Genomic DNA, 144,179 nt, shown 5'->3' with positions numbered 1-144,179 from the left:
CTCAAACGCCTGTGTTACGAAACGCCTTCAGCTGCGGAGTGTAAACACTAACCTTCGTATGGCGCCGGCTCACGTAGCGCCAGTAACCTCAGCAGCCTATTTACCCGTCGCTATCAATTGGCGAAAGATCAAACAGCGCTTCCTGCAACTTCCTGGCGTCTCCTGCCCAGTGATAGTGGGCCGTAACTGCATAGCCAAGGCGAGAATCCTGATATACCTTTATAACAGGACCTACCAGTACGGCCCGAATACTGGAGCATTTAACTTCACACTACAACCACGTGCATTGCAGTCACCGTTTCTCGCCACAAACAGCCATTCGGTCACCATCACTCGCAACATCTGCTTCGCAACCCGCTGACTTGGCTGCACTCTCATCGCTGTTCTTGCGCTGGAGCAATCTTCTGTCGACGTTTTCCTCCGCTTTATAGGTGCCAGTCTTCCTGTGTCTCAAAGATATGACCTTCTCGCATTGCTTCATCAGTTCCGTTCTTCATTCGACTCTTACCGGCCTGCTTTGACCCGCACATCAACTGTCACCCACCATATTGACACCGGTTCTCTTGCTCCTCTGCGTCAGAGTCCCTATCGAGTGTCGGCCACCGAAAGCCTAGTTACTGAAGCCCAAGTTCATACTGTGCTTCAGACCTAATTAGGTGACTGAGCCTTCTTACAGTCCGTGGTCCTCCTCTGGTGTCCTGGCCAGGAAGAAAGGCGGTTCATTCGCTTCTTCGTCGACTACCGTCGCAGAAACAAAATCAAACGGAATCAAGTCTATTCTCTTCCGCGTGTCGATGATGCATTCGACTGCCTACAAGGCACTGAACTCATTTCTTCTCTCGATTTACGAGCGGGTTGCTGGCAGGTGCCCATGGCTGCGAAATATCATTCTGAAACAGCAATTGTCTCTACCGCTGCCAACTTGGAAGTTACTGTCATGCATTTCGGTCTCTGTAATGCCCCTGCTGCATTCGAGTATATGATGAATATGATTCTGCGTGATCTGAAGTGGAAGACGTGTCTTTGTTACCTTGTTGACATCGCAGTGTTCTCGTTGGACTTTGCGACCCACCTCTCTTGCCTGAAGCAGGTCTCGACATGTCTTGCGAACGCCGGTCTGCAGTTAAACTTGAAGTGTAATTTCGCTGCTCGTGAGCGGACCATTTTAGGCCACGCTTTGTCCAAGTAGGGTATCCGCCGTATCGCGCCAAACTTCAAGCTACGACTGTCTTCCCGAAGCCTACTACCATTAAGCAATTAAGGAGTTTCTTGGGCCTATGCTCACGCTTTAGGCATTTGCGTCACTACGCTTTAACCCGTCGTTTGCCGGCTCCCTAATAAAGGCATACATACATACATACATACATACATACATACATACATACATACATACATACATACATACATACATACATACATACATACATACATACATACATACATACATACATACATACATACATACATACATACATACATACATACATACATACATACATACATACATACATACGCATCTTTGCTTCCATTGTCGAATTACTGACTCCGCTCCTCGGCAATAACTCAGATTTTTCTCTGGTCGCCAGCATGCGACAGTGCCTACGATAGATTGCACCGCGTCCTCGCAACCCCGCCCATCCTGCGCCCTTTTGACCCTCAGGCGCCCACCGAAGTGCACACAGACGCCAGTGGTGTCGGCCTCGGCGCTGTGATTGCTCAGCGCTCCTCTGGCTTCGGTCAACAAGTCTTCGCTTACGCCAGCCGCACTCTCACGAAAGCCGAAGCGAATTGCTCCATAACAGAAAAGAACTGCTTAGGCATTGTCTGTGCACTTACAAGTTTCGCCCTTATCTTCACGTCCGTTCTTTTGATGTAGTCACGGACCATCATGCCCTCTGCTGGCTTTCATCGCTCAAGGACCCCTCCAGCTGCTTAGCACGGTAGGCCCTTCGTCTGCAAGAATACGACATCTGTGTTATTTAACGATCTGGCCGCAAGCATATAGACGTCGATGCTTTCTCTTGATCGCCGTTTCCAGCCGACCTAGCCAGCCTCTCCGTCTTGGCCTCTGGCGTCTTCTCTCGACGTCAGTGACATGCCCGCCGGACAAAGAAAGGATCCGTGGATAGCCTCTCTTATTGATTACCTCTCCACCCATTCGGCGATTACTGTTTCACGTGCCCTTCGCCGCAGAGCTTCACTATGAGATTCGGGATAGCCTCCTTTACCGGCGCAACTACAACTCAAGTGGGCGGAAATGGCTCCTTGTGATTCAGCGCCATCTACGGACTCAAATATGAGCAGCTTTTCACGCCGATCCGCAATGCGATCACGCCGGAGTTTTCAAGATGAGCAGTTGAATCCGTCTTCGCTGCTATTCGCGTGGTATGTACAACTCGATTCTTAGGTAAGTTCGATCGTGCCTGGCTTGCCAATACCGCAACCCTGCCTCTCACCGTTCAGCTGGTGAGTTACAGCCTCTTATGTCCGCTTAGATCATTCGACCACATTGACATTGGCCTCTATGGCCATCTTCCGTTCACAGCTGATGCAACCTGCTGGGTCATTGTTGCCGTCGAACACCTGACGCGATACACTGAAAGCGCAGTACTCCCAGCAGCAACATCCCGAGGTGTGGCTGGATTAATATTGAAGAACTTCGTTCTCCGTCACAGTGCTCCTCGTGAATTGCTCAGTGTCATAGGCCGTGCTGTCTTGTCTGACGTCGTACAAGCCTTGTTCGCTCAGGACAAAATCATTAACCGGATTTCCACCACCTACCACCCGCAAATGAACGGACTTACTAAACTATTTAGTCGCATCATTGGTGACATGATCGTGAAGTACGCCGGATAAAACCACACGAACTGAGACATTGTCCTCCAGTATATCGCCTACGCGTACAACCCAACTACGCAATCCAGCACAGTTGCTCTCCGCTCTTTTTTCTTTACTATCGGCATCCATCTGCTCTCTTTTATACTGTCCTCTCCTACAACCCTGAAACATCTGAATGCACCACAGTGACGCACGCTGCACAGCACGCCGAAAAATGCCGCCAGATTCCCCGGTCGTTCACGACGTACTCTCAGCGGCGCCAAAACACATATCCATGACACACGGCGCCATGACAAAGATCAGAAGAATGCACTAGACTTCGAGCCAGGCTCACTGGTATAGCTATGGGCTTCGCCTTGCGTGCTTACAATATGCACGAATTTTGAAATCGCAATGAAGAACTCCTGTTATTCAGGGTAACAAAACCTTGTTTCTCGTCACTACTCATGCCTCACTTTGCGCGATTTGAAATTGTTACTGGCGGCCAGTAACAATGTCAGCTTGAGCACGCTAGCATAGTCACAACTCACCCTACACATAACTGTCGTTACCTCCCACACGTCTTATTTATGCTTTTTACACAACGCAGTCCTTCTAACGCGACGCAAGTAACAAGTAAGCATTAATCGACTCATGTCCAAGTCTCCATGCAAGGTGCATGGCGATGCCTGGTGTGTCCTCGGCATCGAAGATCCTTTTCAAGCAGAACAATTTTTGCACCGGCTGTTAGATTTCCAATGATGTCTGCTTATATTCTGCACGCACAGCGGAAAAGAATATTGAGGTGGCAAGCTCGCATTACTTGTCGCCTTAGAATAACCTGTTATGACACAAGAATATTCATGCCGTGACGATATGATCCATTCGCATCCCTTATCATTTAGAGCGATCGTGTTTTCCTAGCATCTGTTATACATAATTTGTGAGATGCCGAGCAAATATTTGCCACCAGATGGCAATATTTGCTTCAAAAGCCCATTTCAAAATTTTCCTCCTTCATGTAGTTTTATTTTCTTTCTGTATATACCATGCACGCTGCCCGTGGCGAGGCCACTAGTGCCATAACTATTTGCCACGAAGAGACAAACATGATCACCCATAAAACACAAGTAAAAGGAATGAAATGCTCATATGCCCTTACAAACAAAAGACAGCAATATTTCAACCAGTGTAGCATACGAAACATTGGTAAATCAGCCAAATGCCAAGCTGCAACATAAGTACACTAAAGGACATGTAAAGGGCTTTTACAAAACTGGCAGAAAGAGTAGGATGTAAATGTAGGATTTCTTACCGATATTGTGCCTTTGGAAACACTCATTTGAAATATATGTGCTGAGGATAATTCCTTCTTGGCATCAGTATAAGATATTTCATTTGTTTCCGAAATCTTGGTTACCGTGATATTTCCGTTGAACAACACAGTGACCCTCCCAGCTACATCTTTACTTGTTATATCAATCCTGAATGGCACTCTGGAAAGTAAAACAGATATTTGTATTTTAATCGTGTAATCGTATGTATAGTCGAATGTAGTATAGTAGTTTTCAATAATTTTAGATTTTATCTCTCGGCATATCATCATGTTAAAACTGTCCCTCTCTATTGCATGCCGTTTTTCTTCAACAATTCCTAATACTTTAGCTGCAAATCTCCCGTTCGTGTTTAGCCGGTGTCGATGTTCCTGCTTTTTTCTCCCTTCAACCTCATGACCTTCGTTGAAGTGAATTCTCCATGTTTGTTTTACTTTTAAAGACGTGCATCTGCTTTGCTTCAGCGTAAAGGGCACGGGGAAATTTGAAAGGAAAGCAAACCGATTTCGGCCTTAAAAATTGCGCCGTCAGTGAATTGTGATAGCCCGGCGGAATTGTATGAAATAGGCCCATAGGAGATCTTATATTACGAGCTTCTCCCATCCTCCTCTTAAACATGTGCATGCAGTCTTTTTTTTTTGTTAGGGAACCGATATTTCTGCCATGAAAATGGCTCGCCACATGCCTGCTAGCATTAGTTTTTAGCAGGAGCGAACTTTTCTCGTTAGTAAAAACGTGGTATGTTCTCATGGCTTTCGTCATCTGGAATCAAAATCGACCTTAGTGATCTTAGCAACATCTAAGTGACCTAATTTCGTTCTTTCCTATCTTTAGTCCTCTCCTACCCAGGATGTATCGCTCTGGGGAGAGGCAAGGTTGTGCTAAACTTTCTCTATACGCTCAGTGATACCAAAATCGTTTAGTACCGTTTATGGTCATAAAACTTCCACGTCACTTTAAGGGAGAGCTTGGTACACTGTCAAAAGGGTCCGACAACAGCGCTAGCGTCGATTGAGGTGCGTGTTCTTTTTCCGGTGGCGGAGGAGGCGGCTGTTGTTTTGTAGTACGAGCGAGCAGAGTTTTCTTGACGTGGAGTGTAAAAAGGCGCAGGGCTGAAATATGTGAATGCATATCTTGTGTGAACGATGCCGTCAGCTTGCTGTGTGAAGAGCTGCCGCTCCGGCTACAGGGCAACGGCGAAAATGTGTCTCTTCTATTTTCCCATCCGACTCTGAACAGCAACAGAAGTGGAGACGCACCATTCCCAGAAAATAAATTTCCGTCTTCTAACTTTATTCCCCAAATGTGCGTATTTGCGAGAAGCAGTTCTACTACACGGACATCATCCGCCACGACGAGTTTGTAGTATAAGGTGAGGTTGTGTGTCTGCAGCTTAGTCCAGCCCAGTCCAGCCCAGGCAGCGCGTGGGCCCATAGGAACGTTGCGCGACGTAACAGATAGCAGCGACTGACTCATGCCGCTGACGCCGCTAGCGAGTAAAGCGAGTGCGAACGGGACGCACGCACCCTGATCCGCTCATAGCGAGCTGACGTTTCGGCAACTGGAGAGACCCCTCGCCGCCACGCGGGAAGAGGAGGGGAGCCCCTCCTCCTCTTCCTGCATGGCGGTAACGGTGTTTTACGCAGTCACGTTGTCTTGAATCGCTAGCGGCCTCAGCAGCTTCAGTCAGTTGCCGCTATCTCTTCGCCGCCCCCCCCCTCCTCCTTTCCTCGTGTTCTCCGAGTGCTGCGCGTGCTCCTGCCCCCATCGCTCGTCGCTGAGTGTACCCCCCCCCCCGCACTCTTTATCCTGCGAGAATCTGGTTGCCGAAGCGCCGGCTCGAACTGGAGGGCTGAAAGGGAGCGGAGCTGGTTACGAGGACGACGCGGCCGACGCCGACGACGACGCGAAACCCAGGAACGGGCGCCAAAGAACTGCGATCTAAAAGGTTCATATAACTTTCTCAGTGGCAAGTGAAACAATGGGGCGCACTACGACTTCAACCGGGAGTCAGGTATAATCTGAAATTGAGCGCGGTGAGAATGAAAACTTGATCTTCGCTTAGACTGATAATGATGTTTTAAATACGTGTTCTTATCGACTCCTATGCTAGTGTCTTTAATGTTGTTCAAAAGCTTTAACCGAAAACATTTTCCTTCTTGCGGAAAGCAGTTTCTGACCTAGACTTTCCCTCATTTGATACCTTCTAAATTTGTAATCATAGATGGCCGTAACGAATCTTACTGCCCTCTTTTCAACGCATTCTAACTCACCTTCAAAGGATTTTATGAAGAGGTCCCAAGCTATGCATGCGTATTTTAACACGGGCCGGATATCAGAGAGGTACTATGCTTCCTCGGGACGTTTTGTGCACACTTGAAATTCCTTTGAAAAGGGTATAAAAGGCGCCATACTTTAGCGCATGTAGTTTGAATGTGATACTGTTAAGGGACTTTCCCGAGCGGTAATACTCTCAATTCTGCCTCAGAAGCACTTCCAGATTACGAGAGCGCACCAACAGAACAGCTTAAGCTTCAGTGTTGCCATCGTTCGACACAGCGCCCAAAACAACCTCTTCGTCATCCAGTATCTCGGCTACACACTATAACGCTACCTCTCGGGGCGGGCCAAGCACGATCCCGGTGCTTGCTAAACCAATGAGCGTGTATAGTAGGGTTTACGAAAAGTGAAGGACGTGAACAGTTTGTGTAGTTGGTGCAATAGAGTCTGGCGTGAAAGACAAGGGCGCGATCTTTTAGGTCGCGTCACTAAGTTCCTCCAAGACCCGGTAGCGACCAACGTAACGGGGCACGAGTTTCTCGCTCAGGCTCATACGAGGGAGCCTGACGGATAGCGTACATCTCGGTGGTAATTATCGCAACGATGTTTTTCGACCATCTGGGAAGCCCTGAGGTATTTCATTTACTTGTGTCTCTAAATTTCATTATGCCCGCCATTTCATTTTAGCAATTTAGTCTGTAGAGTATCTAGGGATTATTGTCTAAAGCATCAAGAGGCCATTTCTCGAAGTGCAAAAATGTACAAGCTTAGAACTGACCACTGCATCTAGAAAGCAACTCAGCAGCGAGACACCACAGCTGTAGCTCGAGGCTTCTTCCTTTTTTTTTTGTCTTGAGGTTTTTGTTTTAGTTCAGGAATAAAGTAACGTCCAATAGTGTGATGGTTTACATGGAGTTCCTAAAGGCTATTTTGCTCATATCATTGCAGGCATCAAACGCACAAGTAAGGAATATTTAATCCCAATGCCCAAAGAAAGAAAGTTAGTAATACCTGAAGCAAAGGTTCTCACAATCTCCGCTGTATATAATGTCTTACAAAAGACAAAATAATGTCTTAGAACGAATCATTGGAAACTTTTCCATTGAATATTTCAATCGCTATGGCCCAGCGTTTAAAGACGTTTTGTATCAGCAAATCAGAATCTCTCCTGAAAACCCCGAAGCGAAAATCAAATACGGGAATTCACGCCCTCCCCAAAGCACACAAAAAATTGGGAGACAATTCTAGCTCCTCCTTAAAGAAGACGGGACAGCGTTTCACACGTACGGGCGGTTTTTTCACGTTTAAATATTTTAAATTGTTTTTTTATAGACTGCTACTTAGCAGCGGCAAACATCGTCTTTCTATTTTTAGTAGTTTGGCACCTCTGCATGAATATTTTTCCATATATTGCAAGTATCCTAAATATTTATTTCATCAATTACACATCATGTTTCATTGAGCATAATGAAGCTTTGCCTTTTCACTCTGAGCAATATGACACCTTTCAACCCCTCCTTTCCAAGGTTCCATTTTACTATTATTTGAAATTATTAAGTTATACATTGCAACTTCTAACATTCTGCAATTAGCATTATCAAGCACTGACTGTTAATTGTTGGCATTTTAACACAATTGAACCCCAATTTTTATATTCTTGCATCTCTTGTATTAACTATTATTTAATGGTTTTATTAGCTTTGTATTTTTTTGTATTAGCGCACTTCTCACATATACTTTTTTCTCATACATTCCACTACCCTCTATAATGTCCGCACGGGACCTGAGGGTATTCAAATAAATAAATAAGTGGTGATTGCCTATCACGCACAAATCATCAATCACTAGAACCCCAAATTCAACTACAACCGCGACCGCTTTTGCAACGGACAGAACAAGCTGTATAATTTATCATTTAATAACAGCCAAGTTATTTTCTTTGCCAAACACTTCTACCGCCTTTTAAACTTCCCGTTTCCGTTCGCGTGTAAGCTAGTTGTGACTCATTATATCAAGATGTTTTACTGATATGGCCTCCTTAATGATTGTGAGCAGAGCAGCAATTCCAATGCGAGCATTTGCAATCGCCGTTTGTAAGCGGCATTACATGTAGCGCAAGGAGCCCGTTGGCCTCTCGGCACAACGTGGCGCGCTGATGTCCATGCTTCTGCGTTTCTTCTTATGCAGTGCAAGCATAATCGAATATAACATCCGTTTTAGCGAGGCAACGCTCACAAATCGCGCACTGGCTTTTTTGTACTGTGGTGCGGCCAGAAACACAGCGGAGCGCAGGATCGACAGCTACAAAGCAGTCCTAAATTTAGTCCGGTCAGCACCATTTAATGACGCCCTAGGAACTCAACATGTTCCTTCTGCACGAGGTTTATTGTGTATGTATATCAAATTTTAATTTTTTGTGATGACTTCACTGCCAATGAAGTACTGTAATTAGAAATCACTAAGACATGCGGAGCGTTTTCGCTACGTGACACTTGCACTTGGTGCGCGTGGTGCACAAAGCCGTAGGACGATAAGTGTTTGCGGTACCAGAGTATGCAGCCCGCGGCATTTTTTGAGGTCGCAGTTATGTAGTGTTGGAGGAAAGCTTCGTGTGTGGACTGTGTTGAAATAAAACTAGGCCCGGTGCTCATCTGTCCTTGTTACGCTAGCTGCTGCCCGTCGCCATTGGCTTTTCTCTTCGTTTTGAAACCTGAGTCAAGATACCTTCTGTGAAGAAAGTTTATGTTTAATTTTGCGAAGTTCCTTCCGTGTACTGGTCATATGAGAGCAAAGTCTTTCAAATTGCTTTCTTTGCAAGAAACAAAGGATACGTTTCTGAACGGTGACAGCTGTATGAAGTAGGCGCAGAGTCTGACCCGGCGCTAATTGTTGCAAACGAATGCAAGTCAGCTTGAGCTCTTAATTTTACAAGTGCGTTTGGGATTGAAATCTCGTGCTATTTTATTGGAATGGTGTTTATTGCGACTGCCTTTGCTACCTTCCTAAAAGCACAACGCAACGATGATCAAGCGAGTAGACTGAGAAAGCGCTTTCGATCCCGCTCTGCTCGCTTTCCCTTTGACCGTCGCGCTGCTGTGTGCTTGAGAGGATGCTAATTGCACCAACTAGATCAGCTCGGCGTTTTATTGCAGTGTTCGCCACTTTCTTTACTTTATTGAAGCTCCACAGGTAGAATTCATCGCATTCTCAAATCCCGCGGCATGTAGCCGCTGGGAATACTGTTGAGGAATAACGCACTAAATACTGGCTTATTCAGTCATAAATACCATCTCGCTGTCTCATATGTTTCATATGTTTCAAGCTGGATACCTGCCGCTGTGTATACTTTTCAGGAATACTCCTTGCATACACTTACAGGGTGTATATTCCTCAGCCACCGGGGTTATTTGTATCTAAAGGTGAAGTATGGTTATTACAATGTAGCATCTGCGTACTTGAAGTTTAATGAGCATTAAAACTATAGAGAACCTATTTTTACACCATTGCAGTTATATTTTGCGCAGTTTTTTCCTCAATAGGTATCGTTTACCACGCAGTTCTTTTTGAGAGTGCATATTTGAAGGTGGATACAAAATCAATTTCTGTAATGGTCCCTTGTTAGCATTCCTGTGTTGGAGCTTTGAAATTGTGCTGAGTGGGAGTGAACGCGCAGTGAATAAATGCCGGCGCGGGAGATGACACTTCATACTTGCAGTGTTGATAATATACAGAGATCAGTTTGGGAATAGGTATCAAGTGTGAAGAGAGTGGCAGGTATTATAGGTTATTTTTTTTTCAATGTTTTGTGAAAATTATACGAAACAGATCTTACATATTTACTCAAATTATACAGAGCGTGCATCTTGATTAGGGCAGCCAAAATGCACCTTGCGTAAGAAATATAAATAAGAGTTCATGGTTTCTATCTTTTTTTTGCGAATTCAGAGAAAGCACTTTTCTGCTAGTGCGGGTATCTACTTTTTTGTTCGCTAATAGTACTTCCTGCGTATGACTTTTATATCAAATTTCGCTGATATCCTGTTAAGAATAGACCATAAGGCAGTAATATTTATCTACGCCTTTTTTACGCATGGGGCAGCTCATGTATCAGATATTAACACAGAAGTAATCATATGAGAAGCGGTTCGCTATTAAAGTATTTTTAATGTAACATACAAACGTTTTTGAGGAAAAACACTTGCGTCAGGAGAGTAATGTTTGGCTTTATAACATTAGGCTATTACCCTGTTTCATCTAAAGAGCAGCACATTCCCAGGCAGCACATTTCATCGGCCCAATAATGGGGATTGATTGGGGATTACTGGCCCACAAGTGGCCCAATGGTGCCATTCAGCTACCAATAATGTGCAGCCACGCTATACCATAATCATTATTGGCCCAGTGAACTTCACCCATATCCGTTATTGGCATTCAACCGGCTAAGAGCGGTCAATAATGCCCATTCATATTGAAGAGTTTGCCATTATTGTATACACAATGAGGCAGCCTGGTCATTATTGGCCAACCAGCTGAAATTGTTTGCCAATATCTTCCACACTATGGTATAACCTGGTAAATATTGTCCGGTCAAAAACAACGGCTTCTCAATATTGAATATATCTAGGCATACAGTGGTCAATAATGTCCAACCAACTTTGCCGGCTTCCTAACATTGTAATATCTTGGTTTCTAGTGGTCGATATTGTCTAATGAGCCTTGATGGCTGACCAGCATTGCACATATCATGGCATAGCTTGGCTAATGTTGTCCGGCCATTATGGTTGCTTCGTCAACATTGAATATATCTTGGCATACATTGGTCAATATTGCCCCACCAGCTTTGGTGGCATCCTAACATTGTATATATCTTGGATTATAGCGGTCAATATTGCCTAATGAGGTCTGATGGCTGGCCAGCATTGCACATATAATGGCATAAATAGGTTAATATTGTCCGGCCATTATGGTTGTCTTGTCAGCAATAAATAAATCATGGCATATATTGGTCAATAGTGACCCGCCTGCCATGGCGGCCTGCCAACAATGTATACATATGCATTATATTGTTCAATATTGTTCGATGGACTGTAATGGCTAGCCAGCATTGCACCCTAATGGCATAGGTTGGGCAATAATGATTGCCAATATGGATGGCTTGTCAACATTGCATATATCTTGACATAGATTGGTCAATATTGTCCCATCAGCTTTGATGGTATCCCAACATTGTATATATCATGGTTTCTAGTGGTCGATATTGTCTAACGAGCTTTGATGGCTAGCCACCTTTGCACATTTCAGGCTGCGGCGGCGCTAAAAAAACAGCAGAAGCAGCTCTGACCGACAGAGACATTTCTAATGCTTGCATCTCAATATGACAGTGTGTTGGGGCTAATTTCGTCGCGACTAAATTTTTCGCTGGCCCGGACGTCAGTTTACGTTCGAATGTAGAAGATATTCATACGCCATACGTAATTTGGGCCACCATATATATAATGTTTATTGGGATTAATGTATAGATTGTCCTAAAATTGTTTGACTGAGCTGACCAGACAAATTAAAAGAAGTGCCCATCACGGAAAATGTAGAATATATTTTTCTGAATACATTTTTCGTGATTCGCTAATTGTTGTGGATGACCTGCGATTATACTTGACAATTTTGGTAGAGAACTCTTTTATTTACGACTTTAGGCACGATTAATTGTTATGTAAAATTCTGCATATAATATCTTCGAGACAATTCCTGCAGACTAGAGGCCCGGATGTCGATCACGCGTGGACGTAGCTAACACAGATAGTGTTCCAAACTTTAGCCAAGTGTTGAAAAAATTCTGACAGCACGTGGAATCTACACTGCACAAATTAGCGAAGGCGAGATTAGTGCTACTGCATACGGTTCATTACGTATCATTATCGTTATCAACTAAACGCAGCGTCATTACCATTGATTCTGTCATCATTGTAATTATCACTAAGTGCAGCGTCATTCTCGTCGCTATCCTCACGGTAGACAATGAGAATTACGTATGGTGCTAGTTTCGCGATCCAGGGTTTAGCGCAATTGGTTAAAGCGTTAACTAGGCTAGGAATTCGATTCCCGGTGGAGGCGATTTGTTTTTCTGATCTCGTCAAATCAGGATGATTGAAAGTGATTGACACATCAATGCACAGATATATCCATGCACAGATCTCGAACACATCTCGCGCACAACTCTCGCGCACGGGATTTCGTTCCATGGGCCTATTTATACGCATACGAGTACAAGCATACGCGCACGCTCGAGCACACATCTGATCTGACAAGCAAATGTTTAATAGATGCGTGTCCGCGAAAAATATCCTGCGCAGTCAAGAAACGCAAGGTAGTCAAATGCGAAGAACGCAACAGAACGTGTGTGTCGCTTGAACAAACACCAGGGGTTACGTTTGGATAGTAAACGCAGAAACGATCGAATATATCCGGTGAATCCACATCCTGTAAACGTTTGTCCATGATCGGAAACACGCACGCGTAGCATCATTATTTCCGCCTTTGTTTACGTGATGGAAAGAAACCCAACATGTTCAAGCTAAGCAGAGGTGGGAGAGATCGATCGCGCTAGCCAATCAAACACGCACTGCATGATTCGCCATTACCCTAGCTGTTTCCGGCATTCAGCATAAGCCCCGACTATACCACGCCTCAGTACTAGCTGTTCTTATAGACAGATATGTTGGGCTGCTTTCAGGGCCTTCGAGTTCGAATATCTACTAAACACAAATTTGTACTGTACTCTTTTGCGCTCTGCTGTGGGCTTCAGCAACAGACAAAGACTGAACGACTTTGGCCATCGGTGCAGCAGCGCATAAAATATTTCAGCTCAAAGAAAAAATACAAGCAATATATATTCTGCGTTATGTCTAGCTAATTCACTAGACAAGAAAACAAATCTGAACTGTCCTGGAATGGTTCGTATTCTAATGCGACGTAAATCGCACACTGCCAAAAAGTAGTGTACATGTAAAAGATAATAAAAAAAATCAACAGCACTGCATGGGGCAAGGCAAACGAAAAAAAATTTAAAACAATTACCTACAGTGCAATGAATGCGCGCACATGTGTCGCCAGCATATATTATAGTCTGAGTTTCACCTTCAACTTCTTTAATCATCTTTTGGAGCTTCGAGATATAAGTAACGATCTCTCGCCATACTTAATGGGTTCGACATAGCCTTGCTCAGCTTCTTAATGGAACTAGCATCCTAAGAGTGGCACTATAACGTCTTTCAGATGAGAGTGCAGAGCGCTGTCTTGCTAAATAAACATTCAATTCTTTTTCATTGCGTTTGTGGCTTTTCGTGCAGGAGTCAAGATCCGAAATAAGTCGCATCACCTGAGGACGAATACCTTTTCGCTTCGCTTGTGTCGCTCCATATCTCTGCACACTAGTACTGAGCATTAAATTATCGGTATCGGGATAGAAACTGCCTTTTCTTCCTCGTTATTAGTCGCTGCCGCACCCAGGTAGTTGTCTCCGCTTTGTCCCGGCGAACATCGTGGCTTTCGGCAGATTATTATCAATGAACTGTTCGTTAAAACTACAGAATTATTTTAAGGAGAATATGAATTGAGTATGTTTATTTCTAGGTACATGAGTCGTCTAATGCCTCAAATGACCTTTGATGGTTTCTCTATTGAAGCTTGCGTGCTTGCCTTACGATTCTGGGCAGTCTTGTGTCGCTTTTGGTTTTGCAACAATATTCTTATCAGCACAGTCTGAAGCCTTCGTTTCTTAATTCAGCATTGCTGAATAATTAATTTATCAATTGAGTGAATTGTGGCGGCGTTTGGGTAAATTGGTTAACCATGCTAAGATAGTGAAAAAGCTGAAAAAGGAAACGAAATAAAAGAGATACCTTATGCGAAAAAAAAAAAAAAAAACTCTACGACTTCGGTGGCAGTTCCATTTGTGAGCGACGCGGTCTCAGCATATCGGGTCAAGTAGTCTGTCGCGACAACAATCCAACGCTTTCCATTACTTGACTTCGGAAAAGCACCCAGCACCTCCACCAGATTTGTAACGTAACGTTACAGAGAAGGCGCTCTGGCACTCTGGCACCGAAGAACACCAACAGCCAGTCAAGGCAGCACACAAAAGCGCAGCACCGTTTCGCTTCGTCGTCTTCTCCGAATCGCCGGTTCAAGTCTTCGTCGTCTATGAATGGCATGTGTCATTATGGTAACAAAATTGAAATTGCATAATAACGATGTTCTTTACGGAAGTTATTTTTGTTCGAAAGCTGTAATATATGGCTCATAGTGATGCATTTGACCACAGCGTTTGACAGCGCTCTCCTAAGCATTCTTCAGAAACTATTCTTCAAACATTCATTGCCTTATTATCCAACCATATAATCACCGCACCGAAGGCGTTTCCCTTCAGAGAACTAAATAATTCTATCCCATCATGTCAACCAGGCAGCTAATTGCAATTCATATATATTAAAAGTAATGCGAGTGCGTCACTTTAGCAGTTTTGAGGCATTTTTAGAGAACACCACTCTCGAAGAATTTAATACATGATTGAGAATTAGGGTTCCTTTGTGAAATATTCTGCCGCTTTCACAAGCGCTGCTTCCGCGGGCTGAAAGATGATTATACCGCGCTTCTTTCTGAGGACAACCTTGTCCCAAGTTCGTAGATATAGTTTCAATGTTGACCCTTGCTTTCTTTCTATTTTTTCTTTACTGCAAATTTAGTTCTTCAGATCTTAGCTCGTCGAGTATTTTGTATTTCTTGATATGCCCACGCTTAGTTCTACGCGGATTTTTTCTTGCTCTAAATGTCCACCTGATTTTAAAAAAAAATTAAAATGAATAACATGGGAATTTTTAACCTTGAGGTACTCGTAGTTATGGTCGTTTTCGCTTTTCTTTTCCTTAATAGGAATACAGCAAGTATACGGGCTGTTGCATCGCTCAGTTGCGCGTGATGACGTTTCAAGAGCACTCCGTCATGAACGGCGACCTGTGTGCCATTTTTAATAAAAAAAATATGTCCATTTGTTCGAACCGAGGACGATTCCGTGAAAACTGAAGATTGTTTTACGTATGTGATTATTATTTGAAACTATGAGGTAAAACATATTTTGCATTAACAAAAAAAAATATAGCGAAATTATCATTCCACTGAAAATGTTACCGAGCCAACAGTCGAGGCGACCAAAGAGCTCCGAACGCACTCCTCGTTGTTTTAGCGAAGCCAAGGGCAAAACTGTGCGCATTCCTCCTCACAAGCTTGGCGCAAAGAACATACGGTTTCCATTCTCTCGTCCTTTTGTCGCCTCTCCGCCCGAGGGCCTTGACTAAAGCAATTCTCCAAACCGCTTTCAACTTCCCGTCTTGTAGCCTTTTCTCCCCGTAAAGCAGTCATCGCGGAAGGGCAGCGACCTTCACTGCCCTCTCTTTCCTCCCGGCTAGGCAGGCGTTGCTCACAATGCCCCCACTCTACTCCCCCTCACTCTTCCCTTCCTTCCCGCCAACTTTCCTGGCCGGCAGCGTTCTGGGCTCATGTGGTCCTGCGGGACCTCTTGTATTTCTCTCACCCCCTTTCGAGCTTTATGCCTACTCTAAAAAAAAAATAGAGGGAGAGAAAACACAACCATCCTTCTGCCCCCTTCCAACCGTGCCTCAAAACTCGACACAAGCCGTTGATTCAGAGACGTCTGGTCGGCCACACAATCCCCACCCGCTCGAGCTGCTCGAGCTCCCGCAGCTTTGGACAGCAGAACCGAAAAACCAATCCTTGTGAAAGTTCCGATTCGTTTTAATGGCCATGCCTGAAAGAGGATATTTGTGAGTACCACCAGCATTTTAAGTTGTTTGTTCATAACTGAGCTCTCTGAGATTATTTCTTGCTTTGTATCCTTGTAAGATCGCTACTTTTTCTTACCAGGTGTATAAAGCATCAGATCCCTGGGATGTACTTTGCGTGGCAGCATTCATTTTGGATTGTTGCAACTAAGGTCTGCAAATCTGCGTTAGCCGTATGGTAAGATACTTTTATTTTTGCATTATTTGGTGCAGTATGTTGTCAGCCTTGATCATCATGTCAATAACCGATATGCTTGCGAGAACGGAAAGTCATTTATTTCGACCTCACCACGCCAGTCAGTTCTGAACTGCGTTTTCAGTGCACTATTTTGCATGCATAAACTCTGGTCATAATGACAAAATTTACGGTGCAGAGGTGGCATTTGTATTGCAAAAGAAAAACGTGGTCCTGTAAAACATGACGCGTGTTTTGTGCGATTTTCAGGTTACAACTTCATCGCGCGTGTGTTGTGTGTCTGAAGTGGTCAGTTTCTTGTCTAGCTTTCTGGGACATGATTTTTAGTTGCGAGCGAATATTCAATATTGTAATTTGCCGTTATGAATGCGCTATTGGAATGGTCTATACGACGCGTAGCTTATTCACGTGTTTGATCTTTCTTTTGCGCTAATTCCGAGTAGTAGAAGTGTTATAAAATAGCCGCTTAAAATAGGTTATTTACAGTTGCTACCATAGTTCTTATACTTTACCACACGTACAAACTTGTTCCCACAACAAACGTGATGCTAAGTTACGGATTTCTTTATTTCTTCAGTTCGAGTGTATCATACAAACCCCAAAGCATCTGTGTCGTGCGTTGTTTTGGCTGCAGCTTTGACAACTTTTAAAACGTTCTGTTTGCAGTAATGATGCGGTGCACACTAAATTTAGCAGCCGCGGTCGGAGTGCGACTGCCATTTTTTGTGTCTGTTTTTTCCTTTGTAGTTTCTTTTTAGTTCTTGCGGCAATCTATTCAAAGGAAAGCTATTGATTTGAAGCTTCCATTTATGACGACGTCTTTCTTCTACAGGTGTTCGATCACAAAGGCACTACAAGTATAAGGGGGCAAGCACTGACTACCGTTTAACGAACAGATAACGGCAAATATCATTTTGTTTTATGTTTCCAGCGTCAACAACACATCCACATGGGAAGCCGTGCACTGCCAGATGTCGAAACCAATGTAACCAGGTTAATATGGCCGGCCTCACTGAGCATGCAGCTTATTTCAACCTGAGTAAATCAGACAAGAAAGTTGCCTGAGGGCCAACAGGTAGTGCTTTATTTTGCATTTTTACTCCGCGGTCTAGCTGCACTTCCAGTTTCCAAAAGTTTTCTGTCTTAATGGGATTCATGAATGTTGCTTTTATTTCCAGGTGCCATCTGCGAAAGGAAATACATTGTTATGCACGCTGCTCAAGTCCATATCTTTAAAGGCTGCATGGAGCTGCTGCCCCTACAACAGACCACAAAAGAAGCTGCGATGAACGCAGCGCCTTCCTCCAACCTGGGACCTGAGAACACCTTGCCAAGGGACGCAAAGACAGGAGGAGCACTGAAGTCTAAGAGTTCTGCCTAAATGTTTCCATGCCCTGTAACACGTGCACACCAAATAAATCACCATGCAGTGAACCTTTCAGCTGTATTATTTTCTGTGCATGGACATCCTCAGCATGCTTTATTTAAATAAAAAGCTGCATGAAAAATATCTGCACTGCATAAGTAGGGGATGGCTTTGCAGGTGCCTATTAGTCATAGCACGAAAAAGCAACTAGCCGGATTGCCAATTGCTCTGGCTGGATGCCAATAATGCAAAACCACTGGGCAAGATTGGATTGGAAATATTGGGTAGCCGATAAATCTGGCTGGATGCCAGTTGTGAATATCCAGTGAATAAGCATGGATACAAGATATTGGATGGCCAGTGAGCTTGGCGGGATGGCCGTGATATAACAACCAGTGAGTGAGCTTGGGTGGAAGATATTGAGTAGCCATTGAGTGCCGTTGAATGCCAGTAAACAAGGTAGTATGCCAATACTAGTTTTGATAGGAGAGCCGATCAAATTGGTTGGCATATATCTTGGCTCTTTGTGCGCCCCAATCAGACGCCAATATTGACCAATATTGGGACCAATATATCCCAATATTGGACCATTGGCGGTCCATTGACGGCGTGCTGCTTGGGTTATGTTGGCCAGATGCTGACAGCAGCCATGGAAGCCAGAACATAAATGTTGCGTGCACTTGAGGCATTTTTGTGTTCGTGGTTTCGCTCTGCGATTATTAAAATTTCATGGTACCTTACATACAGTGAAAATGTAAGTGCGTAGATAAGCCATTTCCCAAAGCCGTTGCTACCAGATGTTTTTATATAGCCCCCGGCGGCTTGTAGATAAGATGTGGAGCTTTCTGATCTGCATCAGGCACGTCTGAGCTCCCATATTTGTCTATGCCTCATAACTTATATCCACAATGCAAAACTTGCGAAATAAGTAAGGAATTGTTATGAGCGTGTTGTTTCCAGCTGTCGTTTAGCTCTAACCGCATACTTTATTGCGCCCCTCTATAAATGAGGGCCTCCTTGACAGCTTCACTTTTAGTGAACATATTCAGTTCAGTTCAGTCGCTCAGTCGTGTCCGACTCTTCGTGACCCTATGGACCATATCACGCCACGCTTTCCGGTATCTCACTATCTTCCTAACATCACATAACTTCATCTGCAGCGCCTCGAGGATGCCATCTAACCATCGCGTTCGCTGCCTACCCCTTCTCCGGTGACCCTCAACCTTTCCCAACATCAAATCTTTCTCCAGCGACTCCTCTCTTCTCAGCTTTAGGATCAGGTAAAAGAGCAGGTACATGAAAGTTAGACAATGGGGTAAATTTGGCTTCGAGAGCCCGTCCAATGGGCTTCCCGAACAAGTCATGAAGCTTTTGCTTGCAAATTTGACAGGTCACCAGCTCTTGTTCGTGATTTTGGAACCACGTGCGAGCTGTTCTCGCAAAATAGAAAATGAGATTAGCCAGCATGATGGTCGCATCCCAGTAATTGTCCTACTCGTACTCATCAAGCCAATCGCCAACATCTGGCTGGTCTTCGTCATTAAAGATGCGAGGGTGGCGGAGTTTCGTGACTATGACTGGTTGAGCTAATGTTGCCGGGGTGGTAGGGGCTGCCTCGGAGGTCATAGTGGCCGTTGGGATTCCTGGTAAGTGGCGGCCACTGCACAGATCCACGTTATCAGGGTAAATTGACCTATCTATGAGTACGGGAATATTTAGTCACCTACATCAAGCTGATACGTCACACGGTTATTCCAAGAGACACAACAGCTAATGGCATGCTTGAATATACCTGCACCTCGCAGCACCAACCGTAGCTACAACTTCGTCTTCAGTCTCTGCAATGGCATATATGTAACAATATGAACGTATATATGTAATATATACAAGCGACAATGATATCAAGAGAATATCAGGTAAAAAAAACTCGTTAGAAGCATTGCATTAGTGGACTCTGTGTACAATGTTGTGAACCCTTGTTTAAATTAGCCAGGTAACATTATAATAGGCGGGGGCGAATCGTACAACTATTTATTCAAAGACCCAGACATCCCCAGTTACAAATCTCAGAGCAGTTTTAATACCTGCGATTGACTGCCTGTGATTTTGCTCCATCCGTAATTCTACAGTCTTGCTTATGTTCTTAGCTTTTGCATTTGTGGCGTATATTTTCTGTATCCATGTTTTTTTTCAAGTCTCGAGGCTTCGTGCCTGCAATAAAGCTTCCTTAATAGATTGAAGATACTGAAAGCTGAGATAATTCATTTATTTGGAAAAGCAATAATTAAGGCATTTCCACTTTGAGCAGGGCTACACAGACTGCATATATTAGAAATTTTATCAGTAGTTATAATGAATAGGGTCTGTCAGTCCCTAAATTTTCCTGTAAAAGGGAACTGAAGAAGGGTTGGTGGTAGAACTAGTTCGCAAGCCAGGCCAACGTTTCGACAAGGGGAGGACTTCGCTGCGCTCACACGGAAACAAACCCTTTTGTCGAAACGTTGGTTATCTTTACGAACTAAGGAACCCCCGAACACTTATTCAGTTCTATCATCGTGTGTAACCATCTTCCTCTCGTTCTATTTTTTTTTATTTTGTTAGTTCAATGTTTTGCGAACTTGGCTCGAGACGCTGCTTGGGAATACCTCGAGTCGTAAATTACGTGGTACATATTGGCCGGTGCCTAATGGTCAACTATCACTAGCGCCATCGAGCTCGCTTTTTGACTGAGTAACGACTGGAATTGAGTCCATCATCTATCTTGTGCAGCTCATTTGGTATGAATGGTAAAGTGAATACAGTCGTGCATAAAATTGCATAGAGGTGACAGTAATGGGTGCTTAAAGAAAGCTGTCACTGTTTTTACTTACATCGACTTCTATCTGTCAATACCCACTGTGTAGATCAAGCGATGAAAAGTATCGGGCGCGGCGGAGTCGGTCGAACGAGTCGTCGATTCGAGGCAGTAGATAGACGTCCTTTTTCGTAATTTTGTTGAGCCTCCTACGCAGAACCTGAGTGTTCCGTCCTTTTTAGCGACCAGCACAACTGGGAAGGTCTATCGGCTTGTGGACGGCTGGATCACATCATAACGGAGCATTTCATCGATCAGCGTCCGAATAACCTCTTGTTCCTTCGCCGACACTCGGTAGGGGTGTTGGCGGATAGGGCGTTCGGTGGGATCAATTATAAATCGACGTTTGGCTACTGACGTCTATTTCACTTTGCAAGCGAAGACAAAGTAGTCATGGTAAGAGTCCAGAATTGCTTGAAGGCGGCATTTCTGGGTAAGAGACAATTGTATTCACGTCAATTTGAACAGCATGTCCAGTGCTCTCGGGAGGGTTCTTGTTGCCAACGATATGCGCAGTGGATGAAGGCCGAACTGACGTTGTCAAAATAGGTGGTGGCTGTACCTTGCTGTAAATGGCGGTATCCGGCGCTAAAGTTCGCTAAAAACAGTTCAGTTCGCTTGTTACTAAAGGCGAAGATCCCCCAAGCGACAGAGACATGTAGACTCACAAATAAATTCACGTTCGTTTCCGCTAGGCCTTGAAGAGCGGGAGGGTTGTCGCACTGCACTTTAACGTAGAAGCTGGTGCTTGAAGCTAGAGCGACGTGGTCATCGCACACTCGAAAAATTGGCCTGCCTGGTTTGTAGTCATCAGAAATTGCGCGCTGAGTGAAAGTCACCATGAAGTCACGGAGGCCGATGATTGCGCCATTTTCCCTAAGAACATCGAGGCCCAGAATCAGGCCATTGGAGCACTGCCAGCACAGCGAAGCAACAAAAGAAGGTTACGTGGCGAATCTCGACGCGAGCGGCGTACACTCGGAGCGTCGTTACCACATGCCTTCCGGCTGTCCTTATGGGGACTCCGTGCCAAGAAGTCGGGACTTTTCGTAGGGTGGTAGCAAGGCCACGAATCATAATGAAAAAATCAGCGCCGATATCTACAAGGGTAGTCGTGTGGTGGTTATCAACGACAATCAGTATCACGGCAGAAAGGCTTGTCAGGGATCGTCGGACTGACGGGTCATTCGTTGCATCGAATTTCGGCGTCGCAGGTAAGCTTCTGTGGTCGTCGGGATGTCGCGGGAATCGTTGGTCGTGCAGTGAATTGATTGGAGGTGTCGGAGGAAAGTTTCGGTGGCTGTCTGAAGGTGGTCGGACTGTTGGTCGGAGCGGATTGGAGATCGGCTTGTGTGATCGAATCGGCGAGCGGAGGATGTTGGTCATAGTGTTTATCGACACTGTAATATCCATAACACCTTTAGATACAAATAACCCCGATTACTGACGACTATACAGCCTGCAACTGTATGCAAGCAGTATTCCGGAAAAATATACATAGCGGTAGGTATGCAGCTTAACCTTGGAGATGTGAGAGCTAGACAGCATGTGAAACATATGAGACAGCGAGATGGTATTTATGACTGAATAAGCCAGTATTTACTGCGATATCCCTCAAGAGCAGTCCGAATGCCTACACGGCGCAGTGATTTCAGAATGCGATGAACTCTACCTATGCAGCTCCAGTAAATCAAACAAATGGCAAAGACTACAATAAAACGTAACGTTGAGCTAGTTGGTGCAATTAAGATACATTCAAGCATGCACAGCGCGACGGACAAAGGGCAAGCGACTAGAGCGGGATCGAAAGCGCTTTCCCCGTCTAATCGTTAGACCATCGTTGCCCTGTGAGAAGGTAGCGAAGGCAGTCGCAATAAACACTTTTCCAATAAAAAAGCACAATCTCTCAATCACAAACGCACTTGTAAAATTAACAGATCAAGCTGACTTGCATTCTTTGAAACAATCAGCGCCGGGTCGGACTCTGCGTCTACTTCAGGCAGCTGTCGCAGTTCCGAAACGCATACTTCCTTCCTTGTAAAGAAAGCAACTTGAAAAACTTTGTACACGCAAAACCAGTACACGGAAGGAACTTCGCAAAACTAAAGAAACTCTCTTCACAGAAGGTACCCTCACTAATGTTTAAATATTGTCACGTAGCCGTTTAGGCCCGTAACCAGAAGGTTGGTTTTAATAGGGGGGTTGACCTAGAAGGCACAGAAGAGTAGGTCCAGAGAGCACTGAGAGACAGCAGCCGACTTCAGCTTCTTCTCAAAACGCCACGAGACCACTTCTTCGAGTCCGCGCACGAGACTCTCGATGAGCTGCCGCCTAGCGGCTGCTGTTGCACACGCTACATTACCCCCCTCTCTAAAAAAATAAATGCGAGTTTGATGAATTCAAAAGGAGAAAGAAAGAAAAAAGAAAAAAAATAAAGCAAGAAACATGCGGTAGGCGGTGCGCTAATTTTCTCGAGAAAAGTACGGTTTCATGCGCACGACATGAGCAACCTCGGATTTCTGCTGACGACGAGTAGAAGAAAAGCCGTCCGGAAGCACTTCGTAAGTCACGTCGCTCAGCTGACGGAGCACTTTGTATGGGCCAAAGTACTGTTTCAGAAGTTTTTCAGATAGTCCCCGACGTCGAATCGGAGTCCAGAGCCACACCCTGTCGCCCGGTTCGAAAGTCACTACACGGTGGCGGTGATCGTACCGCTGGGCGTCTCGACCTTGCTGGTTCCGGATGCGTGCCCTCGCCAGCTGTCGTGCTTGTTCTGCGCGTTGAGTGAACTCCTCGGCGCCAACTTCGAGGTCACGGCCGTCGTGGGGCAACATGGCTTCGAGCATTGTCGAAACTTCACGGCCATACAATAAGGAGAAAGGCGTCATTTGCGTTGTTTCCTGCTGCGCCGTGTTGTACGCGAACGTGACGTACGGGAGGACGTCATCCCAAGACCGATGTTCAACATCCACGTACATGGACATCATGTCGGCGAGAGTTTTGTTCAGACGTTCTGTCAAGCCATTAGTTTGTGGATGGTAGGCTGTTGACCTGCGATGGGTAGTGCCGCTTAGCTGCATGACAGATTCTAGTAGCTTGGCAGTGAAAGCAGTGCCTCGGTCCGTTATTATAACTCTCGGGGCGCCGTGCCTGAGGACTATGCGTTCGATGAAAAATTTCGCTGCCTCGATTGCCGTACCACGCACGAGGGCCTTCGTTTCAGCGTAACGCGTAAGGTAATCTGTAGCGACAATTATCCACCTGTTGCCGGAATCAGAAATTGGAAAAGGGCCCAACAAATCCATGCCAACTTGTTCGAATGGGTATCTTGGCACTTGAACAGGATGTAGTAAACCGGCCGGTTTCACAGGCGGTGTTTTTCGTCGCTGGCAATCATGGCATGTTCTCACGTAATGGCGTACTGCGGCCGCAAGGTTTGGCCAATAATAACTCTTCTTAATTCGGGCCAGAGTTCGAGCATGCCCCAGGTGACCCGCGGTGGGCTCGTCATGACATGCCTGTAAGATTTCTTCGCGAAGAGACTCTGGTACGACGAGGAGATAATCTCTTCCCGTCGGAGCGAAGTTGATCTTGTATAAAACATTGTTTCGCATGCAAAACGACGAATGCGTTCTGGCGAAGAGACGGGGAATTTCTGTAGTGCGCTCTTCTAGAAAATCAATAAGTGGTGCGAGAGCCGGATCATTACGTTGCTGCTGCGAAACAGTGAGCGCGTCGACGGCTGCGATAAGGGGAAAGTCTGGTTCTTCGTCTTCCCGCGCAGCCTCGACAGGTGAACGGGACAAGCAGTCAGCGTCGTTGTGCTGACGTCCAGACTTATACACGATGGTCATGTCGAACTCCTGTAGCCGTAAGCTCCATCGTGCAAGGCGTCCGGAGGGGTCTCGCAAGTTTGTTAACCAGCACAGAGAGTGGTGGTCACTCACAACCCGAAAGTGCCGGCCATAAAGATAGGGTCGAAATTTCATCACCGCCCATACAACGGCCAGACATTCTTTTTCGGTGGTTGAATAGTTTGATTCGGCACGGGACAAAGTCCGGCTTGCGTATGCGATAACTCGCTCGGCACCGTCTTGCCACTGGACGAGTACAGCGCCTAGACCCACGTTGCTGGCATCTGTGTGGACCAGAGTCTCGGCATTCGCATCGAAATGGGCAAGTACAGGTGTTGTCTGCAAGCGGTGCCGTAACTCGTCGAATGCCTTTTGCTGTTCGTCCGTCCAGGTGAAGGTGACATCATCCCGGGTGAGACGTGTCAACGGAGCGGCAATGCGTGAAAAGTTTTCAATAAATCTGCGGTAATAGGCGCAGAGGCCCAAGAAACGGCGAACTGTCTTCTTGTTACATGGAGTAGGGAATTTGGTGACGGCAGCTGTTTTAGCGGGATCGGGACGAACTCCTCGATGGCTGACGACGTGGCCCAAGAACATGAGCTCTTCATAGCCAAAGTGACACTTTTGTGGTTTTAACGTGAGGCCGGCAGATCTGATAGCCCGTAGCACAGCGGAGAGACGTTGGAGGTGTTCCTCGAACGTTGGTGAAAACACAACAACGTCGTCCAGGTAGACTAGACACATCTGCCATTTAAGACCAGATAGAACTGCGTCCATCATTCGCTGAAATGTCGCAGGAGCGGAGCACAATCCGAAAGGTAGGACTTTGAATTCATAAAGTCCATCGGGCGTGACAAACGCTGTCTTCTCGCGATCACGTTCATCGACTTCGATCTGCCAGTAACCGCTCTTGAGATCAAGCGATGAAAAGTAGCGCGCGTGGCGCAACCGGTCTAATGAGTCATCAATGCGTGGCAGCGGGTAGACGTCTTTTTTTGTGACCTGATTGAGCTTACGGTAGTCCACACAGAACCTTAAACTTCCGTCTTTCTTCTTAACGAGGACAACAGGCGAAGCCCAGGGACTCCTCGATGGCTGGATGACACCGTCATTTAACATCTCGTCGACCTGTTGAGCAATGACTTCGCGTTCCCGCGGTGACACTCGGTAGGGGTTCTGTCTGACTGGTCGGGTGCGGTCGTCGGTTATTATGCGGTGCTTGGTCAAGGGCGTCTGTTTAACCGCGGAGGCGGATGAGAAGCAGTCTTGAAACTGAAAGAGTAGCCCAACGAGTCTGTCCTTCTCTGCCGGTGATAGAGCGGGATTCACATCAGGGTTGAAGTTGGGCGTTTGGCTGGCAGACGTGTTGGTCTGAAGAACAAAGCAGTCGTGGGCTGCTTCTGCGACACCTTCAAAGTAAGCTACCGTGGTGCCTTTAGCGATGCGTTGCCGTTCGTTCCCGAAGTTCGTAATCAGTACGTGAGCTAGACCATTAGTCAGATGAACTATACCGCGTGCAACACAGACTCCATGATGTAACAGAAGCTCTATGTTCTGTTCGGCAACACCGGCAGCACAGGACTGATCGTCGCATCTGACTGCGACGAGAGCAGACGAACGCGGCGGCATGAATACATCCGCGTCAACGATGCGTAAAGGTGCGTGGCGTCTTTCTGAGTCAGCGGTCATCGTTTCAGGCGTCGAAAACGTTACAGTACGGCGAGGAACATTAATAATCGCCCCATGCTCACGTAAAAAGTCCATGCCGAGTATGAGCTCCTTGCAGCAGTGTGGCAGGATAACAAAAACGGCTACAAAGGCTGAATCGGCGATGGTTACTCGGGCAGTGCATCGTCCGATCGGCGTCATAAGGTGACCGCCAGCAGTACGAATTTGCGGCCCCAGCCATTCAGTTTTCACCTTAGAGAGCCGATCTGCGAAATTTTTGCTTATTATTGAGAAGTCTGCTCCGGTGTCTACCAAAGCTGTTACTGGGTGTCCGTCGACGAGAACGGAAAGGTCGGCGCTAACAACTTGATCGGCTTGAGGTTGATTGGGAGTTTCGGATTCATGTGGCGGCGGCGGCATCCTGGTCACAGCATCGGACTGAGTCGTCACGGGGGGGTCTTCGGGATATCGGTTCCTTTCGTCAGCAACCTGCCCCCCTGAGGTCGCCGCCTTCAGTTTCCCCGGTGTGGGCTTGGCGACCGGCGCCTCGGCGCATCATTAAAATCACGGCGGCTAGGTGACGAGTAGCGCGCGGGAGAAGACTGTGTACGGCTGCTTGAAGAGGTTGCATGGGTTGCGAGGTATTCCTCGATTTCTGGAGGGCGTTCGCCGACCCGGGGACGCGGGGAATCCCGAGAAAAACCCCGAAGACCGAGCTCACGGTATGGACAACGACGGTACAAGTGGCCGGGTTCTCCACAGTGGTAGCACAGCGGCCGTTGGCGAGGAGTGCGCCAGACGTCTGCCTTCCGAACCGGTGGCTGCATGACGGGGCTCTGCTGGGGCGGTGGCTGGTAGGAAGGCTGGTAGTATAGTGGCTGAGGAGCGGACGGCTGTATGACGAGGCTCTGCTGGTATGGCGGCTGGAAGGACGGTTGGTAGAACGGTGGCTGCAAAGTGGGTGGCGGCTGTGCTTCGAATCGAAGCTGTTGCGCAGGAGGCCCTGCAGGCCGACGAAGAGCCGCTGCGTAGTTCATAGAACGTGGCTCCGACGGTGGCTCAGGCGGGGACAATGTCTGACGTATTTCTTCCCGCACGGCTTCGGTGACAGCCACGGCAGTCGGGTTAGGTGATCCAAGGTTGAACTTGAGGAGCTCCTCGCGAACTACCTCGCGGATCAGCTCACGCAGAGAGTGATCGTCAGTGGATCCGTTCAATGTGGCCACACTGCTGAAGGGCTGACCACAGGCAGACTCCGTGCGCCGGTATCTTTGCTGCAGGGCTCGCTCAATGAGGGTAGCTTCATTGATGAAGTCCGCGACGGTTTGAGGTGGACTCCGAACCAGACCAGCGAAGAGGGGTTCTTTTACGCCCTGCATCAGGTGGCGCAACTTCGCTGATTCCGTCATGTCGGGATCAGCCCGTCGGCAAAGACGCGTCACGTCCTCAGCGAACATGGCCACGCTCTCGTTTGGTAGTTGCACACGAGCTTCTAGGAGGCGGCGTGCGCGATCACGGCGGTCATGGCTGGAAAAAGTGTCCCGCAGCTGCTGGCGAAAGGAATCCCAGCTTTGAAGACTGGCTTCCCTATTCTCATACCATGTTTTTGCGCAGTCCTCAAGGGCGAAATACACATTGTGCAGCTTCTGAGCAGGGCTCCACTGGTTGAATTGCGCCACTCGCTCGAACTGGTCGATCCAGTCGTCGACATCTTCCCCAGTAGCGCCATGGAAACTGGGGGGCGTACGAGGCTGCTGAAGCAGCAACTGGTGCTGACTTGCCTGTGCCATTACAGAAGTCTCGAACTGCTGATCAGCTGGCGTCGGTTCAGGTAGAGGAGCAAACTCCGGCGCCAGACCTCGGAGGCGACGGCTGCAGCGATGAACGGGTGTCGACACGAGCGAAAGCCGGTTGGGACTTGATGAGCGGCTGCGAGAGGCCCGAGACATGTAATTCAAGGCCTCACCTCCACCAGTGTCACGTAGCCGTTTAGGCCCGTAACCAGAAGGTTGGTTTTAATAGGGGGGTTGACCTAGAAGGCACAGAAGAGTAGGTCCAGAGAGCACTGAGAGACAGCAGCCGACTTCAGCTTCTTCTCAAAACGCCACGAGACCACTTCTTCGAGTCCGCGCACGAGACTCTCGATGAGCTGCCGCCTAGCGGCTGCTGTTGCACACGCTACAATATGAACAGAAAACAAGCCAATTGCGACTGGCAGCAGCTCGAGTAACAAGGACGGATGAGTCCACGTGAGCAAGAAGCGAACAGCGGAATGGGGAGTCGGTAGCTGCAGCGCGCCAGTGATTTGTGCAGTTTGCACGTTGCGCTTGAGCGCCGGGGCCAGTTTTATTTCTAGTCAGTCATCGCACGAAGCTCTTCTCCAACACCACATAACTGAGACTTCGACAAATGTCGAGTGCTCCTTACTCTGGTATCGCAAATACCTTTCGTCCTACGTGTTTGTGCACCATGCGCAGCAAGTGCAGGTGTCACATAGAGAAAACGCTGCGCATGTCACAGTAATTTCTAAATACAGTACTTCATTGGCCGCGAAGTCATCACAAAAAATTTAATATACATATGCAATAACCCTCGCACAAAAGGAACATCTGACTTCCAAGGGCGACAATAAATGGAGCTGACCGGACTAAATTCGAAACAGTTGCTGAGCTGTAGATCGTGCACCCCGCTACGTTTCTGGATACACCGCAGTACAGAGAGCCAGTGCACGATTCGTGAGCGTTGCCTTGCTAACACGGATTTTATCATTGATTATGTTTGCACTGCATAAGAAGAAACGCAACAGCATGGATTTCAACCCTCCACGTTGCCGAGCGCCCGACGGGCTCCATGCGCTACATGTAATGCCGCTTACAAATGGCGATTGCAGTTGCTCGCATTGAAACTGCTGCTCTGCACACAATCATTAGGGAGGCCATTTCAGTAAAACATCTCTATGTAAACTTGCCGTGACTGGAGGCTTAACTTCGAATCCGTTTGAGACAAATCACGAGGAAGACACCGTCATATATATGCGACGCAACGCATCGCCTACGCGCCGGCCATTCAAGGTAGGCACATAGTTGCCTGCTGCTCTAATGAATTCCCGCTGTGTGCGTTCTTTCGCCATAAACCAAGATAATAAAAACATTTGAAAGGCGTCATCTGCGGTTTATTCTCGCATCCTAGAAAACTGCGAAAAATTTGTTTGAATGCCTAAATAGATAACTAAGATCATAAAATCTTTTCTTTAGGGGAAAAAAACCGAGACCTGACCGTTTTCCACATACACATTGCCTTTCCCCACCTGATGAGTATGGTGAGCTGGAGGATTTGTCTTCTGTGTTAGGTTTTCACCATTGGCATGGAGAGCATCAATTGGTCTTTGGGCCAGAAGTGTCATCTACTTGGCGGTACAATTTTCATGTTAAGAGTTTAATGAGCCACGTAGCTAGCTTACACGCGAATGGAAATCGGAAGGTTAAAAGGCGGTTGAGATGTATGGCATTGATAAGAATTTGGGGCGTTATTTAAAGATAGCGTACACAGCTTGCTGTGTCCGTTGCAAATCGGTCGCGCTGATAGTCGGTGTTGTCGCGTGTCTGATATCGGGGCAGCGTGAACAAATGTAGCATAGTAATCTGTGGTTCAAATAAAAACGATTGTAGCATGACATTCAATGACAATTTTATTTATTCGAATACATTCAGGGCTCGTGGAGGCATTAAAGACGGGAGTGGAATGATTGAGAAAAATTATATACCCCACGACATGCGACAATACATGAAAGATACAAAGTTCATGAACCCATTCTAAATAATATTTTGAAGAACAAATGCAAATATATAAAAAATTGAGTTCAAGTGCGGCAAAATGACCAGAATGAAAATCTAATGCCTGATTATTTTGATTACAAAACTTTAGAGTATCCGATTTATCAATAAATAATTTCAAATTATAGAAAATTGAAAACTTGAAAACAAGGGGTTGAAAGCAGTAAAATGCTAAAAATGAAAAGCCAATGCTTCATCATGCCCTTTAATAACTTGCAGTTTTCAACTGATCAATAAAATGGGATAGCTGAAATGAATGAAAAATATACGTTTAGAGGTGCCGAACTACTCAGAATTGAAAAGCAATTGGCTGGTTCTAATTAGCGGTCTATAAAAATAACACCATTTAAAATAATGAAGCGCGAATAAGCCGTACTTATGTGCTAAATGCTGTCACGCCTTGTCTTAACGGCCGAGCTTTATTGTCTCCAAAGTTTTTGGGTGTACTTAAGATAGGGCCTGATTTCCCTTACTTTTCGGTATCTTCAGGAAAGATGTTGAATGGCTTAAACGGTCGTAAAATGATCCTTAAGGTGGGCCATAGCGATCGAGAGATTGAATTGAAAAGTTTTCAGTGATTCGTTCTGACACTCTTTTGTCATATACAGTAGAGGTTTTCAGAATCATAGCTTCATGTATGACTAACTTTCTTCGCATTAAGTGTTGTTATTAAATATTTGTTACTTGTGCGTTTTATACCTGCAATGATATAACCAAAAGAGACTTTAGAGGTCTATATAAATCAATAAACTATTGGGCATTGCTTTATTGCTGAACTAAGATATAAAACCTCAAAACCAGAATTCGTGAGAAGCCTCAAGCTGCAGCTGCGGTCTCTCGCTGAAGAGTTGCGTTCTGCACGCAATGGTCAGTGCTGAGTTCGTACGTCTGCGCACTTCAAGAAAGGACCCCTAGATGCTTTAGACAATAATTTATTGGTAATCTAGATTGTCTGCTGCTAAAAAGGAATTAAGGGCATTACAGAGTTTAGTCTATAGATAGTTCCAGATGAGAGACATTTTAGGGATTAATTTATAGAGTCTACAGACTGTCTATAGCCAATAAGAAATTAAGACCGCTGTAGACTTCAGCCTTTAGACATTCTACAGGCAAAAGAAAATGAAAGGTATCTTATACATCAGATATAGACAGTCTCAGGACTGCATGTAGCCAAAATGAAATTAGGCCGCTGTAGACATTATTCTATAGACAGAAGGAACTATAAAGCCCATTTAGGCATTAGTCTGTGACGAGCTTTCAGACTGTAGCCTGAGGAAAATTAAGGCCATTATAGGCTTCTACCTATAGACAGTCTATAGACAAAACGAAATTGAAATGATTTAGGCATTTACCGATAGATAGTCGGTAGACCATTTACAGTTAAACATTAGGGTCATTGTACACATTTGGCTGTGGAAATATCCTTGATGTGAACCTTTGTCTATATATAGTCTATGAATTGTCTATAGACGAAAAGTCATGCCGGGTGGTTTAGGCTTTGTTCTATAGATTAGCTATAGACAGTCTATACATGCATATCAGGGTCTAATTGATGGCTATCGTGTCCATAGAAAGACTATAGGAAGGCTATAGACCGTTTTTGTAAGAGCATACCGACCAGAAACCAAGCGGCACTTGCGCCGACGTCTGTCTACTCAGGCTTACGAGCTGTATTTGAATCGCGTGCGGCAAGGAAAAGTAAACAAACAGCGCGGCCGCAGAAGATGGCTCGGAACTCGTTTCAGATTCAAGAAATGTAACGTAAGGGCCTATCCTCTGATTTTTCATTCCTCGGTGCTCCTCCTATTTAGCAGACTCTTCGCTTTCAAGAGGAAACACGAATCCAGTGGTATGCATTTTGGTGCACAAAGACTTTCATAGACCTCAAACTACAGGACTTCCTAGCACCGCGCTAGTTCTCTAGTTATATTCACATCCTCCGTGCGCTCAGTACGCACTGCTAACGAATTCCTACTGGAGGCATAATGTTTAATAACTGCCAAGTGAGCACTTGTTTGCTCTGATGGGTGCAAATTGCTTATAAAATATGTATTTAATCCCGTCTTGAGTGAAGACTAAGGCCACAATTGACTTTCCAGCACCATAAAGTTTTAACCCTCGTCCATAGGTTTCGCAGTAATGTGACATCTTCGTCTTTTTTATGCACCTCTACCTACAAAATGCAACCACTCAGCGGGGAGAATCTTGCTAGCATTAGAAAACTGGTCGAGAGCTGACGCACGGAAGTGAACCCCAGTGCCTCCCAAAATAGATTGTCCACTGCCATGATGTTCGTGATGTTTTGTCTTAATGTACGAACGCAATATTAGAGCCTGGTAAATTGCCTGCAAGTTTAAGTCCGAATTCAGTGTTATAAAATTGCACATTTTCGATTGTCTTTAACAATTCTTTGTTTTTTTCTTGGAACTACGTCTGAAGCTGACCTGATATAAGTAACGATTGTGTTAAATTATCATGGAAGCAAAATGCGTAAAGGAATTCTATTCGTATATGTCAATTGTTGATGCTTCTTTCATGAGCAGTTATAAAATAGTACCACCAGGTGTCATTAGGTGGACCACGAAGTTGAAAATGTCTTGAAGAGAAGAAAACACACGTGCTACCGGACCTGCAATGATGCTGAACGTCGGCTTGCCTATTCTTCCTCGTGGCATTTTGGCGGAAGTGCTGGGTGGCCTTTCTGGCACATTTCCCTCAGTCCTCCTAATCCTGAGTATCTCGGGCTTCTACTTGTCGATACTCCTGCTCTCCGAATGAGTAGAAGAAACCTTGGCCTCTTCCCTGAGTAAGAGTCTTTGCAGTTTACCTCTCCGCCTGCTCCAAGACTAACTATGCAAGGCGCTATGCATTACACCCTCCACAACCCACGAGTATTAAAGCCCTGCCACGGTACTCAGTTTTAGGGCGTGGAATACTGGCCTGCTCAGTACGAATGCCTCGGTGCATTCAGTCAGTGGGACGATTCTGTGAAGCTTAGGACAGCGTTCTTCAGCCTAGAGCGCGGCGATCGTACTAGGTATGAAAACCCTGAAGACGCCCTGACATTGTAGCGTGCGTTTCGCAGTACCCTGCTCAAAGCGTACACCAGCACGGATCGTAGGGAGAGCTGGCCTGCCTTTTAAGTCCCGCATAAAGCTGCCGAACGAGACGGTGACAATTTACATGGCGGACATGACGGGGCTGTTCCGACGAGCTGACCCCGCCATGCCGGAGGCGAAAAAGCTACGCTAACTAATGCGTGGCGTTAAAGAACCACGCTTTTTGTGGGCCTCGTGCACAAGCCGCCGGGAACTGTATGAGTTTTTAATTGAGGCGGTCACGATAGGGTAAGTTCTTCAAAAGCGTTCCACGGTGTACCACAGACCTATCCTCGCGGCTTCACTAACGAAGCCCCTCCTGGACGTTTGCAACAACACCAACCGTTCATGCGACATGATCCGTTCCACTGTGCGTGAGGAGCTGCAGAAGTTTTGTGGTGCGTCGCAATCAGCGGCCGGCTCTAATTTAGCGTCGTCCGCAAGAGGTGCAACACATGATGAAGAATTCATCACTGGTTGAGAAACCGCAACCCTTCCCTTCGGAATATGTCCGGCCTGCCTACGCTGATATCCTGCGGCGGCCTGCTCCGGCTGCTGCAACATTTGTTCCCGTCCCTGATGTCCAGGCACCTCCCGTGCAGCCAGCACGTTATGCGCAGAATTGTCGTTAACCATTGCGCAAAGCGAATATGTGACTTGCCCCCATCGAATGCTGTTTGCTTACACTGCTAGTATCCTGGTGATCTTTACCGCCAGCGCCCATATCGAAAGATGCAACGGCAGCGCTTTCCCGCTAACGCTTTCCGGCTACCGTTTAGTCAAGGCCCGCGTGACATTGAACAGTACGTGACACAACAGCGCTTGCTATCCAGGACTCGACGGGAGTCCAGATTGCCATCACCCGACGCCCATTACTTTCGCCGCAAGCCTCGAACGAGAGCGGTGCACAGCCAATCGCGAAATTCTGGCCGGGAAACTAACGACCGCGACATCCGGGGACGGGTCCGCCACAGATCGATGCGATAAAGACACCCCGATGACGCGGACATTGAGGGATGGAACTCTGACGAACACGACGACAGCACGTGAATACCCCGGACCGGTTATCCCTACATATTCTAGACTGTACCGATATTCGTTCTTCGGACATTGGGGCAGAATTTCTAATTTTAACTGACAAACTAGCGACACGTTTTAAGAAAGCAGCGACACATGGTCTGGTACTCAGATCCGCACGGCTGCCGTACAACTTGTAACTCCGCTCGGACCGTGCACCGCCAGTGTATATTATTATTTATACAATACTGCAGGCCGTGTTGCGGCCGAGGCAGGAGGGGCATACAAAGTACAGATTAATTAAATTTGCAGACGTAAGAACAAAATAGAGCATAGATTAGAAACTCCACGTTAGTTGTCAATTGTCTGGTACTCTATTACGGTTCGCGTGACATCATCCTCGGTGTTGCCCTTCTTCGCCAGAACGGAGGCACCATCAACCTGAGCAAGCGAACCATGTCATTTTTTACAAACAATGCTGATGACGACGCAGATGTTCGTTAACGCAAATCCGCGCTTCGTATTTCCGCAGATATTGTTTTGACCCGGTCACCTGGAAGTGTTTTTATCAGTGCCGACGTGTTACGTGACGGAACAGCAGTCATCAAGAATAATGTGTCACTTTTGCTGACGCATGGTGTATGCTCCGCCCGAAGCCTCATCAATATCGCTAACGGTCGGTCGAAAATCTTCATAACAAATTTTCCTACTGAGCCTCGAAACGTTTACCGCGCTACTGCCATCGGGTTCGCTGAACACTTCGCCGACATTTCTGAATTATTTGCGTTTGCAGCGGTGCTATATCTGGACACATCTCTAGACCGGATTGATATTAGCCCCAAGCTTTCAGGGACTCATCGTCACGACCAACGTGGTTTCTTGCTCAACTGTAAATCCCCTTTCACATGGTCGTCTAAAGTACAGAAAATTGCTATCTTGAAGCTGCTAATAATTAGGTCTGCTGATGCCGACCCGATACGCCAGCAGCCATACCGAAAATATATATAGTTTCAAGATTCTATTAAGGTTATGAGGCATGGGGATAGAGTGGGGATAGGATTTTGTTTTTCAGCGACGACATCAGAGACGCTAGGCTCTACTCTTCTCACCAACTTTAACCGACATTTGCCACATCATAAGGTGTCCAGCCTTAAACATGCTGCATTGTGTGCCTATTCGAGATGTATCAGCTGGAGAAACTATTACGCTACTGGCCTCTTTTAATTCCATGAAGATGTTTACAGCCACAGCGCAATCAAGCATGATCGAGTTTATACAAGTGTTGTAACATGCAATTGCTTTGGCTGCGGGAGCTGAAAGGGCCGGCGAACCTGGCGCACAATTGACTCTTGCGGTAGTAGGTATGGGATGTGATGATGTGATGTGGTGTCGGTAAGCGCGAGTATTTGAAGTATGACAGCTTGCACACTATGTTTGCAAGAAAAATCCTGCATCTTGCATCTTCAGAGATGCAATACGCCTTGGTATGCTTAATGCGCGAGGAGCCAGGTTGCTTGCATAGATAGCTTTAAGTTCTTAGCTCTGCGTCGTCTATTGCACTCTCTACGTTTCTGTCCAGCAGCATTTAGATGCAGTCGCTTGTTTGTCTGCAGTTACAGCGTCGCGCCGTCTAATGTATGGGTATTAGCTACTTTGCATTCACACGCAGGTAATCGGCGCACAGACTTACTCATTGCTACAGCGTTCAAGTGCAATTGTACACGTTATTTGATCCAATGATTGATAACCCTCGAAATGAAAACGTTTCTCTGGAATTATGATAGGCACCTAAAGATTATCGCGTTCTGTAAGCACTTTTGAATATGAATATTATATTTACTGTATGCTGGAACTTGAATTTATTATTTGTACTTGCACTTATTGCTAGCACACATAGCCGAGGTACCTATATATTCTGATGTATGGATATATTGAACAATTTGAGCGAGCACATATGAGATAGCTAATCGCATCAAGCTACAACATACTGCACGTTTTTTTAAGGCCAGAGCCTCGAATGGCTCAAAATTTCGGCATTCGTTCGGTCCCCCTATAACTGCCAATCACATGACGTCATCACCCGAAACTGGAATTAATGGCACCAGAAAAAAATCCTGCCTTCACAGGGGATCGAACCTGCATTCCTCGGATCCCCAGCCGAGAGCCACGCCCGGGATCAACAAACACATAATTTTCCTTGACTACATTGAGGATGAAAGTAATGATTACAATGACGCAATTAGTGATAATGACAATGGCAGTATTAGGAATTACAATAACGGTGCATTTAGTTAATAATAATGAGAGTAAAAGTGATGCACCGTGTTCGCCAGCAACGCTCAGGCTTTCGCATTTATACAGTGCAGATTCCACAGTGCTCTCGGAATTTTTGAAGTAAGGTGCTTTGCTTAGCTAAAGTACAAAGCTTTGCGGTGCCTAAACAGGATGAAATTCAATAAACCTCAAGCGCGTTTTCTACGCCTTGTCTAGCCTGTTGCGCATTTTGTTGTATTTCTATGTTATCATCTTACTGCATTTCGATGAAATTTTTAAGCTCTCTTTGCAGTTGATTTCCGGCTGATTTCAAAGTTATGCGTCGGCTTCATATCGATTGCCTTTTCAAGGAATTACCAAATTAAAATTGCTTTTACTTTATACCCGAGTTCTTGACCTACGCATACTCGTTTTGACGGCGAGATTGCATCTTCACGTGCAACCGTACCGCGTGGTTTTGCTGCTTGAAACCTAAGAGACTTTTCTGGATAACAAACCCTGCTTTTGCTGTGCAACATGATTCTCGCATTGCAAGTACCATTTCTGTAATGCGCATACATAAAATATTTGTTTAGAGCACACAAGCAGCTGTAGTTTGCGTGTCGGGCATCTATCATCCGCATTCTTGTCCCATTCTTTTCAACTCTCAATAATTGCTTGATGCGCGATTTTTCGCTATATATTCTCGATCAGTAAATGTCATTATTTGAAAACACGAAAACTGTGTCGCAAGTACACGTTTTTTTGAGACAAAATAAAAATATCGGTGATGCTATCTCTTGCCTTCAAATGTGTAGAGGCAATAACCTGCTTACGAGTGAAAATGCGAAGTAATTGCTAGTTTTCTAACGCCGCCTTACTCATTCGCCGACACTACGCTCGCGGACCTCGTTCGCACTCGCTCTTAGACACATATTTATGGTGCCTTTGCCCAGAACAAATTAATAAGCAGCCCAGATAGAACTTCATGAAGACGAGGATGCTCACTACTGAGTGCGAGAATAAGATATAGGTTCATGAGGTGAACTTGGTGGCGGATATTGTATCTGACTGGTACAATATAAGAAAATTACGTGGTGGTTGAACACTGGTTCACAACTGAGGGAAGTGACAGCTTCATGTATAGGGTGATCCACATCTAGCTATAACACGGTCACTGCTTTCAAAGCAGCATTGCGTCAGATTCAGGCGCTTATCGAAGCAAAGCGGTATATGCAGAGTGGGACGCGGAGGCCATGCTTTGCATGGCCTGCCGCTAAGCGTTATGGACTGGCCAGGTCGGACGCAATGATGCTTTGAGAGCAGTGGCCGTGTTATGGCTAGAAGTGGATCACCCTGTACATGGCATTGCTCATTTGCCGAGCTTGCATTGAACACATTGCGTGTTTCTCCAAACGTAAAGCCCGTTTTTACTTACCTCTTCGGTACGCCGTTTTTTCAGGGCCTCCTTCCGACATGCATTCGCGTTGCGACGCGCTACTGTAGCAGGGTGTTCGTTCTCCCCCTCACGCAATGTTCCAACCTAGGCAGGAGCCCGGGGGCTCGTATTTATACACGTATCGCCCCTTTAGCGCTCTCTACTTCATGTCTCACTGACGTCACCTCGGGAGTCATGTGGCCTCTTCGCAGAAATCAACACATTTGTACACGGGGAGTCCGCGCGACAACTGTCTCTGCTGCCGTCTGTAACGGAGTCACCAACTGACCTTACTCCGGATCCTCGCCGTGCAACCCAGCGACATGCCTGAGAACCCATCCCTAATTCCTGTCTGTAGAAAATGCGCATGCGCCACGACTGGCAGCAACATACCGCACCGAGAGCTGCGGCCGGCGCGGACACGTACTTTTTCGATTAGCTGAAAAAAGAGCACAGCTTCTCTCAATAAGCGCTCATTCTGCTCTTGCCTGTCTTGACAGTAGCATGGTGTCAGATTTGGACCAGCTGTTGGCGTTTCAAACAGCGCCTTAAAGATGACACAAGAAGACGCCGCTAACCATCACGAAGAATGGAGCTACTCAAGCTGGCCGAACAACTTTTTCTGTCTGGGAACATAGCAAAGAAATGGGCATTGTTTAGACAGAAATTCAATCTCTTCCTGGATGCTACAGATTAGAAAAAGGAACAAAGTATAAAAGTGACTTAGATGGCACTGCTGCTAAGTGTTTCTGGGAACGAGGCCATTTAAGTATTTAATAACTTCAGTTTTACGGAGTCAGACGGCAAAGATGACCATGCAATAATCGTAAAGAAGTTTGAACTTTGTTGTCAAGAGCACAAGAAAAAGTTATGGGATATGTAAGTTTCGTGCAAGAATCCAGGCAGAAGGCAAACCCTTTGAACATTTTGTGTAAACCTGCCAAAACGAACCCACAGTTGCAATTTCGCATCACTGAGTGACTCTAATTCAGGACCAAATTGTGTTCGGCACAAATATCTCGATGCTCCCGCACAAAACGCTCAAGATGAAAGGCCTTATGCTGCTTAAGGTAAAACAGATCTGTAAAGCTGCTGAAGTGTCAGAGCAGCAGAATGAGGCCTGGGGCCAATTAGAAAGGCAAGTAGCTTGGGTGAGACAGCATCCGTACTTTCATTGCAGCAGATGCAACCGCACGCACGAGCAGATCAAGTGTCCAGACTTTGGGAAGACAGGCTTTGCGTACGAATCGGCCATTCATTTAACGACCTGTTGCCAGAAAGAGCCTGCAATCAGTCCGGTAGCTCAGAAGGAGGACAGCTTCGAAACCTTGAATGTCAAGGTCTGCATTGTCGAAAGGACAGCTATTTGGATGGTGGCAGACCAAGCAGCCAACCAGTTTTCAAGCTGGACACTGGGTATCAGGCACACTTGCCATCTTATTCGGTCTTAGAGGCATCCCTGCAGCTAAGCAGCTCCATTTTCTGGTCGTAGATTGCGAACGTGAGTAAACACTTAAGGCAGGCGACTCTACCAGTGGTCATGAACGACAAGTCCGAGATTTGCACTTTTTTCGGTGTGAAGAGCAACCAGGCCTTACTTGAACTAAAGGCAGCTTAGATGCTAAGGCTGGTAGTGCGCTTAGTCGAAGCCGTAGACGACGTTCGTTTTGACAAAATATAAAGAGAGTTCCCGCAGCTCGTGCAAGGTATCGGCTGCGCAGCATGTCCATACCGGATGGTCCCGCGCGAAAATGCAGTTCTAGTGATATAGCCGGCGCGACGTGATCCCTTGGCGTTTCAAGTACACTGCGAGAGGACCTGCAACGCTTAAAAAATCTCCCCATATATGAAATGGCCTACAAGCCAATAAATTGGGTGAGTCCGCAGGTCCTTGTCAGAAAGAAAGGTGGCAAACTGAGGGTCTGCATGGATCACACAAAAATTAGGCAGTACCTGAAGCGGGAACACTGTCAGATGCCGAAGCACGATAATATTGTGGCGGAGCTTGCTGGCGCTGAATATTTCTGAACCCTCGACGCAAATTCAGGGTTTCATCAGATATGACTGGATGAGGCGACGTCAAAAATTTGCAAATTTGCTACACCTTTCGGACAGTAAAGCTTCATGAGACTGCCTTTTGGGATTGTGTCAGCACCAGAGATGTTCCAAAAACATTCACATATATTTTACCGAAGTCCAGGCATTCGCGTGTATGTCGAAAACATCCTGGTATAGGGTGCAATACGGGAGGAATGCGATGAGTACCTTCGTGGAGCACTGGAACTAGCAAACTAGCTGGCCTGGCGTTAAATGCAAACAAATAGATGTTTGCGTTCACAGAGGTTGAATTCATGCATGACATCATCAGCCAAAACGGGATTATTTACATTTAGGTGCGAAAATGTCACCAATTTGTGTATTCATGCACCATCTTTATTGAAACAGACCACCGCCCAATCTTAGCGATTGCGGCAAAAGGAATCGGCGATATGCCACCAAGGTTTCAAAATTTCTTTTTATGCTTGCTGAAGTACAATGATTCCTTTATATTTGTTCCAGGAAACGTGTTCCTGCTCGCCAAAATGCTGTCAAGCTTGTAGCCAAAGGCATACGCGTACACCCCAGCCGACTTCCCAGATAACGTAGTGGTCCCATGCAGTAGAAGTGCTTACGGATCTGGTGAACAGCAAAAAATGGATCGATTTGCTGAGACAACTGCAAGAGATCCCGATCTGGAGTCTGTTATACGTTACATAACAGATAGTGACTGACGACTTGGTTGACACAATGAAGCCATTTTCTACAAACTTGTCTTTTGTTGAAGGATTTGTTTTAAAGGTGGCCAAATTAGTCATCCCAAAGTCTATAAGTGCGGAAATGCTTATATGTCTGCATAAGGGCCATTGGGCTTGAATAAATATAAAGCAAGATCTCGATAGCTAATGTTCTGGCCCGGACCCAGCTTCGATATTGAGTGCATGTTGAACTGTTGCTCTCTCTGCAAGTAATGCGCATACCCACAGCAACGTTATCCGCTCGTGATGCGGCCAACACCTCATTACCCTTGGTACGGAGTCGGCGTCGACATCTTCCAGCATGGCGGTACTTCTTACCTGTGCATATACGATGCCCTCTCCAACTTCCCAGAAGTTGAACAACTTCGCGACACCACATCTGGCAATGCTATTCACAAGCTGAGCACAATTAATGTTTGCTCGTTATGGCATTCCAGGAAACGTTTGTAACAACAATGGTTCCCAATTCTCGTCTTAGGAATTTGATGCTTTGGTATCAGGTACGAATTGAACCACATAACATCAAGCCCTGAATTTCTACAATCTAACGGCCACATTGTGAACACTCTTGAAACAAACCGCAAAAGACAGCAGGACTTCTGGCTCGAACTGCTTTCCTACAGTTCAACTCATTCGGAGGACGGCCATTCACCGGGTAAGCTCCTGCAAGGCAGAAAACTGAGGACAGTAATTCCGGACTTCAGCCGACAGCCAAAGACAACAGTTTTCAAGCGCGATCCCTTAATGCTGGTACTACATCTCTACCATACCTCAAGAGAGGAGGCGTGGTTAGCATTCGTGACAAGCTGTGGACTCTCAAAGCAGAGCAGTGGTGCCGCTTTCACCGCGTTCATACCGTGTGCTCACCGAAGATAACAAGTTGCTCCGCCGCAAGAGAAGGTTAGTTTTATGGAGCAAAAGCAACCAAAGCTATACTGCGCCAAATACAAGGTTCGTTGGTTTGTGGGTTTTAAGGTCCCAAAGCTTCTTAGGCTATGAGAGACGCCGTAGTAGAGGACTACGGAAATTTCGACCACCTGGGGTTCTTTAGCGTGCAGTGACATCGCACAGGACACGGGCGCCTTGCTTTTCGCCTCCATCGAAAAGGGGCCACCGAGGCCGGGATTCAATCCCGCATCCTTAGGAACAGTATTCGACCGCCGTAACCGCTGTGCCACCCCGGCAGGAACCAAATACAAGGATAAAACTGTTGATATAGATTGATAATGGAATAGAAGAAGCAGGGCAGCCACCAGAACGCTGCTCCGTCCAAAACCTTGTCTTCTCGTTTTCTTTCTAGCTTCTAACTACAAACTGCAGTACGCTTTGCGCCCTGAGCTGAGAGGTAGCTCGAAGACCAACAACAATGTAGAGCAATATGCCCAACATCAATTCCTTGTTTCGTGTTGGAGTCAAGCATGTTTAGCCAAAAAGCCCATCCAGCATTTTCTTCTCGATCATGTTTATTAGATCTGAGTCTGAAATTGCTCCGCGGATAGTGTTTAGGAACCTGTGTGCAGTGGCAGTCACGGGGACGTCCCCAGTTGATTTGACGTTTGCTAGCCGTTCGTACTGCACTTCATTGTTACGCTGAGGGAGCAGGCCTACGTTGCTATTTTGGTCAGTTTCTATTTTGCTCCCAAGGCGTCGGTAGATATTTGGCGACAAGAGAAGGGGACAAAGTTCGGGCCGGTTTCTCTTCATTTTCAGAGTACATAACATGGTAGTTGGCAAAGCTTTTTGTTGTATTTTGCAAAACGTCTGCAGCACGATCGGTCTGCCTGTTTTTATTTTGATGATGCGATCAGTTCGATGTGAGGAAGATACCATAAAAAGTGTATTTTTGGATGGGATGGCAGCTACTCACCACAAAGCTCAACAATGCGACGAGACAGGAAACTGTAAGCAGGTCTTGCCGTCACCAGCCATGCATACCAGATATAACCAAATATGGCATAACTTAGGCTAGTTACACCAGACAAGGTTAACCCTAGAGAGGAGGAGACAGGAGATATGTACGAAAGAAGGTGGGAAAGTGAAAGAATTAGGGTAGGACAGGAAAAGGCGACTGCCAATTTCCCCTGGTCGGGTCAAGCCGGAGGTGCCGTCTGTTGGAAGCGTGGACCAAAGTTGTGGATAGCCTCTGCCGCGAGGACGTAAAGGTGCAAGCACTCGCCATCGGCTCAACCATCAGAAGTTCCTTTTTCCCAGACCGGCGATGCCACGCACGGGTAAACGTGGGAGTTCGCGCTCTGTGGTGTCGCACAGTACACGCAAATATCTGCTTTAACAGATGACCCCTGCGGGCGCAACAGAAGGCATTTAATGCGACGCTGGAACCGTTCGAGCGCAGCATAACCGAAAGTGACGAGTCCGACATTAGGCGCGCGCCCGTCGACAAGCAGGTGCCCAGTCCACGATTTATAGAAGCGGAGGTGCAAACTACATGCCCAGTCAATGCAAAACGTAAGGCGATCCTTACTTTTGCAGAACGGCTCTGTTCAGCAAAAGTATGGATCTTCTTACTTTTGGCACTGTGATCTGTGGTTTCATCAGAAGCTATGTTCAGCTATGAAAGCTAAACATAGCTTTCAAAACTGCCCTGGCTGTTCTCCTTCAATTTCCTTTCACTTTTCAAGACGCATCCGAGAAGTCTGTTCGACAGGATGGTTTCAGTTGCTAAAATTACAAACTCCTTCCGACATTCCCATTCCAACATTCCCATCAGCACTTTTCAGCAAAAGCTGCTGCGCTGATGAAGTGGTGGCCTTTACTCTTGCCTGTGCATGATCTTCTACACCTATAACACAAAAAACACCAACATTAAATCGCTACAATGGACATAAGCCGGGTACGCGACCTTCGCATGTTTATACAGATTGTGGGCATTAAGGCGCGCTGTGCACGTTTGTCACGCATATCTTTTTCTCGTCGTTACACCTGTCTCGCGACACCAGCACAAAAATAAATATCATCATAGAAAACGATGCACCTTTATGCACCTAAATTAACAACAGAACACAACCTAATTTCCTACTGGGCAAGAATGAAAGCAAAATAAATCAATATTTCGTAGGTACTCACGGGCTGACCCTTAGAACATGGAGATGTCCACCTGGACTGATTTTGGTCGAGCTTTGGAGTATTAAAACGAGATGGCGGTAGAAATCCACTTGCGATGCCTCTACAAATCAGCCCATAGCACCTGAATGCCCCATACGTCGTTTTTCTCATGGCTACGGCTAATACAGGTTTGTGTGTAAAAACGTGGACATCACCGCTGAAGAGAATAGGCACAACTACGGCCAGAACATCAACCAAGTAAATCGCTGACGTTTCAAAGTACCGAAAAAAGGGGGTGATGTAGTAGGTACGCATGAGCAGTGCCTGGCAGCCATATTTCGCACCGAACGCTAAGAAGGCGCCGAAATGTACCTGTATAGATTAGCCGCTATAACAGAGCACAGCTTCCCTCAATAAACGCTCATCCTGCTCTGACCTGTCTTGACTTTAACACGGTCCTCCGACAGCTCTAGCTGCACTCTTCCTGCCGTTTGCTGTGCCTAAAATTGCATCTGGCGTTGCGCCGCTCAGTTACACTCCAGATTTTGCGCCGGCTCCCATTCAGGCACTATGTCGTACGTATGCCGAAATCCCTTCAGGTCCACCTTCAACACCAGCATACGCCCATGCTTCGCCCCTTGTGCGTTCGTCATCAACAACTTTTGCTCCTCCTTTGCCTCAGACATCGTCTCCATGGCACACTTCAGACAGCAGGTCTATTTGCTAAGCCTGTCGCATCCCGGGAAGCACTACACGCTAATACAGGCGCCACCTATCTATTGTTTTTGCAGCATGGCCTGCACCACCTTATATGGCCCCATTTCTCCGTCCCGCAGTGCCCGCCAACAGCGCTACTGATCATCCGGACTTCTTCCTTCGTCTTCGCCTTCCCTTCGCCACTCCATTCCGCTAGTGCGCTGAAGATCCGCCACCGAGCCTGTAAACTAGCCGCCGCAGTTCGAGAGGCAGGAAGGGTGCATTCGATGAAGCACAAACATCGTCCTCTTCTTCACAGGAATGTAATTGCAGCCATGGTTGAAGTTGTTCATATTCTTGGGCTCGACGGCACTGATGCCACTGTATCTGTGACTACGCCTCTCATGGGATGGTGGCTTCATACCGCATCCGCTCAAAGTATACAGCCATCAGCTGTCTGCACTGCTCGCCTCGTCATTGTTGGTGCCTTATACAGAATCGAATTCGTCGTCCTCCTGCGTGTTCACACGAAGTCGTTCTCAGCTCGAATTTTCTGTCCCAACATCATCGTATCATTTCATGGGCTGGTCCTCAAATAGAGCTCATTGAACCTAGTGATGCACCATCTGATGCCATGCTCCACGAGCCGTGTCCTCGTTCTTCGCCGAAACTCCTCGTCAGTCATGACATAGCCATCGCACCTATAAGCGCTGTTATATTCTCTTTGTGCCCTCTAACATTGTCTGCCGACGCCGCCACTTACTTTTGCCGTCCTGGACATGAACAGCGGAGCCAGAACACTACTGCTGGCAAATACTGTCACGTCTCCCGCTAGGTTGGTTCAAGGGAAGCAACTTGACCATTTGGGCCCAAGGACCTTCTTTCGCCTTGGATTATGTCTCAATCTCTGCTTGCCAAATTGAGCCTTTCACTACAACTCGCGTGGCTTCCAGTCTACTGCAACGTGACCGCTATGAAAATTCTTTGGACATCGCTCTGGAGCTGCGCCGTCGCGTGTAACTTGTTGATACTTTAGATGAATTCCGATCCTCATTCGACAGCTCGCAATCTTCCCTGGGCTGCACGATGCCCGCTTCCCATCTCATCAACACTGACGCTTACTCACCTTTCTATCAGCTGCCATATCGCTTGCCTCAACTGAGCGCCGTGTTATTGCCAAATAAGTTGACGACATACTGCAGTGTGGAGTAATTAGAGAATCCTGTAATCCATGGTCTTCTCCTATGGTACTAGTTTACAAGAAGGATGCTCAGCACGCTTTTATGTTGATTACCGCCGCCTCATCAAAATTACTCATCGCGATGTGTAGTCTCTCCCACTAATCGACGATGCCCTAGACTCCTTGCAAGGTGCAGAATTCTTTTCCTCCTTGGATTTACGCTCCGGGTATTGGCAGGTGCCCATGGCAGCGACAGATAGTGTGAAGACCGCCTTTCTTACTCCCGACGGACTATATAAATTTAGCGTTTGCCAATCGGAATATGTCACACTCCAGCCAATCGAACATCTGATTGTGCTCATCATGATCATCCTCAGTCAGACAATACCGACTGCAGGGGGAAGGCCTCTCTCATATTCCTCCAAATAACCCGGTCCTGTGCTAGCTGTGCTCCGCAGTCGCTGGTTATGAGGGCTGAGGGTTTGTAGGACTATTCATGGGAGGTAGTGGCCAATTACTGCACCACGGTGGGCAATTCCTGTTCTGATTGTGCTATCTGGATAATATTGTAGTCATTTCACTAAAATTTGCCACTCACCTGACTCGACTTCTTCAGGTCTTTCCATGCCTCACCCACGCCTGTCTTCCACTGAACCTCCACCGCTTCAGCGCCCGGTAGCTGACAATACTCGGACCCGTAGTGTGCAAAGATACGTTCAGCCTGAACATTGACAAGCTGTGAGCGTTGCTTACGTCCCGAAATTGGCGCTTCTGAAACAACTGTGAAGCTGTGAAGACACCGCCGCAGCTGGCAGACGCCGCGCGCTCGCCGCGCCATCTGGCAATCAGGCAGCAACCAGAGGAAGAGATATCGTGTTTAATGCCTCAACAACGTAGCTATAGGTATAGTGAATAGCACATGTTAATTCTGCTCTAGCATGAGGACGATAGCAGTGATGATGATAGGCTAGTCAGCGGCGCATTTCGGGCCAGCGTGTAATCAGCATTGGGCAGGATTAGATTGGAGTAGATTAGATTGGACTGGATTGGATTGGACTCGATTGTACTGGTTTGGATTCGTCAGGTTTGGATTTAACTTGAGAGGATTGGTTGGATTGTATCTCACTGGAATAAACTGTACTTGATTGAACTGGATTTAATTAGACTGGATTGGCTTGAATTGGATTAGATAACTCTGAATTGAATTGAATTACACTGGATCAGATTGAATTAGATTGGATTGGAGAGGTGTAGACAGCCCATCGTCAGGCGCACATGGTTTTGGTATGCATATCCTTGCCTAGCTGAGCTAAGCCACGGGCAATTTTTCTATTTGAAGTAGTCCAAGAGCTCCTATTTTGCAAATCCATTCATTGTGTGTAAACAGATGGATTAAGCCATTCGCATGGAAATACCTTACTGCGGTGTTGTTTACAAAGTCCGCGTTCCTCAGAGCCGGCGCGAGTTTCTTCGTCTCCCAATTTTGCCATTTTTATCATCTTCGCGTCGTGCTGTTCTCGCAATTCGAACATTCCATCCTGCAACACCCCCCGTGAAAAGATGTCATTCTGATGGAGTAAGAGGAATACACGAAGATGGGTTCGTAATAGTGTTTAGTTGGTCGGTGCTGACTATTTTGTGGCCTCGTCGGCGGAGATCTGTAGAAGGCGTAAGACGGTGGACAAGGTAAATAACGGGGGAAGTTTGTTGAAACACATGATAAGGGCATTGGTATCTAGTTTACTAAGGAGTGGCCGACTCGCCGGATATTGAAGAGGGCATCCATAGCCACACCAAGGCGTCTTGATGATAAACAGGCGGCAGACATGTGAAGCGGGGCGGTTGTTTTTATGGTGATGCTGGTGATGCTCAGGTAGTCTGACAGACGACCTAAGCGCACTATTCGGCAGAGGCATCAGGTTTAAAAATGCTGATGATTTCCAAGGCGTCGGGGTGGTAGGGGAGGATATTGTCCGTTGTACATGCAGGCTCTCGGTCGTAGAGAAGGAAATATTTGAAGAATCCGATAATCGTTTGCTTGACAGACTTATAAGCATAGATTATAAATGGCAGTACAAGGTTCCAATAGGAATGGGTAGAGGTTTTGTACATGGCCATCATATCACCAAGGGTCTGGATGAAGCACTCAGCCATTCCGTCTGTTTGTGGATGGCAGGAAGACATCGTACGATGAACATGACACTCGTGAAGAAGGCTTACCACAACGTCTGATAAAATAGGGCGACCGCACTCTCTGAGCAATTCCATGTGCGCACCGTAAAGCCATATATTCTGAACTACAAAATCAACGACGTCATGAGCGGTGAGCGCGGATAATGCAGCAGTTTCTGCATGTTGAGTAAGGTGGTCGATGGCAAAAATGAGCCAACGATTTCTGAGGAAGAGCAGATAAGAGGCCAATGAAGTTCGATAAAACTACATCCTAAATGTCGATCTGGACACAGTAGAGGGCACAGAGGAGCTCTGGCATTTGGTGGAGAATTCTTGCGGCAATGACAGTCGATGCAAGAGCGAACGTGCTGGCGAACAAAACGATACATGTCTCGTCAGTAATAGCGATAACGCAGGCGATTAAAAGTATTCAGCAATTCAGCATGGATGCAATTTTAATCGTCATGACAGCTGGCAGAAATGATGAAGCGGAGATGGCGAGCAGTTACGAGCGGCCATTTTCAGCCATCGGGAAGGTAGTTTCGGTGATAAAGGAGGTTACCACGGATAGCAAAGTGATGTGCCTGACGCCGAAGTGCTCGAGAAGCCTCAGTTATGGGTTGACCAGAAGGTCTATGATAGAAATAATTCAAGGATCTTCGCGCTGCTCACATGAGTCTATGGTTGCAACGGAAGTGGCAATAAGGCCGACGACAGGGGGTGTTTCGTGATAAGAGCACACAGGGAAGCGGAAGAGAGCATATGCATCGGAGTGCTTACGAAGAGAGCGATAAAAAACCCGATTGTCGTATTCCTGAAGGCGTAAAGCCTAGCGGGCGAGGTGACTTTGAGAGGGGGCAGGCAGGAGACAGCGCGTTGACCAGTGATAACATCGAAAAGCCGTCCGTATAAGGGCGGAATTTAGTGATATTCCAAACAATCGCCAAACACTAATTACCGGTGAGTGAATAGTTAGACTCTGCATTGGTGAGTACTCTACTCAAGTAAGCAACAACGTAATCAGAGATCTCAAGTTTTCTTGAAGATAGAACGAAACCGGCTGGCGTCTTGTGCAGTTCTGTAGGACCGCAGGAGTCAAAAAGACGTAGAATCAGAGGGAACTTGATACATTGGAGGAGCATAGTGAACGCTTCATTGCATGCAGGTGACCAGACAGACAGGTCAGAGCTGCCAGCAAGAATCTGGGTCAAAGGTGCAAGAATTTCGGCAAAATGTCTGAAAAACTTAAGCGACTCAAGTAGAAGGAAAGCTCTATAAATCTTCACAGATTTGTTTGAACGGGGCATGGGAAATTCCGTCACTGCATGCCGCTTCACAGGGCCGGTAGGACACCGTCCATGGACACCACGCGGCCTATTATGGTTAACCGTCGAGCACAAAAACGACACTTCCTTGAATTAGGCTGCAGAATTGCATCACTAAGACATGAAAGAACACTCTGGAGGTGTAGAAAATGAAATGGAAAGTCCTTCGAGAGGATAAGGACCACATAAGACAGAAGAAGCATATCTTCTATTTCAGCCACCGTAGGATGTTGTCCATCATGATCTCTAAATTGGCTGGAGCATTGCACAAAACGAATGGCATGACAATTGCAGATAGGTCCGGAGGCACGGGTTGCCGCATGGCGAAGTGGGGCTCGGTGTCGCATATGAAGGCATAGCGGTTCAAAACGGTGGCCTGCTCGCAATTTCGGCATAAGTCGATGGAGTGGCGACCATAGGCGATGGGTTGCCGGGAGGAAGGATTTCAGCATACTGCTCCTGGTTGAGACAATTTATAATACGGGCGACTGAGATGGTGTGTCAGGGTGGCACGTACCTGGAGGTAACTGAACAAGCACCTTTTCGCGCACAAATTGCTAAATTCGCTGAGGAGAATCGCGAAGATACAGAGCTGAAACGGCGTATTCCGAGCAAATACTACGACGCGTCATGAGACTCTATACTCGGAGCTCGTCATAACTCTGACACAAAGAGATGACGTTAGAAACGGTTTGGTGATTCTTGGCGTCAACATCAAAAATGCGTCATTTTCAATCACCTTGAGGACATGTTTGATACCGGCTTCCTCAGGCATGGATAAATTAAGGCGTTTATACTGGTCGACAACATCCGCAATGTAGTTGGTATAAGTTTCACCTGTTTGCTTGTCGAGAAGGCAACCATTGTTCGATTCGAAGATTCCAAATAGCAGGAAGGCTGAAAATCTCAGCAAGACTTGTTTTAAAAGCCGCTCAGGTAGAAATATAGCTTCGTAGTTTTGGAACCAAAAGCTTAAGGCGTCAGTCAAATAAAAGATGGCATTTTTGAGTTTAACGCTGTCCTCCCTCTACATCTAGGCACTCAATCGTTTGTAAGAGTCAGTCAGCCTTCAAGGTATGTGCCATATATGTGCCATTGAAGATGGGTGGATGACGCGGCCGTTCTGGCCCTGAACAGATGATTTCTTTGGGGACGAGCGGGCCAGGTTGAGCCGTGGTGCCGGCAGTAATAGTAGTAGAGTAGGTTATGGTGCGACTTCGGAGCTCCAGTATGGAAAAAGGCGGCATCCTCACCAAGTGTATTGAAGCGGATTAAGGAATTCTTACGGCAATAGCAGTCAAAAAGCACTACAGAAATACTACAAAAAATACCTGTAGTCTGTTGTATTTCTGGGCTGTCGTAATTGTGTTATCTGTCTTGTGTAATATTTCTGTAGTCTTCATTGTGTAGCGTGTAGTTTTTCTGTAGTCTGCCTTGTGTAGTATGTTGCACTGCTGTAGTCTGTCTTCTGTAGTCTCCTACTGTGTCGTATTTATGTATTCTGCCTTATCTTATCAGTGTCGTTATGGGACAATTAACATGCAGCTGCAGTGCGGCAGTCTGGCTTTTTACACTACATACATCCTTAAAAGTATGGCCATGCTCGTAAACACGTAACTTGGGCCGAATATTTGAACTTATTGGCAAGTGTTCTCAGATAATGACGACTGCATCTTTTGTTCTGGAACAAGTGTTCATTTCCCCTAGCTAAAGAAAAAGAAAGACTATGAGACTGCAACCCCATAATAAATACATGTGAACAGATTTAAGTCATATATGGTATTCAAAGTGCGAGCAAAATATCACCTATCTGTGTAGACCCCTGTAGCATTTGGGAGACATCTATTTAGTCTAAGATAGAACACATTTCGCATGCACTGCACTCCACTAATGTCCAGTTATGAAGAAAACTGCGCGATTCATTGTAAGCATAATGCACTTCCTTGAATAACAGCTTGGGGGAGGAGTTGGTGTAAAATACTCAGAACAGCCGCACAACAAAGTCAAACACAAAGGGAGAAAGACGTTACTGACAATAACACAAAACAGACTACGAGCTTTCACTTTCACATTCAAACAAAACTTCCTCCTCTACATCCAAGTACATCACACTAAAGCAACTGTTCTTTCCCAAGCAGATATGTCTGGCCAGCAATAAATATTAGTAACCCTCCCATCTAAGGTGAGGGGTGGACTTTTTTATTTCGCAAGCTCGCCGCAAGACATAATATAGAAAATAATATTTTACATGACTTTCTATAGCATTCCTTATTGCAAGTTTGCGAAATAAAAACGTCCACCCCTTAACTCATCCCCTTACATTCTCCAAACAAGACTGTCGCAACTTCCACCGCCTAGACACAAACTAAAAAACCACCACACATATGCGGGGTGCCACGAATCACGCTCACTTACAATACATTTGAAATGAGAGTCAAGTTCGTGACTCTTAATGGAAACATTGCAGTCGCTGATAACCTTGGCCAAACTGCTCAGCTGCAGTTCATTACATAACTTGGAGATATTTGCTCTACTAGCTATCGTCTGCACAAACACAAAATTCTTGACTCTTCCAAAATTCTTCAGGGTCGCCTTCTCTTTGTATAGGATAGCTTGAACCACTGTGAAGCCCCCATTGGCTGTTTAAAGGGAACGAAGATTATTCCTAAAAAAAATATCACGACTTGTAGAGTATGTTTCAGTGGTACTAGGTCCACCTTCCGAGAAGTCCTCTGGATAGCATCCAGCCCATCCAAACTTTACCTCATGCACCACACATCCCATGCAACAAGTCATAAGAAGGGGGCTCCGGAGGGGTTCCGGCTGGCTTATACTAAGAGAAGGTGACCCAGGCAATTAAGAAGTTTGTTCTTGTATAGAAGAAAGCTAATAGAGCAAAAGCCATCGCGGTACGTAATGAACTGAAGCTGACCAGATTGGCCAAGGTGATCAGTGATTGCAGATTACCCTGATGCAATCTTTTCCAGCTAAGACTCAGACATTAGAGTCGCCTCTTAGATGTATCGTGAGTGAAAGTGATTCTTGGCAGCTGCAGATCTGTGGTGAATTTATTAATTTGCGTCCAAGTGCCGGAAGTTATGACTGGCTTGTTTGGATGATGTGAGTGGTGGACTTGCTCTTGCATTTGTTGCTTGGATGCTACTGTTGGCTAGACATATCTGCTTAGGAAAAAAGAGGTGTGCGAATGTAAAGTACTTGGGTGTAGAGGACGAAGTTGTACTTTGGTGTGAAAGAAAGACTGGGTTCCCTTTTGTATTATAGTTTGTAGTGTGCGGCTGCGTTTTCTTTCATCGTGTTTGTTGCACCACACTTCCTTGAGGTCAAGTAGTGAACTCACATTTACCCTGATCATGTTAATTCAGACATTCAGTCAACTTGGACTCTGTACACGTCTAGCAAAAGTGTATATATCTCAATGGTGTCCAATCTAGACATTTAGTTACATAGTTCCACTGTAGTCAATACAGACAGCCTTGAGCGTTCAGAAAACCTAGCTCCGAGCCGTGCGATGCTCGGCAACTCAATCGTGGAAAGGGTGAATAAGATATGTGAGGCGTTTTTTACTGCCTACTGACACATACTTTGCTGACTGCATTGCAGTAGCTAGTGTTTCTGTCACTGACTTCTTGGTGCAGAAATATCAGAAATGTTCGACAAGGGCGAATATTATTGCACAAATGATGACATCATTATCTGCTACATGTAATGAACACCTTTATCAGCCAAGCACTTTTGCGACCTTCTCTAGTAGCTCATTTGAAATGGGAGGGCAAGATCGGAATCAACCCATCAGGTTGATCGTTGGAACAGAGCTGCATAAGAGCTACCACCCCTAAGCAGAGTATATTTGCAGAGCTCATTTAAAGTGTGCTTTACATCTGTGTCTTGTGCTTTCATACAATGCCGTTAGCTTAATGTCCCATGCTGATTCATATGTACAAGATGATAGAGGCAAAAATTACGAAATTAGTGATTTAGCAAATTGCAAAGTGCATGAGTATGATTGGCAATCTTGACAAATGACAATAAATATGCAAAATAAATATCTTTGAGACAGCTGCACAATGCAGTAGAGAACTACATTGACTGCCCAGAGAGCCAGCCTTGAAGACAGAATGTGGGGCTTGAAAGGCTGCCCGCAGCGCTATCCCACTACTTTTCAGCAGGAGTGACTTGTGGCCAATGGGATGCCAAAGTTCAAGCAATCAGAGTACTCCATTACGTTACACTCAATACGTTACACTCAACAAGGTATGTTTAGATTTTACACTAATAAATACAGATAAGAAAGGGCTGAAGACCATCGAAGAATGCCATAAACACTCCTCAATGTTTCTTTTCAGTACAATGAACAGAAACAACACATCTTTTGGCTAATTTCCTGCCTGTTATGAGAGCGCAGCATCACCCATAGGGGCCTGGCACTCACTGTGGTTCACTGTTATTGAAATAAAACAACAATCAGTGTTTTGCTCCCAAACGTTCTACCCGTAAAAACAATATTTAAATGCGCAACAGCAGCACAGCATTCTAGCACAAAAAAGCATTTTCCTTTTGCTGCAGGAAAACGAAAATTTGGCAGTGAAAAAACTGCTACCATAAATAGAACAACTTTGAAAAAAATATTCAAGATCTAGCATGCCATCAGTTATGATATGCTAAAAGACAGTGGCGTTTTGAGAGGGGTGCGGGGTGCAGTCCGCATTGTGTGCAGCGCTCAGGGGTGTTCAGCTGGGCTGTGAGAGAGAGGAAGTGGGGGGCGGCGAAATGAAATATTGAGTTAAGACACGAAAAGGTGCACATTGTTGCCCCTGAGATACTGACTTCTCGTGAACTTCTCGTAGAAGTAATTATTCCTTTAAGCGTGCTTGTGAATACACGCCTTAGTTAATGCCAGAGACCAAGCCAATACTGGGCCTGCGTACGTGCGCGTAGCCTGGAAACACCAGCATTAATCTGATACCGGTCGGAAACGCCTGCACAAGATCGTGTCAGACGACACTTGTCGGTGGCCGCGCCGCCGCATCACCTCTTTTTGCGCTTGTGCAGTTCACTCTCCTTTTCCACGCGGGCCCAGCTGTCAGTATCGTTCCGTAACTTGTGTTGTTCATTTATCTCCTATTCCTTTCTTGCTCCTCGCCCCAGTCACACATCCACCTCACACTTTCAAAACACCAAAAGGCACGGAATGCCTGTTGCTCAGCGGAATAAAAATTCTAATCACTACGCGCTGACTAGGAAAAATATTAAGAGAAGGAGGGCACCTATAGCAAGTCCGGGCGCTTTAAAAGGGGAATTAAGAGTGATTATACCTAACGGTGCTCACTTGCTGCATTATGCGGCGTTATATTTTTCTCTGAAAAACGCGAAGTCATTGTTAAAATGAGTAACGCAATTAAAGCGTTATAAAATAAGCCTGCAGACGCCCACCATCTCCCAGCTCCAAAAGGCCATTTCGGGTTTAATATTTTTTGTTGGTGTGGCATCAAAGCGCATTGGCAACTTTGCAGTCTGTACATCAGAAATCAATTTGCATATTTTGGAGGTGCAAGTTGACTTCCCATACATCTAATACTGGGCAATTACCTGTCTTATTTTAGCCGCTTGCTCAGTGCATTTCCTCGCAACTTAACGTGCCAGTGTTTCTGCCTTTTTTAGAAATATGTGCTTTTGATGTAATGTTTTCCTGAATTATCAGTCGTGAGGCATGATCGCTCCATCTAAGTATTAGAACGAAACAAAATGACACTTAACTCGCTCTGCGTGGTTGGATGCAGAGCGTACTTGACTTCAGAGCAAACCATCAGGACAGAGGAGTAGAAAGGAAGATGCGATTGGGTGCTTACAACGTGGAGGTTGCTGCACCTTTGCACCGGATGCGGGTGACCCTAGCGATGCCAGTTCTAAAATAAATGCATTCCTGTAATATGTACCTTGTATTTGAGAATATTTTGAAAACTATTCAATCGTTTTATGAAAAATTCATTTGTCTAGCTTTACCGTGTCCGTACAGCTGTTCCTGAACACATTCATGACAGTGCATTGGTGAAACTAGGGTGCGTCGATGCCTTTCGCCTCCACTTCACGGGTGAGGACACCCTTTGCACCACCCCGCGCCGCCGTTTTCCGCTCCCGGCGGCATGAATTGGGTCCCACTCGTGCGTGAGGCGCGGCGTTTCTACGCGTCGATGGCGGCGTTTCGGCGCGGCGTTGCAACGCGCCGCTCTGGTGCGGCCTTCCAGCGCGGCGTTACAGCTCGGCGTCCCAGCTCACAGTTGCCTCGACGTCGTGCCCTCCAAGCCCTGATCGGGACATTTCAAAGCGTAGAATGAAGCAGGGTGCCCTCGCTCTGTCGGCATGACACCGGCAGCCAGGAATCCGACACTGACCATGGATGCCCCACCAAACTCCTCTGCTAATGTCTGGGGCCTATCATATCCCAACCCCGTAGGACCAGGAGCAGTCACTCCACCTCCGTGATGTCAGTGCACGTTAAGATCCTCAGGTGGTCGAAATGAAATGCTTCCGAACGGGCGAGTGGGACCCAATATGCCGCCGGATAGAGCAGCGTCTCAACCCTGAAAGCGGAGGCGAAAGGCTCGAGGCTCCCTAGGTGAAGCAATGCCAACAGCCAGAAAAGAAGAGAATTATTGCTGAAAGCAGTGAGACCGCAATTCGGCCTTATTACCTCGCACCGCTGGCTTGCGCCAATTTTCCCAAGTGATGACAAACTTCACCTTCCCCCTCACAATGCCGCCTGTCAAGATTGATAATTTCTAGAGCGCTGACCAGCTGTCCTGATGTTGACGGTCACAGTAAGGAGGAGCGCACATCACTTGTGGGAAGGCACATCATGCTTTCGCAGAGCAATTGGACGAAAAAATTAGGTGCTGTTTCTCTGTTTTTTTAATACCTTGAAGTTATTTATTGTCTGTCACCTACATCCCCTCTTGCCAGTTTTGGCAACACGACATGCAGCTTTCCACCAACCGCTAACATGATGCTCACTTTTGACTCTAGTGTAATAAGTAACTGAAACAGTGAACTTTTCTGCGGGCATTGATAGTTTTTTTTTTAATATTCTCTTCAGGATTGTTTCTGCAATGGGCCTGACATTTTTTTTTTCTGCGAGTCCCCTGACAACAGCTTTAATTTAATGGTTTGATACATTGTCTGTTATGCAACCATCATGAGGAGAATGTTAGGAATATGAATCACAACCATAATACGTGATGAAAGCTTATAGAAAAGAGTTGATAAATAATAGCATTTCTTCCCAAAAACCCTGTTCCCACTGCAAAAACACAACAGCGCCCCCCCTCCCCCCCCCCCCCCCCCCCCCGTGCACAAAATAGATTTTCCAACAAATGTTTTCCCAAACAGCTCATTATACTGCACAAACAGCTGGGAAACAACGCACGCTGTCTGGGTGTTGCCTCGGGCAACGAACACTAAAATGCAAATCGCGTCCGTCAACGTTACTTGGCTTTATTTGGCCTGCTGAACGAAAATTTTGGCGACAACATCCCACACCCCACACAAGCATTGAATCCTTGTAAACATTACAAGGATTCAATGCTGCTGAACCAAACATTGAGCGAAAGCATTAACTGCGGGTGACCGAGCGTTCTTCTTCTTCTCTTTTTCTTCTTCCTCAGCCTACATTAAAGCCCCGCTTTAACCAAGCCGTATGAACGTGCCTTAGTGGCCTATAGGGGTAACGTGAATGCCAGGGTCCTAGCAGACTGATTCTGACACAACCGTCCCATGTGAAACGAGAGACCCAAGTTGGCAGCTCCTGCCAGCGCACTCATAACGCCCCGCTTTAACCAAACCGTATGAACGTGCCTGACCGCTTGAGTTGGGAGCCCATCTCTTGCTTTTGTGTTACGTGGGGTGTGATGTCATGCACTGCGCCGCGGCTACGACCGCGCTACGCCAACCGCTTCAGTTGGTAACCTAGCTCTCACCCTAGTGTCAGGTGGGGTGTGACATCACAGCGTCACGTGGGTAAAACGTGGCTACCGGCCGCGCTACGCTGAAGGCTCGAAACCTAGAGTAGTATAGCTTTCGCACTAAAACGATGACTTGTTTTAGTAGACTCGGCACTGAGTCCGACAGTAACTTTTAGCTGGACTGAGGGCACTCTTATGATAACAGATAAGATTCTTCATCTGATTTCATCCAAAACTTTTATTAACTTACCATATGAGATTCACATGCACTATAAAATGCTCCATGGCACCCAATTAAAAGTCCTCAGAGGACTGACTGAACAGAATATAAAGCCCACTGCAGAATTGCGGAGGCACTCATGAAGACAGTATCAAAAAATTTACAAGGGTTCAACGCTGCTAAATTAAATATTGAGCGAAAGCATTAGCTGCGGGTGACCGAGCGTTCTTCTTCTTCTCTTTTTCTTTTTCCTCAGCCCAGATATAAAGCCCCGCTTTAACCAAGCCTTACGAACGTGCCTTAAAGGCCTATAAGGGTCACGTGAATGCTAGGGTCCTAGCAGGCTGGTTCTGACATAACCGTGAGAGACCCAAGTAAACGAGAGACCCAAGTTGGCAGCTCCTGCCAGCCCACGTAGGGTGTGACGTCGCAGCGTCACGTGGGTAAGGCCGCGCTACGCTGAAGGCTCGAAACCTACAGTAGTATTGCTTATTCAATAAAAGAAGCAGCACTGCAACAAAGCACGCCGTCTCTTATTGTACGGGGTTGAAGTACGCATTACAGCAGCCGCTGATGTGCACCTCGGGTAATGTTCCCCATATCTGGCAGCAGTACCTCGTTCTTTCAGCAGTTTGATAGATCAGCCGTCCCACTGCTCTGCTACAGTGCAATGTACACTCATCTTCATACCACCATCAACAGCAGAGGTGCCGAATGTCAAACTAGAAATTTATGTCTGGCAAATACTCATGCTAGCGTGAGGGCTAATTTTTCGTAACTCATGGCACTCTGGCCGCAAGCAATTAGCACTGCACTATGTAGCCTTGCTGATGCTTTGTGGCCCTGAGTAGTGGCCAATTTAGTTTTTCAGCTGACACTACATGCCATACTACAAGGAATGTACAAAGTTCAAGCATTCGTGTTCTAATGACTTCAGCATGAGTCACAAAAATGTTGTGTCAGTGAAAACATGAAAATGTCTGAAAAGCATTAACATTTCGTACCTGGTGGCTGCGGCAGAGATGGACGTGGTGCAGTGCTGCTATGGCAACTATGACTTGAACAAACTGAAGGCTTGTTTGGAACTGAAAGTTAAAGAAACACAGCAGATTGTTTCATTTCCTAAAATATTTGCGAGACTCAAAAGTTTTCAATCTACTGCAACTTAGCTTTATGCAACTCAAGCTAGGAGTAAGACAAAGTTCCCCCACCTCAAGTTCTTTTTATTTCTGAACATCACTGATTCAGTTTTATTGACCAGAAATTTCTTAATGGTTTCCTGGATAAAAGTTGTCCATGTCGCTTGACTAGATCCAGGAAACCAAAATACAAGGCACAGTCTACATCAGTGTGACGTCTAACTATAAATCAACTGTCACTATAAAACATAACAAAGCACAAAACGAGAGGCAATGATAAGGTACAAAAATTCAGGAAATACGTAAATATACAAAATAGAGTACACGGGTAACTGCACTGGAACATAGAAAAGCAAGCAATCGAGAAGGCCATCGAGGTAATAAAAACTTAATAGCAAAAATAATATTGCAATACATAAGTATTTACAATTTTACAAAGTAGCTCCGTAGTTCCTTTCTGTTATAGTTAGTGGTGTTTTGAAATGCATTTAAGGTACGGGGAAGATTATGCGCTAAAGACTAATTTATAGTTGCTACAAGAAAATGACGCTGCCGCAAGAAAAAGCGCATTCCATTGAGCAATATAATAGCGCTACAGTGCCCAAATGGTGCGAGGACGGTTTGTGGTTTTGTAGCCAAAGCAATGTTCTTACCCACGTAAATAAGCGTACGAGGTTGCCAGACGAAGTTCTGTTCGAACTTTGGAAGGCCGGATATGGATAGAGGATTATTTGGTGCTGGTAATAGCCCGGCTGTTCACAGATGTCGGCAGCGATGGTGATGTTGGACCAAACGCACGATGTGAGCCATCTTTGCCACAGCAAAGAGCTTCCCGCTTGGAAAAAGACATTCCATTGACCTTTATAGTAACGGTGCCGTGCCCAAATGCTCCGTGGATGGTGGTTGCTTTCATAGCTAATGCAATGGTCCCACGCACGTAGTGGCGTGGAGAAGCAAGGCGATTATCCGATAGAGGTTTGAAGTGCCGATGAAAGGCAGAGGGTGATTTCACGTTGGTAAAATTCCTGCTCTTCGCAAATTTCTGCTGCGGTAGTGATTTCGCGGTTGCGATTTCGCGGAAGACAAAGATTTTTTTTTTCATCTTAACGTTGTGGCACTAAAAATGCTATGTGTACGATGGGTGCTTCCGTAGCGATATCAATCTTCCCGTACTGAGTAGTTTAATGGCATTGGCAGAGCAAGAACTGATAGAGCTCTGGAACAACCGATTTAAATTTGAGCATGATTTTATGCTGGTAACATTCCGGATCTTCGCGATATCTGCAGACGTGGTGACGTTGCAGTCAGGGCAAGGTACAAACAGTGATCTTTGCCGCGCTAATAGAGCTTACATGAAAATAAATTCAATATTTTGATCGTGATCATAAAGCTGTGGTGTACGAAGTGCTCCGTGGATGGCGGATGCTTTTATAGAAAATGAAACGTTCCCGCGCGTATTGGCATGGAGTGGTCGGTCGAAGGTCAGCTCCAGCTTTATAGAAGCGGATAATGGTTAGATGGTGATTTTTGCATCGGATACGGTCCGGATATTTGTAGTCTCCCGCGGTAGGTATGGTTCAGCCAGGGCAATATAACCTCGGCGAGACGTGATACTGTAAAAGAGCCTATTGGAAGAAAGGCGTTTTTGTCATGATAATATTGTTGCGGTGCCCGAAATTGTCCGTGGGCGATGGATGCTTCTGCAGCCGAGTCAACATTCCCAGACATATAATGGCATGCTTTGTCACGAAGAAGATCCGATTGAGCTTTGTAAAATCAGATCATTGTTGGACGGTGATTCCGCGCTGGTAAAAATCCGACTCTTCGCAAATCTCTGTAGTCAGGGCAGGATAACATCTGTTAGTTTTGGCAGAATAAAAGAGCCAACATACTGAATAAATGCATTATTGTGATCATGATCTTAGCGATGCGGTGCGCGAAGTGCTCTGTGGACGGCTGACGCCTTTGTAGCCAAGGCAATAATCTCGCGCATTGCCAGACGAAGATCTGGAAAACCTGGTGGTTGGACTGACTTCACGCTGGCAAACGTCCGGCTCTACGCAAATGTCTGCAGTGGTGGTGATTCTGCGGTTAGGGCAGTATTACATCCGCGACCTTTACCACGATAAAAGAGCCTACATCAAGAAGATATGCATTATTTTATCCGTGACCTTAACGATAAGATATCGGGATGGGTCGCTGAGGAACGAGCCAGATCTTTTTAGCGGCTCTTTCAAAAGAGCGGGTAAGTGGCGGCTCACTAAAAATGAGCGGCGGTTCTTCTGGTGAGCCAGTTCTCTCGTTCAGTGATCCGATTCATGCCGAACGGTTTCTTGGAGGTTGCATCTTCTCGACGTGACTTCGGGGCCATATATTAGTGATGGCAAAAAGAAACTGTCCTACCGCAGGGCCTCAAAGACCACCCCCCTCCCGTGCGCATGAAAGAAACACGCGCGAGGGCGATCTCAGAGGCGTTGTCTCCCACCGTTCCTCACAAGAGTCGGAAACATCCCCTTGCCTTCGGCTTTCTTTTGAGCCGCTCTTTCAAAAGAACTAACGAGAGTGAACGGTGGTTCTTGGAGAGCTGGTGGCTCAATGAGCGGTGGTTCATTTGGAGAGCCTTCGTTCAATGAGTCATAAGGAAACGTGAGTGGCATTTCTTTACAAGAGCCGCCCGTTCAGTGAGCCGTCAGGAACAGTTCCGCCAGAGTCGGGTCTTCTGATTGCTGCGACTTCAGCGCCGTCTATTACCTGTGCGAAAAATTAGAGACGCCGAAAGAATGGTATGGCGCACGGAAGCAGCAAAAAAAAACAAAGCCTGGCACTATAATGCCAACGTAACCTTAAACCGTCCCCACCACCATACTACCGAGGAGACAGAGGCAGCGCCCTTCTGTTACAGCCACGAATGAGTGCTCTCCTCCCAAACTCAACGCCGTCACGAGCTGTTCAACGTGAACCCGAAGTGTCGACTACGCGGTGTATCGGAAGAGACTCTACTACACGTCCTACAACAGTGTCCAGCTCTTCCTGCGGATCCACGATCATGCACCCTGGCCGAATGCCTAGCGCTAACAGGCGAGACCGAAGAGGCCCGAGCAGCACGCGCCGAGGCCACGAATGCACGGCTTCAACACTGGGAACGGCAGCAGCCACGTCGAAATACCAGCAGGGAATCCTGAAGCGGGTCCTGGCCTGCCAGAGCAGCTCTGAGCTGCGTGGGAACAGCACAACAGCGGCTACAGCGCAGTGTCAAAGTTTTGTGCCGCCACAGAAACAAAAAGGACAATGACCCTACAATCATGTCGCCAGCAGCCACAACGACTGGGGCTGGTTGATTTTGCGACTGGCAATGAAAGACGCGTGTGACTTGGCTCTTGGTCTAAACGTGGCTACGTGATTAGATACATGAGGCTTCATGAGGCCGCTCGACCGACGGTGCCACGTAAGATTCACAATGCAGTGCACCGTGATGCAGTGTAGTGATGCGTTTATCTTTTTCCCTTAACTATTCATTTCCACTGTGGTGTTGACCAACGGCTGCCCTGAGTCAAAAGGGATCCGGACCTCTCACTTACTTAATGGGCAGGCAGCGATGGCTCGAGCCGGCATACAACGAAAATAAAGGGTTTGCCGTCTCCACGATCCTCCGCACGCCGTCTTTTCTGCTTCGCGCGGTCAGCTGCTTCGCAGCCGTGTCGAGGCTACGCGCCGGTAAAATGGCAGTCGCAATGCAGCGTGTATGCTTCGGTTGGTGGCCAGTTTCGTGCGTCTTTTGTTTTGCTTTCCATGCTTGCTATGCGCAATTTTCTGAAGCTTCATTACAGCAAGGCGAATGTCGAATGCATAGCCCCTTAAGCAGCCAGCTGAGCAGAAAAAAAAAGTCCGGTTCGGTCAGGTACAAACAGCAACGACTGCAGCGCGTCATGTGCTCTAAACGGGAAACAGATGCCTTGAATATTTAGAACCATACCTCACAGCATTAATAGCGAGCAAGCCGGCTTGGGGCAGACACAAAGTGAATAAGTCAAGCAACGAAATACGGTTGGCCTGTGTATGTCGGGACGAAAACAGGAAATTTTTTTCTACTTGAATTGAGGACACGCGGCAAGCGCGTGGAACGCCTGAACACGCGTAATAATTTGTTAATAGTATAATACCGTAAGCGTAGACGCAAACCTCAGGGAGGCTGGAGGGCTTGAGCCCCACTCCGTTCCGTGTCTTCGCAAATGTCTTCAACGTTAATGCCGTTGCAGTAGGGCAGGATATGCTGGGCGAGAATTTCTACTGCAAAAGAGGCTTCATGAAGAAGAAAGGCATTCATTTATCCATGAACATAGCAGCGCGATGCATAAAGTAGTCTATTGATGGTGGATGCCTTGGTAGTCAAGGCGACAATCTCGCGCATATATACTTTACATGGTGTTGCCACATGAGGATCCATTTGTGATTGGGAAAAGCCAATGGCGGTTGAAATGGGATTTGATGCGCTAAACAGTAAAGCTCTTTGCAAATATCCGCTGTGATGCAGATATTGCAGCTGGGGCAGCATAACATCGGCGAACTTTGCCACAGCAAGAGAGCCTGCAGCAAGTAGAAAGACATTTTTTCACCAAGCCCTTAGCGCTGCGGTGCCCGAACTGGTCCGTGGGCGGTGGAGGCTTTTGTATCCAAGTCAAAGGTCTCCCCCATATAATTGCATTGGGTTGTTACACAAGGATCTGGTCGAGCTTTGGAAAAGCCGAGGAGGGTTGGATGGTCCGTTCGCGCTGGTAACAGCCCAGCTCTTCGCAAATGTCTGCAGCAGTGGTGATGTTTTGCACCAAGGGAGAAAACTATAGGCCAGGTTTGTTACCCAGATGAGCCAGCAGCAAGAAGAGAGGCATACCTTTGACCGTTATAGCAGCTGGTGGTGCCCAGAATGGTCCGCGGATGGTGGATGCTTTATTTTCCAAAGACTGTGTTCCCACACAGGTTGCAAGCGGTTGCCACACAAAGATCCGGTAGAGATTAGGATAATACGATGACGGTTGCTTGGTCATTTCACGCTGGTAATAGTCCGGCTGTTTACAAATACCGGCAGAGGTATTGATGTTGGAGACAAAGCAGAATAACATCGGCAATTTTTGATAAGGCAGATGAGCCTGCATGGAGAACCGCATTCTTTTGTCTTGATCTTAGCGGTGCGCTCCCGAAGTGGTCTACAGAAAATGGTTTCTTTTGTTGCCAAGGTTATGTTTCCACCCATGCAGCGGCATGGGGTTTCCAGGCGAGGATACCGTCGAGGTTTGGAAAAGCCGCTGGCAGCATGACGGTGAGTTCACATTAGTAATACTCCAGCTCTTTGTAAATGTCTGCACTGTTGTTATTGATCAGCTAGGGCTGAATAACATTTGTGAGATTTGCCACAGCAAAACAGCCTGCAACTAGGAAAAAGGCATTCCTCAGGCCATTATAGTAGCGGTTCGCCGCCAAAATTATCCGTTGATAGTGGATGCTTTTGTAGTTCATGCCACTTTCCTGCGCACGTAGCGGCGTGCGGTTATCAGTCGAACTTTTTCTCCTCGTCTGGTGTGTCCCCAAGACGGTTTCGGTGTCCGGCTTTTGTTTTCGGCACCTTACAAGATGTCTAGAGTACGCGCTATGACGAACTGTGAAGGTAGGTGACAAGACTGCAGATTACGCAACAGCACCATGTACACAGAATGCGCCACCAAAGTCGTATATCAAGTACCGGTATCGTGTGGCCAGATTTACATCAGCCAAACTGGACGTTGCTTCAATGAAAGGGCGAGTGAGCATGCGCGCAATTTGTCAAGCAATTCAGGAGGCAATCTGGACATTCAGTGCTTGAAGTGCATAAAACGCGACTGCTGAGCGTTTTTAGAAGAAGCTGAGTTTCTTGCAGAAGCGGGAGGCAAGACGGGAAGGGAAATAATTGAGGCCTTTCTAATTGCTATGAGTGCAGATCGATGTGTGAACACGCCGTCCATTCATCTTTCAGATAAAGAAATTGAGTTTCTAGAAGGAAGCAATGCATACCGCCGGGTTTAGCTGTTCACCTTCCTCTTGGTTCTGTTGTTTTCATGCTTCACTCTTTTAGGTTTCATGTTTAGGTTCGCAACTTTGCACGTGTTTCACGTTTTTTGTTCTTTTGATAAATGAGGTTATTTTATCTCTAATTTTAGTGGCCTCATATTCGTCTTTACCCGTGTTCCTGTTTGGTTTCACATTTTTTTGGCTCCGATTTTAGTGATGTCTATATTCCTTTGTACCATGTTCCTGTTGGGTGTCATGCTTTTCATATGATTTCGCTGGTTGTCAACTTTCTTTTGGGTTGTTATCTAAGCTTCTTGGCGTGTTCGGCTTATAGCAGCCAAGGCACGTGGAATGCGATCTTCAAGGAGAGTGGAAATCTGGGTCAGTTGGTACATAGTCCTAGAGAGTAAAAACCAGCCAAGGGACGAGGACGAGCGTCCGTATGTACATCGTCTTTCTTCGTCCCCGTCCCTTGGCTGGTTTTTATTCTCTAAGACGAGATCTTCGTCTTGATTAGGTAAAATTTGAGCGGTTTCCGAGTTATTGTTGCTTGTCAGGCGCCTGTCCGTTCGCTAAATGATTAGGATATTCAAAGCAGATAACGCGCCCGTGTTTTGAATGTTACGGATTGTTTGAGGGTATAAAAAGACTGCCGCAATCTTTTCGAATAAAAGTTGGAAGTTCTGTGCTTTTGTGTGATTCTGTGTTCACGCTTTGTCCTTGTCTTATTCGTGCGGTTTTAAAAATGAATGTTTCACATCAACTAGCCCGCCAGAAGACACTTCTGATAATAACGCATCGCCATGGATGAGCAACAGCAACAGCTTCAGGAACGGCACCGCATGGCCAGTTTAACGTTTCGGTGCAGCAGCACCCTGCCGACACCGCCGGGGAAGTCAGAACGCCGGCATACGGCATCCCGCACGTTGCTTCACGTGACGTCTGGCATGTCGAGGTCAAGATTAGACCGTTTTCGTTCGACGCATCCAAGATATGATTCTTCTAACTCGGGGCCCACTTCTCCCTCGCATACTTCAAGCAAGACCAGAACCGCTACGATTATGTCGTCGCCCAACTCGATGCCCGCTACGCGAATGAGGTCCGGAATATTCTTGCCAACCCACCATCTGAAACCCTTTACGAACACCTGAAAACCGAACTCATCCGCTACCTGTCACTCCCAGAATAGAAGCTGCGACAACTGCAGTCCGCGGAACTTGCTCAACGTAAGCCTTCGCAGTTCCCCGCCACATGTGTGCTCTCACGGGAAACAAAAGTCCAGCCTTACTGCGAGCCATTTGGCTTCAAAGACTCTCACCGCACGTCCAGGCAATTCCATAAGCTCAGCTTAAAGTACCTCTCGACCAACTTCCCGGGATCGCTGATCCGATTATTGTGGTCTGTTTGAAGCAGTTGCAGATCACAGTCGAGGCTGTCGCCACAGAGCTTGCGCGTTATATCGACGATATCAATCGACAGGTTAGATCCCTTCAATGACACCTAGATCAACACTTGCCGACGTGCCACCCGCAAAGCAGTGACCATAACACCACCCCGTCGCAGCAGGCTGATGACGACGACCGGTGCTACTGCAATCGACGTTTCGGCTACAGACCACGGCAATGTCGACCACCGTGCTCCGCTGCATATAAGCGAAACCCCAACGGGAGCACTAGAAACGGCTGCTAGCTGCCAACCTGGAGGCCCTCGCACCTTCACCATCGACCAAATTACAAAGCACAGGTTATTCTCGGCAGCAATTCCGACACCTACTACCCACGAGCACACATTCAAGGTACCCGACCTCATACGTTTTTCGGCAACCGATCCACAATCAATACTAACGGCTCGCTCAGCCTGCATGTCCGGCCTAATAACCTACGCCGTGGCCTTCAGTGGAATTTTGTCATGCCGACATCAGCGAGCCAATTATCGGCCCAACCTTTTTGGCGCACTATAACCTCCTCCCGGGCTGCCGCCACGACCGTATCCTCAGCACGACAACGTTGAAATTCTTCGCCAGGACAGCGAACGACATCTCACCAGATGAGAATCAATGTACTCGGTGTTGAAAATTTTTCACCGTACCACGCTATCCTCGCCATAAAGGTTAGCTTGAAACCTGAGGGCTTAGAATATGTGCGTTTTCGTGAGAAGAGGTGGCTAAAGCCGGCTGAAATATTTTACGCTCACTAGACGATCAAACATGCTAAGAGAAAGAGGCTCGCAGCAAAACAAACCGTTGTTAACGCAGGGGAACCCAAGGCACCACTAACAGCCGCTAAAAAGATTGCAAACGCCAGATACAAAGCTACAAATATCGCGCATTTGGCCACCGGGCCATGGACATGTACCTTTATTTGCAAAACACGCACAATATGGAGAAACGCCCTCACACTGAAAAAGTAGCTGTAGCCGACATAGACGCATGCGAAACAGCAGCGTCAGCAGCCTTGTAGCAGAGATGAAGACTTCCTGTGATCTGGAGAGGTGCGTAAATTGAAGCTACACCAGCCGGAGATAGAATGTGCAGGGATAATGGCGACAGCTAAAATAATACTGGTAGCGAGATAACCGTGGTCAGGAGAACCCTCGGGTCCAGTGTGTCGGGAACCACCCGGCACGATAAAGCTAATTTCGGCTCTTGGCGAGACCGTGGAAGCACAAGGGGTCATTCTACGGCCCGCATCAGGTGGTGCGCCGTATACATAGCCATACCCAAGACAGTGGGCATTGTATGCGCTGTTTCAGTAAGCTAGCTGATGGGGTAGATTGTTTGCTCCCGAGGGAGGAATAGAACCTGCTTTCAGATATAGATACCAGATAACAAGACAGATGATCATGGCATCCTGTCGAAGAATGCCCCTCTATTACTTCGTCATAAAATATACACAGTCAGAACGGTCACGTGATTTTTGTGAGTTCAGTGTGACGGAAAGGGAAGCATAACCTATATCTATGCGCGTATCGGCTGGACGGGCGCGTACCGTTAAGGATGACAACACATCCCTTGTTTACAGCGTGCGCCCATGAAGAAGGAAAATATATTTTCAATTTACTTATTTATACCGGGTCTTATTGGCGGTCGTAGGACGCGCCCGTATTGCGTCGTTATTTGCACTGGGATTAAAGTTGTCTTTTCGGGTACGTTCCCTTCGATTTTGGGCGAGTTTTTGTCACGATGGTCTTGCCAGGGGAATTCGAGAAGGTTTGCTTCACCCCCTTGCCAGTTGTTTCAGTAGGCGGACTCGCTTGTTCACTTCGGTTGACAGGCGAGAGCCTAGTTTCTTCGCCGTCAGACAGGCAGATCAGATGACGTCTGTTTTGATGTATGGCTCCCGTTGACTCTGGACCCAGTAAGACCTGGGTGTCGAGGCAGAAAGAAGTATTATGCCTTCGGTGCATGTCTCGCAGCCACACCTGGTCCGTCATCCATTAGTCATTTGCTTGCCAGAATGATAGGAATAGGTTGTCATTGGCAGTATATGGTTTCAGTTGGAGTGGGTCGAAGATATATACATGGCGATCATGTCGTCAAGGGTCCGGTTCAGCAGGACGCTCAGAGGAGTGGCATGAGGCTGCAAACAGATTAATTCGGGCTTGATAAAAGACGATGGTTGGATAGTGAGTTTACACTGTAAACATTCCGGCTCTTCGCAAACGCCTGCAGCGGTATTGATCTTGCAGCCAGGGCAGGAAACCATCAGCGAGCTTTTCTACGGCAAAGAGCCTACTTGAAGAAGAAAGGCATTCTTTTTCATGAGGCACTCTTTTCCATAGCGTTTCAGTGCCCGAAGTGACCCGCGGATGGTGGACGCTTCTGTATCTAAGGCAATGTTGCCGCGCATATTTTTGCATGCATCGCCAGGACAAGATCCTGTCGAGCTTTGAGGAAGGTGATGAGGGATGGACAGTTTTTTCAGGCGGATATGTCATTCAGTTATTTCACGCTGAGAATGTTCTCTGCACAGACTCGCGATTCGATCACGTGGACTTGGGCATTGTAGGACCCCTGCCACATTTCACTGGTCACTCGTATTTGCACGCTGTGTGGACCGATGTAGACCGTGGGTTGAAGCTGTGTCCATAGAAGATATCACCGCTGACACACTTGCCCACGCTTTTCTGTACCGCTGGGTTCCTGGCTTCGCCGTGCCGTCGACGGTCACGACTGACCGAGGCAGTCAATTTCAATCTGCTCTTATCGACAGCATAATGCGGCTCATTGGCGCTTCCGGCATATGAACGACTGCACATCACCTTCAGAGGAATAGCATGGTGACAAGTTTTCTCCGCTAGCTGAAAGCAGGCCTCACGGCGACCGGAGAACAGAACTGGGCAGAAGCGCTCTCTCTCATTCTTCTTGTTATAAGAACAACGTTGAAATTTGACAGTGGCTGCAGCGCCCCTGTGTGACAGTGCGACTACCCGGCGATTTTTTTTTTCTCGCAAAGTCAGACAGCCGGAAATTCAGACTTGCCCTGGACTGCAGTGATCTCTGAGAAGTGAACTTCATCAGTGACGGTGAACCTTCACGTCTTTCGACACGCTGGTTTAGAGATTTCCGCACCTGAAACTTCAAGGCTTTTCTTAGTTTTCGCGTGTGCAGGACACGACTCGTTTTCAGTTTTTAATCCCATGAAACACTGTAACACGCCCTACTTACACTTCAAAGAGCCATTCTGACTACAGAAACCGGCTACGTGGCATCATGGACAAGCCTCGTGCAACGCTGCCCATCAATGCGCATTCAGAGCTATTGTCCTGCTCCCATGTTTTAGTGCGACATAACGCCGTGTCACGTCCTCCTCCGCTACCGTACAAAAGGCCGTTCGAAGTTTTCCACTGCACTGGAAATAATTGACGCTGGGCGTTCGTTCGAAGTCGACGAGAGGTTCTGCATACTGATCGCGTGAAGCAGTATTACGTATTTTATCCAATCAAATCGAAGTTTATTTCGCATCTAACACTGCAAATGGAGGAATCTTAGAAATAACCTGCCCCTGGGCAACTTGACGCGATCAGCAGCTCCTCAACATCAGCACACTACACGCGTAGTGGGAGCTGCAGCAATGTGCCAGTTCGCATGAATTTTTCGTTAGACGTCGGTAACGTAGCGACCTACGTGCATAAAAGCCGTACATCCTCCACAGCAGCGGACATAATGAGCACTGCTGTACAGCTTGCTTGTTACAAAAAGACAGCGCCAAGGCTTCCCTAACCAATTGATAGAAACGCCAGCGTATCGGCTGCAACGTTAATTCCTTAATATTGAATCCTAGACTTCTACAGCCCTTATGCCGGCGAGGAGGCTGTTCCACAGTGGGTCTGGACGGGGCGCGAGGAATTCGTTGAGAAATTTTTCAAAAAGTTGTCCGAGTCGGTAGCGCAGGCCGCGTGAAAGCTCTGCCTGCTGCTTAGGCAACGGCGGCGCTAATGCGAAGTACCAGAGGCTCCACAGCTCGCTGGCTCCGGATGCTGGATTTGAACTTCCCTCCTACCAAAGCGGCGTTACCCAGCCGCAAACGCGCCCGTTTCCATTCCCGGTGAGAACGGATCCTCGCGGCCGCGCGGCGGCTGAGGCGAACCAACCTGGGTTCTGGGAAACTCGCCTTTATGCTCGAAAGAGAAAACGTGGGCGCCAATGTAGCCAAATGAGAAGTCAGTAGAATCGAAATTTGGGAACGGAATAGTGGCATAAAGGTGCAGAAGCGCCTAGTAAGGAAATGTGGTAAAGCCATTAGTCCTACTCCGAAAGGGTGCCGGGAGATAGTACTAACAAGGAAGAATCTTAAAGCACCTAGAACTGCTCCGAACGCGGCCGAAACAGGTAGGAACGAGTGCGAGAACGGCCTGGAATACCGTCTTCCAAAGCGGTTAGTAGCTCGGCGAACAGACCATCAAAGGGACTATACCTAGGAGGGGGAAGCACCTTCTGTAGGCTGTCAACTTCAGCACTAACAGCGGACATAAGCGGACTTCAGGCTTGTTCACCCAGGGACGATATACCGTCCCCTATACTATGTCAGGTGAAAACGGTGGAAGAATATCTACCAGTGTTCTCCAGAGTGCGCAGTCATGACCACGTTGCCTAGTACATTGCAGTAACGAAGTAAACGCCTCGCCGTAGCGAAATACACCTATTATCTTGATTAGGATTATGGTGGGGAAACATGGCTTCATGAAAGAGTATCTACCAGTGTTCTTCAAAGTGCGCAATCATGACCACTTGCCTACCACTTTGCAGTAATGAATTCTCCTCACGGTAGCGAAATTCATCTCTCTATTATCTTGATTAGGATTATGGTGGGGAAACCTGGCTTGCCGGACGGGACATGCCGTAAGCGTCTCACATTACGGGACTTGCCTCAGAGGTCCAGTTAAGGCGATCTCCTTGATGATGTAATGCGGTTGGAGGCAGATGGCTGCGCATTCGGCTAAGGCGAGTGCTCGTTGTCTTCGGAGGCCTAAATGGAGATGAACTCAATCATAAAGATCATTTGGCCTATCCCCATCCCCTCCTAACTTCCATAAGCTTTTCCTTTCAACCCAATCTCTTCCCCATTACCCTCCTCTTCTTCCACTACTTCACAGGGGAGATTAGGGCAGTCTCCCTGGACCCGCTTCCCGGCTATGAGTTCCTTTAGTGAAATTTCCTATTTGTTTTCATAACGTCTATTCATGAAATTTCTTTTGTGGGTGCCAGTTTTCTTTGTTTCCAATCGGCAAATTTTCTATCCCTCGCCATACATTAGTGGTGTGGGCGATTTCAGTATATGGGCTTCGCAATAATTCAATGCCCCGACCGCTATCTCCTTATAAAAACAAGCTACGACTCATCGTCGGACGTCCTGTTCATTGCTCACGGCGAGAACATTGTGTAAAGTCCCTTATTACAAATAGTAGAACAGCGATCCCCTCACCCTGGAGCTCCGCTGTCGAGCCTTGCCTACCACTTGCGCAATGCCTGACACCGCCACACAAACCGCCCCATCCCCTCCATCGGCTGTCATCTGTTCCGGCGCAGCGCAGTAGTGTGACCCAGCGATATTCCGCGACACAGATGACACTGATGTGGAGACTGGTTGGCTTCAGGTCAACGCCTAAGCGCATAAAATTCAGACGACACTGTTAAGCTTAAAAAGGTTATATTTTATTTAGGCGACATTATCAATGTATGGTTTTGCAACCATGAAGCTGATATCTCTAGCTCGATGACTCTCAAGGCAAGATTACCAACGTTTTTAAGGCATAAGCCTGTAATTGCTTATACTGTCGTTCGCAGAAGGTGTCACACTTTGCGGCCACCCTAGGTCTTGTGATGTTATTCAAGATGATGGTCACCATATATCAAAGTGGGCCACCCTAGGCCCACGCCTCCGCAGACGTACGTATTCAATGCCATTTCGTTATATGGGAGGCGGTAGCAAGCAACTGACATGGCCTAGCACTAACTGGATGTAGGGTTTCCTGGCATTACTTTTGGCAGGCGCTGCCAACTCAGGCCTCTCATTTCATATGGGACGGTGGTGTCAGAATCAACCTTCCAAGACCTTTCATTCACGTTATTCCTAGGCCAGGCAGGCCCGTTCATACGGCTCGGTTAAAGCGGGGCTGTATAAGTTGGCGGTAGCTTACGCGATTGCGCAATACCGATTGAGGCGTCCGTGGGGCGCCTTTCACTTGGCGCTACCCTCAAACACCGCACCACACAGCCTGCAGAAGCAGACGCAGGAACGCCAGGAATCTGCGCAGCGTCAAAGGCTTTCGCCTTATCGAACTTCAGTGGTCCAAAAAGCCCCACAACCTTTTCAGCCATTGCGCTGTCCGTTAGCTTCGCGCCGAGCAACGCTTGCGAAGTGGGACGCAATAAAGCGGCGAAAACTTCACCATTTATATAAAGATATCGTTGTCCTCTGAAAGCGCTAATCCCTACCATTATCAGGCCGATATAATCAAGAACATTATAAAAGGCATTGGCAATGGCACCTTTTAGATTCTCGTCGCCAAAAACCAACAAACTGTGTCCGTGTCATCAGCTCCTGCCAAAGTTTCGATGAGCTGTGCAAAAAAATGGCTTTCCACACTACGTGCGGGCCTTCAGAAGACCACTCTTTCCATCTTGGCTCTCTCCGAGTAAGGCGCTCAGGAACATATGTTGCTCGTGGAACACATTCAGCAAATTTGTTGATATGCAACATTTCGCTAGTTGTCGACCATTTAGAGTGGACCAAGCTGTGCATGCCCGAGGAGCCGCATGACGTCAGAGGGGGTTACTGGTGTGTCGGAGCTGCCGTAACGGCCGCGCTCAGCCGTGTCGCAAAAGTGAAGTCATAACCGCAGTCGGCGCCAGTCACGCATCACTCTCTCTGTTGGCTGTGCGAAGAAGAGGTGTGTGGGGTGCATATATGTCTAGGATTGCGCTGCCGGAATTGACCAAATATGGAGGAGAGCCCGGCTGCTACTTGGCGCGTAACCTACGCTATACTATGCGCAGCTATGCTGCTGTTGATTTCGCAACTCAACTAGGTTTGACCGGAGCTAAACCACTATCAATTTATTCGTGCGGAAGTCGCACGCCCACATTTCTTGTATACCTGCCCGTCAGCGCATCGCCTGCGCCACTGCTCACTCCAATCCTACCACGCGCCATACAAGAAACAGCATGTCGCTGAGGATCTGCCACCACCTCCGCAGCAGCCCTTGGTCGCGGCTCTTCTCCCATACGCTGAAGTTTTAGTGAGGCCACGGCCCTCACCCGTCGCCATGTCTACAACCCGCCTCCCTTTCTATTATTGCGAAAGCAATACTACTCCTGTTTTCAGCCCTTCCCTTAGCCACGGTCGGTAGGCATGTTTGACCTTTAATGACCCCAAATAGCTGTGACGTCATACCACCTGGGAGAGATGGGCTACCAAGTCGGGTCGTCGGGTGGTGGCGGTCGGTAGGTACGGCGCGCTGCAGCTGGAGCCGCGCTGCTACCGAGTGAAGGCGCTACGGTCACCTCTTCTCTCGCAGTTGGGAGCAGGAGGAGGAAAACTATGGGTATATAAATGCTCGCGCTTGCACAGCTGAGGCACTCGCTATGCATCCTGATAAACAGAAAGAAAAGTCATGCCGTCTCGATGAAGCCAGAAACGACAGCGGGCTACAGGCACATGAAGAACGGGGACAGTGTCTCGCTCAGCAGCACGCTCAAGATGCAGCTAGACGAGCGCGTCGTGCTTCTCTCGATGACGACTCCCAATGGAATGTAATGGACGCTGTCTATTACATTCATTACATTATTACATTATATTTTTGCATAAATGTCATTACATTACATGTGTGTCCTGCAGTAATCGTACGGTTGATATGGTACACCACAATTGGCTACACTACGAGCTGAACTATAGCGTAGCCATGCTATTATTGCTTTCGCAACCTACCAGGCTTAACTAAAGCTAATTCCCAGCTAAATTTTATGAACCTCAGCTATCTCAGCAACGTACAACCCCAGCTTTTCTTCCGGTTCTACGCCGTGGATCAAAGCCGCAGGCTCTTAACCCTTGGCGCACGCAAGACAACTGACCTATTTGCTATGCCTATGGAGTCGCGTGCCGTGTGGCTCTTTTGTGCCGCAATAATGGGCTTTAAGCAGCATATTGCCATTTTTACTTTTTGTAGTCTCTCAAGTTTGTATGCTGCGCGAGAAATAAATAATTCTTCATTTCGTTTCATTTTACTATACGCGTGAGCCGACGTAATATCTTCCACCATCCCCCTCGCCAGTGTTCCTTGAGCCTTTTCCGCATTCCTCTACTAGTTACGATCTCCGCTGCAACCGCTCGCCATCTCCTGGCCGTCGGTCCCATTCTTCGCCGCTCGGCGGCCAAGCAGCCGTCCACGCGGAACACTAACGGCCGCAGTTCCGGAGGCAAGCACTGCTTCATTAGGGACTAACTCAAGACCAGCCTGTTCCCGTTTTGAGTTTTTGGGAGATGATGACAGCGTCTCTTTCGAAGGCAATGCACTTTTCTGCAGTTAGCCTCCTTCCAGAGGCTATGGAGTTTCCGTGTCCACCAACATTATTGCCGTATTCATTCCTATTGAATCACTTGTAGACCCCAGCGCAGCCGTTTCAGTACACATAGTAACACCCTCTGTCGCAGACTGAAAAAATTGCCAACGATTACGTTGCTTCTTAACGCCAAGTTTGAGCGCAGCTTATCAGCTGTTTCACCTTTTCGATAGAGTGAGGCAAATAATTCGAGCGAGACACGTACGTACTATTACAGACAACTTTTTTTTTAATTTTTCGCACGTTTCATCAAAGAACACTCCACTAATTGTTCTTGGCTGTCATGAAAGAAGCTTTGTGGGCGCAGAAAAGAAAAGAGCAATTTAGTTATTAGAAGGCTGCGGGAAGCAGCGCGTGGGCCCATAGGAACGTTGCGCGACGAATAGATCTGATGCCGCTGACGCCGGTAGCGAATGAAGCGGGTGAGAACGGGATGCACACACCATGATCAGCTGACAGCAAGCCGGCGTTTCAGCAACCGGAGAGCACCCTCACCGCCACGCAGGAAAAGGGGGACCCCCTCCTCCTCTTTCTGCATGGCGCCGACGGTGTTCTACGCAGTCACGTTGTCTTGACTCACTGGCGGCGGCAGCGGCATCAGTCAGTCGCTGCTAGCGCTGCCTCCGGCGACCCCCCTTCCTTTCCTCGTGTTCTCCGATTGCTGCGTGCGCTTATGCCCCCATCGTTCGCCCCTGCGTGTGCCCCCCTTCCTTCTTCCTGTGAGGCTCCGGTTGCCGAAGCGCTGGCTCGAGCTTGGGGGATGGAAGGGGGCGGAGCTGGTTACGAGGCCGACGCGGTCGACGACGACGACGCGAAACCCAGGAACGGGTGCCAAAGAGCTGCGCTCTAAAAGGTGATGAGTTCGCCCTTCATGCCGTTTCTCTTCGCACTGCCAGAGCTCAGGACATTCGTCCATTAGCAGCCTGCACATCCCTTTTTGTCATCGAAGAGGTTCCATATACAATTGAAATCCTCGTCCTCCCCACCTCATTACATGACGGCATCCATGATTACCACTTCCTCTCCAATCAGCACGCCGTAATAGACTGCGCTCGTGCTCAATTTCAGATATAACCCCTCACTGACACTTCCTTCGGCGCATCCAGTGCTGCTGCCGATACCGTGCGCATCGCAGAGGACACTGACATTCCGCCTTATTCCTAAGTGCTTACGCCTCTTTATTGTGCTGCTCTTTCCGATTCCAGTGTAATTTATACACCGATCGTTACGATGTGCTGAGCAGAAATCCGTTTTGCTGCCCCATGCTGGGATGATAATGTTTTGTAGCTCAAGTGCTCTCTGTAATTAAAACTCGGGCCCCTGGTCTACCACATTACTCCATTACCAACCGCTTGGTAGCGTTGCCTTGCTTGATTCCACTTCCATCTATGCCGTCGTCGATAACACCGTTGGCATTCACATCAGCGCCATGATGCCTCTTCCTGTCGCCACTCCATTATCCCGCGATGTTTTTCGCCGCTCCATCGGCGTTGGCCTGACACCCTTATAACGAGCCCAACTTGCCGCCATCATACAACGTTTCGCGAGTTCGTTCAACTCGAAGCAAATTTCTTTGGGGCGCAAAACTACCATTATGCAAAGTATTGATACTGGCACCCATTTCCCTATGCGCCAGCGTCCGTACCGCGTCTCAGCCGCTGAGCGCCTCATCACTGACGAACAGCTGACCGACATACTCTAGCGTAACGTGATCCAGTCGTCGCACTGCCCTTCGCCTTCTCCGGTTTTCCTGGTAAAGAAAAAAAAGCGGTTCCATCAGATTCTGTATAGACTATCGCTGACTGAACAAGATTATACGCAAGGATGTTTACTCTCTCCCTAGCATCGATAACGCCCTCGACTGCCGGCAGAGAACTAAGCTCTTTTCTTCATTACGCCTGCGTTCCGGTTACTGGAAGGAGCCGATGGCAGAGGCCGATCACTTAAACGCCGCGTTCGTCACACCCGATGAATTTACATCATGCCATTAGACCGGTGCAAAGCCCCTGCAACTTTGGAATGCATGATGGATTACCTACTCAGAGGGCTCAAATGGCACACTTGCCTTCGCTACCTGGACGAAGTCCATGTCACCTTTTCCCCGGGTATTTCATCTCACCTCAAGCGCCTTGAGTCTGTTCTGCGAAGCCTGGCAGATGCTGCCCTCCAACTGAATCTAACGAAGTGCCATTTCGGACCTCGGCAGCTCAGCATTCGCAGACGTGTCGTCTCCCAGGTTGGTTTTCTTCCCGATCCGGCAAAATTGCGCATGGTGCAACAATTTCGCAAGCTCCCTCCTGTGAAAGAACACCGTAGCTTCGTTGGCCTCTACTGCTACTTCCTGCCGCTTGGGTCACAATTTCCCCACTATCATCGACTCTCTGACAAAGCTCCTGTCCAGCCACGACCTTTCGACCTAGTCTCCACACTGTGATGAAGCCTTCGCGACACTCCGCCGCTTCTGACGGCTCCATCAATTTTGCGCCATTTTGACCCCGCTTCCTTGAGAAAACTTTGATGCAAGCGGCGTTGGCCTCCGCGCTGTACTCGCATGGCAGAAGTCTGCCTTTGATGAGTACGTTGTCGATTACGCTAGCTGCACCCTTTCAAATTCACAAACAATCTGCTCCATCACCGAGAAGGAGTGTATAGCTATCCTGTAGGGAATAGTCAAATTTCCTCCCACTTGTATGGCGATCTTTTGATGTCGTCACCAATCATAACTCCTTCTAATAGCTGTCTGCTTTGAAAGATGCTTCTGATCGACTGGCCTGTTGGACTTTGAGGCTCAGAAAATATGACATTAACGTCGTCTATCGCTCTGGCCGCAAACATGCCGATGCTGATGCCCTCTCACGTTCTCCTCTGCCGCCTAAAGCCGCTCCTGCTATATCCGTCCTGCGTCTCACTGACATGTCCACTGATACGACTTCCGAGCAACGCAAAGACGCATGAATCGCTTCCCTCCTTGACTTCCTAAATCTGGCCGATAATCACAACCTCCTTGCCGCGCTCTCCGTCGCCAGTCTTACCACTTCGCCATAAGAGATGAGCTCCTTTATAGTATGAATTACCTTTCGGATGTTCGAAACTGGCTGCTTGTTATTCCGACACATCTGAGATATGTGATTTGCTCCCACTACCACGACGATCCCCAGTGTGCCCACGCCGGCTTATTGGAAACATTCACTCGCATGAGACAGCGATACTACTGGCGTGGGATGTACCGTTGTTTTCGCCGGTTCGTCCAGTCCTACCCAGAATGTCAGCGCCACAAAAACCCACCTCGTCAGCCCGCCGCTACTCTGCAACCGCTGACCTGCCCAGCCTAGCCCTTTGAGGGTGTTGTAATCGACCTGTACGGCCCTCTTCCTAGCACATCAACAGGCAATCGCTGGAACATCGTTGCAATTGATAATTTCACACGCTACGCCAAAACCTCGCCTTTGTCACCTGCTACAGCCTACGATATTGCCTCCTTCATCCTCCATCATATCATTCTTTGCCACGGGGCACAAAAAAATTGCTGAGCGGCAGAGGTCCCACCTTCCTCTCTGAAGTTGTCGAAGCTGTCTGTCCAGAATGCAAAATTGTTCACCGTGTCACCTCCGCGTACCATCTGCAAACAAATGGAATCGTAGAGCGTTTCAACCGCCCTATAGGGACATGCCGGCAATGTATATTGCTTCCGACCACTCCAACTGGGACCGCATTGTTCCATTCGTCGCCTTTGCTTCTAAAACTCCCATTCAAGCAAACACCAGATTCTCGCCATACTTCCTCCTATATGGCTGTGAGCCCTCTTGAACCATGGAAACGATTCTTTCATACCGACCACATTCTTCCCAACTCAAGACTGCTTCCCAATCTGCAACTTATGCTGAAGAATGCAGCCAGCTTGCCCGGTCCTTCACTTCTCACACCCAGCAGAAGCAGAACACCCCTCGTGATCAATCTGCACTTCTTCCTGCTTGGCGTTCAGACTCTTTGGTCTGGCTATGGGTACCTTCCTGCTGTACCTTTCATCAAAACTCCTCAGTATGTACCAGGGCCCATATTGTATTGTCAAGCAAACATCCCCCGTCAATTATTCCTCGAGTTCCTCCCGCCATCCGCAGACCGCCGTCGCCGCAATCATGACAACAGTGACCACCCGGAATCTTACTATGATCCTGCCATCGTCACATCGCCATAACCCCTTCAGGCGCCAATTATCAAACTTTAATTCAACCTAAACTAGAATATGCCGCCGCTATATAGGATCCAGCTTTCTACCTTAGTTGACGATATCGAAGCAGCTCAGAATCGATCAGCGCGTTTCATTATTTCTAATTATACCCGTACCGCGAGTGCTTCGTTAATGATGTCACAACTGGGTCTTTCAAACTTAAACGTTCAAAGAAAATGCTCCGGTTTGTGCCTTTTTCATGAAATGTTTTCACTAACCCATTACTAAAGCGTGAACTTCTCAATAAACCTAATTACTTTTCAGCACACGTCGATCACACACATAAAGTTAATTCCTCATTCTGCCGTACAAATATACCTTCTTATTCTTTCTTGCCAAGAATTGCAAGCGATTGAAATCACCTGCCCCCTTCCATTGTCTGCATCGAGAATCCCACAGCACTCGAAGATGCAGTGAAACATCTCTCTTCTGTACAGCCCGGCCACTTTTCGTTTTCTTTGAAGTATTTTATATATTTCTTTCATGTTTGAAACAAGCAGATAAACGAAGGGGAAATGAGGGTGCTCGTTATAATACATGAAGGAAAGAAGCCAACAGTCGGCGAGGCCAAGGAAAGCATTGGGAATTGTATTTTATGTCTTTTTTTTATTTTTACTTCTGTAATCACATATATTAGTAACGTAATCTGTCTAGGGGAAAGATAAACAAGCACAAAGCAGAAGTAAAACAACGTGCCGATGGTGGGAACTAAACCCACGACCTCCGAATTTCGCGCCCGGTGCTCTTCCAACTCAGCTACATCGGCCGCTGTCCCCCCTGCTACTTTCTTGGATATTAATGTTATCTATATACGACCCTTGAGAGTGTTCACCAGCACCACCCTGAACCATAGCGGTGGACTTGGAACGTCCTGTGTTACCGCCAGCGTCACTTAGAACGTGATCAAGAGTGAAGGCGAAAGCTGTAAGACCCAAGTAAGCTACCAGCCGATAAGTGAAGGGGAAATGAAGGTGCTCGTTATAATACGTGAAAGAAAGAAGCCAACAGTCGGCGAGGTCAAGGAAAGCAATGGGCATTGTACTTATGGGCATCTATGGAACCTACATGTACGTATGGGCATCTATGGAGCCTTCACCACCATAGTACATATACCTTGCTAGACGCTCATGAAATACAACAATGGCAATGCTCGCTACAAGGTCTACGACTGATCGCGAAACGTTCTGTTCACTTTTCACGGCGTAGCGCCCTGTGCAAGGTCTTCTATTAATGTATGTATGTATGTATGTATGTATGTATGTATGTATGTATGTATGTATGTATGTATGTATGTATGTATGTATGTATGTATGTATGTATGTATGTATGTATGTATGTATGTATGTATGTATGTATGTATGTATGTATGTGTGTGTGTGTATGTATGTATGTGTGTGTGTGTGTGTGTATGTATGTATGTATGTATGTATGTATGTATGTATGTATGTATGTATGTATGTATGTATGTATGTATGTATGTATGTATGTATGTATGTATGTATGTATGTATGTATGTATGTATGTATGTATGTATGTATGTATGTATGTATGTATGTATGTATGTATGTATGTATGTATGTATGTATGTATGTATGTATGTATGTATGTATGTATGTATGTATGTATTGTTAAGCAGGGATCCAGGCACTGGTAGTGGGCACTGGTAGCGAGTAAGACCGGAGCGGGGATGGCTCAGCTTGTAGACAGCTTTTCCGCAAAAAGCACTTCCTCTTTCTCGGCGATCTGTCCGCCTGATTGGAACTTCCTCTTTACAATCTTGCCCCCGCAGAAAAGAGGAGCCATCCTGGCGACTCAAGGAGACGAAAGGATAGCGGGATCGTAATAGGGTTTCAAACGGTCCACGTGAACAATCTCACGCCCACGGCGACGAAGGTCGGTGGAAGCGGCTAGCGGTTCAACAAGGTAATTGACGGGAGACGTCTGTTGGAGCACTAGATATGGTCCGTGGTATTTGGCAGTAAACTTGCTGGTAAGACCTGGTGGTGTCGATGGGACCCAGAGCCATACGTGAGCACCGGGAGAGAATTGATGCACAGGGTGGCTGCTGTCGCTGTGCCCTTTCTTCTGGGCTTGCTCGTCCGAAGTAAGCGAGCGAGCCAGCTTGCGACATTCTTCAGCGTGCCTCGCAGCTGCTGAAAGTGATGTGTAGTCTGACATATCAGGACGGTAGGGGAGGATGGTGTCGAGTGGAGACGAAGGTTCACGCCCGTACAGCAGAAAAAATGGTGAGAATCCGGTAGTTGCATGAACGGCGGTGTTATAGGCATAGGTTACAAATGGGAGAATCTTGTCCCAATCGGAGTGGTCGGAGGCGATGTACTTGGACATCATGTCACCCAATGTGCCGTTGAAGCGCTCTGTGAGGCCATTGGTTTGAGGGTGGTACGCGCTGGCTGTCCGGTGGATGGTCTGACATTCGCGTAGGAGCGGTTCGACAACCTCGGATAGGAAAGACTTTCCTCGATCACTTAGAAGTTCACGAGGGGCCCCGTGCCGCAGAATGAAATGATGAAGAAGAAAGGACGCGATGTTGGGTCCGGTGGCATCCTGAAGTGCTGCTGTCTCCGCATAGCGAGTAAGGTGATCGACGGCCACGATGATCCAACGATTCCCTGCAGGTGTATATGGCAGGGGTCCATACAAGTCGATGCCAACACGATCGAATGGTCGGTACGGGCACGGAAGATGCTGTAGCGGAGCCGGCTGATGGAGAGGAGAAGGCTTGCGACGCTGGCAGTCGATGCATGAACGCACATACTTGTTGACGAAGGTGTACATACCGCGCCAGTAAAACCGCTGTCGCAACCGTTCATAAGTCTTAAATACACCCAAATTACCACACTGCGCATCATTATGGCAAGATGCGCATATATCGCTACGGAGGTGGCGAGGTACGACGAGCAGCCACTTACGGCCATCTGGCATATAACTGCGGCGATAGAGGAGACGGTCATGAAGGGCGAAATGCTCTACTTGACGACGAAGGGCGCGAGCAGCCGGAGAGAGTGACGAGTTCGTAAGAAGATCGATTAGTGATGTTAGCCACGGATCCTTGCGCTGTTGTGATGGCATGTCGTCGATGGACAGGGAAGACAGGACGATGCTGGAGGCAGGTGACAACGGAGCGTCAGGCGGCAGCGGCGAGCGAGATAAAGCGTCTGCGTCGGAATGCTTGCGCCCTGTACGATGGATAACTCGGATAGCATACTCTTGCAGTCTAAGCGACCATCGGGCGAGACGGCCGGTGGGGTCTTTTAGTGAAGACAACCAACACAAAGCGTGGTGGTCTGTAACAACATCGATTGGGCGCCCATACAAGCATGGCCGAAACTTCTGAAGTGCCCAAACAATGGCCAAGCATTCGTTTTCTGTCACCGAGTAGTTGGTCTCGGCTTTGGTCAAAGTTTGACTTGCGTACGCCACAACGTATTCATCAACACCGGGTTTTCGTTGGGTAAGAACAGCGCCGAGGCCGACGTCGCTGGCATCGGTGTGCACTTCAGTAGGAGCAGTCGGGTCAAAATGGCGCAATACGGGGGGTGAGGTAAGTATGGTGCGCAGTTTCGTAAAAGCAGCATCGCAAGCCGGCGACCAGGCAGAAAGATGTTTGTGAGCGCTGAGAAGTAGCGTCAGAGGGGCAATGATGGTCGCAAAGTTCCGAACGAAACGCCTAAAATAGGAGCATAAGCCTATAAAGCTGCGTAATTGCTTGATAGATGTTGGCTTCGGGAACTCAGCGACAGCGCGAAGTTTAGATGGATCTGGAAGGATGCCATCTTTGGACACTAAATTCCCTAAAATAGTAAGTTGGCGAGCGGCGAAATGGCACTTTTTCAGCTGCAGACCGGCGTTGCTAAGGCATTGAAAGACAGTTTCAAGGCGAGTTAGGTGGGTCGCGAAGCCGGATGAAAATACAACAATATCATCCAAGTAGCAGAGACATGTGTGCCACTTCAAACCGCGAAGAATATTGTCCATCATGCGTTCAAATGTGGCGGGCGCATTACACAGGCCAAATGGCATGACGTTGAACTCATAGAGCCCGTCGGGGGTGACAAAAGCTGTCCTGGGACGATCGTCCTCAGCCATCGGAACTTGCCAGTAGCCAGAACGTAAATCGATTGAAGAGAAAAATTCCGCTCCATGCAAAGTGTCCAGCGCGTCGTCTATGCGTGGTAGCGGATAGACGTCCTTTCGTGTGATCGCATTAAGGCGTCGGTAGTCCACACATAACCGAATAGACCCGTCTTTCTTCTTGAATAAAACGACCGGGGACGCCCAAGGGCTACTGGAAGGCTGAATTACACCCCTACTGAGCATCTCGTCGACTTGCTATTCAATAATGCGGCGCTCTGAGGCTGATACACGATAAGGGCGTTGGCGTAATGGGGCGTGCGTACCAGTATAGATGTGGTGAGAAACAGTTGATGTACGACCCAAGGATAGCTGCTGGATGTCAAAGGAAGCTCGGAATTGGTTCGGTAAGTCGAGAAGCTTGGCGCGTTGATCTGGAGCGAGAGCACTGTCGATGGCTTTGTCGAAGGTAGCCAGAGGCGGTGAAGGAGACGAGGAACGAGGTGGGCTAAGGGCACTGACGTTGTGGGATATTGTGTCGGCACAGGTGGAGAAAACCGGTGGGACGGTCACAAAATTTTCTTACAGAACAGGCTCAGCATGCCCAACGCACTCGCCACGTTGCAACGTGTGTGGATAGAACGAATCGTTAGTAATGGCTAGTTCGGTGCGTCCGCTTCGTACACTAAGGACGGCGCAGGGCAGGGGAAGACAGCGTCGCGAGACGAAGAGGGAAGATGGGTTGAAGAGCACTGTACAGTCTTGATGAGAGGGACAGTTTATAGGCACAATCGCAGCAGATGAAGGCGGGATATCAGTAGCATCCGCAACGTGGCATTTGGCTTCCCCAAGAACGTTAGTGGCAGTCGGTGCGGTGCACAGCGGAAAAAACTCTACTTCGGCACGAGGGCAATGAATTACGGCGCGATTGCGACACAAGAAGACCCATCCTAAAATAATATCATGAGAGCTATCACGGAGAACGATAAAACTGATGACGTAGAGAACATTCTGAATGGTGACTCGAGCCGTGCAGGTACCGATCGGTTCGATGTGCTGAGCAGTGGCGGTGTGCAATGAAACCCCAGAATATGGCAGAACAACTTTTCGTAGCAAGCGGCACAGTCTAACATCAATAACCGACACAGCAGCACCAGTATCAACAAGCGCAAGAGTACAAATACTTTCAATGGTAAGTTCAATTAAATTGTTCGGTGGCGAAGCAGGACTTTCACTGGTCGAAGGAAGCGCAGTTCTTGCCTGCGGAACTGCGTCTAGTGGTTTTCCGGCATTGGCGAGGTAGAACGGCGACGCATCGGCGACGGAGAGCGACGACGCGGAGAGGTTGAGCGGTTGTCATTCGAGAAGTTGTCAAAGTTGGACGAGGGCTGAGGGGATGCACGGAGATAGGACGGCGGCTGCGCGTAGTTGACCGAGCTTTGATCGAAAGCGTACGGGGCCGGGTGACGGCGGCACAGGCGTGCAACATGGCCAGGGAGACCACATGCAAAGCAAATGGGCCGGTTGTCAGATGTGCGTCAAGGGCGTAGAATAGGTGGCGCACGGCGCTGGGTGAAAAATGCCCGCTGAGGTGAACCGTACGATGGAAAAGGCGTAGGAGGTGGTGGTCTTGCGGCAGCCTCAGCATACGACAGTGGAGTATGTGCGGGCGTCGGGACAGCGTCGGCATGAATGAGCGGAGCTGTCAGTGGAGCGGCATGAAGACTTGGTTGTCGAGGGGGCGGAAGTGTCTCGGCAACTTGTTCCTGAATAACCTGACGTATGGTCTGAGCCAGGTGTGAACTGGAATGCGGAACGTTAGGAATTAGCGATAATTGCCGTGCAACTTCTTCCCGCACGAAGTCTTTAATTTCTTGAATTAGTGTGGAGCTGACAGGGGCGTCAGACATAGCCGCGATCGTGGCCTCAGGTTGTCGAGGGACGATGCGTTGCCGACGAAAGTCGTCGTAGCTTTGACACATCGTGACAACCTCACTTACAGTACGGGGCTCTTTTGCCATCAGAATGGTAAATACGCCTTCGTGGATGCCCATCATGTTGTGGCGAATCTTCTCGGCTTCAGTCATTGATGCGTTTACACGATGACACAAATTTAAACGTCTTCGATGTAGCTGGTAAAGGTTTCTCCTGTCTGCTGGATCCGCTCGCGCAAACGGTGTTCGGCGCGAAGCTTGCGGACCGCAGGGCGACCGAAGACATGCACAAAGCGAGATTTGAACGAGGCCCAAGTTGGAATGTCAGCATCGTGATTGGTGAACCACAACTTTGCCACTTGTGTAAGGTAGAAGATGACGTTGTTAAGTTTCAAGACGTCATCCCACTTATTGTGGGTGCTTACACGCTCATACGACGAAAGCCAGGCCTCCACGTCCTGATCGTCGGTACCGCTGAAGAACGGCGGGTCCCGCTGTCGAAGCACCCCGGAGCATGGAATTGAAGAGGCCGAAGAGGCCGACGTAGCGGGGCCGGTGGTGTTGGCGCTGGAGTCAGTCATTGCGGTTGGAATTCGGCGGCTGCGGAGCTCCAGGGCGAGAAAGTAGAAGAGAAATCCCGCGACCTCCACCAAGTGTTAAGCGGGGATCCAGGCACTGGTAGTGGGCACTAGTAGCGAGTAAGACCGGAGCGGGGGTGGCTCAGCTTGTAGACAGCTTGTCCGCAAAAAGCACTTCCTCTTACTCGGCGATCTGTCCGCCTGATTGGAACTTCCTCTTTACAGTATATATATATATATATATATATATATATATATATATATATATATATATATATATATATATATATATATATATATATATATATATATATATATACGCCCAAGCACACAACCCAAGATCCGCGCGCAGACAGTAAATAATTTTCCGCCCACGCTACAGCATGCCACAACGCTACATTAAACAATATTCCAGGTACATAAATAAGAACGCAAAGGTATACAAAAACTTCCACATCCCCTCCAAGACATGCAATGCATACGTCGCAAACAAAACATTCTGTGATGATCCTGCACGAAAAAGAGGAATTGCCTCCTCGTGACGATTCCCTCTTGATACGAAGAAGAAATGGTCCACTTCTCACACGTGCTTATCGAGTATAACTGTTGTAGTGCCACCATTGCAACTAAATTACTGCGCAGTGAAATTTGCCACTCATGCCGGCTTCTATTCTAATTTACCAATGCGCCATAATTTAGAGGCTGTCTTGAGCTGGGCTGTTGATCACTAGCAGCAGAACGCGGAAACCTGAAGAATGCAGAGATTCCAGAAGTGCAGTTGGGCAGTTCGGCAGTACTAACTTAGGAATGGCGCATTGATTGCCAGTTTGTCTTCATTTTAAGGTAAAAGCGTTCATCACCTTCGGAATGTATCGTGAGCTACCGTTTTTAGGTCGTAAAGGGTCCAAACATTATCGATGTTCACCTAATTCTGTTGAGTGTTCTAAGAAAAGAAGGAGGAAGTTTAAAACGGTAATCTGCATGGCACGATGTTTTGACGCCTGTACCAGTCCCGCTTATACTGACGACAGGCATGAATAGGATACAACGAGCATTCAAACGAAACGAAGCAGTACTTCCATAAGTTGGGAGTCTGCTACTGTCATTCCACTGACTGTATTGAAATATTGTTTATTAAAGTTAATTACATTACCTTCACTTCACATTTGTGCAAATCGATATCTCCTGGCGGCGTGCATAAATCATTCACCGCTAATATAAATTAAGTTGTATCACAAAATATGGAAGCGGATGCAGGGTAGAACGAGAGAAAGTAGATGGCTACACAGTATGTAAGAGCACTGAACTAGGGTAGAGGGGCACCATCAGTTCGCACGTCGGGCCGAAGTTTTGAAAAGTGGACTGGGTAGCGCAAACTTCAATGTGCGGGGTTTAAATACACCTGCTATTGATAATCGCACTGCCCAACTGAAGACAAGTCCACGTGTCGAAGCATTGGATCGACTTGCGAACTGGGGCTCCCCATCTACCCTTATTCAGTGTCTTTCATAGAATATGGTAGCGTCATGCATCAAGTTTTAAATTCGCCATCTACTGAAACATTATGACATTTGAAATGTACTTACGTTTGACGACACATCTCGAAGCTCACAAAGTCAACCATTTTGTAGGCGTTGTTTAAATTCGAATCACTTTCAAATGTTAAAAAACACAGGTCAATCCTGAAACCAAGAACCAGGTCAATATCTTGCTTATTTTGCCGTGTCGATAATAGACATTCGTGTGGCAACATTTTCTCACTGTAAACAATTTCCTTTTGGCACAGCTACAGTACGTCTGTGCTCAGGTCCACCACTTCTTTGGCAGCGGCGATTATGCACACAATATTCTCAATTTACTCAGCGCTGCTGAAACATTGTATGTTTAGAGCACAATTTACCGTTTTAGCTTCACACTGCTTCTGCTACTCTGCCTGGAAAAAGCCGCAGTACTATCGCAACGCTATAATATAAATGAGGTTTTGTGCTAAGGTTCTACCGTGCAACTGGTTAGCACCTTCGCAGTGATTGAGGTCATCTCTCTCTCACGGAGGCAGGCTCGGGTGGGAGTTGATGTTTATGAGCATAGTTACCTATAAACCAATGTCCGCATAGAACTGGACGTAGGCACGCTCCCAGCAAACCGCGTATATGAGGTTCGAGGGCTGGCATGACGTAGTACTCCGCATGCACTTCACCTCCGCGTCTCGAGCGGCGTAGGCGTCGCTGGTTGTTGCGTTTTGATTGACTAGCCGATACAGGGGCTGGTACTTTGCGCATTAAAAATTGGTACAATTGGCCCCCTGATTTGCTTTGCATGGCTTAAAGCTGAAACGTAAACGCTAAATAGAAAATCCTCAAATCGGCGCAAACCCACGTTTATGCACATGACGTAGACATAATTACTTTTATCACCCGGACTATGTCAGTCTTGAGCGTTTTTACACTCGCCACAAGCGGGTTACAAACTCCAAACATGCCACATGTATCTTGACCATCCCCTGTACCGTTGTTGAATATGCAGTGCTTCCAGTGATTTGGAACTTCTACAAGCTCAGCTCAGCTCTACAGGCAATTCTACAAGCTCAGCTACAAGCTCAACTTCCCGGGACAGCTGATCCGAATATTGTGGTGTGTTTGAAGCAGTTGCAGATTACCGTCCAGGCTGTCGCCACAGAGCTTGCGCGACATATCGACGATATCAATCGACAGTTAGACCCGTTCAATGACACCTAGATCAACCCTTGCCGACGCGTCACCCGCAAAGCAGTGACCATAACACCACCCCGTCGCAGCAGGCTGGTGACGACGACCGGTGCTACTACAACCGACGCTTCGGCTAATGACCACGGCAATGTCGACCACCGTGCTGCGCTGCATATAAGCGAAACCCCAACGGGAGCACTAGACACGGCTGCTAGCTGCCAACCTGGAGGCCCTGGCATCTTCACCATCGACCGAATTACAAAGCAGAGGTTATTCTCGACAGCAATTCCGACATTTACTACCCACGAGCACGCATTCAAGGTACCCGACCTCGTACGTTTTTCGGCAACCGCGGTGGCAACCGGTCCACAATCAATACTAACGGCTCGCTCCACCTGCATGTCCAGCTTAAAAACCTACGCCGTGGCGTTAATTGGAATTTTGTCATGCCGACATCAGCGATCCAATCATCGGCCCAACCTTTTTGGCGCACTGTAACCTCCTCCCTGGCTGCCGCCATGACCGTCTCATCGGCACGACAACGTGAAATTCTTCGCAAGGACAGCGAACGACATCTCAGCAGATGAGAATCAATGTACTCGGTGTTGAAAATCGTTCACCGTACCACGCGACCCTCGCCATAAAGGTTAGCTTGAAACCTGAGGCCTTAGAATATGGGCGTTTTCGTGATAAGAGGTGGCTAAAGCCGGCTGAAATATTTTACGCTCTCTAGACGATCAAACATGCTAAGAAAAAGATTCTCGCAGCAAACCAACCGTTGTTAACGCAGAGAAACTCAAGGCACCACTAAAAGCCGCTAAAAAGATTGCAAACGCCAGATACAGTGCTACAAATATCACGCATTTGGCCACCGGGCCACGGACATATACCTTATTCGCAAAACACGCACAATATGGAGAAACGCCCTCACACTTACAAAGTAGCTGTAGCCGACATAGACGCATGCGAAACAGCAGCGTCAGCAGCCTTGTAGCAGAGATGATGACTTCCTGTGACCCGAAGAGGTGCGTAAACTGAAGCTACAGCAGCCGGAGATAGAGTGTGCAGGGATAATGGCGACAGCTAAAATAATACCGGTAGCGAGATAACCGTTGTCAGGAGAACCCTCGGGTCCATTGTGTGTCGGGAACCACCCGGCACGATAAAACTAATTTCGGCTCTTGGCGAGACCGTTGAAGCACAAGGGGTCATTCTAGCGGTCCGCATCAGGTGGTGCGCCGTATACATAGCCATACCAAAGACAGTGGGCATTGTATGCGCAGTTTCAGTAAGCTAGTGGATGGGGTAGATTGTTTGCTCCCGAGAGAGGAATAGAAACTGCTTTCAGGGATAGATTCCAGATAACAAGACAGATGGTCATGGCATCCTGTCGAAGAATGACCCTCTATTACTTCGTCATAAAATATACACAGCCAGAACGGTCACGTGATTTCTGTGAGTTCGGTGTGACGGAAAGGGAAGCATAACCTATATCTATGCGCGTATCGTCTGGACGGGCGCGTACCGTTAAGGATGACAACACATCCCTTGTTTACAGCGTGCGCCCATGAAGAAGGAAAACATATTTTCAATTTACTTATTTATACCGGTCTTATTGGCGGTCGTACGATGCGCCCGTATTGCGTCGTTATTTGCACTGGGTTTGAAGTTGTCATTTCGGGTACGTTCCTTCGGTTTTGAGCGAGTTTTTGCCACGATGGTCTTGCCAGGGGAATTCGAGAAGGTTTGCTTCACCCCCTTGCCAGTTGTTTCAGTAGGCGGACTCGCTTGTTCACTTCGGTTGACAGGCGAGAGCCTAGTTTCTTCGCCGTCAGACAGGCAGATCAGATGACGTCTGTTTTGATGTATGGCTCCCGTTGACTCTGGACCCAGTAAGACCTGGGTGTCGAGGCAGAAAGAAGTATTATGCCTTCGGTGCATGTCTCGCAGCCACACCTGGTCCGTCATCTATTAGCCATTTGCTTGCCAGAATTAAAGGCATAGGTTATGAATGGCAGTATATGGTTTCAGTTGGAGTGGGTCGAAGATATATACATGGCCATCATGTCGCCAAAGGTCCGGTACGCTCAGAGTACGCTCAGCAGTACGCTCAGAGTAGTGGCATGAGGCTGCAAACAGATTAATTCGGGCTTGATAAAAGACGATGGTTGGATAGTGAGTTTACACTGTAAACATTCCGGCTCTTCGCAAACGCCTGCAGCGGTATTGATCTTGCAGCCAGGGCAGGAAACCATCAGCGAGCTTTTCTACGGAAAAGAACCTACAAGAAGAAGAAAGGCATTCTTATTCATGAGGCACTCTTTTCCATAGCGTTGCAGTGCCCGAAGTGGTCCGCGGACGGTGTACGCTACTGTAGCAAAGGCAATGCTGCCGTGCATATTTTTGCATGCATCGACCAGGACAAGATCCTGTCGAGCTTTGAGGAAACAGATGAGGGGTGGACAGTTATTTCAGGCTGATATGTCATTCAGTTATTTCACGCTGAGAATGTTCTCTGCACAGACTCGCGATTCGATCACGTGGACTTGGGCATTGTAGGACGCCTGCCACATTCCACCGGTCACTGGTATTTGCACGCTGTGTGGACCGATGTAGACCTTGGGTTGAAGCTGTGTCCATAGACGATATCACCGCTGACGCGCTCGCCCCCGCTTTTCTGTACCGCTGGGCTGCTGGCTTCGCTGTGCCGTCGACGGTCACGACAGACCGAGGCAGTCAATTTCAATCTGTTCTTTTCGACAGCATAATGCGGCTCATTGGCGCTTCCGGCATATGAACGACTGCACATCACCTTCAGAGGAATAACATGGTGACAAGTTTTCTCCGCTAGCTGAAAGCAGGCCTCACGGCGACCGGAGAACAGAACTGGGCAGAAGCGCTCTCTCTCATCCTTCTTGTTATAAGAACAACGTTGAAATTTGACAGTGGCTGCAGCGCCCCTGAGTGACAGTGCGACTACCCGGCGATTTTTTTTTTCTCGCAAAGTCAGACAGCCGGAAATTCAGACTTGCCCAGGACTGCAGTAATCTCTGAGAAGTGAACTTCATCAGTGACGGTGAACCTTTACGTCTTTCGACACGCTGGTTTAGAGATTTTCGCACTTGAAACTTCAAGGCTTTTCTTAGTTTTCGCATGCGCAGGACACGACTCGATTTCAGTTTTTAACCCTATGAAACGCTGTAACACGCCCTACCCACACTTCTAAGAGCCATGCTGACTACAGAAACCGGCTACGTGGCATCATGGACAAGCCTCGTGCAACGCTGCCCATCTATGCGCATTCAGAGCTGTTGCCCTGCTCCCATTTTTTAGTGCGACGTAACGCCGTGTCACGTCCTCCTCCGCCAACGTACGAAAGGCCGTTCAATATTTTCCACTGCACAGGAAATAATTGATGCTGGGCGTTCGAAGTCTACGTGAGGTTGTGCCTACTGACAGCGTGAAGCAGTATTACATCCAATTGGACTGGATTGGTAAAACGTTTATTCGGGGCCTGCAGTAGAACGCGCGCACGCACGCGCGCGCTCCGGACGGGGCTTATGTCGTTCTCTGGGCACCGGCCGCGCGGCCTGGGTCCCCGCTCGCCGTGGCCGGCTCGCTGATTCCCTGCCGGGCCAGCGCCTTGATGACCTGCTGGACGGCCCAGAGTTGTTCCTCTTGATTGTCGCTCCCTGCGGCTGCTTCCAGTCGCGGCGGGATCCTCCCAGACTTAGCTTCTTCCTGGTACTTGCTACAATTCCACAGCATGTGTGAGAAGCCGGCCGTCTCCGTTCGGCAGACTCTGCATTTGTCTGTCGGGTGCGTCTCGGGATACATTCTATGCATCAGCGACGGGCTGGGGAGTGAGCCTGTCTGCAGCTGTCTGAATATAACGGCTTGCTCTCGACTGAGCCCCGAGCAAGGGGGTGGAAGAGTTCTGCGAGCTAGGCGGGACACCTTGGTTATTTCGCTGTAGTCGGTCAACCGATGCGCGATCCGTTAGCGCGCGCGCCTCGGCGTGTGCCGTCTCGTTGTGGTTGGCGTTGCGGTCTGACGCCTCGCCCGCGTGCGACGGGAACCACTTGATTCTCACTTGTCTGCTGTCATCGTCGTTCTTGGTTGCCTGCCGTATGCGCAAAGCTTCTTTCGCTATCCTGCCTTTGGCGTAATTTCTCACCACCTGCCTCGAGTCGCATAGCACTGTGTGGCAGTAGCGGTCGGCGATGGCCAGGGCGATGGCCCCCTCCTCCGCTTGCTCTACCTTGGTGCATCTCGTGCTGGCGGTCGTGCGAACGGTGCCGGTCGCGTCGACTACGACCGTCGTGAGCCCGTGCATCTTGGCGTACTCAGCCGCGTCAACGTAGCGTGCGTGTGTGTCGGCCGCGTGCTGGTCTATCAGCGCCTTGGCTCTCGCTGCTCTCCTCCCTTTGTTATACTCGGGTGCATGGTCTTCGGTACCGCGTCAACTCTGAGGTTGCGCCTGATCTCATCGGGGACGGGGAGCTGCGTCTGCTCCCTGCCTTAATATCCAATTCCCAATTAAACCGAAGTTTATTTCGCATCTAACACTACAGATGGAGGAATCAGAAAAAAGCGGCACCTGGGCAACTTGGCGCGATCAGCAGCTCCTCAACATCAGCACACTACACGCGTAGTGGGAGCTGCAGCAATGTGCCAGTTCGCATGAATTTTTCGTTAGACGTCGGTAACGTAGCGACCTACGTGCATAAAAGCCGTACATCCTCCATAACAGCGGACATAATGAGCACTGCTGTATAGCTTGCTTGTTACAAAAAGACAGCTTCAAGGCTTCCCTAATCAATTACCAGAAGCGCCATCGTATTGGCTGTAATGTTAATTCCATAATATTGAATCCTAGACTTCTACAGCCCTTATGCCGGCGAGGAGGCTGTTCCACAGTGGTTTCGACGGGGAGCGTGGAATTCGTTGAGAAATTTTTCAAACAGTTTTCCGAGTCGGTAGCGCAGGCCGAGTGAAAGCTTTGCCTGCTGCTTAGACAGCGGCGGCGCTAATGCGAAGTGCCAGAGGCTCCACAGCTCGCTGGCTCTGGATGCTGGATCTAAATTTCCCTCTTACCAAAGCGGCGTAACCCAGCCTCAAACGCGCCCGTTTCCGTTCCCGGTGAGAACGGATCCTCGCGGCGGCACGGCGGCTGAGATGAACCAACCTGGGTTCTGGGAAACTCGCCTTTATGCTTGAAAGAGAGAAAACGTCGGCGCCAGTGTAGCCAAATTAGAAGTTAGTTAAACCGAAATTTGGGAACGGAATAGTGCCATAAAGGTGCAGAAGCGCCTAGTAAGGAAATGTGGTAAAGTCCTGAGTCCTACTCCGAAAGGGTGCCGGGAGATAGTACTAACAAGGAAGAGCCTTAAAGCACCTAGAACTGCTCCGAACGCGGCCGAAACAGGTAGGAACGAGTGCGAGCACGCCGTGGAATACCGTCCTCCAAAGCGGTTAGTAGCTCGGCGAACAGACCACCAAGGGGACCATACCTAGGAGGGGGGAGCACCTTCTGTAGGCTGTCAGCTTTAGCACTAACAGCGGAGATAAGTGCAGAGCAAGGATAGGACTTTAGGCTCTTTCACCCAGGGACGATATACCGTCCCATATACTATGTCAGGGGAAAACGGTGGAAGAGGATCTATCAGTGTTGTCCAGAGTGCGCAATCATGAGCTTGCCTAGTACATTGCAGTAAGGAATTAAACGCCTCTCGGTAGCGAAATACACCTATTATCTTGGTTACGATTATGGTGGGGAAACCTGGCTTCATGAAAGAGTATCTACCAGTGGTCTTCAGAGTGCGCAATCATGACCACTTGCCTACCACATTGCAGTAAGGAATTAAACTCCTCACGGTACCGAAATCCATCTCTCTATTATCTTGATTAGGATTTTGGTGGGGAAATCTGACTTGCCGGACGGGACATCCCGAAAGCGTCTCACACTACGGGACGTGCGTCAGAGGTCCAGTTAAGGCGATCTCCTTTAGATGATGTGATGCGGTTGGTGGCAGATGGCTGCGCATTCGGCTAAGGCGAGTGCGCGTTCTCTTCGGAGGCCCAAATGGATATGAACTCAATCACAAAGATCACTTGGCCAATCCCCATTCCCTCCTAACTTCCATACGCTTTTCCTTTCAACCCAATTTCTTTCCCTTTACCCTCCTCGTCTTCCACTACTTCACAGGGGATATTAGGGCAGTCTCCCTGGACCCGATTCCCGGCTATGAGTTCCTTTAGTGAAATTCCCTATTTGTTTTCATAACTTCTATTCATTAAATTTCTTGTGGGTGGGCCAGTTTTCTTTGTTTACAATCGGCACATGTTTCTCTCACTCGCCATACATTAGTGGTGTGGGCGATTTCAGTATATGGGCTTCGCAATAATTCAATGCCCCGACCGCTATCTCCTTATAAAAACAAGCTACGACTGATCGTCGGACGTCCTGTTCATTGCTCACGGCGAGAACATTGTGTAAAGTTGTCACCCGTTAATAATTAAGGGGTATTATTAACGATGCGCCCTTAGCGGTGCGCACACTCCCAGACACCCTTAGAGTGAGTGGGGGTAGTTGTTCCGGTCGCAAAGGAGATGCCCTCGACTTGCGTGGCAAGCTCAGCCGGAATTCGACTACCTTGTAGTGACAGAAGGGGGTGATCGTTTGGTGCCCAGCGGTCGCCGGTTCAAACCAGAGTAAGGATCGGAGTCAGAAGTAAAAAACAAAACCCAATTTATGCACAGCAAGAGACGATACAAAGGAATACACAAGATCACTTGAAATATAACAGACGAGAGGTTTACAGTATACAAACGCTAAGCATGCAACTACAGAATGATTCAATAACGTAGAGGCTTTACAACAGATGAAACACGAGAGAGTTACATAAACAAACACCAAATTGTTCACCGGGCACTGTTGCAGTCCGACGCCTCAAGAGTCACGATGTGGCCGCCATACGAGACGAGCGCCGCTCCCTTGAAAGTCCGTGGGCTTGCCAGCAGCGGGTGATCCCCGGGAGTCCAGCCGAACACGTCGCAAAGCACTGACTGACTGACTGACTGACTGACTCATCAAGCGGCGCGGTCTCTTTAAATAGGGCGCGCCGCGTCTCTTTGTTAGCAGGCGCCAAAGCTAGCGCGCACACACACATAACTTCGCTGGTTATAGCTCCCTCTTCTCCTCCAGTCGAGCCGCGCGTCGTCATTGGCCAGGTCCCACAGAACTTTCTCGAAGGGCCTGGCACATTCCAGGCCGATGAACCACCGTCCTCCCCGGGCAATGGGAAAGAGGGTCACGGCAGCGCGTACAAAGCTACGCGCTCTCCCGCGCGGGGAAGGGGCTTTTCTCTCCATGCCTTCCACGCGACGCCGTGCGGGCCTCGCGCCGTACCGGCTTGACGAAAATGGGCGCCGATTTCGTGACACTGCCCCTCCCTTAAAGAATATTGTCCCACAATATTCACAACAACCACGAACATCGCGCGCACATGCATGCGCTCACAAATATATGGGGCAAATGACCATATCACACACATTGCACAAATTTCACAAACTGTAATAACCCATTACAAAATTTACACATCAATGCCATGATGTTCACAAACATAGCACCACGTTGTCGTCAGATACACATAAGAATCAACAACACACAGCTTTTCAAATGCGAAGCGCACGAACCTAAATTCTGAGCGTAATTACAGCCCGCGATCAGTGCGTGACACGCTTCTGTCCGCCAGAGATTCTGCCTTCGCTCTAGGCTCTCGCATTTGAGACGCTTCTATGTTCCCTGATCGGGCTACTGAAAATTCCCAGAGGCAGGACTTATCCTCTTGCAAATCACACAACCAATGTGTGCCGATAATTGCCTCTACAACCAGTAGCGCCGACGGATATACGGGAACCTGTGCCAACGCGCACAGACCGACAAAAAGAATCACTGTAATAGTGTTCTTTCCTAGGCACCGGTATTCCTTCCGCTGAAGGTGACATATCCCAAGTAACACCCCCATAAGTAGGACGAACCCTTGGACTGCCTGCATCAACGAAGGCCTAGGCATTGCTGACTTTATTTCCCGTGTTGTCGCTTTCTTTTCGGTTTCCTCCTGAGAGTCTTCCTTTTGTTTCTTCATGTCTCGAGGCTTTTCTTCCGGCTTCTCATGGCCTTGCTTTCCTCGCCTTGCCTTTTTCTTTTTAGATTCACTGCAGCGCACAGGCGCGGGACCTTTACCAGGATCCTCGGGAAATGTTGCGCCCTTGATATTTCCCAACACCAAATCGTAGATAGGGCGTTCCATGCACAGGGCTGTCAATTTTCCAGAATAGTATTGCGTCTGTACTTCCAATTTTGCCTCAGGGAGTAATTGGATTGAGCCGTCAATCAGCCTCACAGGGCATTTCTTGCCAGTTAGATCATTCTCATGAATCAAACTGCGTCTAACGATTACGGCACTGCTACCTGTATCTCGTAGCACAGAAACTGATTTTCCTTTTATCTTTCCCCTGGAAACCGGCATCCGATTCACCGCAGATCCAGGTTGGGCATGTACTACGGCGTTCACCACCCGGATTTTCTTGTCCTTCTTCCGATTAACCACCTTCTCTGCTTCCTCCTCCTCTAGGTCGTGCACCACGCGGACTTTCCTGCCGTTCTTAAGCTCAACAAAGCCATCGGCATCTTCTTCCTCCAGGCGACATTCCGACTCTGACAGAGTCCTCGCGCATGCCGCCTGCGGAGCTGCCTTGTCAGCGCCGGGACACGACATTGCTTTGTGGCCCTTCTGTCCGCATTTCCAACACGAGGATGGATTGTTGGTTACGAGTTTACGGCAGTTAGGTGCGATGTGGCCTAGTTGTCCACAGAGATAGCACCTCGGGGGTGACTTTACAATAGGTTGTGTCTGTCGGAATTCGGTCTTTCGAGGGGTTTCCAAATTTACAATTTTGCTCAAATTCTCGCCTCCCTGGGCTTCCAAATACTGGTCTGCGAGCTCCATCATTTCATCGAATGTATGTGCCTTTCTTTCTTTTAAATAAAGCGACAAACCAGGGTGACAGCTACCCAGAAATTGTTCCTTAATTAGGAGTTCGCGAAGTGCGCCATACTCAAGTTTAATTTTTGAGAGTTCAGTCCAGCGGTCGAAATAATGACTCAGTCGCGCAACATACTGTGTTGCCGTTTCACCGTCCATAGGTTTTCCAGTCCTGAACTTCTCACGAAACCCATCCGTCGTAAATCTAAACCTTTTAAGTAATGCAGTTTTCACTTTGTTATAGCTGCCTGCATCCTCAGGAGGAAGTCTTCCAAACACACTTAATGCTTCGCCGCTAAGACAAGTGCTCAAGATGGTAGCACATTCACTGTCTGTCCAATTTGCATTTACGGCGATCCTTTCGAAACGCAAGAGGAACGCGTCGAGATCGTCTCTTCTCTCGTCGTATTTCGGGATCAATTTACTTGCGTCTATCCGCAAGCTGCTATGTCCTTCACTGGGGCTATGCACTTCAGCTAAACCGTTGTTGCTCCCTGAGTTTTGGAGCTGAAGTTCATAGTAAGTAATTCCTTTTCTCGCTGAAATTCCTCTTCCCGCTCCTTTCGAGCCCTCTCTCGTTCTTTTTCTTCTCTCTCTCTTCTTTTTCTCTCTGGCTAACCCATTTGCGCAGTTCGGCACCGGACAACCCCAGCTGGGTGCCAGCCTCTACCAACTCTTTCAGATTCATATCTGAAACGCGAACCGTCTGGGTGCAGCCTAAACACTGCTTAGCGAACTTCGCCTAAACGCTTCCGCGCGGCACTACCTCCCGCTATCGCTCTGCTGCTACACAGTTTACGAGCTCTACGTAAACTCTTTTAACTCGTTCTCCGTCCTCTGAGCTTGAATGCACCAAACGTCCTGTCCCGGACGCCAGATTAATTGTCACCCGTTAATAATTAAGGGGTATTATTAACGATGCGCCCTTAGCGGTGCGCACACTCCCAGACACCCTTAGAGTGAGTGGGGGTAGTTGTTCCGGTCGCAAAGGAGATGCCCTCGACTTGCGTGGCAAGCTCAGCCGGAATTCGACTACCTTGTAGTGACAGAAGGGGGTGGTCGTTTGGTGCCCAGCGGTCGCCGGTTCAAACCAGAGTAAGGATCGGAGTCAGAAGTAAAAAACAAAACCCAATTTATGCACAGCAAGAGACGATACAAAGGAATACACAAGATCACTTGAAATATAACAGACGAGAGGTTTACAGTATACAAACGCTAAGCATGCAACTACAGAATGATTCAATAACGTAGAGGCTTTACAACAGATGAAACACGAGAGAGTTACATAAACAAACACCAAATTGTTCACCGGGCACTGTTGCAGTCCGACGCCTCAAGAGTCACGATGTGGCCGCCATACGAGACGAGCGCCGCTCCCTTGAAAGTCCGTGGGCTTGCCAGCAGCGGGTGATCCCCGGGAGTCCAGCCGAACACGTCGCAAAGCACTGACTGACTGACTGACTGACTGACTGACTCATCAAGCGGCGCGGTCTCTTTAAATAGGGCGCGCCGCGTCTGTTTGTTAGCAGGCGCCAAAGCTAGCGCGCACACACACATAACTTCGCTCTTCTCCTCCAGTCGAGCCGCGCGTCGTCATTGGCCAGGTCCCACAGAACTTTCTCGAAGGGCCTGGCACATTCCAGAGGACGTTCGTTTGCTCCCTCCCTTCGTGGTCCCATCCCGTCCCATTCCTCCCCGCTTCCTCTAATATAATCTTTTCATAACTCTCTTCATCTCTTCAATTCACCTACTTATTCATTTACTATTACTATCTTTTCCCTCTTTCTATAACTCCTTTTTTTTTTTTCTTCTTTCCTTTTCCTTTTTTTTTTACTATTACTATTATTATTATTGTTATTTCACTGTGTACCATGGCCTTCCGCGTTCGTTTTCCGTTATCCCTTCGCGTTTGGCCTATCCGACACAGGCCTCGTTGGGCTCGCTCCATTTATAGAATGGATGAGCAAGTGTTCGATATTGCCGGCATCCGTGCCCGCATCAGCAGCCACAGACGAGCAAGAAGTGTGGGCTGCTCACGCGCCCTTCAGCAGCTTCTCAGCAAAGCGTCCAGCATCTGCAAGGAGCATGAGGAGGCTAAACGTATGCTCAGTGCCACCCAAAGGCCGACTGGCATGGAGGGAGCTATGGATCTCCGCACCTCCCAGGAGAGCTTCACATCTGCACAAGATCAAACAGGTGATGAACTTTTTGACTCCTCCATTCGGGAGGCTGATGTGTCCTTCGTATATTCAACCATTGAGCTACCGTCAGAGTACGCGTCCTCCCCCGCTGAGGGCTCAGATCCTCCGCCCGTTATGAAGCCACAGGGCGCCGCTCAGTCAGGTACTCCACCCGTTATGATGTCACAGGGAGCCGCTCAGAATAGTCCCACCAACTCAAACGCAGAGAAGGTGGCACAAACTGAGTCCGCCAGCCACGACGCTTCTGCTCTTAGCGCAGCGCCTGTAGTAGAGGCTAACCTAACCGCTAGGGAGCAACAACTCACCATCGCAGATGCCTTTAGCGATGAAGAATATGCTCGACAGGCGCAAGGGGACAATCTTCGTCTCGGAGGGAACTCCGTTACAAACGAGGGTCAACCGGGCCATGAAGAAAGAGGCCAGCTTCCGCCCCATTCACAAGGAAGCAAAAGCGCGCCGAAGGAGCGCAATGTGATGCAGAGCGTTAACCCCACATCGCAGCGCCGTCGACCGCGATTTCGCCCCTTTGTACCACCCAGGGAGCCGTCTCCGAATCGCCGCCCCAAAAACAGGACCGCGCAGATAGAGACAGTTCTATACCGGCCAGTGGGCAGAAAGGCCAACTTCTTGGCTCTCACGCAGGAACGCATTGCAGCGCATTTCTGTAAAATGCAGGACGTAAAACAAGTCAGAGTGAACTTCCGACGCAACATTGTCGCGGTGGACGTGAGAACAGCTGACCTCAGCCCTTTTCTCGCGGTGAGCAGCATTTGCGAGCTGGCGGTCCGCGCCAAAGCAGCGAAAACAAACACCTGCTCAGGTCTACTTTTCGGTGTCGATCAAGACCTCAGTGTCCATGAGATTGCAGCCTCAGTTGAGAGCGCCGTACCTGTAGTGGGATGCCAGCGCAGTGGCAATGCAGTCGTTATTCACTTTGAGGGAACGCAGCCGCCCGAACAAGTGGCTCTATTTAAGCTTCGCCGTGCGGTCCGCGCTAGACGGCCACGCCCCACACAGTGCCTCAAGTGCGGATTGCTGGGGCACGCCACAGCTGTTTGTCGGAATGACAAGCGCTGCTTCCGTTGCGGAGATATAGAGCACGCCATGGCGGAATGCACAGCAGAGAAGCCGCGTTGCGTCAACTGCAACGGCACTCATGCCGCAACAGAACCTCGCTGCCCCCGCTGGCAGTTAGAAAGGAAGGTTGCTACTCTCCTGGCTACATCAGATAAGCCGCTCACCCGCCGTCAGGCAATGCAGATCGCTAAGGGTACGGGGAACGAAGCAGAACCCGCCCAAACAGAGAGCGTCGCACGCGTTCGTACTAAGCAAAGTACCGCACGCGGGACTTCCGCGCAAACGATTGCCCCTGCAGCAAATAAACCTCGCGCCGAGCCAAATGCGGGAAAACCACAGCCTTATAAGGCAGCTCTGACGGGCAAAACCGCAACTGCGTCCGAAGCGCAGAAAGATATCGTGATCGCTGCCCTTTCTGCAGCGGTGCAAGCCCTACTGGAGCACCTCCCCGTAAACTCGGCAGCGCGTCAGCTCTGCCAGGCGGCTCTGGCTGCGCAACAGTCACTCAGCCACAATGGCTAACCAGCTAAGAGTCAGGCCGCGGATATTTCAATGGAACTGCCGTTGCCTCCGCCGCCGGCAGGCAGAATTAGCTCACATCCTCCCGCTTCGCACATATGATGTTCTCGCGCTACAAGAAACATATGTGCGAGCGGAGGATTTTGCGCTACCTGGCTTCGTCGGGTACAGCAGCGCAACCCAGTGCAAACTGGATTCGTGTCAGGAATCGCCCTGCCTCGACAACTCCCACCCGCCCGGTGCACCTCGCGCGGCTATTTACGTTCGATCTGCTCTTCCGCACGCGGTCATCTCGCTACACAACATCGGTACGGATCGCATAGAGTGTGTAGCGGTCAAGGTCCGCCTCGCTGGTACCGACACTTCTGTGGCATCAGTGTATGTTCGCCCCCTCTCCCAATGGGATGTACGCTTTTTAAACCGCCTCTCCGCATGCTTATCATCTGATAAAATTATCTGTGGGGACTTCAATGCCCATCACTCTGAATGGGGCTGCAACAACTGCACAAAGCAAGGCCGCGATGTGCTAGATGCAATTCGGGCGCTGGGTCTCACGATACTTAACGACGGCAGCCCCACTCGTGTTAGTCCGAACACCACTCCCACTGCCATAGACCTAACTCTGGCGTCACCGCGCTGCTCCTACAGCTGGAAAGCCAGTCCGGACACACAGGGCTCCGACCATTTGGGGATCGAGATAATTCCAAAGGATGCTCCCCCGCCAAGCAGAAAAGTCTATGCAGTTGTGCAGTGGTCACGATTCCGCGAACTTTCATCTAGGGAATGCGGAGACACTGACTTCTTCTCGCACATAGCCGAGTGCGCGCGGGCAGCTACCAAAATGTGCTCCGTTGCATTTGGGGCCCCGGTCCCGGACATCAAACTCCTCAATGTACGCGCCGCTAGGCGCAGAGCACAACGCAGGGCGAGACGGACTGGCAAGGCAGAACATTGGACGATATATAACCGCTTAGACGCGGTCTGTCGCCGCCACGCGAAACGGCTACGCCGACGTAGCTGGGCTCGGCTCTGCAAATCACTTGACAACAATATCTCGCCAGCCAAAGGGTGGCGCATACTGAATGCGCTTCTTCGGCCTAGGACCCCCCACCACCCCGTCCTTGCTATAGCTGTTTCTAGGGGCATCACCAATGCCGATTTGGCTGAGGTTCTAGCTGACAGCTTTATAGGCGCTAGGACTGGGCAGACAACGACGACACCGTCGCCACCAGTGCTCACTATTGTCCCAGCCCATCTCGCACCCGATGTTCTAGCACTATGCACAGAGCAATTCTCAATGCGGGAACTCGAGGCTTGTATCGCGGGGAAGAAAACTAGAAGTGCGCCGGGTCCCGACGGCGTCACGTATCAAATGCTGAAAAACCTGGACACAAATGAACGGTACCGTTTGCTCAGCAGCTATAATGCCATATTTAGGGACGGCAACCTTCCTGAAATGTGGCTAACAGCAACTATAATACCGATTCATAAGAAAGGGAAGCCGACTAATAATTTAAAGGCATATAGACCTGTCTCGCTCACATGTGCACCTTGCAAAGTCATGGAAGCAATGGCGCTCAAAAGACTGCAATGGATCGCAGACGCAACCCAAGCCCTCGCACCGGAGCAGAGCGGATTCCGAAATTCCCGCTCTACTATCGACGCCATCGCAGATGTTGCGGCTTTTTTGGAGCAGGCGAAACATAATAAGGAGGCCGCCTACCTCTTATTATTGGATGTACAGAGTGCCTTCGACTGCCTGTCACATGAGTCCATACTCGCGGCAGTGCGTTCAATGGGCGTGACGGGCAATCTGTACAACTTTGTAAAGGCTTTTCTTTCTGGGCGCACATTTCGTGTCAAGGCCGGCGCACATTTCAGCGCTCCCCGTCCGATCACTGCTGGTGTGCCGCAAGGCAGCGTACTCAGCCCGTTTTTGTTTAATTTAGTCATGGCTAAACTCCCCTCACTTATACCAAGTATTTGCACATCTCCAGTTCAAGTATGTTTATACGCTGACGATATTGCACTTTTTTGCCGCGGCCCCACGCTCCAAGGGCGAACCGTTCGAGCAAATTTGCAATATGCTCTCAATATAACACAAGACTTCCTTAAATCTGTCGGGCTGGCACTGTCTGTCAACAAAACGGTAGCTCTGGTCTTCCACCCTCGCTCTGCAGCAAGAAGCCTTATTCCCCCCCTCCAGCTAAACGGAGAGGCTATTTCATGGAAGAAAACAGCCAAATACATTGGCCTGACATTCGACTACCTACTAAATTGGCAACCAGCGGTCAAACAACTTAGGAAGGAGGCCGGGCAAGTTCTCGCGGCAGCCTCTAAACTCATGGCCAAAGGCGACGGCTGCTCCCCTCTGCTGGCTCTTCGCTTCTATGAAGGCATCGCCGTAGCCAAGTTTCTTTACGCTCTCCCGTACTTAGACATTCGCCCACGACTATGGGATTCCATAGACGGCGACCACCGCAGCGCTATCAGGCGTTTTTTGCGGCTCCCCAGCTATTCCCAAGTCGCGGCAACCTATGCTGAGGCAGCGGCGTGGCCAGTTTCTTTGCGAGCGGAACGCGCGGCACTGAACGCAATCGAACGCATTAGAAGGGCGCCTGGAACAGGGCCCCTTATAGCGCGCCTCAAAGCAGCGCCAGAGTCCAAGATGGGGCGCGTGCTTACTCTCTTCGACGCACACATTGCTGAGCCTCCTCCCCGAGCTCCCATGCCCACACCACCGCATCGCTACTGCTCCCTGAATGTCAGGCTCAGCATTCCGGGCATTAAGAGCAAGCGCAGCACCCCTGTCTGCGCTTTAAGGCAGGAAACCGCGGCCATAATCTACGAGGAATTCAGCGGAAAAACGCTTCTATACACCGACGGTTCCGTCTCGCGCGACGGCGCTTCTGCAACAGCGGCGTGCATTGTCCCAGCTCTAAACTTGAGCAGGCAGTGCAAAATCCCCTATCGCGCGTCCTCCACAATCGCAGAGCTAGCGGCCCTACATTTGGCGGCGGATATTGTCCTCGAAAGACAGGATATTAGCGACGCTGCCATCTTATCAGATTCTCGCGCTGCTCTTATGCAGCTGAAAGATGACAGGCCACTGCCAGCTACTCCCTCACTGGAGGCGAAAATCCGCGCAGCGGAAGCCTACGGCAAAAGCGTCTGCCTGCAATGGCTCCCCTCCCACGTTGGGATTGCAGGCAACGAAGCAGCAGACGAACTGGCCAAACGGGCGCATAACAGCAATGCCCCCGATTCCAACGCGATCACCCGCTTTGATGTGGCGCGTCTAAGCATATTCTACAGGGTCAAACAGAAGCACCCTGATAGCCGTGTCGCCTCAGGCAATGCGCCACGGGTCCTGCATCACGCGGATTACGACGCCACTGAGCGATCGAGCATCCTCAAGATGCGGATTGGATGTGTTTGGACGGCAGAGCGCCTGAGCAGACTACGGGGAATCGGCTCCGCTCTATGTCAGGATTGCGGAGCAGTGGAAACACTCTCGCATCTGCTATGTGATTGTCCCGCACTGGACGCACACAGGCGTACTCTTCAGGATGCCCTCGGCAAACTTGGGATGCCGTCGGCTTCCTCAAACGATTTGTTATTCCCTAAGGCATCGCGAGAAAAAACGCGACGCGTACACGGCTATGTCCTCAAATTCGCCGAGGACGCGCGCATTCTTGCGCGGCTCTAAAGCCATGTTTACCTTTTTTTTTTTTTTAATATATTCTACTGTTGTTTTTTTTTTTTTTGTATTTTCTACCTTGTCTTACTATTCTCTATCTTACTCACCTATTTCCAACTGAAATGCACACTTTGTGCCTCTACCACGCGTCCCAACGCGTGCTCTCAGCCCGCTTTACGCCGGCTCCAGCATTCTGGCGACCTCCCTCGCCCCTCGGGGATTGGCGCTCTCAACGAGCCAATCAGCTCTTGCGCTCCCCATAGGTCCGCGCGCCGGTCATTCGGCGGCCGGCTCTTCCGCACTTCGTGCGTGCGCTCCTGGCGCGGCTCTGCTCTTTTCCTTGTCTTTGCCCTCTTTGCCACGACCACCCCTTCTTCTTCTTTAATACCCATTCCCCGCGTGTGCAACGGCGGTGATTCCCTCAATAGAGGAGACAGTTGAAAGCACCACGTTTCCCCCTTTCTCCAATCCCAAACTAGAACATCAATCCCCCCCCCCCCCCCCTGGCACATTCCAGGCCGATGAACCACCGCCCTCCCCGGGCAATGGGAAAGAGGGTCACGGCAGCGCGTACAAAGCTACGCGCTCTCCCGCGCGGGGAAGGGGCTTTTCTCTCCATGCCTTCCACGCGACGCCGTGCGGGCCTCGCGCCGTACCGGCTTGACGAAAATGGGCGCCGATTTCGTGACAAAAGTCCCTTATTACAAATAGTAGAACAGCGATCCCCTCACCCTGGAGCTCCGCAGTCGAGCCTTGCCTACCACATGCGCAATGCCTGAGACCGCCAAACATACTTCCCCATCCCCTCCATCGGCTGTCATCTGTTCCGGCGCAGCGCGGTATTGTCACCCAATAAAATGTTCTATTTTATTTAGGCGACATTATCAATGTATGGTTTTCCAACCATGAAGCTGATATCTCTAGCTGGATGACTCTCAAGGCAAGCCTGACCAACGTTTTAAGGCATAAGCCTGTAATGGCTTAAACTGTCGTTCGCAGAAGGTGTCACACATTTCGGCCACCCTAGGTCACGTGATGTCATTCAGAATGATGGTCACCATATATCAAAGTGGGCCACCCTAGGCCCACGCCTCCGCAGAGGTACGTATTCAATGCCCTTTCGTTATATGGGAGGCGGTAACAGGCAACTGACATGGCCTAGCACTAACTGGATGTAGGGTTTCCTGCCATTACGTTTGGCAGGCGCTGCCAACTCAGGCCTCTCATTTCATATGGAACGGTGATGTCAGAATCAGCCTGCCAAGACCTTTTATTCACGTTATTCCTAGGCCATGCAGGCCCGTTCATACGGCTCGGTTAAAGCGGGGCTTTATAAGTTGGCGGTAGCTTACGTTATGGCGTTATACCGATACAGGCGTCCGTGGGGCGCCTTTCACTTGGCGCTACCCTCAAACACCGCACCACACAGCCTGCAGAAGCAGACGCAAGAACGGTAGGAATCAGCGAAGCTTCAAAGGCTTTCGCCTTATCGAACTTCAGTGGTCCAAAGCGCCCCGCAACTTTTTCGGCCATTCTGCTGTCCGTTAGCTTCGCGCCGAGCAACGCTTGCGAAGTGGGACGCAATAAAGCGGCGAAAACTCCACCAGTTATATAAAGATGTCGTCTTCCTCTGCAAGCGCTAATCTCTACCATTATCAGGCCGATATAATCTGACAATGACACCTTTTAGATTCTCGTCGCCAAAAACCAACAAACTGAGTCCGTGTCATCGGCTTCTGCCAAAGTTTCGGTGAGCTGCGCAAAAAAATGGCTTTCCACACGACGTGCTGGCCTTCAGAAGACCACCCTTTCCATCTTGGCTCTCTCCGAGTAAGGCGCTTAGGAACATTTGTTGCTCGTGGAACACGTTCAGCAGTTTCGTTGATATGCAACACTTCGCTACTTGTCGACCATTTAGAGTGGACCAAGCTGTGCATGCCCGAGGAGCCGCATGACGTCAGAGGGGGTTACTGGTGTGTCGGAGCTGCCGTCGCGGCCGCGCTCGGCCTCGCGCTCAGCCGGTGCCGCAAAAGTGAAGTCATAACCACACTTGGCGCCAGCCACGCATCACTCTCTCTGTTGGCTGTGCGAAGAAGAGGTGTGTGGCGTGCATATATGTCTAGGATTGCGCTGCCAGAATCGACCAACTATGGAGGAGAGCCCGGCCGCTGCTTGGCGCGTAGCCTAAGCTATCCTATGCGCAGCCATGCAGCGGTTGCTTTCGCAACTCAATTAGGTTTAACCAGAGCTAAACCACTACCAATTTATTCGTGAGGAAGTCGCACACCCGCGTGTCTTGTATACCTGCCCGCCAGCGCTTCGCCTGCGCCACTGCTCACTCCAATCCTACCGCGCGCCATACAAGAGCATGTCGCTGAGGATCTGCCACCACCTCCTCAGAAGCCCTTGGTCGCGGCTCTTCTCAAATACGCTGAAGTTTAAAATAAGGCCACGGCCCTCACCCGTCGCCCTGTCTACAACCCGCCTCCCTTTCTATTATTGCGAAAGCATACTACTCCCATTTTCAGCCCTTCGCGTAGCCACGGTCGGTAGGCATGTTTGACCTTTAATGACCCCATATAGCTGTGACGTCATACCACCTGGGAGAGGTGGGCTACCAAGTCAGATCGTCGGGTGGTGGCGGTCGGTAGGTACGGCGCGCTGCAGCTGGAGCCGCGCTGCTACCGAGTGAAGGCGCTACTGTCACCTCTTCTCTCGCAGTTGGGAGGAGGAGGAGGAGGAAAACTATGGGTATATAAATGCTCGTGCTTGCTCAGCTGAGGCACTCGCTATGCATCCTGACAAACAGAAAAAGTCATGCCTTCTCGATAAAGCCAGGAAACGACAGCGGGCTGCAGACACATGAAGAACGGGAGCAGTGTCTCGCTCGGCAGCACGCTCAAGATGCAGCTAGACGAGCGCGTCGCGCTTCTCTCGATGACGACTCCCAATGGAATGTAATGGACGCTGTCTATTACATTCATCACATTAATTACATTATATTTTTTACATAAATGTCATTACATTACATGTGTGTCCTGCAGTAATCGTACGGTTGATATGTTACACCACAATTGGCTACACTACGAGCTGAACTATAGCGTAGCCATGCTATTATTGCTTTCGCAACCTACCAGGCTTAACTAAAGCTAATTCGCAGCTAAATTTTACGAACCTCAGCGATCTCAGCAACGTACAACCCCAGCTTTTCTTCCGGTTCTACGCCGTGGATCAAAGCCGCAGGCTCTTAACCCTTGGCGCACGCAAGACAACTGACCTATTTGCTATGCCTACGGAGTCGCGTGCCGTGTGGCTCTTTTGTGCCGCAATAATGGGCCTTAAGCAGCATATTGTTTTTACTTTTTGTAGTCTCTCAAGTTTGTATGCTGCGCGAGAAATAAATAATTCTTCATTTCGTTTCATTTTACTATACGCGTGAGCCGACGTAATATCTTCCACCATCCCCCTCGCCAGTGTTCCTTGAGCCTTTTCCGCATTCCTCTACTAGTTACGATCTCCGCTGCAACCGCTCGCCGTCTCCTGGCCGTCGGTCCCATTCTTCGCCGCTCGGCGGCCAAGCAGCCGTCCACGCGGAACACTAACGGCCGCAGTTCCGGAGGCAAGCACTGCTTCATTAGGGACTAACTCAAGACCAGCCTGTTCCCGTTTTGAGTTTTTGGGAGATGATGACAGCGTCTCTTTCGAAGGCAATGCACTTTTCTGCAGTTAGCCTCCTTCCAGAGGCTATGGAGTTTCCGTGTCCACCAACATTATTGCCGTATTCATTGAGAGAGTTCCTATTGAATCACTTGTAGACCCTAGCGCAGCCGTTTCAGTACACATAGTAACACCCTCTGTCGCAGACTGAAAAAATTGCCCACGATTACGTTGCTTCTTAATGCCAAAGTTGAGCGCAGCTTATCAGCTTTTTCACCCTTTTCGATAAAGTCAGGCAGATATTTCGAGCGAGAAACGTATGTAGAATTACAGACAACGTTTTTTTTTAATTTTACACACGTGTTTCATCAAGGAACACTCCACTAATTGTTCTTGGCTGTCTTGAAAGAAGCTTTGTGGGCGGAGAAATGAAAAGAGCAATTGAGTTATTGGAAGGTTACGGGAAGCAGCGCGTGGGCCCATAGGAACGTTGCGCGACGAACAGATCTTATGCCGCTGACGCCGATAGCGAGTGAAGCAAGTGAGAACGGGATGCACGCACCATGATCCGCTGACAGCGAGCCGGCATTTCGGCAACCGGAGAGCACCTTCGTCGCCACGCAGGAAGAGGGGGACCCCCTCCTCCTCTTTCTGCATGGCGGCGACGGTGTTCTACGCAGTCACGTTGTCTTGACTCGCTGGCGGCGGCAGCGGCATCAGTCAGTCGCTGCTAGCGCTGCTTCCGGCGACCACCCAGCCCCCCCCCCCCCCCCGCCTTTTTTTCCCTCGTGTTCTCCGATTGCTGCGCGCGCTCCTGCCCTCGTCGTTCACCGCTGCGTGTGCCCCCCTCCCCTCCTCCTGTGAGGCTCTGGTTGCCGAAGCGCCGGCTCTACTCGGGGGATGGAAGGAGGCGGAGCTGGTTACGAGGCCGACGCGGAAGCGAAACCCAGGAACGGGCGCCAAAAAGCTGCGCTCTAAAAGGTGATGAGGTCGCCCTTCCTGCCGTTTCTCTTCGCACTGCCAGAGCTCATGACATTCGACCATTAGCAGCCTGCGCATCCCACTTTCTCATCGAAGAGGTTCCATATACAATAGAAATCCTCGTCCTCCCCATCTGATCACATGACGGCATCCTTGATTACCACTTCCTCTCCAATCAGGACGCTGCGTTCGTGCTCAATTTCAGTTATAACCCCTCCCTGGCACTTCCTTCGGCGCATCCGGTGCTGCTGCCGATACCGTGCACATCGCACAGGACACTGACATTGCACAAGAATGCTAAATTGGGCGAGTTGGTGCATTCGCATTTTAGGAAACGTAGCGCAAAGAAGACAAGGACAAAAAAAGAGGGAAACACACACGAGCGCTTTCTCACAACTGATTTTTTATTAGAAAAGCTAACAGAATATATAGGGTACAAAAAATTATCAAATACATGTAATAAAGGGGTGAAATTGACAAAAATTGACAAAAATGTGGAAAAAGGCAAGTCCGAAAAGATACACAAAAAAACACGTGAAAAAACTACTTGACCACTGATTGAAGGTATGTGATCTCTACTTTTGTTGTGATGTGATATCTACTGATTCAAGGTATGTGGCTAAGGAAAATGTCTGAAAGACATTTTCCTTAGCCAAATAGACAAAGCTATTCAAAAGAATCTAGGTGGCCTTTCATTGAGTATTTTTCGTTACGTTGATGATTATTTAGTCCTTCTCCCTTCCAATCGGTTCAATCATTCTGTTGTTAATATTTTAAAGGTTATCAAAGAAAGTGTGCATGGTTTGAACTTTACTTTTGAGTTGCCCAATGATGATGTTCTGCAATTTCTTGACTTATCTCTTCATTTTGGGAATAAGCATGTGTGTTGGTGTTATCACCCTAGATCATCTAAGCCTTTACTACATTTTCGCTCCAGACATTCCAGAGTGGTGAAAAACGCAATTGTCTCGTCTCGTTTGCGCTCTGCTTTAATTAAATCTTGCGAGCATAAAATTTGTAAAAGTTTTCTCAATCAAGTCAATAGATTGAGTAATTCTGGTTATCCGCTTCCTTTAATCAGTAGCAGATGTGATAAAATCCTGCTTTGGGTGAAGGGAAAGGACACAAAAAAGTAAGTGTTGCAGCAATAGAAGGAAACCAGTGGTTCTGCCGTACGTGCACCGTTTTTCACATGGCTTGCGGAATGTCGCCAATCGGTATGATGTAGGCACAGTAATGTCAGCCGCCACGAAATTGTCAGGTGTGTGCGCCTTGGTAAGAAGAAATGCAGACGCGTTAAAAAAATGAGCATCGCTGCTATGTTAACCATAAATCTAGGTTTGTACAGTGCAGAACGCAGGTAGTTTATAAAATTCCTCTTTCTTGTGAAAAATACTACATAGGGCAGACTGGCCGTTGTTTGAATATCCGGCTCTTCGAACATAGAAATTCTTTAACTCCTACATCACAAGACAATTTGCCTAAACATTGCACGAAGTGTAAATGCCGCCCCATTTTCGATAAAACTATCGTTCTTGGCACATTGCGCAATCAACAGTCACGAGAAATTATAGAGGCATATCATATCATGAAAGGAGGGGATAAGTGTGTTAGCGAAGCTTCTATTAACTTAACAAAAGTAGATATCACATAACTTGAATCAGTGGTCAAGTAGTTTTTTCACGTGTTTTTTTTTTTTTGTGTGTATCTTTTCAGACTTGCCTTTTTCCACATTTTTGTCAATTTTTGTCAATTTCACCCCTTTATTACATGTATTTGATAATTTTTTGTACCCTATATATTCTGTTAGCTTTTCTAATAAAAAATCAGTTGTGAGAAAGCGCTCGTGTGTGTTTCCTTCTTTTTTGTCCTTGTCTTCTTTTCGCTACGTTTCCTAAAATGCGACACTGACATTCCGCCTTACTCCTCAGTGCTTACGCCTCTTTATTGTGCTGCTCTTTCTAATGCTAGTGTAATTTATACACCGATCATTACGATGTGCTGAGCAGAAATCCGTTTTGCTGCCCCATGCTGGGGTGACAATTTTTCGTAGCTCAAGTGCTCTCTATAATTAAAACTCGGGCCCCTGGTCTACCAGTTTACTCCATTACCAACCGCTTGGTAGCGTTGTCTTGCTTGATTATACTTCCATCTATCCCGTCGTCGATAACTTCTTCGGCCTTCACATCAGCGCCATGATGCCTCTTCCTGTCGCCACTCCATATTCCCGCGATGTTTTTCACCGCTCCATCGGCGCTGGCCTGACGCCCTTATAACGAGCCCAACTTGCCGCCATCATACAACGTTTCGCGAGTTCGTTCAACTCCAAGCAAATTTCGTTGCGGCGCAAAACAAGCGTTATGCAAAGTATTGATATAGGCACCCATATCCCTTTGCGCCAGCGTCCGTACCGCGTCTCAGCCGCTGAGCGCCGCATCACTGACGAACAGCTGACCGACATGCTCTAGCGTAACGTGATTCAGTTGTCGCACTGCCCTTCGCCTTCTCCGGTTGTCATGGTAAAGAAAAAAAGCGGTTCCATCCGATTCTGTATAGACTACCGCTGTCTGGACAAGATTATACGCAAGGATGTTTACCCTCTCCCTCGCATCGATAACGCCTTCGACTGCCGGCAGAGAACTAAGATCTTTTCTTCATTACCCCTGCGTTCCGGTTACTGGCTGGTGCCGATGGCAGAGGCCGATCACTTAAACGCCGCGTTCGTCACACCCGATAGGCTCTATGAATTTACATCATGCCATTTGACCTGTGCAAAGCCCCTGCCACTTTGGAATGAATGATGGATAACCTACTTAGAGGGCTCAAATGGCACACTTGCCTTCGCTACCTAAACGACGTCTATGTCATCTTTTCCCCGGATATTTCGTCTCACCTCCAGCGCCTTGAGTCCGTTCTGCGATGCCTGGCAGATGCTACCCTCCAACTGAATCTAACGAAGTGCCATTTCAGACCTCGGCAGCTCACTATTCTCGGACGGTTGGTTTTCTTCCAGATCCAGCAAAATTGCGCACGGTGGCACAATTTCGCAAGCTCCCTCCTGTGAAAGAACTCCGTAGCTTCGTTGGCCTCTACTCCTACTTCCTGCCGCTTCGGTCGCAATTTCACCGCTATCATCGACTCTCTGATCAAGCTCCTGTCCAGCCACGACCTTTCGACCTAGTCTCTACACTGTGATGAAGCATTCGCAACACTCTGCCGCTTCTGACGGCTCCACCAATTCTGCGTCATTTTGACCCCGCGACTTCGCGAAAACTTTGATACAAACGGCGTTGGCCTCCGCGAAGTACTCGCTTGGCAGAAGTCTGGCTTTGATGAGTACGTTGTCGCTTACGCCAGCCGCACCCTGCCAAATTCTGAAGCCATCTACTCCGTCCAAAAAAGGAGTGTATAGCTATCCGGTATCCTAGAATAGACAAATTTCCTCCCACTTGTATGGCGCTCTTTTGAAGTCGTCACCAATTGTAACTCCCACTAATGGCTGTCTGCTTTGAAAGATGCTTCTGATCGACTAGCTTGTTGGACTTTGAGGCTCAGAAAATATGGCATTAACATCGTCTATCGCTCTGGCCGTAAACATGCCGATGCTGATGCCCTCTCACGTTCTCCTCTGCCGTCTGAAGCCACTCCTGCTATATCCGTCCTGCATCTCACTGGCATGTCCACTGATACGACTTTCGAGCAACGCTAAAACGCATGAATCGCTTCCCTCCTGGATTTCCTAAATCTGGCCGTTAGTCACAACCTCCTTGCCGAGCTCTCCGTCGCCAGTCACACCATTTCGTCATAAGAGACGAGCTCCTTTACAGTATGAATTGCCTTTCGGATGTTCGAAAGTGCCTGCTTGTTATTCCGACACATCTGGGCTCTGTAATTTGCTCCCACTACCATAACGATCCCCAGTGGGCCCACGCCGGCTTATTAAAAACCTTCACTCGCATGAGACAGCGATATTACTGGCGTGGGATGTACCGTTCTTTTCGCCGGTTTGTCCAGTCCTACCCCGCAAGTCAGCGCCACAAAAACCCACTTCGTCAGCCCGCCGCTACTCCGCAACCGCTCACCTGCCCAGCCTAGTCCTTTGAGTGTGTAGTAATCAAACTGTACGGCCCTCTTCCTAGCACAGCAACAGGCAATCGCTGGATCACCGTTGCAATTGATTTCACACGCTACGCCGAAACGTCGCCTTTGTCATCTGCTACAGCCCACGATATTGTCTCCTTCATCCTCCATCATATCATTATTTGCCACGGGGCTCCCAAAGAATTGCTGAGTGGCAGATGTCCCGCCTTCTCCTATGAAGTTGTCCAAGCTGTCTGTCGAGAATGAAACATTGTTCACCGTGTCACCTCCGCGTACCATCCGCAAACAAATGGAATCGTTGAGTGTTTCCACCACCCTATAGGGACATGCTAGCAATATATATTGCTTCCGACCACTCCAACTGGAACCGCGTTGTTCTATTCGTCGCCTTTGCTTATAACACTGCCATTCAAGCAAACACCAATTTCTCGCCATACTTCCTCCTATATGGCCCTGAGCCCTCTTGAACCATGGAAACGATTCTTTCATACCGACCGCATTCTTCCAAACTCACGACTGCTTCCCAATCTGCAACTTATGCTGAAGAATGCAGCCAGCTTGCCCGGTCCTTCACTGCTCACACAGAGCAGAAGCAGAAAATCCCTCGAGATCAATCTCCACTTCTTCCTGCTTGCCGTTCAGACTCTTTGGTCTGGCTACGGGTACCTTCCTGCAATACCTTTCATCAAAACTTCTCAGTAAGTACCAGGGTCCATATTTTATTGTCAAGCAAACTTCCTTCGTCAATCAATCCTCGAGTCCCTCCCGCCATCCACTGACCGCCGTCGCCGCAACCATGACATAGTACACAGTGACTGCCTGAAATCTTACTATGATCCTGCCATCGTCACATCGCCGTAACTCCTTCAGGCGCCAATTATCAAACTTTAATTCAACCTAAACTAGAATACCTTCCGCTATATAGGATCCAGCTTGCTACCTTAATTGACGATATCGAAGCAGCTCAGAATCGATCAGCGTGTTTCATTATTTCTAATTATACCCGTACCGTGAGTGCTTCTTTAATGAAGTTACAACTGCGTGTTTCAAACTTAAACGTTAAAAGAAAATGCTCCGGTTGGTGCCTATTTCATGAAATGTTTTCACTAACTCAGTACTAAAGCGTGAACTTCTTAATAAACCTAATTACTTTTCAGCACGCGTCGATCATACACATACAGTTAGTGCATCATTCTGCCGTACAAATATACTTTCTTATTCTTTCTTGCGAAGAATTGCAAGCGAATGGAATCGCCTGCCCCCTTTCATTGTCTACATCGATAATCCCACAGCACTCGAAGATGCAGTGAAACATCTCCCTCATGTATAGTCCGGCCATGTTTCTTTTCTTTGAAGTGTTTTTATATATTTCTTTCATGTTTGAAACAAGCAGATAAAGGAGGGGGAAATGAGCGTGCTCGTTATAATACATGAAGTAAAGAAGGCAACAGTCGGCGAGGCCAAGGGAAGCATTGGGGATTGTTTTTTGTCTTTTTTATTTTTGCTTCTGTAATCCCATATATTAGTAATGTAATCTGTTTAGGGGAAAGATAAACAAACACAATGTAGAAGGAAAAACAAGGTGCCGATGGTGGGAAATAAACCCACGACCTCCGAATATCGCTTCCGGAGCTCTTCCAACTCAGCTGCATCGGCCGCTGTCCCCCCTGCTACTTTCTTGGGTATTCATCTTGTCTGTATACGAACCTTGAGAGTGTTCACCAGCACCACCCTCAACCATAGCGGTGGACGTGGAACGTCCTGTGTTACCGTCAGCGTCACTTAGACCGTGATCAAGAGCGAGGGCGAAAGCTGTGCTAGAACCCTCTTGTGCTACCAATGGCTTCAAGACTGCCAGAACCGAGACCCCCGTAAGCTACAAGCAAATAAGTGAAGAGGAAATCATGGTGCTCGTTATAATACATGAAGGGAAGAAGCCAACATTCGGCGAGGCCAAGGAAAGCATTGGGGATTGTACTTTATACCCTTTTTAATTGTTACTTCGGTTATCACATAAATTAGTAATGTAATCTATTTAGGGGAAAGATAAATAAACACAAAGTACAAGAAAAACAACGTGCCAATGGTGGGAACCGAACCCACGACCTCCGAATATCGCGTCCGGTGCTCTTCCAACTGAGCTACATCGGCAGCTATCCCCCCTGCTACTTTCTTGGGTATTAATCTTGTCTGTATACGAACCTTGAGAGTGTTCAACAGCGCCACTCTCAACCATAGCGTTGGACGTGAAACGTCCTGTGTTACCGCCTGCGTCACGTAGATTGTGATCAAGAGCGAGGCGAAAGCTGTGCTAGGACCCGCTGTGCTATGACATGGCTTCAAGACTGCCAGAACCGAGACCCCCGCAAGCTACAAGCCGATAAGTGAAGGGAAAAGGAGGGTTCTCGTTTTAATACGTGAAGGAAAGAAGCCAACAGTCGGCGAGGCCAAGGAAAGCAAAGGTGATGGTAATTATGGGCATCTATGGAACCTACATATACGTATGGGTGTCTATGGAGCCTTCGCTACCATAGTACATATACCTTGCTAGACGATCATGAAATTGAGCAATGGCAATGCTCGCTACAAGGTCTACCACTGATCGCGAAACGTTCTCTTCACTTTTCAGGGCGTAGCGCCCTGTGCAAGGTCTTCTAAAATTATATATATATATATATATATATATATATATATATATATATATATATATATATATATATATATATATATATATATATGTATGTATATACGCCCAAACACATAACCCAAGATCCGCGCGCAGACAGTAAATACTCTTCCGCCCACGTTACAGCATACCACAACGCGACATTAAACAATATTTCAGGTACATAAATAAGTACGCGAAGGCATATAAAAACTTTTACCTAGCCTCCAAGAAATGCAATGCATACGTCGCAAACAAAACATTCTGTGATGATTTTGCAAGAAAAAGAGGAATTGCTTCCTCGTGACGATTCCCTCTTGATACGAAGAAGAAATGGCCCACTTCTCACACGTGCTTATCGAGTATAATTGTTGTAGTGCCACCATTTCAACTAAATTACTCCGCAGTGAAATTTGGCACTCATGGCGGCTTCTATTCTAATTTACCAATGTGCCATAATTTAGAGGCTGTCTTGAGCTGTGCTGTTGATCAGTAGCAGCAGAACGCGGAAACCTGAAGGATGCATGAGATTGCAGAAGTGCAGTGGTGCAGCACTAACTTAGGAATGGCGCATTGATTGCAGTTTGTCTTCATTTTATGGTAAAAGGGTTCATCACCTTCGGAATTTATCGTGAGCTGCCGTTCTTAAGTCGAAAAAGTTCCAAAATTTTCGATGTTCACCTAATTCTGTTGAGTGTTCTAAGAAAAGAAGGAGGAAGTTTAACGCGGTAATCTGCATGGCACGATGTTTTGACGCCTGTACCAGTCCCGCTCATACTAAAGACAGGCATGCATAGGATACAACGAGCATTTAAAGCGAAACGAAGCAGTACTTCCATAAGTTGGGAATCTGCTACGGTCATTCCACTGACTGTATTGAAATATTGTTTATTAAAGTTAATTACGTTACCTTCACTTCATATTTGTGCAAATCGATATCTCCTGGCGGCGTGCATAAATCATTCACCGCAAACATAAATTAACCTGTATCAAAAAATATGATAGCGGAAGCAGGGTAGAACGAGAGAAAGAAGATGGCTACACAGTATGAAAGAGCACTGAACTAGGGTAGAGGGGCACCATCAGTTCGCAAGTCGAGCCAATGTTTTGAAAGGTGGACTGGGCAGCGCAAACGTCAATGTGCGGGGTTTAAATACCCCTGCCATTGATAATCGCACTGCCCAGCTGAAGACAAGTCCACTAGTCGAAGCGTTGGATTGACTTGCGAACTGCTCCCCATCTACCCTTATTCAGTATCTTTCATAGAATATGGTAGCGTCATGCATCAAGTTTTAAATTCGCCATCTACTGAAACAGTATGACATCTCAAATGTACTTACGTTTGACGACACATCTCGAAGCTCACAAAGTCAACCATTTTGTAGGCGTCGTTTAAATTCGAATCACTTCCAAATGTTAACAAACACAGGTCAATCCTGAAACCAAGAACCAGGTCAATATCTTGCTTATTTTGCCGTGTCGATAATAGACATTCGTGTGGCAAACCTTTCTCACTGTAAACAATTTCCTTTTGGCACAGCTACCGTACGTCTGTGCTCAGGTCCACCACTTCTTTGGCAGCGGCGATTATGCATACAATATTCTCAATTTACTCAGCACTGCTGAAACATGGTCAGCTTAGAGGACGATTTCCCGTTTTAGCTTCACAATGTTTCTGCTGCTCTGTCTGGAAAAATCCGCAGTACTATCGCAACGCTATAATATAAATGAGCCTTTGTGCTAAGGTTCTGCCCTGCAACTGGTTAGCACCTTCGCAGTGATTGAGGTCATCTCTCTCTCACGTAGGCAGGCTCGGGTGGGCGTTGATGTTTATGAGCGTAGCCACCTATAAACCAATGTTCGCATAGAACTGGACGTAGGCACGCTTCCACCAAGCCGCGTATATGAGGTTCGAGGGGTGGCATGACCTAGTACTGCTCATGCACTTCACCTCCGCGTCTCGAGTGGCGTAGGCGTCTCTGTTTGTTGCGTTTTGATTGACTAGCCGATACAGGGGCTGGTACTTTGCGCATTAAAAATTGATACAATTGGCCCCCTGATTTGCTGTGCATGGCTTAAAGCTGAAACGTAAACACTAAATAGAAAATCCTCAAATCGGCCAAACCCACGTTTATGCACATGACGTAGACAAAATTACTTTTATCACCCGGACTATGTCAGTCTTCAGCGTTTTTACGCTCGCCACAAGCGGGTTACAAACTCCAAACATGCCACATGTATCTTGACCATCCCCTGTAGCGTTGTTGAATATGCAGTGCTCCCAGTGATTTGGAACTATGGATATAGACGGTGATGCTACTATAGTATATTATTTAATACAACACAACAATATTCGTACGTCTATGTCCTAAGTGTTTACCGGAGATTAAGTAGGTACTGGACAGATATTTCTATTGTGCAAGCGAAATATTTCCAAGTTTCCAAAGCGTCCGCGCAGCGGCACTGTATAGCTGTAGCACTTTTTGCAGCAGCTGTCTGGTTTTTACAATGCTTTCCAAGTATTAAGCATCTTGTATCAACGCAGAAATTCGTTCATGTGAAGGCGAACTCAGATTAATGATTTGTTTGGCCCTTGAGATCACGGAGACAGAAATATAAAAAAAAGCACCTGTTTGGTAAGAATATTTTACGCAGAAAAAAAATTGTTAGAGCACTCAAACCAGAATCCTGGGTGGATTTGAACTGATGAAGTCTAGAACACTATTTAATTTCTAGGTAAGGTTCATCCATATCATGTCGCCTGTTTAAAACTAATCATGAGTTGGCAGAGGCTGCCAATATTATGGAGTATTCCTCGTCTGCCAATGACCAGAGCTTCCCTGACCGGAATTCGTGAAAGAGTTTGTTCATCCTTGTATCCATTGCTCATGCATATGGTAAGTACTAATGAAATATTCTAAAACTGCTGTTCCTTGCCAAATACTGCTCACTTTACCGAAAGACCGAACTACGAAACGGATAACGCGGTAAAGTGAATCAGTCGAGAGAATTATTCCCTGACTATTCACTCCATCACAAAAATGTTTCACCTTCATTAACACTGGACATACCGGCTATGCAAATTGACACCCCTCCTGTCTCCCTCAGAAACCTCTGAGACATTTGAGAAATAAAGCAAAGGAGACAGCTTGGGGACTCCGCCCAGGCCATGAAAATGTCATCGGGTGATGCTCGGTTCGCTTACTTCCGGTTGTCACGCCCGTTTTCCCAAGCACTACTTGTACTGTGTGTGTACTAAGTGCACAAATGAGCAACGCCCTCTTCTTCATTGAATCTTCGATTCACGTTTCTTCGAAATAGGCTGTAACTTTCGTAAGATATGCCTTCCAGTTGTCGCTGCCGTCGTCATATTCGGGAAGCTGGTGATGTGCCATGGCCGAAATGGTTGCGTTCAGCGACTCAGTCTTGACCGTTTTCAGCTAAATCTGCTCAGCCTTGACCGACGTTTCAGTTTGGCTCTCGCCGTAGGGTCGCTTTGAGTACGTCGCCACTGTTCCATCGCTGGAACGCGCCTTCGCTTGATGAAACACTAACGGACGCTCGAGATAAAAAAAAGCGTTTATTGGTGCCCAGACTGCTTATATACCGTCACAGGTTGAGGTTGAGGAAAGGAGGAACGAGGGAAAACATGACACGTGCGCTTGGCGTTCCCTGATCGGCCGAAGGTGATGGGAGGAGGAAACGCGTGAGACATGCGCTTGGCGTTCGCCACAGTGATAAAACACAACGTTTACAAAAACTACTCAGCAGCTCTTTAGGTGAACCGTGGCACAGAACAAGATGGTGAAGCTTGAAATACGCAAAGTGTTGAGCTGACGCGGAAGGTAACGAAGATGCCTATGCATAGCGGGGGTAAGGTGGTCAAGTGCCACGATGCCCCAACGGCTACGAGCTGGAGTGATTGGCAGCTGCCCGTAAAGATCGATTCTTACACGTTCGAATGGCCGGCTGGGACAAGGAAAGGGCTGCATCGGACCGGTGAATTGGTGTGGTAGGTTTTTGCAACTTTAGCACTCCTGGCATGCACGGAAATAATTACGGACGAAACGGGCATACCCCGCCAGTAATAGTGGGGGTGAAGACAGGTATACGCTTTCAACACATGTGGCATCGGCACATGAGGGTCGGCGTGAAATGCGGCACATATGACAGAACGGAGGTGCCGAGGACTGACAAGGAGCCAGTTTTGTCCGTTGCAAAAGTAATTTCGGCGGTAGAGCATGTGGTCGCCCATGAAAAAGCTTGGCGGCGAAGAGTCCGAGAAGCAGGAAAAGGGAAGGTGTAGAGAGAAGAGTGAGATGGGAAACGACCCAGGCTCCTGCCTTTGTTCATTCGGCATGTGGGCAAAGCCCAGGGAAAATACGCCATTGATGGTGGGCGCTGTCGCGTCAGAGTTGCGTTGGACCGCTGACCCAGACTAGGCGTCGACTTCGGAATGCTTACGGCCAGACCGATAGGTAACCTGAATGTCTTACTCTTGTAAGCGGAGCCGCCCACGAACAAGGCAGCCAGATGAGTCTTTAATGGTGGACAACCAGCTGAGTGCATGATGAACTGTGAAGACAGAGAAGGCACATCGGTATAGATAAAGGCGGAACTTCCCGATGGCCCAAATAATGCAAAACCTGCACCGAGACCCATATCGCTGGCATCGGAGTAGAGTTTGGTAGGCACCCAAGAGTCTAAATAGCGGAGATTCGAAGGCAACACTAGAAGGCTTCAAAGCGTCGAAAAAGTCTCATCACAGTCGGACGACCAAGACGAATGAAGGATGTCACCGGCAAGAAGCTCAGTCAACGGTGAGGTGATTGAAGCGCAATTGAGAAGGAAGGGTCAAAAATAGGAACCCAGCCCGGTAGAACTGCCTACTTCTTTTACTGAAGTTGGGCGTGTACGCTCGGCGACTGCACGGCGTTTGCAGCATATAGAAGACCACCGTCTTTAGAAACAACATGCCCCAATATAGGAAGCTGTCGAGCCGCGAAGCAGCACTTTTTCAAAGTTCAAGGCCGGTGCCAATCAAACATAGCAGCACACGCTCGATCCGGTCCAGATGGGATGCAAAATATTTGGAAAACACAACATCGTCCAGGTACCATAATCATGCCACTAGAGTCCGCTCAGAATTGTGTCCACCATGCGCTCGAAGGTGGCTGGCCTGTTGCACAACACAAACGACATGACGTTAAATTCACAGAAGCGGTCAGAGGTCACGAAAGCGGTTTTTGGTCGATCGTCAGCAGCCATGAGTATCAACCAATATCCCGAGCGCAGGTCTGGAGATGAAAACTATTCGGCACATTGCACACCGTCGAGGGCATCCAAAATACGTGGAAGGAGGTACACGCCTTTGCGTGTAATCTTTAGTTGCCGGTAATCAACACAGAAGCGGGTAGACCCATCCTTAGGAATGGAATTGCGCATTGATTGCCATTCTTAGGAATGGCGCATTGATTGCCAGTTTGTCTTCATTTTAAAGTAAAAGCGTTCATCATCTTCAGAATTTATCGTGAGCTACCGTTCTTATGTCGAAAAGGTTCCAAAAATTATCGATGTTCGCCTAATTCAGTTGAGTGTTCTAAGGACAGAAGGAGGAGGTTTAAAACGGTGTCTGCATGGCACGATGTTTTGACGTCGGTACTAATCCCGCTCATACTGAAGACAGGAATGAATAGGATACAACGAGCATTTAAAACGAAATGAAGCTTCCATAAGTTGGGAGTCTGCTACTGCCATTCCACTGACTGTATTGAAATATCGTTTATTAAAGTTAATTATGTTACCTTCACTTCATATTTGTGCAAATCGATATCTCATGGCGGCGTGCATACATCATTCACCGCTAATATAAATTAAGCTCTATCACAAAATATGGTAGCGGATGCAGGGTATAACGAGAGGAAGAAGATGGCTGCACAGTATGTGAGAGCACTGAACTAGGGTAGAGGGGCAGCATCACTTCGCTAGTCGAGCCAATTTTTTGAAAAATGGACTGGGTAACGCAAACTTCAATGTGCGGGGTTTAAATACCCCTGCCATTGATAATCGCACAGCCCAGCTGAAGACAAGTCCACTTGTCGTAGCGCTGGATCGACTGGCGAACTGGGGCTCCCCATCTACCCTTATTCAGTGTCTGTCATAGAATGGGGTAGCGTCATGCATCAAGTTTTATATTCGCCATCTACTGAAACATTATGACATTTGAAATGTACTTACGTTTGACGACACATCTCGAAGCTCACAAAGCCAACCATTTTGTAGGCATCGTTTAAATTCGAATCACTTCCAAATGTTAACAAACACAGGTCAATCCTGAAACCAAGAACCAGGTCAATATCTTGCTTATTTTGCCGTGTCGATAATGTGTGGCAAACCTTTCTCACTGTAGACAATTTCCTTTCGGCACAGTTACAGTACGTCTGTGCTCAGGTCCACCACTTCTTTGGCAGCGGCGATTATGCACACAATATTCTCAATTTACTCAGCGCTGCAGAAACATGGTAAGCTTAGAGCACGATTTACCGTTTTAGCTTCGCACTGTTTCTGTTACTCTGCCTGGAAAAAGCCGCAGTACTATCTCAACGCTATAATATAAATGAGCCTTTGTGCTAAGGTTCTGCCGTGCAACTGGTTAGCCCCTTCGCAGTGATTCAGGTCATCTCTCTCTCACGTAGGCAGGCTCGGGTGGGCGTTGATGTTTATGAGCATAGCCACCTATAAACCAATGTTCGCATAGAACTGGACGTAGGAAAGCTTCCACCAAACCGCGTATATGAGGTTCGAGGGGTTGCATGACGTAGCACTCCTCATGCACGTCACCTCCGCGTCTCCAGCGGCTTAGGCGTCGCTGTTTGTTGCGTTTTGATTGACTAGCCGATACAGGGGCTGGTACTTTGCGCATTAAAAATTGATACAATTGGCCCCCTGATTTGCTGTGCATGGCTTAAAGCTAAAACATAAACGCTAACTATAAAATCCTGAAATCGGCGCAAATCCACGTTTATGCATATGATGTAGGCATAATTACTTTTATCACCCGCACTATGTCAGTCTTCAGCCTTCAGCGTTTTTACAATCGCCACAAGAGGGTTACAAACTCCAAACATGCCACATGTATCTTTGACCATCCCCTGTAGCATTGTTGAATATGCAGTGCTTCCAGTGATTTGGAACTATGGAAATAGACGGTGATTCTACTATAGTATATAATTTATTACACCACAACAGTATTTCATACGTCTGTCTTAAGTGTTTACCGGAGCTTAAGTAGGCACTGGACAGATATTTCTTTCGTGCAAGCGAAATATTACCATGTTCCCAAAGCGTCCGCGCAACGGCACTGCGGCCGCAGGAGTATAGCTGTAGCACTTTTTGCAGCAGCTGTCTGATTTTTTCAATGCTTTCCAATTATCAAGCTTCTTGTATCAACGCAGAAACCCGTTCATGTGAAGACGAACTCAAATTAATGATTTGTTTAGCCCTTGAAATCAAGGAGAATGAAATATCAACAATAGCGCCTGTTTGATAAGAATACGCTTTGCAGAAAGAAAATTGTTAGAGCGCTCAAAAAAGAATCCTGGGTGGATGTGAACTGATGAAGTCTAAAACAGTGTTTATTTAATTTCTAGGTAAGCTTCATCCATATTATGTCGCCTGTTTAAAACTAATCATGAGTTGGCAGAGGATGCCAATAATATGCAGTATTCCTCGTCTGCCAATGGCCAGAGCTTCCCTGAGCGGAATTCGTGAAAGAGTTTCTTCATCCTTGTACCCATTGCTCATGCATATGGTAAGTCCTAATGAAATATTCTAACACTGCTGATCCTTGTCAAATACTGCTCACTTTACCGAAAGACCGACCTACGAAACGGATAAAGCGGTAAATTGAAGCAGTCGAGAGAATTATTCCCTGACTTTTCACTCCATCGCAAAAATGTTTCACCTTCATTAACACCGGACATACCGGCTATGCAAAATGACCCCCCTCCTGTCTCCCTCAGAAACCTCTGAAACATCTGAAAAATAAAGCAATGGACACAGCTTGGGGACTCCGCCCAGGCCATGAAAACGTCATCGGGTGACGCTCGGTTCGCTTACTTCCGGTTGTCACGCCCGTTTTCCCAAGCACTGCTTGTACTGTGTGTGTACTAAGTGCACAAATGAGCAACGCCCTCTTCTTCATTGAATCTTCGATTCACGTTGCTTCGAAGTAGGCTGTAACTTTCGTAAGATATGCCTTCCAGTTGTCGCTGCCGTCGTCATATTCGGGAAGCTGGTATGTGCCATGGCTAAAATGGTTGCGTTCAGCAACTCAGTCTTGACCGTTTTGAGCTAAATCTGCTGAGCCTTGACCGGCGTTGCAGGTTGGCTCTCGCATAAGGTTCGCTTTGAGTACGTCGCCACTGTTCCATCGCTGGAACGCGCCTTGCGCTTTCCGCGCTTCCATGAACACTAACGGACGCTCGGGATAAAAAAAAAGCTTTTATTGGTACCCAACCAACTTATATACCGTGACAGGTTGAAGGTGCAGAAAGGAAAGGAGGGAACGAGGGAAAACATGACACGTGCGCTTGGCGTTCCCTGACCGGCCGAAGGTGATGGGAGGAGGAAACGCGTGAGACATGCGCTTGGCGTTCGCCACAATGATAAAACACAACGTTTACAAAAACTACTCAGCAGCTCTTTAGGTGAACCGTGGCGCAGAACAAGATGGTGAAGCTTGAAATACGCAAAGTCTTGAGCTGACGCGGAAGGTAACGAAGATGTCTATGCATTGCGGGGGTAAGGTGGTCAAGTGCCACGATTCCCCAACGGCTACGAGCTGGAGTGATTGACAGCTGCCCGTAAAGCACGATTCCCACACGTTCGAATGGCCGGCTGGGACAAGGCAAGGGCTGCATCGGACCGATGAATTGGTGTTGTAGGTTTTTTACAACTTTGGTATTCCTAGCATGCACGGAAGTAATTACGGATGAAGCGGGCATACACCGCTAGTAATTGTGGGGATGAAGACAGGTATAAGTTTTCGACACATGTGGCATCGACATATGAGGGTCGGCGTGAAATGCGGCCCATATGACAGAACGGAGGTGCCGAGGACTGACAAGGAGCCAGTTTTGTCAGTTGCAAAAGTAATTTCGGCGGTAGAGCATGTCGTCGCCCATTAAAAAGCTTGGCGGCGAAGAGCCTGAGAAGTAGGACAAGGGAAGGTGTAGATAGAAGAGTGAGATGGGAAATGACCCAGGCTCCTGCCTTTGTTCATTCGGCATGTGGGCAAAGCCCAGGGAAAATACGCCATTGATGGTGGGCGCTGTCGCGTCAAAGTTGCGTTGGACCGCTGACCCAGACTAGGCGTCGACTTCGGAATGCTTACGGCCAGACCGATAGGTAACCTGAATGTCTTACTCTTGTAAGCGGAGCCCCCCACGAACAAGGCAGCCAGATGAGTCTTTAATTGTGGACAACCAGCTGAGTGCATGATGAACTGTGAAGACAGAGAAGGCACATCGGTATAGATAAAGGCGGAACTTCCCGATGGTCCAAATAATGCAAAACCTGCACCGAGACCCATATCGCTGGCATCGGTGTAGAGTTTGTTAGGCGCCCAAGAATCTAAATGGCGGAGATTCGAAGGCAACACTAGAAGGCTTCAAAGCGTCAAAAAAGTCTCATCACATTCGGACGACCAAGGCGAATGAAGGATGTCACCGGCAAGGAACTCAGTCAACGGTGAGGTGATTGAAGCGCAATTGAGAAGGAAGCGTCAAAAATAGGAACCCAGCCCGATAAGACTGCCTACTTCTTTTACTGAAGTTGGGCGTGTACACTCGGCGACTGCACGGCGTTTCGCAGCATATAGAAGACCACCGCCTTTAGAAACAACATGCCCCAATATAGGAAGCTGTCGAGCCGCGAAGCAGCACTTTTTCAAAGTTGAAGGCCGGTGTCAATCAAACATAGCAGCACACGCTCGATCCGGTCCAGATGGGATGCAAAATATTTGGAAAACACAACATCGTCCAGGTACCATAATCATGCCACTAGAGTCCGCTCAGAATTGTGTCCACCATGCGCTCGAAGGTGGCCGGCCTGTTGCACAACACAAACGACATGACGTTAAATTCACAGAAGCGGTCAGAGGTCACGAAAGCGGTTTTTGGTCGATCGTCAGCAGCCATGAGTACCAACCAATATCCCGAGCGCAGGTCTAGAGATGAAAACTATTCGGCACTTTGCGCACCGTCGAGGGCATCAAAAATACGTGGAAGGAGGTACACGCCTTTGCGTGTAATCTTTAGTTGCCGGTAATCAACAAAGAAGCGGGTCGACCCATCGTTCTTCCTTAGACCCATCCTTCGTCTATGACGCAAGGTAAACTGGATATCGTCAAGCGAGAAATGGACAGATTGAACATTGATATCTTGGGTATCAGCGAGCTCAAGTGGACCGGAATGGGAGAATTTAACTCCGGCGACCATTATGTATTTTATTGTGGGCACGAATCCATGAGAAGGGATGGGGTCGCCCTCATAGTAAACAGAAGAATGGGCAAAGCAGTGCTAGGGTACAACCCCAAAAACGACCGAATGGTTTCACTTCGGATCCAAGGTCACCCTTTCAACATAACAGTTATCCAAGTCTATGCACCGACCACTGCTGCTGAAGAAGCCGACGTTGAGAGATTTTATGCGGACCTACAATGCCTTTTAGACCGCACCCCATCATCAGACGTCGTTTTTCTCATAGGAGACTGGAATGCTAAGGTCGGGAGTGAAGAAATATCCTGAATTACAAGCAAGTTCGGTCTTGGTGAGCCAAATGAAGCTGGGCAGAGGCTAGTAGAGTTCTGTCAAGAAAACAACCTGACCATAGCGAATACTCATTTTCAACAGCACAAGAGGCGCCTGTACACATGGATTTCACCGGACGGTCTGTACAGGAATCAGATCGATTATATTATTTGCCGGCAGAGATGGAGAAGCGCTATACAAGCAGTAAAAACAAGGCCTGGGGCCGATTGTGGCACCGATCATCAGCTTCTTGTTGCCAAAATTAAGCTTCGATTGAGGAAAACGCAGAAAACTAGAAGGCCTTTCAGGTATGATCTGGATCAGATTCCATTCGAATATGCTGTGGAAGTGAGGAATCGATTTAAAGAATTAGGTCTAGAAGACAAAGAGCCCGAAGAGATGTGGACTGATGTTCGTGATATAATACAAAAAGTTGCTACTAAGGTAGTTCCAAAGTAAAAGAAATGCAAAAAAGCAAACAGGTTATCTGAAGAGGCTTTGCAAATAGCTGAGGAAAGGAGGATGGCAAAAGGTATGGGGGAAAGAGAAAGATACAAGGTTCTCAATGCGGATTTTCAGAAAATAGCAAGGAGAGATAAGAATGCCTTCCTGAACATACAGTGTCAAGCAGTTGAGGACTACAGCCAATTAAGGAACACAAGAGCTCTGTATAAGACAATCAAAGATATCAAAGGAAGCTTCTGTGCTAAGTTGGGCGTGATAAAGGAAAAAAGAGGCAAGGACCTCACTGAAGCCTCAGAGATAAAGAAGAGGTGGCAGGAATACACAGAAGAACTGTACAAGAAGGACTCGGATGTGCAAACCCAACATAGGACGGTTGTGATTACTGATCTCGAGCCGGGCATCCTGAAGAGTGAAGTTGAATGGGCCTTAGCCAGCCTTGCTAAGGACAAAGCTAGCGGAATTGATGGTATTCCAGCTGAGTTGCTTCAAAACCTCAACCACGATGCTGTTAACACACTGCATACATTATGTCAAAAGAATTGGACAACCCTGCAGTGGCCACAGGATTGGAGGAGGTCAGTTTACATCCCCATTCCAAAGAAAAGCAGTGCCAAAGATTGTTCCAACTACCGCGCGATCGCGCTTATTTCGCATGCTAGCAAGGTGATGTTAAAAATCCTGCAAGGTAGGCTGCAGCAGTATGTGGATCGGGAGCTTCCGGACGTGAAAGCTGGGTTTCGCAAGGGCAGAGGAACTAGAGAACAAATTGCCAACCTTCGCTGGATCATGGAAAAAGCAAGAGAGTTCCAGAAACCCATTTACTTCTGCTTTATTGATTATGCGAAAGCGTTTGACTGCGTAGATCACAGCAGATTGTGGCAAGCTCTCCGAGAGATGGGAGTTCCAATTCACCTCATCTGTCTCCTCAGGAACCTTTATGAAGGGCAAGAGGCCACAGTCAGAACTGGGCATGGTCTTACTGATTGGTTTCCGATTAAGAAAGTGGTGCGGCAAGGCTGCATATTGTCGCCCTGCCCATTTAACCTATATGCAGAGTGCATCATGAGGAAGGCCGGTCTGGACGAGTCTTCAGCTGGAGTGAAGATTGCTGGAAAACGTATCAACAACCTTAGATATGCGGATGATACCACTTTAATGGCAGAAAGTGAAGTGGAACTCAAGAGACTTTTGATGCGCGTACAAGAAGAGAGTGAGAACTTTCGGCTTAAACTGAACATTAAAAAGACGAAGATCATGGCGTCTTGCCCTATCAAGTCCTGGAGCATCAATAGACAAGAAGTGGAAGCTGTGACAGATTTTCTGTTCTTGGGCGCCAAGATTACCTCGGAAGGAAACTGCAGCCATGAAATTAGGAGACGCCTGCTTCTGGGAAAGAGAGCAATGGTTAACCTTGACCGCCTAGTAAAGAGCAGAGACATTAGTCTGCCAACCAAGATCCGTATAACCCGTGCTATAGTCTTTCCAGTTGTGATGTATGGATGCGAGAGTTGGACTGTGAAAAAGTCTGACCGCCGAAGAATTGACGCGTTTGAATTGTGGTGCTGGCGAAGACTCTTAAGAGTTCCTTGGACTGCCAGAAGATCAAATCAGTCGATATTGTCGACCATAAACCCTGACTGCTCATTTTAGGGTCAAATTCTAAAGTTAAAGCTCAGCTACTTCGGTCATCTGATGAGAAGAGAGGAGTCGCTGGAGAAAGATTTTATGTTGGGAAAGGTTGAGGGTCGCCGGAGAAGGGCTAGGCAGCGAACGCGATGGTTAGATGGCATTCTCGAGGCATTGCAGATGAAGCTATGTGATGTTAAGAAGATAGTGAGAGACCGGAAAGCGTGGCGTGACATGGTCCATAGGGTCACGAAGAGTCGGACACGACTGAACGCCTGAACTGAACTGAACTCGTCAAGGTGAGCAACGTTTTTTGCTGAACTACACTGCATTTGAAGCAGTATACTATGACCCCGTCGGCCGGTGCCAATTAACTTTCGCAGCTCGTGAACAGACGCGCCGGCTATTCAGGCATAGTGAACTTCAGGCGCAGTTCCTGACGCTCCGGCAGTTTGCATTCGTCAATATGTTCGAGCTCAGTGACGATACATTGTTCCGACTCAACATGCGCGCAGACGGTGCGGACCTTTTGCTCGCTGTCCCTACTCATATCCGCTTCACTATTTTGGCCCAACTTCATAAAGCCCCTACAGCAGGGCACCTGGGAGTGTCACGCACGTATGATAGCGTGCTACGCCGGTGTTTGTGGCCTGGCCGTTACCACTCTGTGCGCCACTACTTTGCACCTTGTGACCTGTGCGAGGGAAAAAAGCCTCAGCTTCAGCCCAGTGGTCCCCATCAATCAATCGAAGTTTCTCCTGACCATTTTTTCACGTTTGTAATGTCCTCCTTCGGCCTTTTGCGACATCGAGTTCAAGGAACGGATGAATTTGCGGTTGCCACTGATCACACAATGCGGTATGCTATTACGTGAGCTATGCCGACCAACTGTGCCTTCGATGTCGCTGATTTCCTTCTTCTTGTCGTCATCCTACTTCATGATGCTTCCCGTGAATTGCTTACGGATCGACGCATTTCCTTCCTTTCTGAAGTTGTTGACGACTTGCTGCGCTTATGCTCTACCCGCCACACATTCACGATAGCCTATCATCCCTAAACGAACGGCCTAAGAGCCTTAACCGTACCCTTGTGGACATGCTGTCCATGTACGCTTCTGATCACCACCGTTACTGGGACAGCAATTTGTTATTCGTCACCTTGCACACAGTTCTTCTTGTCAAGATACAACCAGCTATTTACCCTTTTATCTCCTCTTGGCCGCGACCCTCTGCTCCCTTTCGACAGTTTGCTGCCTGCTGAAGACCTTCCAAGCAGTTATGCTTTCGGTGCCATAGCACGCACCGACTCCACCCTAAACATTGCTCTGGATCGCCTCAGGGCTTCCCAGATGGCCCAAAAACATAGTTGCGATAATTACCACCGAGATGTACGCTATCCTTCAGGCTCGGTCGTCTTTTGGCACCCGGCCCGCCGTATGGGCCTGAGCGAGAAACTGGTGCCCCGTTACGTGGCTCGCTACCGGGTTTTGGAGGAACTTAGTGACACGACCTAAAAGATAGCGCCCTTGTGTTTCACGCCAGACTATACTGCACCAACTACACAAACTGTTCACGTCTTTCGTTCACGTCCCGCCCCGAGAGGTAGCGTTTTGGTGTGTAGCCGAGATGCTGGATGACGAAGAGGTTGTTTTGGGCGCTGGGTCGAACGATGGCAACACTGAAGCCTAAGCTGTTCTGTTGGTGTGCTCTCGTATTCTGGAAGTGCTTGTGAGGCAGAATTGAGAGTATTACCGCTCGGGAACGTCCCTTAACAATATCAAATTCAAACTATATGAGCTATAGTATGGCCCCTTTTGTACATCCTTCAAAGGAATCTCAAGTGTGCACAAAACTTCCCGGTGAAGCATAGTACCTCTCTAATATCAGGCCCGTGTTAGAATACGCATGCGTAGCTTGGGACCCCTTCATAAAATCCCTTGAAGGTGAGTTAGAATGTGTTGAAAAGAGGGCAGTAAGATTCGTTACGGCCATCTATGATTACAAAATTAAAAGGTATAAATGAGGGAATGTCTAGGTCGGAAACTGCTTTCCGCACGAAGCAAAATTTTTCGGTTAAAGCTTTTGAACATTAAAAACACTAACATAGGAGTCAATAACAGCACATATTTAAAACATCATTATCAGTCTAATCGAAGAGACAATTCCATAAGATCAGGCCATATCAAAGTCGCATAAATATGTAAGTTTTCATTTTTACCGCGCTCAACTTCAGATTATACTATACTCCCGGATGAAATCGCACTGCGCCCCATTGTTTCACTTGCCATCGAGAATGTTATATGAACCTTTTAGAGCGCAGTTATTTGGTGCCCGTTCCTGGGTTTCGCGTCGTCGTCGGCGTCGGCCGCGTCGGCCTCGTAACCAGCTACGCCCCCTTTCAGCCCTTCAATTCAAGCCGGCGCTTCGGCAACCGGAGCCTCGCAGGATAAAGGAAGCGGGGGGGTACACTCAGCGGCGAGCGATGGGGGCAGGAGCACGAGCAGCAATCAGAGAACACGAGGAAAAGAGGGGGGGGGGGGGGGTCGCTGCCTGCCCGGCGAAGAGATAGCAGCAACTGACTGATGCCGCTGACGCTGCTAGCGAGTCAAGACAACATGACTGCGTAGAACACCGTCGCCGCCATACAGGACGAGGAGGAGGGGGTCCTCTCCTCTTGCCGTGTGGCTGCGAGGGTTCTCTCCAGTTGCCGAAGCGCCAGCTCGCTATCAGCGGATCAGGGTGCGTGCATCCCGTTCTCACTCGCTTTACTCAAGAGCGGCGTCAGCGGCATCAGTCAGTCGCTGCTATCAGTTACGTCGCGCAACGTTCCTATGGGCCCACGCGCTGCCTCCCGCAACCTCCCTATAACTCAATTGCTCTCTTCATTTCTCGGACCACAAAGCTTCTTTCATGACAGCCAAGAACTGTTAGTGGAGTGTTTATTGAAGGAATACGTGTGAAAAATTCAAAAAAGTTGTCTCTAATTTTACATACGTGTCTTGCTCGACATCTTTGCCTCCACCTACCGAAAAGGTGAAAAAGCTGATGAGCTGCGCCCAAATTCTGCATTAGGAAGTAACGTAATCGTGGGAAATTTTTTTACATTACGTGCAGTGTACGTCATTGTGAAACTGAGTAATCATTGTCTGTTGTGTGTGTTTTACACGGCATTGAATGTGTTTGTTTATTTGTTTATTTGAATATTGGTGCTTTATAACTGATTGTATACTTTCCCTTCCTGTTTTCTGCCTTTTTTACCTTTATGTTTACAGTTAACCCCATATGATAATGCCTAATGGACGCTGCAGGTAATAGTATTAAGTAAAAAAGTAATAAAAGCAGAGGTACACTCTGTATCAGAGTGAATTATGTTGCAAATTCACACGTATTACTATCTTATTTTTCAAGACGCTTAGCTGTCGTAGAGTAGAAATGTACTTTTTATTACTGAAAACTTCTACGCTGCAAATGCAAACATGGTATGGACTTGGTCAATTACCGTGGAAGTCCTTCAAATATTCTCGGAACAGTGTCAGCCTTCAGCTTGGGTTGGTCAAGGTGCAGAGACACAACCTCACGTAATGTTACAAACTCGTCGTACCGGATGATGTCCGTGGAGTAGAGCTACGTCTCGCAAATACCCGCATTTGGGGAATCGATTAATAGACAAATTTATTTTCTGGGAATGTTGCATCTCCACTTCTGTCGCAGTTCGGAGTTGGATGGGAAAAGAAAGAGAGACACCTTTTCGTCGTTGCCCCTGTAGCTGGAGCGGCAGCTCTTCACACAGCAATATGACGGCATCGGTCAAACAACATATGCATTCGAATATTTCAGCCTTGCGCCTTTAGCACGCCACGTCAAGAAACCTCTGCCTGCTCGTACCACAAAACAACGGCCGCCTCCTCCGACACCGTAATAAGAACAAGCACCTCAATCGACGCTAGCGCTGTCGTCGGACGCTTTTGACAGCGTACCAAGATCTCCCTTAGCGTGACGTAGACGTTTTATGACCATAGACGGTATTAAATGATTTTGGTATCACTGAGCGTATAGAGAAAGTTTAGCACAAACTTGCCTCTTCCCCGAGCGATACATCATGCGTAGGAGAGGACTAAAAATAGGGAAGAATGAGATTAGGTCACTTAGATGTTTGTAAGATCACTAAGGTCAATTTTGATTCCAGATGACGAAAGCTATGAGAACATACCACGCTTTTACTAACGAGGAAAGTTCACTCCTGCTAAAAACTAATCCTAGCAGGCACGTGGCGAGCCATTTTCATGGTAGAAATGTGGGAATCAGTTCCCTAAACAAAAAAAAAGACTGCATGCACATGTTCAAGAGGAGGATGGGAGAAGCCCCTATGGGTCTATTTCATACACTTCCGCCGGGCTATCCCAATTCACTGACGTCGCAATTTTTAAGGCCGAAACCGGTTTGCTTTATATTTCAAATTTCCCCACGCCCTTTACGCTGAAGCAAAGCAGATGCACGTCTTTAAAACTAAAACAAACGTGGAAAATTCACTTCAACGAAGGTCATGAGGTTGAAGGGAGAAAAAAGCAGGAACATCTACACAGGTTAAAGACGAACGGGAGATTTGCAGTTAAAGTATTAAGAATTGTTGAAAAAAACGGCATGCAATAGAGAGGGAACGTTTTTACACAATGATATGCCTAGGGATAAAATCTAAAATTGTTGAAAACTACTATACTACATTCGATTACACGATTAATATACAAATACCTGTTTTACTTTCCAGAGTGCCATTCAGGACTGATATAACAAGTAAATATGTAGCTCTGGGGGTCACTGTGTTGTTCAACGGAAATATCACGGTAACCACGATTTTGGAAACAAATAAAATGTCTTATACTGATACCAAGAAGAAATTAACCTCAGCACATATATTTCCAATGAGTGTTTCCACAGGAACAATGTCGGCAAGAAAACCTACATTTACAGCCGACTCTTTCTGCCAGTTTTGTAAAAGCCCTTTACTATGTCTTTTAGTGTTCTTATGTTGCAGCTTGGCATTGGCCTGATTTACCAATGTTTCGTATGCTACACTGGTTGCAATATTGCTGTCTTTTGTTTGTAAGGGCATATTATTCTAAGGCGACAAAAAATGCGAGCTTGCCACCTCAATATTCTTTTCCACTGTGCGTGCAGAATATAAGCAGACATCATTGGAAATCTAGCAGCCGGTGCAAAAATTGTTCTGCTTGAAAAGGATCTTCGATGCAGAGGACACACCAGGCATCGCCATGCACCTTGCATGGAGACTAGGACATGAGTCGATTAATGCTTACTTGGTAGTTTCGTCGCGTTAGAAGGACTGCGATATGTAAAAAGCATAAAAAATACGTGTGGGAGGTAACGACAGTTATGCGGAGGGTGAGTAGCGACTATGCTAGCGGGCACAAGCTGACATGGTGACTGGCCGCCAGTAACAATCTCAAACCGCGCAAGGTGAGGCATGAGTAGTGACCAGAAACAAGGTTTTGTTACCCTGAATAACAGGAGTTCTTTATTGCGGTTTCAAAATTCGTGCATGTTTAAGCACACAAGGCGAAGCCCATAGCTATACGAGTGAGCCGGGCTCGAAGTCTAGTGCATTCTTCTGATCTGTGTCATGGCGATGATTTTGGCGCCGCTGAGAGTAGGTCGTGAACGACCAAGCAATCTGGCGGCATTTTTCGGCGTGCTGTGCAGCCTGCGTCACTGTGGTACATTCAGATGTGTCAGGGTTGCAGGAGAGGACAGAATAAAAGGGAGCAGATTGATGCCGATGGTAAAGCAAAAAGAGCGGACAGTAACCGTGCTGGATTGCGTAGCAGTGTTGTACGCGTAGGCGATATAATGGACGACAATGTACCAGTTCGTGTGGTTTTATCCGGCGTACTTCACGATCATGTCACCGATGATGCGATTAAATCGTTTAGTAAGTCCGTTTATTTGCGGGTGGTAGGTGGTGCAAATCCAGTGAATGATTTTGCCGTGAGCGAACAAGGCTTGTTCGACGTCAGGCAAGAAAGCACGGCCTATATCACTGAGCAATTCACGAGGAGCACAGTGACGGAGAACAAAGTTCTTCAATAGGAATCCAGCCACATCTCGGTATGTTGCTGCTGGGAGCACTGCGCTTTCAGTGTATCGCGTCAGGTGTTCGACGGCAACAATGACCCAGCAGTTGACATCAACTGTGCATGGAAGCTGGCCATAGAGGCCAATTTCAATGTGGTCGAATGATCTAAGCGGACATATAAGAGGCTGTAACTCACCAGCTGAACGGTGAGAGGCAGGGTTGCGGTATTGAGAAGCCAGGCACGATCGAACGTACCTAAGAATCGAGTTGTACATACCACTCGAATAGCAGCAAAGACGGATTCCACTGCACATATTGAAAACTCCGGCGTGACCGCACTGCGGGTCGGCGTGAACAGCTGCGCATATTTGAGTCCGTCGTTGGCGCAGAATCACTAGGAGCCATTTCCGCCCACTTGAGTTGTAGTTGCGCCGGTAAAGGAGGCTATCCCGAATCTCATAGTGAAGCTCTGCGGCGAAGGGCACGTGAAACAGTAATCGCCGAATGGTTGGAGAGGTAATCAATTAGAGAGGCGATCCATGGATCCTTTCTTTGTCCTGCGGGCATATCACTGACGTCGAGAGAAGACGCCAGAGTCCAAGACGGAGAGACTGGCAAGGTCGGCTGGAAACGGCGAGCAAGAGAAAGCGTCGACGTCTTTATGCTTGCAGCCAGATCGGTAAATAACACAAATGTCGTATTCTTGGAGACGAAGGGCCTACCGTGCGAAATAAGCAGCTGGAAGAGTCCTTGAGCGATGAAAGCCAGCATAGGGCATGATGGTCCGTGACTACATCAAAAAAACGGACGTAAATGTAAGGGCGAAACTGTGTACGTGCACAGATGATGGCTAAGCACTTCTTTTCTGTTATGGAGCAATTCGCTTCGGCTTTCGTGAGAGTGCGGCTGGCGTAAGCGAAAACACATTCACCGAAGCCAGAGGAGCGCTGAGCAATCACAGCGCTGAGGCCGACACCACTGGCGTCTACGTGCACTTCGGTGGGCGCCTTAGGGTCAAAATGGCGCAGGATGGGCGGGGTTGTGAGGACGCGGTGCAATCTGTCGTAGGCATTGTCGCATGCTGGTGACCAGAGAGAAAGATCTGAGTTATTGCCGAGGAGCGGAGTTAGTGGTTCGACAATGGAAGCAAAGATGCGTATGTATGTATGTATGTATGTATGTATGTATGTATGTATGTATGTATGTATGTATGTATGTATGTATGTATGTATGTATGTATGTATGTATGTATGTATGTATGTATGTATGTATGTATGTATGTATGTATGTATGTATGTATGTATGTATGTATGTATGTATGTATGTATGTATTGTGAGCCTTCCGTGGATGTTCTTTAATTTGTACATGCCATGATCTTCCTCTTTCATTTGTACATACCATCATCATCGTCCCGCGGCGCCGGCTCCGGCACGCGCCTGGGTTTTGTCATCGGATTAAAACGCTAGACAAGGCATCGCTGGCCTTGCCGTCACGACCTTGCCGTCTCAACGTAGCCTTCTTTCACAAGTGGTGGAGGTCGAGTTCGATCCCCTTGCTGCCTCTCACTGGAGCTACGTTCCGGTCGTCGTTTGGCAACTACCACCATAATCATGTCCACCGAGAGCAATCCCGACCCGGCCGGACCCTCTACCTCAGCTGCATCGACGCCTCCGACTCTGCCCACACGTCAACGCGACCCACCGCTGTTCGCTGGTCGTCGTGACGAAGACGTGGACGACTGGCTCGACACATATGAACGCTGCAGTGCCTATAACCGGTGGGACGATGCTTTAAAATTTCTCAACGTTTCGTTCTATCTAATTGAGGTCGCCAGAAACTGGTTCATTAATCGCGAACCCCGCACTACTAACTGGACCACTTTCAAACAGCAATTCCGACAATACTTCGCCGACCCGGCAGTTCGGACTGAGATCGCGAGAAACAAGCTCGCTTCCCGCCGTCAAGGTCCCGACGAATCATATGCGTCTTACATAGAGGCTGTTCTTGCACTTTGTCGGCGCATTAGTCCCAACATGACGGAACCTGAACGTGTGCACCACGTCTTAAAAGGGATCAATGCTATGGCATATCACACCTTAGTTGCCCATAATCCTTCAAGTGTCGATTCAATTATTACGACCTGTCAACGCCTCGACCAGCTGCAGTCCTCTCGACTACAGCCCGGCTTCGCAACTGCTCCGACCTCTGCTGACCTTGATCTGCGGGCAATGATTCGAGCAATCATCCGCGAGGAGCTCCAAGCCCTCAATCCTTTCTGTCGACATGGGTGCGATCATTCTTCCGCACCTCCTAATGACGCCGTTCTCCGCAACATGATTAAAGAAGAGTTAGCTAACATCAGCCGCCCTATGACATCCGAACCTTCTGCAATCCGCCCAGCGCCGACCTACGCGCACGTCGCTGCATCCCCCCCTTCTTTGGATCCCCCACCCCGACCGGCACCAACATACAATCACATCAATGCAATGGCGATGGCTCAACCGACACAACCCAATTACGCACCTTGGCGTCCCCCCCGACCAGTCTGCTATTACATTATTAGAGGACACATATCCCGCTTCTGTCGTCGCCGCCTTCGGAACGAGCGCCGTGGTTACGATACCTTCGAATGCGACATGCCTTCAACCTCATATTATCAACGCCAGTCTATTCCAAGCCCACCTCGACGATCCTCCCCACCTCCAGTATCTTCCTCTGAGCCTCGTGGGAACCATGTATCCCGACGCCGGTCCACATCCCCATACCGCCGCTCAGTTTCCCCTCTCCGCCCCGCAACCGGTCTCCCTGTCCGCCATCCGGAAAACTAAGTGTTGCAGTTTCCGGAGGTCAAACTGCACGCTGCGAACATACTAAAAGTCCTCCTGATCGCCCGTATAACGTTATTGGTGTTATCGCTGAAGGTATACCGGTTGAAGCTTTGATTGATACAGGGGCTGCAATTTCTGTCATTCACGCTGATTTGTGCTACCGTTTGCGAAAAGTGACAACCCCATATGATGGGCCTCAACTCCGTGGAGCCAATAACGTCCCTTTGCGCCCTTCAGCGAAGTGCACCGTACGAGTTGTTATCGACGGCATCCGCCATCATGTGCAGTTTGCTGTGCTCTCACCTTGTGCGCATCTCATGATTTTCGGATGGGATTTTTTGTCAACCGCTTCAGCGTTAATTTCTTGTGGTGACCGTGTTATCCATATGACAGACAGCGATTTTTCATCTGACTTTTCTGAACGACATCATCTCCTCGTTGCCGCCGCTGATACTGTTTTGCCTCCTCAGTGCGAAAAACTACTTACTGTTGTTTCTGACCACATCACTGACGGGGACGTACTCATAGCACCATCATATAGTCATCTTGCACGCGGCATCGCCTTCCCGTCAAGTCTTGTCCGGTTCCACAACGGCTCAGCGACAGTTGTGGCCACTAACACTTCCCGTGAATCCCTCGTGCTCCCAAAAGGAACTTCTCTGAATTGTATGGTGGATGTTCAACCTTTTTCCCTGATGGTGCTCACCGCCCCTCCGCCTCAGCAACGTGTTTCGTCAGACGTCTCTCTTTCTGTTCTCGCAAAGACTATTAATCCTAAACTCACGCCGAACCAACGCCAAGAACTGCTGACATTGCTTCGACACCACCAAGCCATTTTTGATGCCACTTCCACACCACTGGGACGGACTAGTGTTGCGCACCATCGCATCATTACTGAAGGTAACTCTATCGTTCGACGACGGCCTTATCGGGTTTCCCTCTCTGAACGAAAAGTAATTGAAGAAAATGTAAATGACATGCTTCATCGCAATATAATTCGTCCTTCAACAAGCCCATGGTCCTCCCCAGTAGTGCCAGTTAAAAAAAAGGACGGCTCGGTACGCTTTTGTGTTGATTACCGCGCACTCAACAAAATTACCCGCAAAGATGTATATCCGATGCCGCGAATTGATGACGCCCTTGACTCCCTCCAAGGCTCCGAATATTTCTCGACCTTGGACCTTCGCTCAGGGTATTGGCAAATACCTATGCACGAGGACGACAAAGAAAAAACCGCTTTCGCAACACCCGATGGCCTTTACGAATTTAATGTTATGCCTTTCGGACTTTGTAACGCACCAGCGACATTTGAAAGAATGATCGACACTGTACTTCGTGGCCTCAAATGGAGAACCTGTTTGTGTTACTTGGACGACATTGTTATCTTTTCGGCAACCTTTAATGACCATCTCACGCGCCTGAATGAAGTCCTCACCTGTCTCGCTTCGGCAGGCCTTCAGCTCAACACCAAGAAGTGCCACTTTGCACAGAAGGAAATTAGAATATTGGGACATCTGGTCAGCCAAGACGGCATTCGCCCAGATCCTGAAAAAATAATCGCGGTCTTGAACTTTGCTCGTCCACAACGGATTACAGATTTGCGCAGTTTCCTCGGCCTCGCGTCCTACTTCCGGCGTTTTATAAGGCATTTTGCAACAATTGCTGCACCACTTCATGAGCTACTTAAAGCACGCAGCCCTTTCGTGTGGACTGAGCAGTGCGAAACTGCTTTTAATGACCTCAAGCACGCCCTCACATCAGATCCTGTTCTTGGCCACTTTAGTGAAAGCGCTCCAACTATCCTGCACACCGATGCCAGTGGTCACGGTCTTGGCGCTGTACTTCTGCAGCGTGATTCCACATCGCGTGAGAAAGTGATTGCCTTTGCCAGTCGGACTCTCACTCCAGCTGAGAAAAACTACACCATTACCGAGCAGGAGTGTCTTGCTGTCGTCTGGTCTGTCCAAAAATTTCGCCCTTACCTATACGGTCGGCACTTCACAGTTGTGACCGACCACCATGCTCTTTGCTGGTTGTCTTGACTCAAAAACTTGACAGGCCGACTTGGTCGCTGGATTCTACGCCTGCAAGAATACCATTTCGACGTCACTTATAAATCTGGTCGCCAACACCAAGACGCCGACGCTCTCTCTCGCTGTCCCCTTTCGGAATCCGCTTGCTGCTTTTCTTCACAATTCATTTCCACCTCTGACCAGAGCCGACCATCTCTTTGCCCGACGTATATCACAACCGTTTGTTTTGACGACTCTGAGAACAAGCACGCTCTCCGCTCACAGCAATTAGCCGATGCCTACTGCCGTCCTATCATCGACCGCCTTATCGGCGCTTCGGACCCGCCCAATGCTAGGCTTCGCCGACAGCTTCGCAATTTCAAGCTCGAAGATGACATCCTACTCCGCTACGTGTATTGCCCTGATGGAACTCGCTGGATCCCAGTCGCGCCGCGTGTGCTTCGCCCACGTATACTGGCGGCTCTCCACGATGACGCTGCTGCAGGTCACCTTGGTTTTGACAAAACCTACGACCGCATGAGAAAACGATTCTTTTGGCCTGGCTTATCTTCCACCGTTGCCAAATACGTCGCATCCTGCCCTCTGTGCCAACGTCGCAAACGGCTGACTTCTTCGCCCGCTGGCCTTCTACAACTTCTTCCTTGTCCCACCACGCCATTCGACGTAGTCGGCATCGACTTACATTCGTCCCCTACCTCTCTCCTATGGGGGTAACCATTGGATTATAACAGCTGTCGACCACCTCACACGTTACGCTGAGACAGCACCTGTACCGACTGGTTCCGCTGAAGAAGTAGCAAATTTCTTTTTGCGATCAATTGTATTACGACATGGCGCTCCTCGGGTGCTCCTAAGTGACCGCGGTACAGCCTTCTTATCGAAAGTCGTTGCCGAAGTTCTTCACGTCTCATCCACCCTTCATAAGACAACCTCAAGCTACCATCCCCAGACTAACGGTCTGACTGAGCGATTTCATCGCACCTTGTCGGACATATCAATGTACATCACACCAGATCATCGAAATTGGGACACTATTCTACCATTCGTCACATTCGCCTATAATGCAGCAGTACAGCGAACTACCGGTTACTCTCCATTTTTCCTTGTTTATGGCCGTCCTCCCACTACAATTTTCGACGCTTCCTTCTTCTCTACGCCCGACTACTCCACATCAGTACCTACCCAGTTCTTATCTCGTGTGGCCAGATGCCGTCATCTTGCCCGACTCAACACAGCAGCGTGCCAGGAAGTCCGCAAGACTCGCTATGATTCTACACATCGAGTGGTCTCTTTTCGTCCTGGTGACGAAGTACTGCTTTACACACCATTGCGCACCTCTGGCCTTAGTGACAAATTCCACCACCGCTACGTAGGTCCCTATGAGATCATAAGCCAAACTTCCCCAGTGAACTACAAAGTGACGCCTGTTAATCCCCCAGCTGATCGACGCCACCGTGGAACTGAAATTGTTCATGTGTCTCGCCTGAAACCGTTTGTGCGCCGCGATGCATCACTTAGTTAGGAGCGGCCAGGCTGGCCGCTTCCGACCCCCCGGGCAGATTGTGTGAGCCCTCCGTGGATGTTCTTTAATTTGTACATGCCATGATCTTCCTCTTTCATTTGTACATACCATCATCATCGTCCCGCGGCGCCGGCTCCGGTACGCGCCTGGGTTTTGTCATCGGATTAAAACGCTAGACAAGGCATCGCTGGCCTTGCCGTCACGAGCTTGCCGTCTCAACCTAGCCTTCTTTCACAGTATGTATGTATGTATGTATGTATGTATGTATGTATGTATGTATGTATGTATGTATGTATGTATGTATGTATGTATGTATGTATGTATGTATGTATGTATGTATGTATGTATGTATGTATGTATGTATGTATGTATGTATGTATGTATGTATGTATGTATGTATGTATGACTTTATTAGGGAGCCGGCAAACGACGGGTGAAAGCGTCGTGATGCAAATGCCTAAAGCGTGAGCATAGGCCCAAGAAACTCCTTAATTGCTTAATGGTAGTAGGCTTCGGGAAAAGTCATAGCTCGAAGTTCGGCGCGATACGGCGGATACGCTACTTGGACAAAAAGTGGCCTAAAATTGTCCGCTCACGAGCAGCGAAATTACACTTTAAGTTTAACTGCAGACCGGCGTTCGCAAGACATGTCGAGACCTGCTTCAGGCAAGAGAGTTGGGTCGCAAAGTCCAGCGAGAACACTGCGATGTCAACAAAGTAACAAAGACACGTCTACCACTTCAGATCACGCAGAATCATATTCATCATACACTCGAATGCAGCAGGGGCATTACAGAGACCGAAAGGCATGACAGTAACTTCCAAGTTGCCAACGGTAGTGACAATTGCTGTTTCAGGATGATCTTTCGCAGCCATGGGCGCCTGCCAGTAACCGGATCGTAAATCGAGAGAAGAAATGAGTTCAGTGCCTTGTAGGCCGTCGAATGCATCATCGATACGCGAAAGAGAATAGACTTGATTCCGCTTGGTTTTGTTTCGGCGACGGTAGTCGACGAAGAATCGAATGAACCGCCTTTCTTACTCGCCAGGACAACAGAGGAGGACCACGGACTGTAAGAAGGCTCAGTCACTCCAGTCTTAAGCATAGTGTTAACTTGGGCTTCAGTAACTCGGCTCTCGGTGGCCGGCACTCGATAGGGGCGCTGAGGCAGAGGAGCATGAGAACCGGTGTCAATGTAGTGGGTGACAGTTGATGTGCGGGTCAAAGCAGGCCGGTGAGAGTCGAATGAAAATGTGAACAGATGAAGCAATGCGAGAAGGTCATAGCATTGAGACACAGGAAGACTGGCACCTATGGAGCGGAGGAAAATGTCGGCAGAAGATTGCTCCAGCGCAAGAACAGGCGATGGGAGTGCAGCCAAGTCAGCGGGTTGCCAAGCAGATGTTGCGAGTGATGGTGACCGAATGGCTGTTTGCGGCGAGAAACTGACCGCAAAGCACGTGGTTGTAGTGTGAAGTTAATGCTCCAGTATTCGGGCCGTACTGGTAGGTCCTGTTATAAAGGTCCATCACGATTCCCGCCTTGGCTATGCAGTTACAGCTTACTATCACAGGACAGGAGATGCCAGGAAGTTGCAGGAAGCGCTGTTTGATCTTTCGCCAATTGATAGTGATGGTTAAATGGGCTGCTGAGGTTACTGGCGCTACGTTAGCCGACGTCATACGAAAGTTAGTGTTCACTCTCGGCAACTGGAGGCGTTTCGTAGCACAAGCGTTTTTGACTCGATCGCCGAAAACTGAAACAGTAGAGCCTTTGTCTAAATGTTCAGGCACTTCTATTCCGGCCATACTGACCGCAAACAACGGCGTATTATCAGGGTGGGTGTTATTGCAACGAAAGGTTGACGGAACAGTGCTCATCGTTTCCGGTGGCTCCCACGTCCATCTGGGCTGGATGGGCAGTTCTCGTCCCTGCATACCCTGCGGTCGTTCGCAGTTATGCCTCCTAGCAGCTGAGTGGTGCCACGACCTTAATACCCTGCTTTGTGTGGCGGTTCCGGCCTCAGTAGTCCCGCACTTGAGGGCGGGGGTGGAGACTTGTGCTGTATGCTTGCCCAGCAACACGTTGCAACCACAACTCGGTTAGCGGGAGGGGGCGGACGACACATTGCACCCACAGCTCAGTTAGCGGAAGCAGGCGGACAGCACGTTGCACCCACAACTCCATTAGCGGGACTGTGCGGACGACACGTCCCACCACAACTCCGTTAGCGGGAGGGGGAGCACGACATGCTGAACCCACACGTCGGTTAAGCAGAGGGAGCGGATGACACGTTGCACCGACAACTTCGACAGGGGAAGGGGGCGGGCGAATAGTTCTACCCGCAACTCTCGCAGTGCGAGGGGGGACGAAACGTTGAACCCACAAATTTGACAGAGGGAGGGGGCGGACGAAACGTTGCACCTACCACCGTGTGGCAGTCGGCTTGGGATCCGTGCCACTCGCAGGACGGCTTGAGGCAGGTCTCCGCGTGGACAGGTGGCTTGTAGTGGAGCTCCGCCAGGAAAGACGCCATCATAGGGGACGCTTCTCTGGCCATGACGTCGAAGTCCATGAACTGGCGGCGCCTGAGGTATGACTGGTACCTTGTAAGTCACCGATATATGGCATGAGCCACCTTCTCTGGCTCCGGAGGTGCAGAATCTGCCCACACATGTATCTCCTGAAAACTGCGCAAAAACTATAGCACACCGTCGTTTTCGCCTTACGTCCTGGCGCAAAGCTCGTCTTTTATGCGGATGAGGTCGCAAACATTCTTTTTGA

This window comes from Amblyomma maculatum, chromosome 4 (genome assembly GCF_055883805.1).
Source record: "Amblyomma maculatum isolate TAMU_Amacu chromosome 4, ASM5588380v1, whole genome shotgun sequence".
Taxonomy (NCBI): domain Eukaryota; kingdom Metazoa; phylum Arthropoda; class Arachnida; order Ixodida; family Ixodidae; genus Amblyomma; species Amblyomma maculatum.
The sequence above is the reverse complement of the archived record's forward strand: the minus strand, read 5'-3'. Positions refer to the sequence as shown.